This window comes from Schistocerca piceifrons, chromosome 4 (genome assembly GCF_021461385.2).
Source record: "Schistocerca piceifrons isolate TAMUIC-IGC-003096 chromosome 4, iqSchPice1.1, whole genome shotgun sequence".
In the NCBI taxonomy this organism is placed as follows: Eukaryota; Metazoa; Arthropoda; class Insecta; order Orthoptera; family Acrididae; genus Schistocerca; species Schistocerca piceifrons.
In genome coordinates, this window is record NC_060141.1 from 796,194,513 (window position 1) to 796,338,691 (window position 144,179).

General features: G+C 43.4%; 1 protein-coding gene across 1 annotated transcript; it reads right to left on the reverse strand.

Moving 5' to 3' along the window:
- Positions 1 to 1,158: 1,158 nt before the first annotated feature.
- LOC124794946 (proteasome subunit beta type-1) lies at positions 1,159 to 60,644 on the reverse strand. Its single transcript, XM_047258660.1, has 4 exons — positions 60,469 to 60,644; positions 60,067 to 60,256; positions 16,282 to 16,518; positions 1,159 to 1,443 (listed from the first exon to the last, which is right to left on the reverse strand). The coding sequence occupies exons 1-4, from the start codon at positions 60,543 to 60,545 to the stop codon at positions 1,258 to 1,260; spliced, it is 690 nt and encodes a 229-aa protein (XP_047114616.1). The 5' UTR covers positions 60,546 to 60,644; the 3' UTR covers positions 1,159 to 1,257.
- Positions 60,645 to 144,179: the final 83,535 nt, after the last annotated feature.

Below are 144,179 nucleotides of genomic sequence, written 5' to 3' on the forward strand. Positions count from 1 at the left end.
GACTACCATCCTCACTCATTCCTTTCCAAAAAGTAGAGTAATATCTATTTCCATACTAATGGCATTTTATGAGCTCAGCAATAATAGGAATTATCAAGTAGTGTCAAAGTTTATTTTATGCAAAGTTTTATCCCCAACAGAATTAATTCAGTAACTATTTTCTCTACAATGTACATTTGTTGGATGTGCTCCACCAGATGAAACTTTTAGTTCTCAGTATGCTGACTTTCCTAAAAAGGTGTTGAGATGAATACGCTATAAAATCTATCACATAACACACTAGCAATTAACAGGCTTATGTGGCAAGCAAGCCTGGCACTTGTACGAGATACGATTCACAACAACCAACAAATGTTGAAAAGCCCTTCAAAGGAGCATCTTTATCTTTACATGTTGGTTACACACACTGCAGTTTCTTGGTAATGGGCTGATAATACAAAACTGTAACAAGCAGAATCCATGCATCCGAAAACTCACTCTTGCCAGAAAGCAAAAACTAATTGCTCACACAAATGGCCAAGTCAAGAAGTAGGGGGCCATACAGCAATTAATTTCACCAATTATCATCTGAATTACAGTGAAGACCCTTGTTGAACGACTAAATCTTGTACCTACAACAAAAATGCATCAACAGCAGTGTACATCAGCACCACAGAGCATATAGCAGCTTTGGTCCCAATGGAAGTAAACAAAGTGCCAGTACTTACATCCAACAACTGTAAACAACGACAAGCAGCACAGAGAAATCTGCAGGAGGGCAAACAAACTAATTATGGAAAATGACCCCAAGGCAATGCTACGGTCTTATTGTCACATGTGGACTACAATAAGATGTTGCATATACACATTTCTACTGTGTTACCTGATGAACCATAACTTGGCTAGGTAGGAGATATTTTTAATACAGAATTCGAAAAGCAATGTAAATTACTGAATTACTTCAGCAATTTATGTGTCTGCGAAATACAGTTTCACGCCTTGGATTAATCCCTGAATAGTGCCTTGGAGCACATTTGTCTGGTTGCTGTAAACTTTTTGTGAGAAGAAAATCAACACAGGGTAAAATAGCAAAGGCATTCTTTAGCATTAGTACTTTCACTACATCTTTTCTTAAAAAATGAGTTGTTCATTCTTTAAATCATGCCTCAAAACATGCTGTACATTAATTTCTGAAGTTTTTAATTTTCAGACATTGAAAAACAAAGTTTATCGCTGTTACAATTAAAACATTAAAATATACATGAAAAAACTCAATGCTCAGTCTTGGCGCAATTTAAATTTATCAACACTAACACCATCTTTAGTTATTACATTAATCAGAATGCTGTCTCCTGTGTATATGTCTCTCTCAGCAGCAGAAATAAACCCATCCTTAATTATTGCCAATGCCTTCTCTGCTGGAACAGGTTCTTTGGGTACATTTTCCATGTTTTTGTAACCAATCTGGAAAAAAGAATGTTTGGGGTTAGAAGCTACATTTTTATCACGCTGTTTCATATTAAGTGTAGTAACATGGGCTATTCATATAATTACTACAAAGTTCCAGCTGGATTACAAACAATGGGAGTACAAATAGCCACTCCCCTTACAGCTCAGATGTTGAGTGGTTGACAGGCACTAAACCAAGTGTGAGGTCGTATCTCAGCCATTTGACAATGTACTTTCTCAAACTTAACTAATTATATCCACACACACAAGCACAGCTACATCATCCTGGCCAACTACGATCTCTCAGTGCCGCAGCACAGTGAGAAAGTAATCATTTATTTGCCTGTGTGTTTTGTTAGTGATCTCAGAGAGAAGGAAAAAAAAATAAAATAAATAAATAAATCTGAAAACGAGCAACAATTTAATCTTCTTTATGAGCCTCTCAAGCACCCAATGACTTTACTATATAATAAGAATACAGAGCACTGAAAGACCTAAGTCGAAACAAGGCCCCGGGAGTAGACAACATTCCATTAGGACTACTGATGGCCTTGGGAGAGCCAGTCATGACAAAACTCTACCATCTGGTGAGCAAGATGTATGAGACAGGCGAAATACCCACAGACTTCAAGAAGAATATAATAATTCCAATCCCAAAGAAAGCAGGTGTTGACAGATGTGAAAATTACCGAACTATCAGTTTAATAAGTCACAGCTGCAAAATACTAACGCGAATTCTTTACAGACAAATGGAAAAACTGGTAGAAGCGGACCTCAGTGAAGATCAGTTTGGATTCCGTAGAAATGTTGGAACACGCGAGGCAATACTAACCTTATGACTTATCTTCGAAGAAAGATTAAGAAAAGGCAAAACTACATTTCTAGCATTTGTAGACTTAGAGAAAGCTTTTGACAACGTTAACTGGAATACTCTCTTTCAAATTCTGAAGGTGGTAGGGGTAAAATACAGGGAGCAAAAGGCTATTTACAATTTGTACAGAAACCAGATGGCAGTTATAAGAGTCGAGGGGCATGAAAGGGAAGCAGTGGTTGGGAAAGGAGTGAGACAGGGTTGTAGCCTCTCCCCGATGTTATTCAATCTGTATATTGAGCAAGCAGTAAAGGAAACAAAAGAAAAATTCGGAGTAGGTATCAAAATTCATGGAGAAGTAGTAAAAACTTTGAGGTTCGCCGATGACATTGTAATTCTGTCAGAGACAGCAAAGGACTTGGAAGAGCAGTTGAACGGAATGGACAGTGTCTTGAAAGGAGGATATAAGATGAACATCAACAAAAGCAAAACGAGGATAATGGAATGTAGTCAAATTAAATCGGGTGATGCTGAGGGGATTAGATTAGGAAATGAGACACTTAAAGTAGTAAAGGAGTTTTGCTATTTAGGGAGCAAAATAACTGATGATGGTCGAAGTAGAGAGGATATAAAATGTAGACTGGCAATGGCAAGGAAATCGTTTCTGAAGAAGAGAAATTTGTTAACATCGAGTATAGATTTAAGTGTCAGGAAGTCGTTTCTGAAAGTATTTGTATGGAGTGTAGCCATGTATGGAAGTGAAACATGGACGATAACCAGTTTGGACAAGAAGAGAATAGAAGCTTTCGAAATGTGGTGCTACAGAAGAATGCTGAAGATAAGGTGGGTAGATCACGTAACTAATGAGGAGGTATTGAATAGGATTGGAGAGAAGAGAAGTTTGTGGCACAACTTGACTAGAAGAAGGGATCGGTTGGTAGGACATGTTTTGAGGCATCAAGGGATCACAAATTTAGCATTGGAGGGCAGCATGGAGGGTAAAAATCGTAGAGGGAGACCAAGAGATCAATACACTAAGCAGATTCAGAAGGATGTAGGTTGCAGTGGGTACTGGGAGATGAAGAACCTTGCACAGGATAGAGTAGCATGGAGAGCTGCATCAAACCAGTCTCAGGACTGAAGACCACAACAACAACAACAACAACAACAACAACAACAACAAGAATACTTATTCGTTCAACACCATCCAGTTTAAACAGCATTTCAGGTACCTTGCCAATGATACACTGAATTTCTTAATTGGCAGTTATTTTCATGTCCAATGGATCTTAGCTATAGTCTCCTGTTATAATGTGGAATGAGTCAGTTAAAGCGCGCAAATTATGTCTCTCGCTGGCTTACGCAGAATTTATCACTATCACAATCAGTGATGGCAGCTCACAACAAATGGAATCAAAATTCACTAAACAATTTGCTACAATCACGTTTAATGCTCACATTAGCTGCGGCATTCACAGCAGAGTGCTCATTGGCTGTTGGAGAATAAGCGACGCAGGTGTGCAGAACAAGCCTAAACACAACCGCCATCGTTCATGATCCCCAACTATAGAAACATATTGAGCCTCGTGCATTTTGCAATTTGCCTCTTAGCTCCATTTTATACTGCATTGTATACGATGATATACACTTTATGTGACACACACACACACACACACACACACACACACACACAAATATTTATTACACAGTCAGAGATTCTTAAATGGAATACAGAAAACTGTCAAGCAGATATGATTTCAGTTTGTGTTTGAAGTTAATTTCAATATCTATTAGATTCTTCACATCATTAACAAAGAGCTCACACCCTTTTGTGTCACACTAAAGCCATCCTCATAGTGGACATGTTTCGCAATGTGAAGCACAATGGATGAGATTCCCATCGTGGTTAGTCTACACTTAGAAACAAGCCGGTATATGACACGGAACATTCACCTCATAATGCCTTTGTTACTGCACCACTCTTCACCAACAGCTGTCGACTATATATTACTCGCACCGATTTTTGTAAATTAGCTGTATGATCTGTGAGCCAAATTGCTGAGCTAGTTCTGTTAAAAAGCACTTTTGTCCCTTGCTCATTTACTAACAATGTTTCTGTGTCTATAGTATACATAAATAAGAACTTATATATCCATGAACATGATAAAACGCAAAAAATAGTTACATGACCAGCCAGTAAGGATATAAGCTTTCAAACTGCCATTACAAATAATGCTGTACATATTTACAGTAGTCGTCTAACTGATAAAAATTATTTTGCGCGCACGCGCATAACATCACATTCACGGTGGAGGAGGGCACACCAAGAGGTCAAGACCAATAAACAAATACGATGAATAGAAGTAAACAAACACAGTGCAACATCAATAATGTGTTGGACTAGATTCTGTTGCAATACACACTGCAACACAGTCCAGCATCGAGTTGATTAGACGCTTGAAGGTGATCTGAGCAGATTAGCCCATAAATCTTTAACAGCCACCTCCAGATCACGGAGTGTAACATCGTGGGAGCTGGCGTTTCAGCTTGTCCCACAAATGCTCTAGACAGTCGGGGAGCATGTCTGCCATGGAAGCATCAGAACATGACATAGGAAGTCTTGAGGAACTAGCTGTAAGTTGACAAGCATTATCTTGGTCCTCACCATGTTGCTACGACAGATAAAAAGTAAAATGCGGTTGACAGCCCACACGTTGTTTGCTAAAACGGCTGATAAGTCAGATGGCAAACACAAACGAGAATCTTGGGGATTAACAAAAGGACATTTCGTGAGGAAATGGTGGACTGTCAAAGGTTGAGTGCAGTGAGTACAAAGTGGTGGGGCAGCACCACTTAACAAATGGTGATGGCTAAAAAGACGGTTACTGATGTGCAACCTAGCCAAAAAGATCTCATGGCAAGTGGACAGAGAGGTCATCCAAGCTGCTGGGAGAGGTTTAATAACCCGGAGCTTGTTCCTGTGAATGAAGGACCAGTGCAGATGCCAAAGAGACACCATCTGCTGACAGATGGCAACACAGAGATCATCAGATGGAATGTAAGACTTAGCAGGCAGATGTATGAGGGCTGCAGCCTTGGCAGCAGCATCAGCTGCCTCATTTCCTGTCAGATCGACGTGATCAGGAGCCCACATAAACATCACAGTGGTTCCATCAAGAGTGAGCAAGTGAAAGTGTTTCTGGACCTTTTGCACTAACGGATGAATGGTGTACAGCACACACAGGCTTTGAAAGGCACAGAGAGGCAGAGAAGATGATGCAATAGAAAAGCCTGTGTCGCCAGATGTACTGCGTGGCATGATACGGGCAAAGACTCTGCTCTAAATACTGAGCAGTGTTCCAGAAGCTGATACCGGAAAATGTTGGTGCCAATGATGAAGGCACACCTGACACCATGGTCAATGCAAGAGCCATCCATCAGTTTACACGAAAGTACTATAGCGAATATGAGTGTGAAGGTCATTAAACTGAACGTGATAGAGCGAGGCTGGAGTAGTGTCCTTAGGAAGCAAATGAAGGCCAAGGTCAACACAGGCCGCCACTCGAAGCCAAGGTGATGAAGGGTTCACACCTACCGAGAAAGTGGCAGGTAGTGTAAAATTCAGCTGTTGGAGCAAGAGCCGAAAGCGAGCTTCAGCAGGTAACAGAAGAGGGACGAGCCCCATACCAGCAATCAAAGGATTCATCGTAAAAGGAGGCATAGGATGGGTAGCCACGCATAGCAGACAAATGGCATGCATATCTGCTGAGCAGAAAGAGTAGGAAAGCGGTAGTTTGGCAGCTTCTGCATACAGACTTTAAACCTTGCTAGTTAAATAGCACAAGTGGCCAAACAGATGGCACAATGGTGGATAGTATTAAGAAGGCGTAAGAGGGACGGACGTGCAGATGTGAACAAAACACCAATAGTCTAGTTTCTAAAGGACAAGGGACTAGTACAAACGGAGGATGGTTATGAGATCTGCTCCCAGGAAATACCACTGAAGACACGTAGGACATTGAGGGACCGCATACAGGGCTGCCAGACACGTGCGAGGACCAAGAAAGTTTCCTATCAAGCATGAGACCCAGAAATTGGGTAGTTTCAGCAAATGGAAGAGCAACATGCCCAGGATGTAAAGAAGATGCAAGAAACCATTGCGTTGTCAGAAATTCATACACACACTTTTGTCAGTGGAAAAACAAAAGCCATTGTCGATGCTCCATGAGTAAAGACAATCGAGACAACACTGAAGACGCCACTCAGTGAGACAGGTGCATGAAGAACTACAATAGATGGCAAAATTGTCAACAAAAAAGGAGCAGGAGATGCCCGGTGGGAGACAGAGCATTATAGGGTTAATGGCGATAGCAAAGAGAACACTCAGGACAGAATCCTGTGGCACACTGTTTTCCTGAATAAAGCTTCTGACAAGGCAGAATCCATACAAACCTTGCAAACTCAATCTTTTAAAAATTCCTGAAGGAAACGGGGCAGGCGGCCATGGAAGCCACACATGTAGAGAGTACGACAGATATCAGACTCCCAGCAGCTATCATAGAATTTCTCCAAATCGAAAAACACTGCCATAGTCTGGGATTTCCGCACAAAACCATTCATGACATGGGTAGATAAAGTGACAAGATGGTCAACTGCAGAATGGTGCACTTGAAATCCACTCTGTATCAGTTAGTAAACTGCGAGACACGAGACACCATACCAGCCCAGCAGAATCAGACGTTCCATCACAATGCGAACACAGCGGGTGAGAGAAATCGTGCGGTTGCTAGAAGTAAGGTGTTTGTCCTTACTGGCCTTAAGTATGGGCACGACAGTGGCTTCATGCCAGCATCTGGGACACGTGCCCTCTGCTAAGATGCGATAATACGTATGAAGCAGGAAGTGCTTGCCCGCAAGAGAAAGGTGCTGCAACATCTGAATGTGAACTTTGTCTGGTCCTGGGGCAGAGGTAGGTAGGTAGGTAGGTAGGTAGGTTTGAAAGGAAGGGAAGGGACCAAACTACAAGGTCATCGGTCCCTTATTCCTAATAAAACAATGCCACAAGAGTGAGAATAAGACAGATGAGACGTAACACAAAACGGAAAGAAAGGAAAAACCATAAGAACGAAGTAAAGGCAACGAACAGTAAAAGGAACCAAAGAGGACAAGAAAACAACAGAGAGACACAAGAAACAGAAGAGAGTAAAACAAGCAAGCAGATTCACCCTCATGAATAAAGCATAAAACTAAATCAGCCAATGAGGTGTTGTCAGATAAAATGAGTGGCAACGAGTCCAGTAAACCAAGATTTCATCGCTGGACAGTCAAAGTGGGACAGTGGACCAGAATATGGGCCACTATCAACAGGGCACCGCACCAACACTGAGGCGGGTCTTCACGGTGCAAGAGGTAACCGTGGGTCCCCCTAGCATGGCCAATGCGGAGCCAGCAGACGACAACTGATTCCCTGCGAGAGACCCGCATGGAAGACTTCCACACATTCGTAGTCTCCTTAGTGACACACAGTTTGTTGTGCATACTGTTATGCCATTCTGTCTCCCAAAGCCTAAAAACCCTGCGGTGTAAGTCAGAACACAGGTCAGGTTCAGATATGCCCATCTCCAAAAGCAGTTTCTGTGCAGCCTGCCGGCAAGTACGTTACCAGGGGTGCTGACGTGTCCTGTGGTCCACACAAATACCACTGAATGACGGGACCGTTCCAGGGCATAGATGGACTCCTGGATGGACACTACCAGAGGATGGTGAGGGTAGCACTGGTTGATAGCTTGCAGTCTGCGCAAAGAGTTAGTAAACAGAAGAAACAATTCCTCGGGACATGAATGGATATACTGAAGTGCACGAGATATGGCTACCAGCTCTGCAATGAGTACACTGCAGTCATTGGGCAAGGAATGCTGTTCAATATGGCCTCTGTGGACAAAGGCGAAGCCAACATTACCGTCAGCCATCGAGCTGTCTGTGTAAACCACTTCACAGCCCCAGGACGCTTAAAGAATTGAGAGGAAGTGAGAGCAGAAAGCCGAAGAGTTAACGGAGTTTTTATGGCCATGTGGAAGGTCCAGGTGAAGCTTCGGCCTACAGCTACACCACGGAGGTGTACGTGAATGGACCTCGAGGAGAGGTGCTACAGGCAAGGACTCCAGTGCAGACAGAAGTGATCGCACGCGAACCGCAATTGTTAGCCCTGGCCTGGGCTGCCTATGTTGGAGGTGAATCGCCATGGTTGGGAAAAGATGATGGCAATTAGGGTGTTCAGGAGAGCTACTAATGAGTCCAACATAACTGGCGAGCAGTTGTGCATGTCTGATCTGCAATGGAGGGACTCCACCCTCCACCAGTACACTGGTCACCGGACTCTTCCCAAAAGCTCCTGTCACCAGTCGAAACCCGCAGTGGTGCACAGGGTCGAGTAAACTGCCGAACCATAAACCACACTCCCATAGTCGATTTGGGATTGGACAAGGGCTCTGTAGAGCCGCAGCAGCATAGAGCGATCTGCACCCCAACTGGTGTTGCTCAGGCAACAGAGGGTATTGAGGTGCTGCCAGCACTTTTGCTTAAGCTGATGAAGATGAGGAAGCCAAGTCAATCGAGCATCGAAAACCAATCCTGGGAATTAATATGTCTCTACTACAGTGAGTGGATCATCATGAAGGTAAAGTTCTAGATCCGGATGAACAGTGCGACGCTGGCAGAAGTGCAAGAGACACGACTTTGCGGCTGAAAACTGGAAGCTGTGGGTGACAACCCACTTGATGGCTCCCTGTAGGCGACTCTCAGCAACACCAGTACTGGAGCAGCAGTACGAAATGCAGAAGTCATCCGCATACAGAGAAGATGAGACTGAGGGCCCGACAGCTGCTGCTAGACCATTAATGGCCACTAAAAATAGAGACACACTCAATACAAAGCCCTACGGGACTCTATTCTCCTGGATATGGACGGAACCTTGGGAGGCACCAACTTGGACATGGAAAGTATGGAGCGACAGGAAGTTTTGGATAAAAATCGGGAGTGGGCCCTGGAGACCCCACTCATACAATGTGGCAAGGATATGATGTCACCAGGTTGTGTTGTACGCTTTACCTACGTCAAAAAAGATGGCAACCAGGTGTTGCCATCTGGAAAAGGCTGTTTGGGTTGCAGACTCGAGGGACACAAGATTATCTATCAGTGGTAGAGTGCCCCTGGCGGAAGCCGCGCTGACGTGGAGCCAGTAGGCCACGTGACTAACCCAACCGCTGACATACCATGCGTTCCAGCTGCTTACAAAGAGCATTGGTGAGGCCCATAGCTATCCACATCAATCAGGTTTTTACTAGGTTTGAGCACCAAAATGATGGTGCTTTCCCGTGACTGCGATGGAAAGATGCCATCGCACCAGATCCGGTTGAAGACAACAAGGAGAAGTCGCTTGTAGTCAGATAAGAGATGTTTAATCATCTGGCTGTGGATCCAATCAGGCCCAGGAGCTGTGTTGGGGCAATGTGCAAGGGCACTGAGGAACTCCTACTCTGTAAATGGGGCATTACAGTATTCACTGTGGCGTGTAGTGAATGAGAGGACTTTCCCTTCCAGAAGCCGTTTGAGAGTGCGAAAAGCTGGGGGAGGGGGGGTGTAATTCTCCGATGCAGAGGCTCAAGGGAAGTGCTTGGCAATCGCGTTTGCATCGATAGATAACACGCCATTTATGGTAACACCAGCAACACCTCTTGGGGTCTAGTACCCAAAAAGACATCTGATCTTTGCCCAGACTTGGGAAGGTGATGTACGGCACCCAAAGGCTGAGACTTATCTCTCCCAACAATCCTGCTTCCATTGTCTGATAAGCGGGTGAATGCAGGCTATGAGGTGTTCCACGGAAGGGTGCCGCTTATGCCGCTGTAGTGGTCGCCAACGTCCCTTAATTGCTTCAGCGACTTCCAGCGACCACCAAGGAACTACCTTATGCTTCAGGCACCCTAAAGAGCGAGGGATCGCGTTTTCTGTGCAGAAACAATTGTTGTTGTCACTTGCTCAACCATCACATTGATGTTACCATGTGGGGGAGATTCAATGGCGACAGCAGTGGTGAAAGTTTCCCAGTCCGCTTTGTTTAAAGCCCATCTGGGTAGGCGTCCGAGGGCCTGATGCTGGGGCAGGGACAGGAAGACAGGGAAGTGGTCACTACCACACAGGGTGTCATGTGCTTTCCAGTGCATAAATGGGAGAAGTCCTGGGCTGCAAATTGATAAATTAATGGCCGAGTAACTACCATGAGCCATACTGAAATGGGTGGTGGCCCCAGTATTTAAGAGGCAGAGGTCGAACTGAGACAGTAAAGTTTCGACATCTCTGCCTTGGCCAGTAAGCACAGTGCCACCCCACAAGGTGTTATGGGCGTTAAATTCTCCCAAAAGTAGTAACGCTTTAGGGAGTTGATCAATCAGTGCAGCTAATACATTCAGGGGTACTGCACCATCTGGAGGAAGATGTACATTGCAGACAGTTATTTCCTGCATTGTCATCATTCTGACAGCCACAGCTTCGAGAGGGGGTTTGAAGGGGCACATGTTCACTACAGACCGAGTTTAGGACATAAATGCAAACTCCACCTGACACTCAATTATAGTCGCTGCAGTTCCTGTAAAATCCTTTATAGCCGCAGAGGGCAGGGGTGCGCATTGCTGCGAACCAGGTTTCCCGGAGGGCAATGCAAATAGCACGTGTAAAGCTTAACAATTGCTGTAGCTCAGCCGGGTGGTGGAAAAAACCGCCACAATTCCGCTGGAGGATGACACTGTGAGACAGCACAGGCATGGAACATTCAATGAGGCAGTTTATGCCTCCAACACCTGCTGCCACCGATTTATTGCCTGAGCAGTCTATATCCATTGTGTCCAAGGGTCTGGCGAGATCTAGGTCCTGAGTGGACACCAAAATCTCCGCCCCATCCTCAGCCGCAGAGCTTGTAGGTAGCAGTGGTGTGGGTGCCACTGCAATTTCCTTGGTCTTAGGGGTTTTCTTTTTGAATTTATCTCGCTGCTCCTTGGCCTTCCCTGGCTGAGAGAACTTCACTAGCTCAGTCTCCGGGACTGAGGATGAGTGCAAAGCCCTATGACCAGCTGCTTTTGGGCTCTTCAGCCACTGGCAGGTGTCGTCTTTCCCACTAGAAGAAACCTGAGAAGGGAGTGACCCAAGGGACCCGTTCCTAGCAAGAGAAGCCGAAGACAACTTATGCTTCTCTGGCTTAAAAGTGGGTACGGGTGTCCCGGATGGTTTGGGGTGGGTGGGTGGGTGGGTGGGTGGGGGGGGGGGGGGGCGTGGTGTTGCTCCAGAAGTAGTTGGTGCAGGAGCAACAGGGAGGGAAATGCCCCCCATCATCAAGGGGGCAGGCGTGGTCTTCTGGCTCTGAGAGGTGATCTGGGTTGGCGGAGCTGCTGGTGCCAGAACTGTTGTAGTGTCTGCGTAAGACGATGTCGTATGCACAGGATGCAGGGGTTCAAATTTTCTCCTAGCCTCAGTGTAAGTAAGTCTGTCCAGGGTCTTTTACTCCATGATTTTCCTTTCTTTCTGGAGAATCCTGCAGTCAGGCGAGAAAGGTGAATGGTGCTCTCTGCAGTTGACACAGATGGGAGGTGGGGCACGTTGAGTATTGGGATGTGATGGGCGTCCACAATCTTGGCATGTGATGCTGGAAGTATAGCAGGAAGACATATGGCCGAACTTCCAGCACTTGAAGCACCGCATCGGGGGAGGGATATAGGGCTTTACATCACAGAGGTAGACCATCATCTTGACCTTCTCGGGAAATGTATCACCCTCAAAGGCTAACATGAAGGCACCGGTGGCAACCTGATTATCCTTCGGACCCCGGTCGACATGCCGGACGAAATGTACATCTCCCGCTCTAAATTGGCGCAGAGCTCATCATCGGACTGCAAAAGGTGGTCTCTGTGAAATATGATACCCTGAACCATATTTACACTCTTATGGGGCGTGATGGTTACAGAAATGTCTCCCAGCTTGTCACAAGCGATTAACTCCCGTGACTGGGCAGAGGATGCAGTTTTGATCAAGACTGACCCAGATCTCATTTTGGACAAGCCCTCCACCTCCCTGAACTTGTCCTCTAAATAATCAACAAAAAACTTGAGGCTTCATCATGGAAGATTCCCAATCAGCTCTCGAACATACAAGGTACCGGGGCAAACAAGATCCGCTGCCATCCTGTCTGACGTTCTTTCCATGGTGTGGCCAGGGAGGGGAACGAATTGGGGTTGTATGTCTGTACGATGAATTGAGCTCATGATCGCTTAGAGACTGCTGGTGTATCACCACCAGCAAGAGATGATGGACTATGCTTCATCGTGTGTCATCCACCCTGATGTCACCCACTCCGACTAGGGGCCCTCCCCACGGGCGCCACCCAGCCGCAGCAAAGTCCAATATTCGTGACATCGATGTGTTGTAGAATCTTAGAACATATTCTGAGCTCAAACATAATGAGGTGTGTCTAACAAAATGATCTGCATCATCATGAGTCCTGCATCAATCATGCGATATCCATCTCACACTTTTCTCATATGATATAACAAAAGCTCTGGATAAAGGCAGTCACGTAGATGTAGTATTTCTCAATTTCCAACAAGCATTTGACTCAGTACATCTACACCTATTGTCAAAAGTACAACCGTATGGGGTATTGAGCAAAATTTGTGACTGGAATGAGGATTTTTTGGTAGGGAGGATGCAGCATTTTATCTTGGATGGAGAGCCACAGTCAGACGCAAAAGTAACTTTGTGTGTGCCCCAGGGAAGTGTTTTGGTACCACTGCTGTTCATGTCGAACATTAATGATCTTGCATACAATATTGACAGTAACGTCAAACATTTTGCAGGCGACACAGTTCTCTATAGTGAAGTACTGCCTGGAAGAAACTGCATAATATCGGATCTTGGTATGATTTAAAAGTGGTGTAAAGATTGGTAATTTGCTTTAAACGTTTAGAAATGTAAAACTGTGCACTTCACAAAAAAAGTAGCATCCTATTACTATAGTATCAATGACTCACAGCTGGAATCAGCTAATTCCAACAAATAACTGTGTGTAACACTTTTTAGGGACATTAAATGGAATGATCACATAGGCTGTTGTGGATAAAGCAGCTAGTAGACCTCTGTTTATTAGTAGAATACTGTGAAAATGCAGTCTACAAATGATATTTGTAAGCAACCACTTGTGCAACCCATTCTGGAATACTGATTAAGTGTGTGGAACCCATACCAAATAGCACTAACAGGGGACACTGACTATACAGAGAAGGGCAGCACAAATGGTCACAGGTTTGTTTGGCACATGGGAGCGAGAGAGATGCTGAAGAAACTGAACTGGTGGACTTTTGAAGACAGACAAATTATTCCGAGAAAGCCTACTTCCGAAGTATCAAGAACTAGCTTCAAATGGTGACTTCTGAAATATGCTACAACCCCCTAGTCATTGCTCAATTAGGGATCAAGATTAGATTAACTAAAGAATCATTCTCCCACACTTCACTTCATATGGAAATGGAACAGGAAGAAACCCTTTAATTGGGGCAATGAGGTGTACGTTCTGCCTTGCACTTCACAGTGGTTTGCATCATGCCTATGTAGATAGAGACGAATCAGCCAGCTGAGCTGTGTAACTATCATGCAAGCACGGAAATCCAGGTTGTGAAGCAGCCACTAAAATCTCACATGTTGTACTCTGCTGCATATTGTGCCACTGGATGGTCTGCCTTGTTTTTGACAACAGTTTGGTGTTGACCATTCATTCTAGTTGACAGCTGGTGGGCGCCAGCCTCTGATGGGATAGGATAAGTCTGTGACGGGACTGAAGTAGGTGGGGCTGGGTGAGTGGATTGGACAGGTCTTGCATCTGGCCCGTCCATAAGGGTATTATCCCTGTGGCAGGGGATTGGGGGCAGGTGTGGCATACGGATGGACTTTTATGTTTTGGAGGTTGGGTGGGCAGTAGAATGCCACTTTGGGATGGGATGGAAGTACCTTGGGTAGGATGTCCCTCATTTCAGGGCATGATGATAGATAATCAAGGCCCTGACAAAGGACGTGGTTCTTTGTTTCAGTCCTGGGTGGTATTGGGTGACATGTGAGCACTTCTTTGTTGCTGGTTCTTGCGATGGATGTGAGGATCAGGTGTGTGTGGGTCTTTGGCACGAGAGACCTGTTTCTGTATTAGCTATTAAAGGTATTGCCTGTCTGTGAAGGGCTTTGTGAAGCCTTCAGCATACTGGGCGAGGGAGTTCTCATCACAGCAGATTTGCCTATCACTGGTGGCAAGGCTGCATGTAGGAGGGAGGGGGGGGGGGATTTTTTGGTGTGGAAGGGATGGTGGGTGTGAAAGTGCAGGTACTGTTGGTGATTACTGTATCCGATGTGGACCAAGGTGTGGGTGGAGCCATCTGAGAGGAGGAGATCGACATCTAGGAAGGTGGCACGACAAGGTGGAGGAGGACAAGATGAAGGGGGTGGGAAAGAAGGTGCTGAGATTGTGGAGGAATGAGGATAAGGTGTTCTGACCTTGAGTCCAGATTATAAAGATTTCAAAAATAAACCAGACCAAGGGTTTGGGGTTTTATGATAATCCAGCACGTGTGGCGAGTGATGGCCATGGAGTGGGTATCCACATTCACCGCATAGAGAGTCCTCTGTACAGTGATAAGACATGCGCCCAAAATGTGAAAACACCTCATCGATGGTGGAAAGTACGGCTTCACATCACACTGACCTTCTCTGAGAAAGTATCCCTATCCTAGTCAAATGGCAGAATAAAGGTGTTAGTATCAATTAGATTATCCTTAAGGCCTTTCTGAACATGCTGAACAAAATGAACACCTCACTATTCCAGACTGACTCCCTGAGCCATATCTGAAGACTGGTCAGGAGTAATGGACACAGGGATGTGGCCAAGATGGTCAAAGGCACGAAGGGCCGCAGATTGGGCAGCAGAAGAGGTTCTGATCAACAGCAAACCTGACCACATCTTACGCTGCGAGTCCACTTCGCCAAACTGGTCTCCCATGGTTTCTACAAAAAATAATCGGTTGGTGGCTGTGAAAGTGTCCCTGTTAGTCCACGTGCAGACCAGGTAGCATGGAATGGGTTTCACTTTGAGCCGTCGCCTGGCCCTCCTCCCAGTGTGCAGCCAGAGGGGGGCCGCAGGGTTATAAGAAACAGCATTAAAGATTGATTGCCAACTGAAGAGACAGCCACAGAAGAATGGTCAGACTGAGCCTAATGCACTTCATTCGCAAAGGCACCCATTCTGATACCACCACTCAGATCAGGGGTGCTCCCCGTGGGTACCACCCAGCCATAGCAAGGCTCGTCTGGCACTTTTAATGGCCATTTTTGGGAGTTCCGATGCTCCAGAATGACAAGCACCCACTCCTAAGCATATATGGGGAGGTATCAGCTCAGGTACCAGAAGTGTAATTTCTGTGTTGTCAGGGGGCTCGGCTGAAAGGGTACGTAACAACAGCACCACATGGACTGGATACTGTGCTGGCTGTCTAATGTTAAAGGACAATGGTGTCAAGGAATAGATGGAAGAGATCGTAAGGCCACATGTTGAAGATCCTGAGTACGTTGTTCGCCCCGAAATCAAACCCCACTAAGGGACCAATAATGCTTTTTGGGGGGGGGGGGGGGGGGGGAACTAGAACTAATACCAGAAACTCTGAGGATAGCTCGGGCAACTAAGCAAGGGCATAGAGAGGGGAAGGAGGGGACAGAGGCAGGGACAGGGAAGGGAAGGGAATGGGAAGGAAGGGTCACAATAGCTCGGGATCCTGTGAGCACCACGCACAAACTTATGAAAGAGCTGTTCTCCGAATTTAAATCATAACTCTATGCATTGGTTCAAACAAAATTACTACCATGCCAGACAAGTTGCCCAGTCATAGAAACTTAGTGCTACCCATACAAAGTTAGGGCAGTTTGCTAGTTGCATATACAAATTTGGGAAAAGGTTAACAGACCTGGTTGTCCAACAGAGGTTGCAGAAGAGCACCAGCCGATCCACCAGCACGATAATTAGATCTTTCACAATGACCAATAGGGTCGTAACTGAACACACAACCACGTCCATCTGCATCCAGTCCCGCTAAGATGTTGGAGACATAATATGGGAAGAACCTTTTATAGTACAGCATAGTGGATAGCATCTGTGCCACTGCTGGTGTTACCATTGGTTTTTGGTGTTCGTGCAGGTACATCTGAAAGAAGAAAAGAAGAAATTGTATGACAGTCTCCTCCATTTTTAAGCTAAATTCAATACACAGTAGTCAAACGTTATATTTAATAACAAGGTCAGCAATAGTACAGAAGAGTGCAGCATCAATGTTTTTCATTATGAAAGGCAACAAGGTAATAAATTGTAGAAGGAATTATAGTTGGAGATTACTGTGTCACTTTACTTATTAGAAGCAAATCACTGACACTACTGAAGATGGCGACAGAGGATTAAATTTACATGACCCACTTCAGTATGCCACAGAATATCTACACTACTGACCATTAAAACTGCAACAGCATGAAGGCAGTATGCTGTACTTCATGTGTATATATTAAAATGATTAGAATTTCAGTAAAGCAGGTAAGATTAATTCCCACTACATAACATACACACAAAAAGATTATGCAGCAAGTTTATCATTCAGAAACTGCATTTGCACAGCGGTAGTCTGTGGTAAGATTGTGTTGTGCCTTGTGAGGGAAGGAGAAACAACCTTGAAATTTGATAACGAAATTTGACAACAAAACACTGTTCCCTATTGAGACTGATTTCTCTTTCTTTCTGCATTTTATTATTTGTTTACTGATGTTAAATGTCTTCAGTTTTCATCTACTTTTTCGCTCTTGTACAGTAAGCTACAGCCCATCACATTTCTAAGGTATATCTTTTCTGCACTTTTTATTCGTCTGACATCTTGTTGCACTGGTGTCCAGTATTCATTTCCACAGGATAATTTTGCCACTGCCATTACTTTGACTTCGGAAGTGTCTCCCACCTGCTATTCCAAAAATTTCACTTGATTATTCCACACAAAACCTGAAACTTTTTTGACGTGATGCACAAGTAATGTCGCTGCTCAGGTGTAAGAACTTTTTGACCTACTCTGTTTTATCATTGAGAAATATACTGGCCCGAAGTGGCTAACTTCCTCTGAATGCCATCACTTTTGTCTTTGTTGTAGAGATGTTCAAATGATATTCCTGTGCTATTTTCATTAGTACGTGCAACTTTTACGGAGATCATCATCTGAGTCTGCTAAAATTGCTATCAACTGGGAAGATCCTTGTGTTTAGAATGATGTTAATTTGAAAATATGTAGGTATTTTCTTCTGTCATTCATTAATGACATCAGAGTAGAAACGAAACAGTGCAAATGACAAGTGGACCTCCTTGTCTAAAGCTGTGGGTTACCTCATCTAGAATTCTGTTATGTATTTGTTTTCTCTACACCTTGTAATGGTTCTTTATATACGTGACCATTACGGCACTCCAACCCCAGTTCTCGATACCAGTAATATCGTACTACTTTTCTGCGAAGTAACAGACACATTTTGTGATAATATTCACATTTGGTTTTATTAATGTATAGGTACTCCCATTTTTTGTTTTGTTTGTGGTTTTAGGGCGCAAAACTTCTATGGTCATAAGCGCCCAGCCCGTGACTTAGGAAACAGGAAAAAACCGAAATTTAAAACCAGCAGCAATGGGAAAAAGTCATAAAATTGGAGAAACTAAAAGCAGAAGGAATGCTTAAAAATCCACTACAGAAAGGGGTTGGTTGTCCCCAAAAAAAGCTTCAAATAACTGAAGTCATTTCACTGTCACTAAGAAACTGGAGAACGCGGTCGGCTGAGCGCGTGTCATCTGCTAAAATCGACGATAGATCAGGCGATAGCTGTAGACGGGAGCGTAACTGATTAAAATAGAGGCATTCAATTAAAAGGTGTCTGACCGTCCACAGCTGAGAGCAGTGGGGACAGAGTGGGGGAGGATCGCCGCTTAAAAGATGTCGATGGCTAAAAAGACAGTGCCCTATCCGGAGTCTAGCTAAAATTACCTCCTCCCGACGACGCGTTCGGGAGGAAGAGGTCCAAGCGCAAGGAAGGGCTTTCACTTCCCGCAATTTATTATGGGGAAGTGTTGACCAATGCGCATGCCATAAATGAGCAACTTGGCGACATAAACCGCTCCGTAGATCGGTGAAGGGAAGCGACTGAATAGCTGGCCGAAGAAGAGAGACTGCAGCCTTGGCCGCTATATCGGCCGCCTCATTCCCACAGATACCAGCGTGGCCCGGGAGCCAGAGGAACGCCACCGAGACGCCCCCCAGGTGGAGCAAGCGCAGACAGTCCTGAATCCGGTGGACCAGAGGGTGCACAGGGTAAAGAGCTTGGAGACTGAGGAGAGAGCTGAGAGAATCTGAGCAGATTACGTACTGTATCCGCTGATGGCGGCGGACGTAGTGGACAGCCTGGAGAACAGCGTAAAGCTCCGCAGTATAAACCGAACACTGGTCGGGAAGCCGAAAGTGATTTGGGGTGTCGCCAACAATATAGGCACTCCCTACACCTAACGATGTTTTCGAGCCGTCGGTGTAAATAAATGTGGCGTCAGTCATTTGTGCACATAGAGCAGCAAATGCCCGACGGTAAACAAGTGTAGGGGTACCATCCTTGGGAAATTGACATAGGTCACGGAGCAAGCAGATCCGGGGACGGAGCCAAGGCGGTGCTGTACCCCAAGTTGTCAAGAAGGTTTTAGGAAAGCGGAAGGAAAGAGAATGGAGCAGTTGACGGAAGCGGACTCCCGGGGGTAGTAGGGAGGAGGAGCGGCCTGCATACCCTACATCAAAGGAGGCGTCGAAAAAAAAGTCATGGGCTGGATTAGCAGGCATGGAAGACAGATGGCTAGCATAACGACTCAGAAGGACTGCCCGCCGATTGGACAGCGGAGGTTCAGCAGTCTCAGCATAAAGGCTTTCCACAGGGCTGGTGTAAAAAGCTCCAGACACTAAACGTAATCCACGGTGGTGGATAGAGTTGAGACGCCGAAGAATAGATGGCCGAGCAGAGGATAGGTACTCCCATGTATCGATATATTACAGTGATATGGTTCTTGTGTGTATTCATTTCTGTGAGACTGTCATAATATTTGACTTACTTGTAACCGTTGTGGTGCGAATGCGCATAGAGCAGTCTTTGTTTCACTTTGCAGAAGTTAAGTTGTTGTTTCGCTTTGTAAAAACGGTGAAGTCTTGTGTTTGGTTAAAGTGGAAATTAAATATATGAAGATTGATACAAAACTGTTTTCTTGATGATGTGACAATTAAGAAGAAGTATATGTGAATTTACAAGAAGTTTAATAAAAATGTGGATCGTGAACACCAAGTCAAAAATTATTTCTACCACACCATTATTCTGATCTAGGACTGTTTGATCATTAAGAATTTCGTGAAAAACACATTTGTTAGGTCTTCAAATATTCCTAAAATACAGATCTGGAACTTCTAGCAGTCAAAGTGGAATCACCCTAGAATCAACAAGATGAGCTGTAACAACTTCGACAAAATCTACGTGGGAATCCATTCAAGATAAGTGCCTAAATTAATGACTTTTTTACAGTGACTTCATTATTTCCATTCTGACGATACCATCCACATTCAATAACTTTGTTGTTGCCCCAATAAAGCGACCATATGCTGCATGAGCAACATTATTAATCTGATTTCTAACCTACTTTGCTAGTGGTGGTATTGTCAGAACCTTTCTATTACTCTTATTAGATGTGGCAGGCTCTTCATCAGTAAGACTTTAAGTAAGCTTACTGTTTACTCTCTTGACTGTTTTCTTTTTTTTAAATATAATCAATAAAACCTATGTATTTGGTAAATGGTATTCTCTGTTTTTCTATTAACTTTGCCAATACTGAATAAACAGCCTGTGCACACACTGCCTTTGCAGAAGCCATTTTGAGCATCAAGTTTGAGTGCTTTGAATTACTTGAATGTGAAACAACAATAATTGAAAGATTTAACTTTAGTCTTACTATATATATGCCGACTCTTCCTCAACAATAAATCATTTTCTATATTACTTAGATGCCCTTTTTTAACACATCTGTATTCTTTCTCTGCAAAGGAGAAGAATACTGCCTGTCCTAGCTATTTTCCCCTTTGCACCAAGTTCTCAACTAGCTCTTTCTCCCTCACACAGCAGCACAACATGACACAGTACAGCCTCCAGGTACAAACTTCACTTGGTCAAGCTGTAATCCTATTTGCACTAACATAAGTTACCCGATTAACATCACCTGTGACATGGTTGTTTCTTCACCAGGAGACAGAAACAGAGGATAGCCTTTCCATAACATCTCTCTCTCACTGCAACCTTATGCGGCGAGAAACCCATGAAGATTTTATTAATTTTAGTATTTCTCGACAAAGCAATCTGTGGGGCACAGCCACTTTCCCGTTGAAAGCCATGTGAATTGTTACCTTGCTGTGCTAACGAGGATCTCCTTGTGGACAGGCACAACAACATGCTATTAATGTTAAATTTACAGATGATAAGGAGATGAGAGCTCAAGTGCTGACAGGCAAGACTATGAGAAGTGGAAGCAAAAGTCTGTATCCAAGTAAGTCTATTTACTTCCCTCCATTGCGGAGAAGTATCACACACAGGTGTGTACGATTTGGAACATAAGCATTAATCGTGATCGCAAGAATGTAAAGGTATCAATTTAGGGTGAGGAAATTTCTTGCAGAATTCTAACACCCACATTTTGTTACAGAATTGTTACTGACATAAAGAAAGAAAATCTTTACCGTCATTGCAGAGTGGTGAATGGCATCACTTATAGTTAATGCTACAATGAATTTAACAGATGGACAGTCCTTGATAGATGACGCACAGCTCATGCAACACCTACATTGCATACAACTAACTGCCTGCACATCCCGTTTGACCACAGAGCGCTCATTCTCAAGGTGACGAACACAAAGGCAAAGTCCCCCAACTTCGTAGCCATTGCAACAGCACCTGCACCCTGTTGTATGAATACTGGAGTCAGAGTGTATTCTGTGACTTGTGCTGTAACTCTCTCTCTCTCTCTCTCTCTCTCTCTCTCTCTCTCTCTCTCTCTCTCTCTCTCTCTCTCTCTCTGACATAATTGGTCCCTGTGCTGGCATCATATTTCAATCCTGGCCTGCCCGACTCCTTGTCAGACTATGTGCATCCACCCAGGTACACAATTCAATGTCCTCATTTCAACTGGGCATTTATTTTTTGGTGGCAGATAATCCAAGTCCTTTGCAAACTAATCTTACATTCAAGCAAAAATGTGTTAATGATGTAAAAAATTCCAATTTGCATTTACAATAAAGAAGTCAACTGTATTTCAAACAGCAGAAAAACATGTTAAGCTCTTATCTGTTCAACCCCCCCCCCCCCCCCCCCCCCTCAATCTAACACAAATCAAGTTGTTGAGTAGTGGTTTTAAGTTCAGGAAGTTGCAAACAAAAAACTAAACAAAATTTCACAAATTTATATAGTCAGCATTGAATATACAGACATTTATTTTGTCATTCATATTACCAATTTTTTTCTCTCCACAAATGGGCTCAAAAAACCTTTTGGTAGTCAATATAGAAAAAGCAAATAAACAAAAAATGAAGATAGAAAGAAACTATTATCTGCACTTCGAAACCGTCTGCTGAATGAAGACCAAAAAGAAATAAATCTGTTAGAAGTAGATCGACATGATAGTAATATTTTACAAGAACAAGATAGCAAGACTGCATCAGAAGGACGCAGCCACAGTCAGATTGCTCCAACAGATGGTGATCAAGTCTGAAGAAGGAAATGATTCAGAGCCAAATAATTTTGCAAAACTAGCCATTCTGCAGATGCTGTGAATGTAATCTTCCACTGCAACAGGAACAACTTACCTATCAGGGGAAGTTCAGAATCCATTGGAGACAACAGATGTGTGTTTTTGAGTACTTTGGAGCCTATTAGTCACTATAATCTTCAACTGTTTGAAGAAGTGGAAGATATAGGAAGAGGAAAGTATGTTCCAAGCTAGTTTTCTCTCAAAATTTAAAAGGAGGTAATAGAAATTTTGAGAAATGAGGTTTTTTCTGAAATAATGAGCAAGGTAAAAAGTGCTAAATACTTCTCTATCATGTTTTGTTATACTACAAACACAGCACACCCAGAACAGATGAGACAAATCATTAAGTATGTCTACATTAAGGATGGGAAATGTTTAGAAGAAAATTTTGATGATTTCATAAAAAGTTATCAGAAAAAACAAGAAGAGGATTATTTGAAGAAATATTGCAGAAACCAAGCAATGGATGGCTGTTCTTCAGAAGAACAACTTAGCACCCATACACAAGGAGTTATGTGGTACAACCAACAATGATAAATGGACCAACAACAACAGCTGCTATTATTCTTAGAGAAATTAATTACAAATTTTTATGTCTTATAGAAGTGTAGTCTGATATGGTAATAAAACTGGAGTGTACTGCACGAACAAATCACTGCAATGTTAGAGTGCTACCCTTGATACACCATCGACTTAGCTGTTTGGTTTTTATTAAATATCTATGCAAAGCAGGTGTGCATAAATACAAAGCCAAAGATGTTTGTAACTATATCCATCCAAAGCAGTTTTGTTGGTAAGAGAATAGCTGGAGATGTGGTTGAATGTGAGACACACAATATGTTCTGAGAAGCTGAAGTAGAGTGCTTCAAGACTACATGCAATAGGAGACAGACCTCTCATACATCAAAATATTTTATCTGACTAATTTCCTGCCAGGGAACACCTTAAATCAAAGTTCTGTATCTCATTTTGAAAAAAAGTCACCTATTACAAGGATACTGGTACCAGTGGAGCCAGTGTAAGTATCTGCTCTCAAGTTGCAGGCAAAAGAGCTGATTAAGGGCACTGACACAGCCTCCTATTTCAACATTTTGAAGGTTTTCTCAAAGTGTGGGTTAAGAGATGCTTATCCAAACAGCCAAATAGCCTTGAAGATATTTATGAAAATGACTGACAACATTTTGTCAATGCATTTTCTGCAAGTTAAATATGATAAAAGAAAGTATCTTAAGGGTAGTTATGGATGAAAGCAGATTGTCAAATTCAGCTATGTTGTCATTAAAATAAGACAGAATTGCTAAACTTTACTACAATAACATAAAAAATGAGCTTGCTTAGCTCACAGCAAATGAAATGTGCATATGGTGTATTTTGGCCAGGAGTGGGGAGTTTGGCTGCCTGTTGCAAGTCTTTTTGTTTGATGTCACTTCCGCGACTTGTGTGTCGATGGTGATGAAATAATGATGAGAACACCACCCAGTTCCCCAGTGAAGAACTTCTATGGAGCCAGGGCCCTCACACAACTTTTAGCCATGCTGACTTCTGAGCTACAGAGGCAACAATTGTTGAAAGAGGTATTTTTCTTGTCTCTTAATTACAGCTCCCTTTATTTGCAATTAATAATTTATTGATTACCAATGATGATTTGAGTGTCAAAATTTTCTTTATTATACATCACAATAAAATCCACGTATAAAAGTGACCATAAACAATAACGTGTAGATTTTATTTTACTTTTTTTTTCAGATTTACACAGTTTGTAAATTTATTTACTACACAAATACATTTAAATTGCTGGATGCAATACTTTTCGTCAATATAGGCCATTTAAGTAATATTTTTTCAATAACATTACATTGTTATTAAAGGGGGCTAAAAGTGTGACGGTAGGAGAACTGCCCTGCCCAGAAAGTAGCCGAAGGGCCCCCACACGTGCCATATGATGAGAGATGCACTGTCTTCATCTGACCAGTGTTTCCACACATTGCATTACCACAGAAAAGCTAATAACATGGGAAAACTGATAAAATCCCAGGAAAGAAGACAATGACAATGAGACAGTAAATCAACAACAGGTGCAAAACAATAAGAAGAATTAAATAGGTGAGAGGTGGCTGAAAAGGCCAATGTGCCCTACTTCACAGAGAGGAATAGAAACCACCTTCATGAGTAAAACATAGCTAGTCAGCCGCTTTGGTGTTGTTTGCTACCACTAGAGGTACTGCCCGCTGTAAGGTGGCCCAATTAGCACAGTCAAGTAGGTTGTGGGCTATCATCAGATGGGTACCATGCTGACTGTGGAGCAGATCCTCTTGTCCAAGGATGTGGCCATGGGTCAGCTAAGTGATGACAAAGTGAAGCTGACAGTGAACAATGGACAATGGATTCCATGTGAGAAGCACACAGTTTATTCGAGGAAGGGAGGGGAGGGGGCAAGGCACATCAATCTGTGTTAAAACCTCCAGTAAACCTACAGTAAACTGAAGATCCGGGTACAATATTTCCATCTCCAAAGTCAGCATTCTGGTAGACAAGTTGGCCAACCGATTAGCGTGTTTTGTTCCCTGGGATCCCAAAGTGATCTGGGGTCCATACAAAAAAACCGACTGTCCAGCTTGGTGAAGGTCACAAAGGAGAGTGAGGATAATCAAAACCAATGGGTGTCGTGGATAGCACTGATAGCCCAAAGACTACTCAGGGAGTCGCAGCCAATTAAGAACATCTCGTGGCGCAGGAACGAATGTGGCTGTGGGCTCGAGTGATGGGCACCAATTCTGCAGTGAGTACACTGCATACGTCAGGAAGGGACTGCAGTTCACTGCAACCTGCATGTGTGCAGGCAAAACTGGTTCACCCATCAACCATAGAGTCATGAGTGTAGACCACTTCCAAACACGGAAATGCATCAAAGACAGCTAGGAACACACTAAGAAGCACTGTGGGATCAACATAGCCTTTGGTCCAAAGGATAGTTCAAGACAGATCTGAGATGGAGTACACACCATGGGGCGTACATGACGGTTCCCCAAAAAGAGGTGACAGGGAGGGGGGGCGGGGGGGGGGGAGGGCTGTATGTGTGTGTGCCGTAGTTCAGAGAAGAGAGACTGTACATGAACTGCTATTGTGACTCGAGCCCTGGGCCTCTGTTGTGGGAGGTAGATCTGCCTACCAAGAAAAGACGCTGTGGTTTGGATGCTCAAGGTAGTGCAGTTTTTAGTGTCTGATCTGTAGAGGGGGAGGGGGGAGGGAGTAACACTTCCTGCGAGAAGGCTATACACAGGGCTGGTGTGAAAGGCACATTTCGCAAGTCAGACTCCACAAGGGCCAGCATCCGCAATGCTGTAGGTGAGGCTGAGCCATTTCCAAATTCCCATAATCAAGACCAGACACAATCAGAACTTTTGTCAGGCTGCAAGAATGTAGATCAGTGTGCCCCAGCCAGTGTTACTGAGGCAGTGAAGAGTATTAGTCTCTCTTTGTCTCTCTCTTGCCCTGTTGTTCACAATGATGCAGAAAAATTTTAACGGATGGGGCTTGCCTTTACCTTTTGCTCAACATAGTATTGACGATATTCTCTGAATAGTAAATTTTGACTAAGGGCGATTGGTATGCCTGTAATCTTTTAACATGGTTGCACCTGACGATGCGCCTTTAAGCTACGAAGCTGGTAGTGTTTTAACAATCAATTTTACCAGCTGTAAACGGAGTTCTTCCTAACATCATGGCTTTCAACCTCTGTGATTGCCCAGAATACAAAATAGTTTGTGAAGAGTGTTAAGGTGCGACCAGCACTTTCACTTTCACTTGGCTTCCCCATACTCGCCATGTCAACTGGGCACTGTAAACCAACGTGGTAGAGTTCTGAGTGTGCATGGACAATATGACAAATGTCACATGTTGATGGCTGAAAACCAGAAGCCACGGGCGAGAGCCAGGATTGCGTCTTATGTATTGCTCCCGACAGTTGGCATTCAGCAACGCCCACAGTTGAGGAGCAATAGTAAACACAAAAACCATCAGCATTCAGGGTGACAATGTAGAACCCACAAATGCAGCTAAACCATTGATAACTACTACAAAAAGGGGCACAAGCAATACAGAGCCCTGCAGGACCCCATTCTCTTGTATATGGGAAGCACTGTGGGAAGCACCAACTTGAACCTGGACTGTATGGTACGACAAGAAGTTCCAGGAAAAACTTGGAAGTAGGCACTGGAGATCCCACTCATCTACGGAAACAAGGATTTGATTTGATGATGCATGTGGTGTTCTGAGCCTTTTGCATGTCAAAGAAGAAAGGGATAAGGTGTTGATGCTGGGCAATACCTGACCAGATAGCAGGTTCCAGGCAGACGAAATTACCAGCAGTATAATGGCCTTGGTAAAACCACCTTTAGACAAGCTGTCCATCTCAAGTACATGTTTATGCAGAGTGAGGAGAGAGGGGCGGCGGGGGGGGGGGGAGAGAGGGCGGCGGGGGGGGGGAGAGAGGGCGGCGGCGGGGGGAGAGAGGGCGGCGGGGGGGGGGAGAGAGGGCGGCGGCGGGGGGAGAGAGGGCGGCGGCGGGGGGAGAGAGGGCGGCGGCGGGGGGAGAGAGGGCGGCGGCGGGGGGAGAGAGGGCGGCGGCGGGGGGAGAGAGGGCGGCGGCGGGGGGAGAGAGGGCGGCGGCGGGGGGAGAGAGGGCGGCGGCGGGGGGAGAGAGGCGGCGGGGGGAGAGAGGCGGCGGGGGGGAGAGAGGCGGCGGGGGGGAGAGAGGCGGCGGGGGGGAGAGAGGCGGCGGGGGGGAGAGAGGCGGCGGGGGGGAGAGAGGCGGCGGGGGGGAGAGAGGCGGCGGGGGGGAGAGAGGCGGCGGGGGGGAGAGAGGCGGCGGGGGGGAGAGAGGCGGCGGGGGGGAGAGAGGCGGCGGGGGGGAGAGAGGCGGCGGGGGGGAGAGAGGCGGCGGGGGGGAGAGAGGCGGCGGGGGGGAGAGAGGCGGCGGGGGGGAGAGAGGCGGCGGGGGGGAGAGAGGCGGCGGGGGGGAGAGAGGCGGCGGGGGGGAGAGAGGCGGCGGGGGGGAGAGAGGCGGCGGGGGGGAGAGAGGCGGCGGGGGGGAGAGAGGCGGCGGGGGGGAGAGAGGCGGCGGGGGGGAGAGAGGCGGCGGGGGGGAGAGAGGCGGCGGGGGGGAGAGAGGCGGCGGGGGGGAGAGAGGCGGCGGGGGGGAGAGAGGCGGCGGGGGGGAGAGAGGCGGCGGGGGGGAGAGAGGCGGCGGGGGGGAGAGAGGCGGCGGGGGGGAGAGAGGCGGCGGGGGGGAGAGAGGCGGCGGGGGGGAGAGAGGCGGCGGGGGGGAGAGAGGCGGCGGGGGGGAGAGAGGCGGCGGGGGGGAGAGAGGCGGCGGGGGGGAGAGAGGCGGCGGGGGGGAGAGAGGCGGCGGGGGGGAGAGAGGCGGCGGGGGGGAGAGAGGCGGCGGGGGGGAGAGAGGCGGCGGGGGGGAGAGAGGCGGCGGGGGGGAGAGAGGCGGCGGGGGGGAGAGAGGCGGCGGGGGGGAGAGAGGCGGCGGGGGGGAGAGAGGCGGCGGGGGGGAGAGAGGCGGCGGGGGGGAGAGAGGCGGCGGGGGGGAGAGAGGCGGCGGGGGGGAGAGAGGCGGCGGGGGGGAGAGAGGCGGCGGGGGGGAGAGAGGCGGCGGGGGGGGGAGAGGCGGCGGGGGGGGGAGAGGCGGCGGGGGGGGGAGAGGCGGCGGGGGGGGGAGAGGCGGCGGGGGGGGAGAGGCGGCGGGGGGGGAGAGGCGGCGGGGGGGGAGAGGCGGCGGGGGGGGAGAGGCGGCGGGGGGGGCAGAGGCGGCGGGGGGGGGAGAGGCGGCGGGGGGGGGGGAGAGGCGGCGGGGGGGGGAGAGGCGGCGGGGGGGGGAGAGGCGGCGGGGGGGGGAGAGGCGGCGGGGGGGGGGAGAGGCGGCGGGGGGGGAGAGGCGGCGGGGGGGGAGAGGCGGCGGGGGGGGAGAGGCGGCGGGGGGGGAGAGGCGGCGGGGGGGGAGAGGCGGCGGGGGGGGAGAGGCGGCGGGGGGGGAGAGGCGGCGGGGGGGGAGAGGCGGCGGGGGGGGAGAGGCGGCGGGGGGGGAGAGGCGGCGGGGGGGGAGAGGCGGCGGGGGGGGAGAGGCGGCGGGGGGGCGAGGCGGCGGGGGGGAGAGGCGGCGGGGGTGAGAGGCGGCGGGGGTGAGAGGCGGCGGGGGTGAGAGGCGGCGGGGGTGAGAGGCGGCGGGGGGGGAGAGGCGGCGGGGGTGAGAGGCGGCGGGGGTGAGAGGCGGCGGGGGTGAGAGGCGGCGGGGGTGAGAGGCGGCGGGGGTGAGAGGCGGCGGGGGTGAGAGGCGGCGGGGGTGAGAGGCGGCGGGGGTGAGAGGCGGCGGGGGTGAGAGGCGGCGGGGGTGAGAGGCGGCGGGGGTGAGAGGCGGCGGGGGTGAGAGGCGGCGGGGGTGAGAGGCGGCGGGGGTGAGAGGCGGCGGGGGGGGGAGAGGCGGCGGGGGGGGGAGAGGCGGCGGGGGGGGGAGAGGCGGCGGGGGGGGAGAGGCGGCGGGGGGGGAGAGGCGGCGGGGGGGAGAGGCGGCGGGGGGGAGAGGCGGCGGGGGGGGAGAGGCGGCGGGGGGGGAGAGGCGGCGGGGGGGGAGAGGCGGTGGGGGGGGAGAGGCGGTGGGGGGGGAGAGGCGGTGGGGGGGGAGAGGCGGTGGGGGGGAGAGGCGGTGGGGGGGGAGAGGCGGTGGGGGGGGGAGAGGCGGTGGGGGGGGGAGAGGCGGTGGGGGGGGAGAGGCGGTGGGGGGGGGAGAGGCGGTGGGGGGGGAGAGGCGGTGGGGGGGGAGAGGCGGTGGGGGGGGAGAGGCGGTGGGGGGGGAGAGGCGGTGGGGGGGAGAGGCGGTGGGGGGGGGAGAGGCGGTGGGGGGGGAGAGGCGGTGGGGGGGGAGAGGCGGTGGGGGGGGAGAGGCGGTGGGGGGGGGAGAGGCGGTGGGGGGGGGAGAGGCGGTGGGGGGAGAGAGAGGTGATGAAATTGGTTAAATAATTCCCCTCTATATTAAGGTACAGAAGAATGAATTCTATTTCATGGTAATCCAGAGATCAAAAGAAGTCCACCACAAGCATGGCAAACACAATGTTTGACAAATGAGACTACTTATTTATTAATTTTCTGGAATCTGTATGCATTAACTTTTACAAAGTTCTACACAAGATAGTACAAAATAACCTCAACAACAGAAAAAGAAAACGTGTGAAAGACAATAAGTTGAACAGAATGACAAAAAAAATTCCATAATTAGTTGCTGTTAAGATTAGTGGGTATCATGGCATTATTTTCTAGTATTTGAGTCAAGTTAGGCTTTTGTTAATAGAAAGACCAGTGAATTTTGATCCTTCAGTTTAGTGGATCTTGATGTAATTGTTTTAGTTAATTGAGATTTTCAATAATCGTTAGTGCAGCAAGCTTTGCTGTTTTGGTAGGTATTGTGGGGTTTGTTATAGCTATATACCAGGTGGCATAATTAAAGTGCAATTACTCGCAGAGATCCATTGTGGGTTATAATTATCATAGGGCAGCAAAACTTGGCAGATATCCTACTGCATTAATGCAGAACCAATTTATAATGAAAAAATTATTCCAATTTTGGCCACCAGGTGCATATCTGGCATTGTACATTGTTAGTGTGACAGTATAACATACCCACTGTCATTGGACGAGTCATAACATGAGTGAACAGTATGGCTATCCTATCAATAAGGAAGATAGTGAGCTGTTAGTGAAACTGTTTTACATGAACAACAGCAATTACAGTGCTGCACTGAGGCAATATCACTGACAAAGGTCTGAGGAAAGGCCTGATGTCATTAAATGATTTAAAGAAGATAATAATGAGAAAAAAAGAGCCAGGTGAGCATGGGATGGCACCTGGAAGATAACTGACAAGCTTGCTGTTGCTGTAAATGTAACCAACCATGCAGCACATGTCCCGAGTAGAGGTAGTGTTCATGCTGTGTCACAGTAATTGTCCAACCCATTGTCAACAGTACAGACAATTTTGCAGTCTATATTACACTAGTTCTCGTAAAAGATTCAAACAGTGCAGCAATTGAAACCTCGTGATCCGGAGCAACGTTCTGAGTTTACCTTTGGTTTATGGCACAGATTTAAGTTGTTGACATATGGACGGGCAATATTCTATTGAGTAACGAAACACATTTTACTCTCCAGGGTGCAGTGAATACACAGAATTGCAAATTTGGGGTACTGTTACACTACACTCACTGTATGTGACTGCGGTGTGGATTCACAAGCACCTGTATTCTAAGTCTGTTCTTTGAAGAGAATACACCCAAAGGGCTTGTGAGGAGTACTGTGACGTCTGCACATTATCAAGACCACCTTTTACATTTGTGATTCCTGCTTTTGAAGAGCACAGCTGTGTGGAAACCACCGTTTTCACAATGGTGAAACACCTCATGTCGCTTGTCCAACAAAAGATGACTTTTGGCTCTGAATGAACACATTCACCAAAGACATTTTCAGTCTCTACCTGATCTGAAGGACAGTATACAAGAACACACTGCTCAGGTTCAACCAGAACGACATCTCTGGTACCCATAACGAACAAAATGAGTACGTGGTGGTTAATAATAAAATCAACATTATGACTTTCTTGTTTGTTTGACCTTTCCTGCCCACGTCCCATTCCTAAACCATTACATACGGAAACATTTCTGTACGTCTTTATTGCAGTCTCAGACTCAGATTTGAACATGGTGGCCAAAATGAACTAATTTAACATATAAGCATGCCTACAAAGTTTTGCTGCTTAAGATAATTACAGCCCAAACTGGACCTCTGTGAGTAACTGCACTTTAATTACAACCATCCAGTAGGTGAAATGAAGGTTTCAATACCAGTTTTTGGAATGTGTTGTGGTTTCTTGGTACTGTAGAGATAACAGTGATTCTTGAAGAAATTTTGAAAAGCTATTTGTTGTAATAATAAGAAAAATAATTGGAGGTTCACCATTATTAACATGCTGTTTCATGATATCCTGGAATATGTGATCTTTCTGAAAGCTCTGTGAGATCTGTTTCTTCGGAGGAAAAAAGCAAGTGACATTGTGTAGTCAGTGATGTATACCGGAAACTTAAATATTGTTAAGCAACAGTTTTTGAGCTCCAGTAAATATACCACGCCATAGCAGCTACAACTGGTGATGCTGACATGATGGTAGGAATATATGGTGACAAGCGGAAGCATGCCTGGGGATCGACTGGAAGCAAATAAGATTAGCATCAAAATTCTACCTTTTTGGAATGAAAAACCCGAACTTTGGTTCTATCAAGTAGAGGCACAGTTCTGCATTTCCAAAACTGCTACAGAAGAGACTAAATTTAACTATCTAGTGTCACAATTAAACCAAAATACATTGAGGATATTTGGGACATAATTCATGGCGCAGAAGTGAATAAATTTTCATTGGCTACAGAAAGTCTACCAAATATATTTAAAGAAAGCAATGATAAACATATTGGGAGACTAATCACTGGAACTGATTTTGGAGACCAAAAGCCTAGCCAGTTGTTACACAGATTGCAAGCCTTGGCAGGAGTATATGTGTTGGAAAAAGTCCTTAACATGCTCTGACTAGAAAACTTCGTTTCCAGAAGGAACATTTCAACTGGCAACAAACATGGACTTGAAAAAGTAGCTATAATGGCTGACAGAATAATAGAAATGAATTGCTTGTCATGAAACATGATGCTTGTAACAAACGAGGTGTTCTGGTAGCAATGACTGACATAATGACAAGAATTTTGGGACTAGAGCACCAAACATCAGCATTGCCAACTGGTTATCGAGGTAAGTCTCTCCACATAAGCTTTGATTGCCAGTGTAATAATACCTGCAGTAATAAGTCTCAAAGTAAATACAATCCCAAGGGCAACTATTTTATTACCACTTTCACTATGGACAGCACTGCAAACCTGAAAAATGCCTGCCTCTCTGTTGCCAGTCTGAACAGGGAATGCAACCTGGCACCTAAATTAGATGAAGATTGTTGTAACCGCAGGAACAAGCCAAGTCTAATTGCAGTACCTTAAGAATAGTACGTGGAACGAAGTTAAAACTGTAGCGTGGGACGCCAGGCGTGGCAGAAGGGCCAGCCGAGGCGGCACTCGAGCTGCAGGGCAGCTGGGTGTTTTGATAAGAAAGTAAACAGCCGGTAGATACAAACGAGGGTCTGTGCAGGGACTCATGATAAGCATTCAATTAAGAATATCAACAGTAAGCATTCCTGGCTAGAGAGAGAGGTCTGGGAGTGGAGAGAGAAAGAAAGAGGGCCCTTGGTGGGGACCGCACTACGTCATGAGGAGCCAATGAAGGGCTCAGGACGCAGTGCGTGACCATATAGGGAGAGGCGCCTCTGCCCCTCCACTCAGCCTCTGAAGAACAATAGCAACAACAATGTTTTAACGCTACCAAATAAGGGCACGTTGCCTTCGACGCTACGTCAGGCCAAGCACTGGCGGGGTCGGAGGGGAAACGTTAACAAAACCCGAGAGCACGCCGCTCTGGGGAGCTAAGTCTTGTCGTGTCGGGTGAGGGCGAAGAGTTAGATAGCAGCAGCCGACTTGGGCTGGGGAACGGGCTGTAGGCAGGCAGCCGGAGATGGTCGCTGGAGAGCGTTAAGGCGTAGCCGCGGGACTCTAACGTAGGGTGTTAAGAAACGTTGCAGACTTTCTAGTAGGCAGTCGGAACGGTGGAGTCAGTCACCGTCTCTGTATTAGACTTGGCCTTCCTGTGAGTGCAACCACCGTCAGATATGGCGATTTGTATTCACTTAGAATAAACTGCAATTTGTTAAAGTTATCACGACTTTAATTTCTATCACCTTCCTAGCCTTGTGAAAACCAGGGATTATACATCTTAGCCAGATCAAAAGTCTCCCTCTCATTACGGTCAACCGGCTAAAATCCCATCCACGAACCGTGTCGCCCAATCCCTCGCAATACCCACGCTTGGGACGCGACATAAATAAAAACTTTTTGGTGCCAGGTGTGGGGTTATCACAAAGGCGCATAGGCAAATAGGAGGCAGAGACATTAGATTTTGCTACAGCGACTGTGGCAATTGGCAGGAAGTTGTGGCGACTCACAACTTTCAGCATTAGTAGCACCAGTACGTTAGAGTCCAGAAAAGGTAGTCCTCGCGGGTGCAGGGCAACGCAGGACAGCGGCAGCACGACGCGGAGCGACGAGGCACAGAGGTGCCTAAGCAGCCAGCGTTCGAGTCCGGGGGTCCGGGCCGAGCAGCAGCAGAAGCGGCAGCAGCCGTAGCAGCGGCGACCGAGGAGAGCGACGGGGTCGGCACAGCCCAGCAGAGCGGCGGCCGGCGCATCGCAGCAGCGCGGGCGCAGAGACAGCGCGGAGCAGCGCGGGCACAAAGAGAGCGCGGAGCAGCGCGGGACAGTGCGGGCACAAGGAGAGCGCGAAGCAGCGCAGGACGACGAGGATCAACAGAGCAGACGGCGCACCACACGAGAAGCGGTAATTGTAAAACTGTATTAAGAATATTGTATTTTGTTGTGTAAAGTGTTAACTTAGTTAAGATGCCCCTAACTAATGAAGTTGCGTCATCCTCCACTAGTGGTAAGATGTCAGTAAAAGAGATCCTATGTATTGTGTCGAAAGTGTTCGAAGGGAACAAGAAGGAATTAAGAGAATTTATCGAAAATGTCGATGCAGCTTTTGAATTAGTAAAGCCTGAGGAACACGAAACATTATTGAAGTTCGTGAAAGCAAAGATAACCGGTGAGGCCAGGTCGAGATTGCAGGTGCGTGAACGCACAGGTACGTGGCAAGAGGTGAAACACGTTTTAGAGGAAAATTATGCCAGTAAGCGTACTATAGACTACTACGCATGTAAAATTTTCCAAGCCAGACAGGGACAAGGGGAACCGATAGCAATGTGGGCAAGCAGAATTGATGAAATGCAGAGAGACTTTCGCGAAGCGGTAAACAGAGTTACGGCCAGAGAAAACTTGAAAGGTGCAGTAGAACTAGTTGACTCCTTAGGAAGAGCGTGTTTTATACAGGGTTTAAGTAATGACAGAATACAAACAATAGTGAGAAGTAGAGGCGATGAAATCACGTTGGCAGCAGCAGTGGAGTTGGCACTGCAGGAGGAGAGTGCGATATTGTCCATGAGAGAGCGGGGACTAGCCCCGAGGGTAACGTACACTAGAAATAAGGAAGCTGTAAAAAACGTGAGAGAAAGTAAAGAGTTAAAATGTTTCAATTGTGGGTTGAGAGGTCACATAGCGAGCAAGTGTAGGAAAAGCAGGCCAGAGCATAGAGTACGAGTCATGACAGGTAAAGAATTTACAAACTTTTGCTATGGGTATGACAAGCCGGGACACACAGACATGGAATGCAGGGTGCGGTTAAGGAAAGTTCACCCGATAGATGTAAGGGAATTCAGAGGGAATCATAGAGAAACCGATGGAGGGTTACGAGAGTGGAGATGTCCACAGTGTAATTTACCAGGGAACTGCGGAGTTCCGTGCACAAGAGTAAAAGATGTTGCGTGCTTTAAGTGTAGGCGGCAGGGCCACTACGCGAAAGACTGCCACGAAGGGCCCTGGCACGCCTGGAGAAAAGGCAGGGTGCCAGTATCGAGCAAAACAGGAAAGGTAGTACAGGGAAACTAAGAGGCGGCAAGGCCGCGCAGTCGGGCCTTGTTGCAATAGGTAAACCCACAGTGAGGGTAATCGACTGTGCAACAGAAAACGACGTGGTAATGTTGTACTGCGTAGAACTAAAGAAGTACTTGAAGTTGCTAATAGACACAGGAGCACAATTGTGTTTGTTAAAGAGGACGAGCATTCTGGTAAAGAGTAGGCTGGGAATCAATGAAACAGAAAAGCTTCGGTTAAAAGGTGTAACGAGTGAAGCCGTTAGCACAATAGGCACGGTACAAATAAACTTAAGTATAGACGGATCTGAAGAGGTGAAACAGAAATTTCACGTGTACGGTAGAGGCCTAGACATTCCGTACGACGGTTTGATAGGGAGAAACTTCTTAACACAGCATAGAGTCAAGCTGGACTATGCGGGTAAAGTAGTAAGACTAAAAGGGCGAGATATACCCTTAGTAGTAGAGGAAGAACCAAAGGGACAAGAGATAGAAGCAGATTCAGAAATAGGCGGGGAGATAGGGCCCCGGGAAGAAAGAATAATGTTGTTGGAAGTGGACGGAAAGGTACCACGGGGAATCGAAAGAGAAATGGTCATACCGAGGCAGGAGATTGCACGAGGGGTGCATATACCTGAGTCCTTAGTAAAAGTGCGAAATGGGAAATGCATAGTAAGTGCATTGAACGTGTCAGAGGACAGAGTTCGACTAGGAAATGTCAGATTAGTAACGGAAGAGTTAGAAAGAATAGCGAAAGTACGCGAAGTAAAATGTAGCAGTGAAGCAGTAGGTAAGACGGAAAGTCGTGCTAGTGTGTTGCGAAGGCAACTCAGAATGGATCATTTGAATGTCGAAGAAAAGAGCGCTCTAGCAGAGGTCTGCACGGAGTACGGAGATGTATTTCATCTACCGGGGGACAAACTGTCCTATACTTCTGCAGTGAAACATAGAATACCGATTGCGCCGGAACACGCGGGGAAGGTAGTGAACGCTAGACCGTACAGGATCCCTGAAGCGCAAAAAGAAGTGCTAAAAGAGCAGATAGAACAAATGCTGAAGGACGACATAATTGTCGAAAGCAAGAGCGCATGGAACGCACCGTTACTGTTAGTTCCAAAGAAGTTGGATGCAAGTGGCAAGCAGAAATGGAGAATAGTAGTGGACTACCGACAATTAAATGACATCACGGTAGGCGATGCATTTCCACTGCCGAATATCTCCGATATCCTGGATCAATTAGGGCAAGCCAAGTACTTCTCGACGCTTGACCTCGCAAGCGGGTACCATCAAATATTGACGGACGAGAAGGACAGAGAGAAAACGGCATTCAGCTCAAACTATCAGCATTACGAATACAAAAGAATGCCGATGGGACTGAAAGGAGCCCCAGGTTGTTTCCAGAGACTAATGAACACAGTATTGGCAGGTTTACAAGGTGTTAAATGTTTTGTCTATTTGGATGACATAGTATGTTATGGGAAAAACCTGCAGGAGCATAACAAAAAACTCCGGGAAATATTTGACAGGTTGCGAGAGCACAATTTGAAGTTGCAACCGGACAAGTGTGAATTTCTGAGGAAGGAGGTAATATTCCTAGGTCATTGTATCACGGACAAGGGAATATCACCGGATATGGCAAAGGTGGAGAAGGTGAAGTTCTTCCCACAGCCGAGAACAACAAAAGAACTAAAAGGGTTTCTAGGATTGACAGGGTACTATCGACGTTTCATAGCAAATTTCAGCAAAATTGCGAAACCTCTCCATGAACTCTTAAAGAAAGGAGTAGAATACCAATGGGGAGAACGACAGAAGAATGCGTTCGAGGAACTGAAAGAGAAATTAGTGAATCCTCCGTTACTTCAGTATCCTGACTTTACGAAACCGTTTATAATCACAACGGATGCGAGTAACGCAGCGTTGGGAGCCGTGTTATCGCAAGGGAAAAAGATTGGCGAAGACTTGCCGATTGCATATGCATCCAGAGCACTGAACAAAGCCGAACTGAACTATAGTACAACGGAAAAAGAGTTGTTGGCTATAGTGTACGCAGTAAAACAGTTTAGACCATACGTGTATGGACGAAAGTTCACAGTGGTGACAGACCATAAGCCACTAACATGGATATTTAGTGTGAAGGATCCGAGTTCGAGGCTCCTAAAGTGGAGACTGAAGCTCGAAGAGTACGACTACGAGGTAGTATATAAGCCAGGAAGGCTAAACAGTAATGCAGACGCGTTAAGCCGGATAAGGCATGAAGGAAAGGAAGAGATAAGTTCAAAGCGAAATGTGGAGGCAGAAAGAACCTCCGTAGCACAAGCTGAGGCGGAACAGAGTTCCGTAAACGTGCGGCAAGCGCAAGTGTCAGGTGAAATAGACCAGAAAACAAATAGTAATGAGGAAATTAGCCCCGAAGAAAAGGAAAGTATATTAAAGGAGATGCACGATAATCCCTTGGGAGGGCACCAGGGAATGCATAGGACATTCGAGAGGATAAAAGCGTACAAGCAGTGGCGCGGAATGAAGCGGGACATTGAAAATTATATTAGGAAGTGTCCATCATGTCAAAAGAACAAAAACACACAAATGAAAACAAGGATGCCTTTAGAAATTACAGACACAGCTGAAACAGTATTTGAAAAATGTGCAATGGATATAGTGGGTCCACTAGATGTATCTAGTACAGGAAAAAAGTACATGCTAACATTCCAAGACGATCTGAGTAAATTCACAGTAGCAGTCCCTATTGATAAGCAAGACGCTGAAACGGTAGCAGAAGCATTTGTAGAAAATATAGTATTAAGGTATGGGATTCCATCAGTTTTGTTAACAGATCAAGGATCAAATTTTCTGAGTGATGTGTTTAAAAGTGTATGTAAATTGTTGAAGGTAAAACGTATAAATACTACAGCGTACCACCCTGAGTCAAATGGTGCTCTAGAAAGGAGCCATAGAACGATTGTAGAATATCTCAGACCCTTTGTAACAGGAGATCAAAGTTCATGGGACAAATGGGTGCCGTATGCAATTTTTGTGTTCAACACTACACCACACAGTAGCACAGGTTATACACCATTCGAGTTAATGTACGGAAGAAAGGTTAACATACCAGGAGTACTGCAGCAAGAAACACCGCAGGTAAGTTACGATTATGATTCGTATGTAAATAAGCTAAGAGCACGAATGCAGGAAGCCCATAGAGTGGCTAAAGATTCTATTATAAGGAGTAAGATAATCAGTAAGGGACAGTATCCAAAAGAATTTACTGTAGGGGACAAGGTGTTATTACACGACGAATCAGTGAGACGTGGTAGATCTCGGAAACTAGATCCGCAATGGAGAGGTCCATTTGAAGTGTTAAAAGTGGAAGGTCCTAACGTAGTTATAAGAGTTAAGAGAAACAAAGAAACAAAAGTGCATGCCAACAGGCTGAAACAGTTCTTTTAAAATTTCAGGTATGGCATTCAAGTGGCAAGTGATACAACTCATCATAGTGGTAGCAACATACAGCTTCGTTGCATCAGGATACGAAACGAACGAATTCAAAGTAACTTCAATACCAAGTTCATCAGGACTGTATTACGATCACGTAGGACAAATAGAGATATACAGTACCACATGGAGAATAGTCACATATGTTAACTTAGATGTAATAACAGAAAGATTTCAAAAAGCAGAGAGGTACGGTAAGGCAGCGGTACAGAGGTGCCGTGACACATTGAAACAACTAAACGTTGGATTAATAGAATGTAGAGTATTAGATCAGCAGGTTACACATCACGTAGAAAAGATTACATGGTTACAGCAACTCGTACAGCAACTCACAAAACACGAAACCAGAAGAAAGAGAGGAGTATTCAACTTCGTCGGACAGGTAAGTAAGATACTGTTCGGGACATTGGACGAAGCAGACGCAGCATACTATAAGGAAAGAATAGATGCTATGGAAAAGAACTCGGAAGGGTTGCTGAGGTTAACTAAGGAACAAGTGGCAGTGGTAAGGGCCACATTAGCAGGAGTAAACAGAACAGTATATACGTTAGAATCAAACGAACACATTCTAAGAACAGGCATGCAGAGACTAGAAAGGTTCATGAAGGAATACGTAAAGGAGACAGATATAGGTTTCAAACGAGTAGCAACTTTTGCCACTGTAACGGAACAAGTATTGCAATTAGCGGCAGTGTTTGGCCAAATCGAAGAAGAGTACGAGCAAATGATAAACGCCATTGTAAATGCTCAAAAGGGAATACTTCAGCCTCACATCATTAATCCAGTACAAATTGTGAAGTATCTAAGTTTAATCCGAGACGAATTAAAGGACGTGAAGTTTCCTGTTCCTCTCGCGGAGTCATCAGGCTACCTCTTGTTAAGAATAATCGATCTAGATGTTTTTATTTCCGGTAGCATACTAGGGTACGTAATTAATATCCCTTTAATAGACAATAATAATTTCAATTTGTACAGAGTTCTTCCATTACCAAAGGAGATTCCAAATATGAAAGGGAGGTACATATACATACAGCCAGAGAAAGAATTTCTACTGATAGATGAATCCAAAAGGCAGTACGCAAAACTTTCTGCGGATGATTTAAAATGTAAAGAATTGAGTAGGAACAAAAAACTGTGCAGACAGTCATTCGCATTGCTATCGACATTCGACCATGAGGAATGCGAAGCCAAGTTATTACAACTGGTAAGAGAAATTCCGGAAGATTGTGTGCGAAAAATAGTCGCACTGAATCAGAGCCTTTGGACCCATCTAAACAGTAACGAATGGCTATATGTAGCTCCTAAGGAAGAAGGACTGACAGTATTATGTGGAAAAGAACCCCCGAAGGATTTATTAATGAAAGGGGTAGGAAAGATAAGTTTTTATAGCAAATGTAAAGGGTATGGAACGAGAGTGTTCATACAAACAGATAGAGTAATTCATAGTAACGTAACAAAGAAGGATATAATACCTCAAATTAATTTAGAATTCGACTGTTGTGTAGTAAACGAAGAAAAGAAGAATGTCTCAATGTTAACGCTAGATTTACCACTAGAGCAGGTAGTAACACAATTAGACGACTTGAAAGTCGCTGGGAAAAGGTTGGACGATGTCCAGCGGATGGCCGAAAGGCAGGAGGAGGAACTAAAATACTCCAGATACTTTACCCATTACTCAGTAACTACATACGTAGCTATAGCAATAGTCATTGTTATTGTAATAACATGTTGTTGTAAAAATTGTAAATGCTGTAAGGAATGTTTCAAAAGTTTATGGAAGTACTTTGACGATAGTAACTGTTGTGGAAAAGTATGTATAAGAAACACTATAGTAAATCAATATCCAGAGACTAGCTTAAGCAGAAGGCAAGCTAATAAAGACACAGAAGAGGTAGTAATATACGAAAGATGTGGGAAAAACCAAGAAGATTCAGTTCTGTTCAGAAACAGGCGTTAAGTCAAATCAAAAGGTAAAATATATTAGAGGTGTCTTATGAAAAGGTGTAATCAATTTTAGTGTTTTGTCCATTTTGGAAACTGTATGTATTTGTTGAATGAAAATGGTATTTTGTATCAATGTTTAAAAATGTACCTTGATTGTAATTGTATCAATGACTGAAAAAGAAAAATGTACCTTGATGAATGTATGTTTGATAAATAATTGTTGTAGCAATGAATTGAAGAAGAAAAAAAAAAGAAAGAGAAGAAAAGTGTATCTTGATAAATGTATGTATAAAATGATTGTGTCTCACAAAGAACTTAATGGAATTAAGTGAATATGAAAGATAAAGAAACATATGAAGTGTTGATGTAACAAAGAAAATGTAATGAAATAAAATGAGAGAATCACAATTGACGGTACTCTGAGGAGTAACGCCAATTTCCCTGGCGGGGGAGGTGTTGTAACCGCAGGAACAAGCCAAGTCTAATTGCAGTACCTTAAGAATAGTACGTGGAACGAAGTTAAAACTGTAGCGTGGGACGCCAGGCGTGGCAGAAGGGCCAGCCGAGGCGGCACTCGAGCTGCAGGGCAGCTGGGTGTTTTGATAAGAAAGTAAACAGCCGGTAGATACAAACGAGGGTCTGTGCAGGGACTCATGATAAGCATTCAATTAAGAATATCAACAGTAAGCATTCCTGGCTAGAGAGAGAGGTCTGGGAGTGGAGAGAGAAAGAAAGAGGGCCCTTGGTGGGGACCGCACTACGTCATGAGGAGCCAATGAAGGGCTCAGGACGCAGTGCGTGACCATATAGGGAGAGGCGTCTCTGCCCCTCCACTCAGCCTCTGAAGAACAATAGCAACAACAATGTTTTAACGCTACCAAATAAGGGCACGTTGCCTTCGACGCTACGTCAGGCCAAGCGCTGGCGGGGTCGGAGGGGAAACGTTAACAAAACCCGAGAGCACGCCGCTCTGGGGAGCTAAGTCTTGTCGTGTCGGGTGAGGGCGAAGAGTTAGATAGCAGCAGCCGACTTGGGCTGGGGAACGGGCTGTAGGCAGGCAGCCGGAGATGGTCGCTGGAGAGCGTTAAGGCGTAGCCGCGGGACTCTAACGTAGGGTGTTAAGAAACGTTGCAGACCTTCTAGTAGGCAGTCGGAACGGTGGAGTCAGTCACCGTCTCTGTATTAGACTTGGCCTTCCTGTGAGTGCAACCACCGTCAGATAGGGCGATTTGTATTCACTTAGAATAAACTGCAATTTGTTAAAGTTATCACGACTTTAATTTCTATCACCTTCCTAGCCTTGTGAAAACCAGGGATTATACATCTTAGCCAGATCAAAAGTCTCCCTCTCATTACGGTCAACCGGCTAAAATCCCATCCACGAACCGTGTCGCCCAATCCCTCGCAATACCCACGCTTGGGACGCGACAAGATGATGGGTTTGTGGGGCACTCAAATGTGCCGTCATCAGCACCTGTAAAAAGCCCCAATTTGTACACAGTCTAATTTTTACACAATCCAGTACCTAAATTAGAGGCAAGTATTGCCACCCAACAATTCCTGCAAAACCCACCTTTTTGTAACCGTCAAAAATGTGAGACTGTAATTTTTAGTGGGATTGATTTTTCTGTAATTCTAACTAACTCAAAGGTTAATGCAGCCGCTGTTGAAGTATCAGTGCAGCAGCAGTGCAGTAGTGAGTCACATATTTAGCTTTCATATTTGTTTTGTAGTTTGATTCTTAATTTCTTTCCGAGTGTTTGTGCGCTTGCATATTTAATTACATAAAAACCTTGCGCATTCTCGTATTTGAGAGGAGTAATATTGCTTATTGACAGCTGTAAAGTATAAATTCGCAGAGTCATTAGTCAGTTGTTTGTTTTGGACAGCCAGTGCTTTATGTTTATTTCGTAGAGTCAGTTAGCAGCAGACAGAGGCCAGTGCAGTTTCATCTGTGCTTGCAGAGTGACGTGTGCGAGCAGCAGTAGTAGAAACTAGTCGTATAGTCAGTTTTTCGTATTAGTTCCGCAGGTTTAATTCAAATTACTTTGTGTGTTTGTGTGCTTGCGTGGTGAAATTTTTCGGATCTTTGTGTATTTTCAAATTAGAAAGGGGTAGTATCAAATTTTAATAACGGTAGAGAGTAACATTGCGTAGGTGGTTGTCATTTGTACTACGACAAGGGGAGGATCGCATTGTAATATCTGTATAGTGGCATCGTCATGGTCATTTGATTCCTTAGTTCGTAACTAATTGTTCATATATCGCAGCACAATCTGGCGCAGGTGACGCAACTGTGCACTCGCATATTGCTGTTTTATTTGTCGCAACTCTATACATCCAGATATTAGCAGCAGGATGGATAGGGTGCGAGCGTGCTGTGTGCAGGCACAGGAGGAACTGACCGTGGTTCGCAAGCAGCTGAGCGTGCTGTTGACCACCGTCAGCCGCCTTCAGGCTGCTGCCTCGAGGTGCAGCGACGGCGGAGGGTCTGGCGCATCGCTTGAGACACCCTCACCTCAGGGTGAGTGGCGGACAGCAACGCGTTCGTGTCGCTCAAGGCAGAGGGCCAATGTGGAGGCTGGCCGTCTGGCCTCACCCATTCATCCTGTCAGTGGGTAGGTGGCCGTTCCTTCAGCAGGGCCCGAGCAGGCACACCGGGGCAAAGGCTTGTTGGTTATTGGGAGCTCCAAAGTTAGGCGGGTGATGGAGCCCCTTAGGGAAATAGCGTACAGGGCTGGAAAGAAGTCCAACGTTCACTCAGTTTGTCTGTCAGGGGGCCTCATCCAAGATGTGGAGGCGGCCTTGCCTGCGGCTATCCAGTGTATGGGATGCGTCATCTGCAAGTAGTTGCTCATGTCGGCACCAATGATGCCTGTCGCTTGGGTTCTGAGGCGATCCTCAATTTGTACAGGCGGCTGACGGATTTGGTGAAGACTGCTGGCCTCGCACGCGAGGTCCAAGCAGAGCTCTCTATTTGCAGCATCGTTCCCAGAGTGGATCGGGGTCCTTTGGTTTGGGGCCGAGTGGAGGGTCTCAACCAGAGGCTTCGTTAACTCTGTGACAGTCTTGGCTGCAGATTTCTAGACTTGCGCTATTGGGTGGGGAATTGGACGCCCCTAGAAGGTCAGGGTGCACTACACAAAGGAAGCAGCTACTTGGGTAGCAGAGTACTTGTGGCGTGCACATGGGGTTTTTTTTAGGCTAGGCAGTAGTGCGAGGTGTTCTGATGAACACTCACCAGTCGACGTGCAGGCAGGGAAATCAGGACACGCTCAGTGTAAAGACACTTCAGCTGTCAAGACATTAGCAGTAAATTTCGTAGTGTTCGGAATAAAGTTCCTGAATTTACTGCCCTCAAGGAAGCGTGTGGCGCGCAAATTATTCTCAGGACTGAGACCTGGCTGAATCCTGAGATAGGGAGTTCTGAAATATTTAGTGAGGGTTGGAATGTATATCGGAAAGACAGATTAGACACTGTAAGAGGTAGTGTCTTCATTGCAGTTGACAAAAATATTGTGTCTACTGAGGTCGAAGTAGAGTGTGATTGTGAAGTTATCTGGACACGTTTAAAAGGGCTCGGTGACGTAAAGTTGATTGCTGGGTGTTATTACTAGCCACCAGGTTCCACCGTGACAGGTCTAGAATCATTCAAAGGGAGTCTACACTCTGTATCGCAGAAGTACCCGGATCATGCTATATTAGTCAGAAGCAACTTCAACCTACCTAGTATAGACTGGGATGTCTACGGTTTCATTACAGGTGGTACAGACAAGCCGTCGTGTGAATTACTTTTAAACACATAATCCGAAAACTGTCTTGAGCAGCTAAATCAACAGCCAATGCGTAATGGAAATATTTTGGATCTGGTAGCGACGAACAGACCAGACCTCATCGACGGTGTCGGTACTGAGACAGGGATTAGTGATCATGATGTTGTCATTAAGACTATGGTTACGAAAGTTAAAAAGTCGGTCAAGAAGGCTAGGAGAGTATTTTTACTAGAAAGAGCAGATAAGCAGTTGTTAGCATCCCACTTAGTAAATGAATCGACTTCATTTACTTCCGGTACGATGGACGTGGAAGAACTATGGGCTAATTTTAAACACATTGTAAATTACGCATTGCATAAGTATGTGCCGGAAAAGTGGGTTAGGGACGGAAAAGACCCACCGTGGTTTAACAGCAGAATTCGGAGAATGCTCAGGAAGCAAAGACAGTTGCACTCGCGGTACAAGAAAGATCGGGAGAATGAGGACAGGCAAAAGTTAGTAGAGATTCGTGCTGCTGTAAAAAGAGCGATGTGCAAAGCATACAACCACTACCACTGTCATACCTTAGCAAAAGATCTTGCTGAAAACCCAAGGAAATTCTGGTCTTACATAAAATCAGTAAGCAGGTCGAAGGCTTCCATCCACTCACTCACTGATCAGTCCAGCCTGGCAACGGAAGAAAGCAAAACGAAAGCTGAAATTTTAAATTTAGCATTTGAGAAATCTTTCACGCAGGAGGATCGTACAAACATACCACCGTTCGAGTCTCGTACAGATTCCCGTATGGAGGACATAGTGATAGACACCCCTGTGGTTGTGAAGCAGCTGAATGGGTTGAAAAATAAATAAATCGCCAGGTCCTGATGGGATTCCAATTCGATTTTAGAGAGTACTCTACTGCATTGGCTCCTTACTTAGCTTGCATTTATCGCGAATCTCTTGCCCAACGTAAAGTTCCGAGTGACTGGAAAAAAGTGCAGGAGATGCCTGTACATAAGAAGGGTAGAAGGACGGATACTGAAAATTACAGACCAATATCCTTAACATCGGTTTGTTGCAGGATTCTCGAACTATTCTCAGTTCGAATATAATGAATTTCCTTGAGACAGAGAAGTTGTTGTCCATGCATCTGCAAGGCTTTAGAAATCATCGCTCCTGCGAAACGCAACTCGCCCTTTTTTCACATCATATCTTGCGAACCATGGATGAAGGGTATCAGACGGATGCCATATTCCTAGACTTCCGGAAAGCGTTTGACTCAGTGCCCCACTAGGGTTATGCACAAATGCTTCAGATGTTACTGCTGGTTCTGTAGCCCAACTGGAAAAATAAAATTGGCAACAGATTGCATTCTTTTCACAGAAACCAAATCAATAGCAGAAGGTTTACAGTGGCTACAACTGAGAATAATTGGGAATTTATGTTTCTGTAAAAAGTTCAGACATTTACTGGGGAAGAGACTTTATAGTCGTCATTGACTATAAACCATTCACATTTGCCTTTAAGCATTTCTCAACAGATGAGACAGCTGCAATACATTTCACAATGTGGCCATGACAATATTGTTGCTGATGCCCTATCCAGAGTTGATGCAATAACAATAAATTGACTATGATGAAATTGCCAAGAGTCCGTTGCTAGTTCAAGAATTGTAGCAACCCTGAACAGGGAACAATTCCTTAAACTTCAAGTCTTACGAACTTCCATCAGGAAAAACTCTGTAGTGTCACACATTAGCTGCTAATATCAGACCTTATATTCCACAAGCTTTCCGCTATAAATGTTTCTCCATTTTCGTGGTTTAGCACATCCTGGCATAAGGACTACAATGAAACTGATAACTGGAAAAGTTATTTGATCAAAAATAGAAAGTGACCTGCAAAATGGATGTTAGGTGCCAGAAAACCATGATAACTCACCACACAAAATTGCAGCACTCATCGTTCCATATGTGCAATCACCAACTCAGGAACACAGTTAAGATTGCAGTTTTTTCTTTTAAATAATTTGAGCATAATATGTAGAATGAAAATTCAACAAAACATCAAAACAACTCTACTGCACAGATGGTATATGGAAAAATTAAAAATTCCTGGTAAATTTTTTGAAAAGCCAGCTACATTGACCCTGATCCATTTACATCTTATTTGCAAAAGCAATTGTTACCTCTGAAACCTAGTAGACCTACATACAGCTCATCAAGATCAATATTTGTCTCAAGGGACATGTAGACATGTTCCCATGTCTTCCTGAGACATGACTGTTTTAGAAAACCATTAGAACCTACGTAAAATGGTCCTTTCCCTGTCATAGCAAGGCATGACAATTATTTCATCACTGAGAGGAAATGCAAACACACAAATGTCTCAGTGAACAGGCTTAAACCAGCCTACCTCTTGCACGAAAAAAGTGATTCAGAAAAGGATCTCCCAAGGACATTTGACCATAACATTTCCCAGAGGAACAACCACCAAATATTACGATATCAAAGTCAGGAGGGAATATAAGGGTTCCACTTCTATTCTAAGCTGTCTCTGTGGAGAGTTAACAAACTATCATATCAGACACTAAAAAGTTTCTTTTAATTATTTTGTATCATGTTTTTGTCATTCTAATATACTTTATATTTGTTTTGTTGTAATGTTGCGTTGATCTTTCATAAGAAATTGTCTTCACTACCATGCAATAATTTGTAACTTCATTACTGGTTTTGTGGACTTCGTCTGAGCTATACAGGAAATAACCGAATCATCTGAAACTGGCCACAAGCCTGACACCATCAAGATGGAAGGCACCACTATTTCAGCCTTATGGAATATGTACCATGATATCACACATTCAAGATGCAAACAGATGAAAACAATACCACTATACAAAATATAACCAAAATAATAACATGAAACTAATGGTACAACCATGGAAATTGGTGGATTATGGTGGGGACAAACAAAATAAATGACATTCCCAATACAATAACATAACCAAACAGAAAAATTTTGAAAATCCATAAACTGAACATTACACAAAATCCACAACATTGGAATCAGAAATTTCTTCTGTAGCCACCTTCCTGAGCAAATAAGCGGAGATGCAGAGAAGGCAGGAGAGAAGGTGCGGAAGGGGGAGGGGGTAAGTAGTGGAAAGGAGAGAAAATAAAAGACTGGGTGTGGCGGTGAAATGAGGGCTGTGTAGTGCTGGAATTTGAACAGGGAGGAGGATGGATGGGTGAGGACAGTGACTGAGGTTGAGGCCAGGAGGGTTACGGGAACGTAGGATGTATTGCACGGAAAGTTCCCACCTACACAATTCAGAAAAAGGTGGTGTTGGTGGGAAGGATTTATATGGCAAACACATCTGCATTCCCAGAGAACTGCGAACAGCAGCACCAGTGCATGATGAGAGTGGCAACGGGGGGGGGGGGGGGGGGGGGGGGTTAAGGAGGAGGCTTGGGTGGGGAGGGATAGTATTGTGGGAGTGGCGGACAGCTATGCTCCTGCTAGGCAATCCCAAAGTCCTGAAACCCAGAACACACATTGAAACCCTTGTCCTGCAGGAACTTGAGCAACATGCACAATGCCACCTCAAAAAGCTCTCCATCCTACTCACTTCCTACTCTCATCTTTGAGCTTGGAGTACCGCTGTTCAGCACTTCTACAACCACCTCCAAACCTCCCCCACGTCCCCTGACAAACCCTGTCTCGCAGACCTACATTTACCCCACGCTCCAAAACTCACTCCCACCACCACACAGAACCCAGAACCTAAACAGACCCACAACACAGTTATGAACCTTTCCTCCAGAAGCCATAGTCCCACAAAAATATCAGTCCTTTTGCCCCACTCCCAAATTCAACCATGCTGGACTAGTTAAAGACCTTCTAGTCTTCTCCCGGTCCCTACAGTGGAAACACTTTATCCACTACCAACCTGACCAGTCAGACTCAACCAAAGACCTTGCCTAACTCAGTTCACTCCTCCATCCAACCGTGATCCACCCCCACTGCCTCCAAACCATCCCCTGTTAACTTTCCAGAATTTCTTAACCTCGAACCTTGCCTCAACATCATTCCCCAAATCCCTCAACATGCAAACTAACCTTACATCCACAGAAAGAACCGCAGTCCACCAGCTAAAAACTGATCCTACCTGCTGACAAAGGCTCCATCGTTGTTATGAACCGCAAGGATTATGTGGCAGATACTTCCACCTACAAACCATGCCACAATGATCCCATTCCAGTAATCCAGCAGGATCTCGAGTCACTACTCAAATCCTTAGGCTCATCCCAGAACCTCTCCCCAGAGTCCCTCTCTACTTACCCCTACCACTCCCGCACTCCCACCTTCTACATGCTTCCCAAAATGCATAAATCCAACCATCCAGGACACCTCATTGTGGCTGGTTACTGTGCCCCCACTGAGAGAATCTCTGCTCTCGCAGACCAGTACCTTCAACCTATTACCCGGAACCTATTCTCCTATATAAAAGATACCAACCATTTCCTCAACCGACACTCCACAGTTCCTGTCCCTTTACCACACGATGCCCTGCTCGTCACTATTGATCCCACCTTCCTGTACGCTAACATTCCTAATGCCCATGGCCTTACTGCTGTCGAACACTACTTTTCCAGACGCCCTATGGATTCCAAACCAACAACCTCCTTCCTAGTCTCCATGACCAACTATATCCTCACCCACCATTACTTGTCCTTTGAAGGCATTACCCACAAACAAATCCGTGGTACAGCTATGGGCACCCGCATGGCACCATCCTATGCTAACCTATTCATGCGCCATCTAGAGGAATCCTTCCTAAACACCCAGAATCCTATACCCCTCACCTGGTTCAGATTCATTGATGACATCTTTGCTATCTGGATTGAAGGTGAGGGCACCTTATTCACATTCCTCCAGAACCTCAACTTCTCCCCCATTTGCTTCACCTGGTCCTACTCAACCCAACAAGCCACCTTCCTAGATGTTGACCTACAGTTCAGAGATGGCTACATCAATACCTCCATCCATATCAAACCTGCTAACCACCAGCAATACCTCCACTTCGACAGCTGCCACCGATTCCATATCAAGAAGTCCCTTCCGTACAGCCTAGCCACCCATGGTCGTCGCATCTGCAGTGACGAGCAGTCCCTCTCAAAATATACCAAGGTTCTCACTGAAGCCTTCACTGACTGTAATTATCCTCCCATCCTTGTACAGAAATCTCCCGTGCCTTATCTTTCCAGTCTCCCACCACCTCCCAAAGTCCCACAGTCCGGCCACAGAGGAGCATTCCCCTCGTAACTTAGTACCATCCGGGATTAGAGCAACTGAATTACATTCTTCGCCAGGGTTTCGATTACCTCTCGTCATGCCCTGAAATGAGAAATGTCCTGCCCACTCCTACCGTGGTATTCCACCATCCACCGAACCTACACAATATACTCTTCCATCCTTACACAACCCCTGCTACCAATCCCTTACCTCATGGCTCGTACCCCTGTAATAGACCTAGATGCAAGACCTGTCCCATACATCCTTCTACCACCACCTATTCCAGTCAGGTCACTAACATCACCTATCCCATCAAAGGCAGGGCTACCTGTGAAACCAGTCATGAGATTTACAAGCCAAACTGCAACATCTGTGCTGCATCCTATGTAGGCATGACAACCAACAAGCTGTCTGTCTGCATGAATGGCCACCGACAAACTGTGGCCAAGAAACAAGTGGACCACCCCGTTGCTGAACATGCTGCCAAACATGATACCCTTCATCTCAATGACTGCTTCACAGCCTGTGCTATATAGATCCTTCCCACCAACACCAGCTTTTCTGAATTACGCAAGTGGGAACTTTCCCTGCAATACATCCTACGTTACCGTAACCCTCCTGGCCTCAACCTTCGTTAGTCACTGTCCTCACCCATCCATCCCCCACCCTGTTCACATTCCAGCACTACACAGGCATCATTTCACCGCCACACCCAGTCTTTTATTTTCTCTCCTTTCCGCTACTTACACCCCCCTCCCCCCCTTCTCTCCTGCCCTCCGACTAAGCTGCAACACTTGACTGTCCGCCACTCCCACTATACTATCCCTCCCCCTCCACACCCCAGCCTCCTCCTTATTGCAATAACAAAACATTGCAGAAGTGTAACACTGTGTACAGGATGAAGAACTATGTTTAGTACCTCACTGTGATTTTTCTGAGAACTGGTCTGTATTTCTCCCACAAGTACAAAGGTATCATTGGTGTTATGACCAGGTCTCAATTTTTACTGAAGTGACATATTTTCAAGGCCAGACCACAAGTGTTGCAGTTAACTGATTTTTTATTTATGTTAATTACACTTCAAGTTTCGTAGGACCAAATTGAGTAGCAAATCTCCAAGGTCATGGAGCATGTCAGTAAATGAAATTACAACATAAAAGTAATAACTGATAAAAATAAAATGTTTATGAACCGGGAAAAAGTCAATCCATATGCTTAAGTAAACACAATCAACAATACAACAAGAATCAGCTTAATTTTTCAAGGAACTCCTCGATAGACCAGAAGGATTGACCATGAGGAAACTCTTCAGTTTCAGTTTGAAAGCATGTGAATTACTGCTACGATTTTAGAATTCGAGTGGTAGCTTATTGAAAATGGATGCAGCAGTATCCTGCACACTTCTCTGCACAAGAGTTAAGGAAGAGCGATCCAAATGCAGGTTTGATTTCTGCCGAGTATTAACTGAGAGAAAGCTGCTTATTCTCGGGAATAAGCTAATATTGTTAACAAGAATTTACAGTGCTGACGTCAAAATACCCAGACTCTTGAACAGGGGTCGACAAGAGGTTCGTGAACTTACACCACTTATTTCCCAAAGCGCCCGTTTCTGAGCTAAAAATATCCTTTTAGAATGGGAAGAGTTAACCCCAAAATATAATACCATATGATGTAAGTGAATGAAAATAAACAAAGTACACTTTTTCATGTCGAATGAACACACACTTCAGATACTGTTCGCAGCATTAAGCCTTTGAACAAGTTCCTGAACATGAGCTATCCATGACAGCTTGCTTACTATCTATCTGAAGAGCTAAGAACTTTAACTGTTCCGTTTCACTAATCATATGCCTGTTGTGTGAAATTAAAACATCAGGTTTTGTTGAATTGTATGTCAGAAACTGTAAAAACTGAGTCTTACTGTGATTTAGCGTTAGTTTGTTTTCTACAAGCCATGAACTTAGGTCATGAACTGAAATATTTGAAACCGAGCCAATGTTGCACAAAACATGCTTTACTACCAAGCTAGTGTCATCAGCATACAAATATTTTAGAGTTATCTGTAATACTAGATGGCATATCATTTATATAAATAAGGAGCAGGAGTGGCCCCAACAATGATCCTTGGGGGACCACTCACTTCACAGTACCCCTCTCAGACCCAACATCACAGCTGTTATCAACATTGTGAATAATGACCTTTTGCTGCCTGTTGCTAAAGTAAGAGGTGAACCAATTGCAAGCTACTCCACGTATTCCGTAATGGTCCAACTTCTGGAGCAATATTTTGTGGTCAACAGAATCAAATGCTTTAGTTAAATAAAAAAATATGCCAAGTGTTCGAAACCTTTTGTTTAACCCATCCAGTACCTCACAGAGAAAAGAGACTATAGCATTTTCAGTTGTTAAACGACTTCTAAAGCATTTTATAGCAAATCATGTGATATAAATGATCAATTATCCTTACATACACAGCCTTTTCAATAACTTTTGCAAACAGTGATGGCATAGAAACAGGTCTAAAATCATGCACATTATCCCTTTCTCCAGGACACTGACCATTTCTAAAGCAAAATTTACAAATATGGCTAAATTCAGGCTAAAGTGTGCAGCACACAATCAACAATACTTTAATATTCTGCTAGGCACTCAATCATAACCATGAGAATCCTTAGCCTTCAGTGATAATTATTGACTCAATCCCCCTTGTCTGTATCACAGAGGAGTATTTCAGACTTCAGTCTCTGAAAGGCATTTTCTAAGAGAGAGATGATTCCCGGCAGAAACTAAATTTTTATTTAATTCAGCAGCAATGATAAAAAAATTATTTTTTAATATTGTACATATATCGGATTTATCAGTAACAGAAATATTTTTGCTAGGAACTGACTTTACATCGTCAAACTTCAGCTGCTGACCAGACACTTCCTTCGCAACTGACCATATTGTTTTAATTTTATCCTGTGAATTAGCTATTCTATATGCATACCACATACTCTTTGCCTTCCTAATAACATTTTAAGCACCTTACAGAACTGCTTGTAATGGGTTGCTGTAGCTTGGTTGTCACTTCTTGTAATTTTTGATATAATTGTCGCTTTGTTCTATGTGATATCCTTATCCCACTAGTCAGCCACCCACACTCCCTATTAATGCTAGTACCCTGCTTAGAACATTCTAATGGGAAGCAACTCTCCAAAAGCATGAGAAATGTGTTAAAGAAAGCATCATGTTTATCATCTATGTTATCGGCACTATAAAGATCCTACCACTCTTGTTAAAAACCCCTCTGTTGCTGTTGAATTATCTTTCCTACATGGCTTGTAGTTATATGTGACATTTGTTTTAGTACAAAAGCCTTTTAGTGTTAAAAATTGTGCATCATGACCTGAAAGGCCATTCACCCTTTTATAACAGAATGCCCATCCAGTAATGAATAATGAATAAAAATATTATCTATGGCTGTGCTACTGTTCCCCTGCACCCTAGTTGGAAAAAACAGTCTGCATCAGATCATATGAATTTAGGAGATCTACCAACATCCTTTTTCTTGCACCATCACATACAAAATTTATACTGAAGTCACCACATATAACTAATTGCTGGTATTACCTAAAAAGTGAATCAAGAACCCTCACTAACCTGAGCAAAAATGCTCTGAACTCAGAGTTAGGGGACCTATAAACAACAAATAGAAGTTTAGTTTCACTAAATTCAACTGGCCCTGCACAACATTCAAATATCTGTTCGGTGCAGTGCCGTGATATGTCTGAACTCAAATGGAATACAGTTTTTTTTTTAATACATACATAGCCACTCCCCCATCCCGCAAGGAACTCCTTGAAAAACAGCCAGCTAATCTGTATCCTGGTAAGTGGTGCTCCGACCTATAAGAAGTTCAGTAACTTTATCTCTAATACCTCTTTTATTTTGATGAAATATGCTAATTCCTTCCCTACTTGGAAACATGACATCCTATGAAGGTGATTTCTTAGAAGGACTTCCTTTAAGCAGGTATACCTATCAGCCAACTTAAGTCTAAAAAAGGTGCAGCTCTAACACCAATTACTGCAGGAATTTTTCCAGGAGTGATCCCACCACCACCCACTACACTGTCACCTGTAAGCTTTGATAACCTCCCCCTCCCACACCTATTGAGATACAGGCCAAGTCTAGTGAAACCTGGCCTACTGACAGACCCAACTGGCACCACTGAAATGTCCTCTGCCATCAGCGCCCTCCCCAGCCCGATGTTAACGCACCTAACAGCCGCTAAGATGAGGCCGATCATGGTGCTGAAACAGTTACACGAAATGCACTTGAGTGCCACCAGTTTGGGTAGCTATCTTTACCAGGTCACCACCACATCACATTCCCTGTCCCTACAAAGACTGTTCCCTGCTCCACCCACTACCACTACCTGATCCTCCCCCGTAAAATTCCTACATAACTCCCTTATGCTGTCAGCACCTGACAATGCTGGTGACCTTGTACTCACTCCCCAACACTTCCTGCAACTGCTGGCCGACACCAGTACCATGCGAACTACCTAGCAGCAGAACCTCCCCCTTTGTGTTAGACTTTGCAACTGACCTAGGCCTCCTAACTGCTGAGGACTGCTGCATGTTCCCTACATCTACAAGAGGCTCCTCTCCACCCAACTCTTGACAGTTGGCCAAACTTTCAGGAAACATTCCTCACACACAAATAAAGAAAAGATGTTATGTGGACATGTGTCCGGAAATGCTTAATTTCCATGTTAGAGCTCATTTTAGCTTCGTCAGTATGTACTGTACTTCCTCGATTCACCGCCAGTTGGCCCAATTGAAGGGAGGTAATGTTGACTTCGGTGCTTGTGTTGACATGCGACTCTTTGCTCTACAGTACTAGCATCAAGCACATCAGTACTTAGCATCAACAGGTTAGTGTCCATCACGAACGTGGTTTTGCAGTCAGTGCAATGTTTACAAATGCGGAGTTGGCAGATGCCCATTTGATGTATGGATTAGCACGGGGCAATAGCCGTTTGTATCGAGACAGATTTCCATAACGAAGGTGTCCCAACAGGAAGACGTTTGAAGCAATTGGTCGGCATCTTAGGGAGCACGGAACATTCCAGCCTATGACTCGCGACTGGGGAAGACCTAGAATGACGAGGACACCTGCAATGGATGAGGCAATTCTTCGTGCAGTTGACGATAACCCTAATGTCAGCATCAGAGAAGTTGCTGCTGTACAAGGTAACGTTGAACACATCACTGTATGGAGAGTGCTATGAGAGAACCAGTGTTTCCGTACCATGTACAGCGTGTGCAGGCCCTATCAACAGCTGATTGGCCGCCACGGGTACACTTCTGTGAATGGTTCATCCAACAATGTGTCAATCCTCATTTCGGTGCAAATGTTCTATTTACGAATGAGGCTTCATTCCAACGTGATCAAATTGTGAATTTTCACAATCAACATGTGTGGGCTGACGAGAATCCGCACCAATTGTGCAACCGCGTCATCAACACAGATTTTCTGTGAACGTTTGGGCAGGCAATGTTGGTGATGTCTTGATTGGGCCCCATGTTCTTCCACCTACGCTCAATGGAGCACATTATCATGATTTCACACGGGACACACTACCTGTGCTGCTATAACTTGTGCCTTTACAAGTGCGACACAACATGTGGTTCATGCACGATGGAGCTCCTGCACATTTCAGATGAAGCGTTCGTACGCTTCTCAACAACAGATTCGGTGACTGATGGATTGGTAAAGGCGGACCAATTCCATGGCCTCCACGCTCTCCTGACCTCAACCCTCTTGACTTTCATTTATGGGGGCAGTTGAAAGCTCTTGTCTACACAACCCCGGTACCAAATGTAGAGACTCTTCGTGCTCGTATTATGGATGGCTGTGATACAATACGCCATTCTCCAGGGCTGCATTAGCGCATCAGGGATTCCATGCGACGGAGGGCGGATGCATGTATCCTCGCTAACGGAGGACATTTTGAACATTTCCTGTAACAAAGTGTTTGAAGTCACGCTGGTACGTTCTGTTGCTGTGTGTTTCCATTCCATGATTAATGTGATTTGAAGAGAAGTAATAAAATGAGCTCTAACATGGAAAGTAAGCATTTCCAGACACATGTCCACATAACATATTTTCTTTCTTTGTGTGTGAGGAATGTTTCCTGAAAGTTTGGCCGTACCTTTTTGTAACACCCTGTATACGTAAACTACAACTCCTCCTCCTCCTTGCTGCCTTCTTGCCAACTGCCAGTTCCCATTCCCCACCACTCTTCACCCACCTCAACCTATCTACTTCCTCGTTTGCACATTGTAACTGCACCTGAAGGGCACAGAGCTTATGCTGCTGCTCCTCCATCAACTTATTTCTACTTTAGATCCTGCATTCCGAGGAGAGGATCTCACTAGGATGCGCATTGGCTTCCTCACTGCATTCCCCCAACGAAAAATACTTTGAACAAATCCCACACCGTAACCCACTACTCACAAACCTACGACAGAGCCAACACTTCTCACTCATGGTAAAATTTTACAGTTACTGGAGAGAGAGGGGGGAAAAAAAAAAACAGCAACAACAACAACAACCTATACGTCTACATTACCGAAGTTCAGTTACACCAGTAGAACTATTTATAGAACCAACAATAGCGGTCTCGAAATTCTCTGTCTACTAAATAACTGTATAACAGTGCACAAATAACTGTCAGTCCTGAGTCATGTGATGACACAGGACATGACTCAGCACAAGCAATGCACAAAATTCTTCAACTGCGAACAGGGGCAGAGAAGATCATCATTATTTCTAATGGTGCTCACAGTCATTTTAAAAATCATTAACAGCTGTTTGAATTGAGTATGTCACTTGTGCCAACTGACTAGGTCTACAGCACTACTGGTCACGGGAAGGGGCCTTGTGATGCTGTAGGAGGCCTGCTGAAGCACCATGCTACAAAACATATCTTTCCTGGCCAAATGCAGCTGTGATTCAGAATACTGAGGATTTTATGAGAGCCATGAAATTTTACACATCCACAGCCCTCATTCTTCTGTCCAAAGAGGAAATTGAAGAATTGTGTGAGCAGAAAAAAGAAGAATGGTCCAAATAAACTATTCCTGTGAAAGGAATTCAGAAGACATTTTTCGACTCAAAGTGATGGACGAACTTATTGCACGCACTTTAAAGAGCAAGAAAGAAGAAATTTTGTTCAGTCAACACCTTGGAAACAGCAGGGTAATATTCAGATTCACAACCTGAGAAGGGGGATGTTTAAGGTTTTGCGTGTGTGCGTGTGTGTGCGTTGCCGAGATTATACACACCAGTTACGAGTTAAATGAAATTGTAGTAACCTTTATGCTACCACATGGACCAGCTGCTGGATATAGGTTTCCGGCTTAAGGACAGCAACAATGTCATCAGTGCTCACTTCCTGTTCACAATGTTTTGAAGATTGTAAGCGCTCCAGTTCCTACTGGTTCAACAGGAAGATACTTAAGCAGTGGAACACATTTTTAGTTCATCGACTGGCTAATTTCAGTACAAAACAGAGTGCACAGAAGTTGTATAAATTGAAACCTTTATGTCTTTGGACCTTTCACATACATTCTGGAACCATTTAAAATGCTTGAAAAATGAGTCTCTTACTCATCTTTCAAAATTTAAATTATGTTAAATAAGGATAGGTTTTGATTTTTATGAGTGTGTTATGTGATAATAAAACGTGTTATGTGATAATAAAACAATATGTATGTCAAAAGTTTCAGTTGTTTATAAAACCTGTTCAATCTAAAAGTGGAAGCTCTGCTTTTCAGGGAATGTAGAACTATAGGGTACCAATGAACAGGAAAAAAAAAAAAAAAAATTTCAAAATTTTATGTATTGGCATTTTTGAAAAAAAAAATCCATAAATAATAAAAAGGTTCAGAACACTGTAGTAAAAGAACTTTGACGTAAGTCAAGATGGAGGATTTCTTTGCAATCATAAGACAATTATCTTTCAAATAAAAAAACCCCAACAAAATATCTACAACTGTTCCAGATATACAGCATTTTAATTTTTTTTCCAAAATTCGCATCTTCAAAATGGTATGCGCAGAATCATCTTTGGAGGGCTGTATCATGGAGCAGAATTTTTTTTGGAGGAAAAAAATAAATAAAATAAAAAAATAAAAATAAAATAAAAAAATGTGTGGTCCTTACTGAGTCCTTCATTTTAACATATGCTAAATTCAATCACATCTGAGACTATGAAGGTAAGGTTTTTTCCTAGCCTGCCTGAATTGATATGGACTATGCCTTTACAACCGTTGCAATCAGAAATTGAAGATTATGAACACAAATTATGACAACTTTACCATTGCACAGAAAGGGGTAACTTGCAGTGACATAAATACTGCATTTCTGACAGAACTGGGAGGATTGAGGTTCACTCTCTGGTCATCCCAATTTTGGTATCTGTAGTCTGAATAAATAATTTCAAAGAAATGCTAGGATGGTTCATCAACAAAGTCACAGCTGTCCACCCATTCTATTCTTATTAAACGCGTCCTTATATATTTCTCTTCATAGATGACATGTCTTTTCCTAACAACCAAATGGATGTGCGTAGGTGTTTTGACCATCAAACTTTCGTTGTTGGTATGTCGGGCGGGTAGGACCATCCGACAATCAACTCCCCACCACTCCACCCAAACTGTGCTGTGTGTAGCACTGTCTCTGGGAAGATTTAAAGCCTGTAGATGTATGTGGGACAAAATGCATTAACAGCCATTAGTTTGATATTGTTTTATTGGGCAACCAGTTTTGACATTCCAATTAACTTCAGGCCTGTCATATAAGCATGAGTGGTACTTTGTGTAATTCATGTGACCGACCTGAAGATAACATGTTTGTAACATCGAAACTGATTGCCTATTAAAGCAATATCAAAATAAAGGCTTTTGGTAGAGTACTATTACAGTTCATCGACCTGCCACTGTCCCATGCTTTTGAGCCCAAGATGGAGTTATGTTTGTGGGACACATCTTGCAAGGAGTATAGCAATATATATGCATGAAATGAAGCACTCACTCACTCTCTTTCTCATGAATCCATAATGATGTTGTGTGGCATAGCGTGAATAAAAGTGTTATTCTTCTGTATTTCTGTTTTTGAGCTTTATTTCTGATACTTATCAGAAGTGAAATCTAAGAATCAAAATATTAACAATGGACATTAATTCATATAACACATTTGCTTCATTGTTAAATGTGTAAAAATTCCAGCCTATATCAAATTGCTCTACTACGAAGAGCAATTGTAAGGCAATTTTTACAGTTATAACTGTTGCTAAAAGACTCATTTCCTATGTATATGTTTTACTTATTAGCTACAGGGTGCCACTGCCATTTGTAGCCTTTCTTCCTTGAATTTGAAACAAGTTTCTTAAACTTACACGTCATCTTTTAGGCTACATACATAAATACACTACCATTTACATAAATATATTTGTTTTATTTAATTTGCTTTACCCTGATGTGCTTCCTCAGTCAACTAGAAATCATGATGCACATTCAGGAATCATTTTAACTAGTAACTGTGGGGATATGATAGCACTAAATCTGAGGTCCTCTTAACCTCTACCAGTAGCTATAAATCATACTGTAGCAAACAACCTCTCTTGTGAATGTACTATTTTTCATTAAGAATGGTTTTATGATCTGCAGCCCAGAAAGGCAGGATTCATCCATTTTTATATAACCGTGAAATTCATTGGCTTCCTACTGCTTAAATTAGAGAACTTGGGTGAATTTCTTTCCTTGCATTTGGCACTTCTTTGCCTACACCTTTCTCTCCACTATTTTTGGCCCTGTTACCTATGAAACAACCAAAGCAAACCACCATTCTTGTTTCTGTTTAAAACCAAACAGGATCTTGTAGAACATAAACACAATGCAAAATTCAGATAAAGAAAACAACAGGATGGTGTTCTAGTCACTGCTTGCAGTCTGTCGGGATGTGTGTAGGCTGCCACGAAATTGGTGAGTCCATCAGTGGCGATAAATTGGTGTGCATGAAGGACCTTTAATATTAAACTGGTAGGTCCTGCTTCACTGTAAATGTTATCTAGGGATAAATAAATTTTAACATTATACAAAACAGCTTGGCTTGGTGGCTTAGTGGATAAATGTCAGACTACAAAGCCAAAGCTTTATATCATCATGTTTCTTTTACATAGCTACAACTTCACGTAACTTGCAGGATAGTGTGGTCACACAAAGGTTTATCCTTGCAGTAACATGGAAATTAAATTTATAAAACTTGATACAAATTTAATACAGATGTCATGAAAATCACTTCTTATTCACTGTATTTATATTTTTAATATGAATGTAAATAAAGTTACACCGACTTTACATTTGTATAGATACGACTCCTTCCTTCATCTACGCCAAGACTGGATTCTATAAGTGACTGGGTAATACTGTACAATATGGTAGCATAAATCCCAGTAGTGTATAGCTACGTACTCTACACATCCTGATAAGCAAGAAAACATATGCAGAATCAAAATGCATTACGTGATCGTTTTTCCATTACAAACCGTTCTTGCGTGTACTAATACTACTTCGTATCACTACAACTACTTCGTATCGCTACAAGACTTTGTTTTATCCTTGTACAAAGGAATACATATATTACCTGCATCCTAGCTTCCAGGATTCTCGTGAGGGTCAATGTATCGCACCAACAACCTGTACAACCGAGCACTGTAGTGTTTGACAGGCGGAAGAGCTTAGATTGCTCCCGAGTATAAATCGAGAATCCAGCACTGAGTCTCGTGTCAGCAGCAATAATGGCATAATCTTCGCCAGCAACTGCAACCACGCTCCTAAAATAAACGATAATTAACTTCTCCACACTTACAATTCTATATACTGTCACAGAACTCAAAACAATATTTTCTCTTTGCTGATAAAAAAATAAGTATTTTAAAAACTAAACGAAGAGAATATTTCACTCTACGCGAATGCGTACTCAACTTACAACTTGACATCCCTAGGACTTAAACAACTAGATAGCTTTTCTTCCGCTTCACCTTACCCGCCATTATCCGAATATGGATTGAAATTCACTGTCTTCGGAACAGATTGTGAATAATATCCCTCAACAACAGCCATAGTGTTTTACTTGTACCAAATTAGCACTGTATTTTCAGACATACACACAGTGACTTCAACTTTTCGTGTAATCACAGCAGAGATGTTAGCAACAACATAAGTGAAGCACTGAAAGATACTACACTTGAATAGAATTAACACGTTGAATGCGATAAAACGGATGGCGATATCAAGGAAACGAAAACTTGCACATAAATTGCCCACCGTTGCCTTCGGTGGCCCGTAAAGGCCCATCGCAGGATAAACTCACAAAATGTGAATAGACAATCTACGATATTACTATAGTCATTTATGACGGAACAGTGCTTTTACGCAGCAAAAGAATTCTTGAACTACAAAACACAAATTTTGTGGTTTGAATCTGTAATTATGGATAATTTCACCCATTTAAATTATGTTGTACGTTAAAGCCGATTTACACTTGCCATCACGTCAAAACATACCACAATGCATTTCAAATGGCGACATTTACAGACTGTCAACGGATTCCCATCTCACGTCACCGTCAAGGTTTCTCGAGAAGGAAGTTTATACGGTATCGTCGTCTGCTACCATCTGAAATTAACCAGTTTTCGCCACGCTCACTAGTGTTATAGTATGGATTTCGTTCTTTATTGTTTTCTTAATTTTTATTTTATTATTTTGCTTTATTTTCGTGGCAAACTGCAGATGCTCCATGACGGCTTCGATATATTTTCCACTTAGTGTTTTCCCTACACGAGGTCACTTATCTGAAGGAGAAAACTTATTTAGGTTTCGCTTTACCAGAACAGAGACGATTCTTACTCTGTATATAAATAAGAACATTAATTCATGAAGTAATTTTTCATTAAATATAATATTTAAGTGAAAAATTCAGCTCCAATGAAGGAGGAAAATGTAGTTGTTTATGACGTTATTAATTATGAAAGAAAAAAGCGTAATGGGTACGGAAACAGGCTATATTTATTTCCTTATAAATATTGTTTGATGTGCTGGAGTGTATATACTTTCTCTAGCAAATAAATGTCGTTGTATTGAAATATTCTTTCACTTCTCATCAATTCATTACACAAAACTGATAAGAAGATGGGTTGTGAAGTTTTCTTTGACTATTGATGAGATTTATTGTTGTTGATTCCTCGATTCTGACACTATATCCTGACTTTTGTACCACGAATGATATTTCATAATCTAACTTTCACCGTTCTTTGGTTGGCTTAATGAAGTGACGTGACGACCATTGTGAATGTATCCTGACATGATAGCGATATGATGAGACGTGAAAGCTTGTTGACATGTCATTGCATCAAGTATTTTACGGCGCTGGTTTCCATAGCCGGGTAGCGTTTTGTGAGTGGCCATGTCAACAAACACAAACGACTCCCACGTTCTTTACCAATGCACTCTTTTCCGATGAGTCCACATTCACAAACAATGGTAGCGTTAACCAGCATAACGTGTATTATTGGAGTGTAGACAATCCCCACTGGTTACGTCAGCCTTGGTTGGTTAACATATGGTGTGCCATCATGGGAAAGAAACGCATTGGCCTGTATATTATCCTTAGCATGTTGAACGGACGCAAATATCGAACGTTTTTGGGAGAGGAACTACCGGTAGTACTGCAGGATTTTTCCCTGGACGATCGATAGCACATGTGGTATGAGCATGACTGTTGCTTAGGGTGTTACACAACTGAAGCACGGGACCTATTAGCCCGTGTTTACAGTGGTCGGTGGATCGGCAGAGGTAGCCCCCATTAATTGGCCTGCTAGGTCGCCGGATTTGACGTCGCCGGATTTCTATTGTGTGGATATTTAAAAGACAAGGGGTACCAGCAAGAGAAACAAGCCATGAAGACATGATCGACAACAGCAGAAACGCCTGTGCTGACATTCCTGCAGATATCCTTCCGTCCTGTGAACTGACATACACTAGTTGTATTGAAGTTGGCGGTACTGTGTTTGGACACTTGCTCTAAATGGAAAAGTAGAGTAGCGTTGGCCTCGAGCCACAGCCACAGTGGTGCGTTCAGTAGCCCACTTTTCGATATGTTGGAGAAAGGCAACGTTGCCAATGGGTTTCCAATTAGAAGTGATGAAATACTGGCCTTCCTACCCTCAGAAGGTCCCACATGCCATTGGATATTCAAGGTCCATTGAGTAGCACATCGTAAATTACGATTGTGTACTTATTTCTTTTCGTCCGATTACAGGGCCATCTGTGGCAAAACAAAGAAAATGCTTTAGACAAAATGTATGTAGATTTTGCTGTAGAATCGTAATCCGCAATAAAAAGTGGGGTTCCCACTGAAGAGTTCAAAGTTGTCCACCGTGTCCCATGCACGAGGTGGGGTGGTCCCCCTTTGAGACAAAAAAAAAAAAAATGGAATTATCACTTTTTGATCTGATGTGTGGTTTTCCACATATTTCAATGTCTTCAGTTAAAATGAACCCCCTATATATATATACAGGGTGAGTCACTGAACACCCCTTTTATTTCGTTAATGGTTACACATATCGAAACGCGGTTTTCGGGAAATATTAGGATGTCGAGGGGCACTTTTTTTCTGTTTGGTTACTGTTTTTAGCGCTGGTGTCAATGGAGATATTGAAGCAAGTAAGTTTTTGTAAATTGAACAGTATACTTTTTGTAACTTCATTCGATAGCTCTTGAGAAGACAATTACAGCGATAGAGCATTTGTTAATGTTGATGTTGAAGCCTGTAGTAAAAAAATTCCAGAAATGTCTTAGAATTTGAGAGGCAGAATCTACATTAGCGGTGCATCACACAGCAGAGCTCTCGCGCTACTCTGTGTGAGAATGGCAATATATTTGCCTGCCTACATATTTTCACTGCAGGGCGCTCGTTTCTGCTTCAACAATCGTTGCTTGCAGACATGTTCACCAATGGTTGGTTGGTTGGTTTGGGGAAGGAGACGAGACAGCATGGTCATCGGTCTCATCGGATTAGGGAAGGATTGGGAAGGAAGTCGGCCGTGTCCTTTCAGAGAAACCATCCCGGCATTTGCCTGGAGTGATTTAGGGAAATCACGGAAAACCTAAATCAGGATGGCCAGACGCAGGATTGAACCGTCGTCCTCCCGAATGCGAGTCCAGTGTCTAACCACTGTGCCACCCCGCTCGGTGTTCACCAATGAGAAGAAGTTGGATATACCACTTTTATGTGGTGAAATTCCATAAGAACATTACAGCCAGTGTCCAACACGCCAGGCAATTGTACTAATTATTAAGAGGCTACTGTGGACAGGCTACTTGAACATCAAAAAGAGGACGAGAAAGAGGATTCCAACTGACAGAGAACACTAAGAAACTGTTCTGACTACAACGCTAACGAATCCACACAGTTGTATGAGATGTATTGCCAAGGAATGTGGAATCAGCCAGATGCATGTCATTAGCACCCTCTATCGACATAATTTCCATCCCTATTATCTATCACTACATCAGGACTTGACGACCATGATTACAAACAAGGTATAAAACTTTATGGGTTTGCTCTTCAGCAACTGAGAGACGACCCTACCTATCTCCAGTAAAATGCAGTAAAATGCTGTAAATGAAGCAGTCAAAAAGGAATACAAACGCCTCAAAATGAAATCGACAGGAAGTGCAAAATAGTTAAACAGGGATGGCTAGAGGACAAATGTAAGGATTTAGAGGCATATAGCACTAGGGGTAAGATAAATACTGCCTACAGGAAAAAGAGCTCAGATGGAAAACCAGTTCTAAGGAAAGAAGGAAAAGCAGAAAGGTGGAAGGAGTATATAGAGGGTCTATACAAGGGCGAAATACTTGAGGGCAATATTATGGAAGTAGAAGTGGACAAAGATGAAGATGAAATGGGAGCTATGATACTGCGTGAAGAATTTGATAGAGCTCTGGAAGACCTAAATCGACACAAGGCCCTGGGAGTAGACAACATTCCATTAGAACTACTGATAGCTTCAGGAGAGCCAGCCCTGACAAAACTCTACCATCTGGTGAGCAACATGTATGAGACAGGTGAAATACCTTCAGACTTAAAGAAGAATATAATAATTCCAATCCCATAAAAGCAGGTGTTGACAGGTGTGAAAATTACCGAACTATCAGTTTAATAAGTCACGGCTGCAAAATACGTAAACGAATTCCTTACACTCACGTAGAAAAACTGGTAAACGCCGACCTTGGAAGATCAGTTTGGATTTAGTAGAAATGTTGGAACACATGAGGCCATACTGACCCTACGAATTATCTTAGAAGGAAAGGCGAACCTATGTTTCTAGCATTTGAAGACTTAGAGAAAGCTTTTGACAATGTTAACTGGAATACTCTCTTTCAAATTCTGAAGGTGGCAGGGGTAAAATATAGGGAGCGAAAAGCTATTTACAATTTGTACAGAAACCAGATGGCAGTTATAAGAGTCGAGGGGCATGAAAGGGAAGCAGTGGTTGGGAAGGAAGTGAGGCAGGGTGGTAGCCAATCCCTGATGTTATTCAACCTGTATATTGAGCAAGCAGTTAAGAACACAAAAGAAAATATTTTTGTAGGAATTAAAGTCCATGGAGAAGAAATAATAACTCTGAGATTTGCTGATAATGTTGTAATTCTGTCAGAGACACAAAGCGACCTGGAAGAGCAGTTGAACAGAATGGACTGTGTCTTCAAAGGAGGATATAAGATGAACATCTACAAAAGCAAAACGAGGATAATGGAATGTAGTCAAATTAAAACAAGTGATGCTGACGGAATTAGATTAGGAAATGAGACACTTAGAGCAGTAAATGAGTTTTGCTATTTGGGAAGCAAAATAACTTATTATTGTCGAAGTAGAGAGGATATAAAATGTAGACTGGCAATGTCAAGGAAAGCATTGCTGAAGAAGAGAAATTTGTTAACATTGAGTATAGATTTAAGTGTCAGGAAGTCTTTTCTGAAAGTATTTGTATGGTGTGTAGCCATGTATGGAAGTGAAACATGGATGATAACCAGTTAAGACAAGAAGAGAATAGAAGCTTCCGAAATGTGGTGCTACAGAGGAATTCTGAAGATTAGATTGGTAGATCACGTAAGTAATGAGGAGGTATTGAACAGAATTGGAGAGAAGAGGAATTTGTGGCACAACTTGACTAGAAGAAGGGATCAGATTGTAGCACATGTTCTAGGCATCATATAGTATTGGAGGGCAGCGTGGAGGGAGTCAGATGACTTTCGGAAATCGAGAAATTCTGTATCCACCTGTCTGACTGTATCCATGGCTTTCAGTACGTCACATAGAAAAGGGATATTGGATGGTACTTTCGTAGATCGCTTCATTTATTTTTCTTGTAGGTGGGTATGCCTTGTGCTTTCTTCAGTCTACTGGGCGCAGCGTTTTGTTTGAGCGATCTACACAGGGGTGCCTGCAGGGAAGGGGAGTGAGAGGGGGCTGTTAGTGTGGGTAGTCGTCCTTAGTGAGAATTCATTTAGTTTATGAACATAAGAAGGGACCTGTAACAAAAAGGCTCCGATTTTTGTGCCCTAAAATACCACTAAAATCACCTGAAAATATCCATAACATCACGTAAAAACGATAAGAAACATATGAAAGATGAATTATAAAACGAACTGGAGAAATCAGAAACTTCATTGAAGGTTGGAAATGAAATTACAAAAAGGGTAATTGAAAATCACTATGTTTTTCTTTAAGAAAATCCATCTTAGCGCTATTACAGTTTATCATAAGGGTTACCACATGACAGTCTACAAAAAAGAGGACACTTCTAGATCCATTAAAAAATATGCAAAAATGTTGTAGGTTACACGACCTTTACCTAAGTGGTAGTAAGATAAATTATAATTTTTATGACTACACCCATTTATCATGAAAATATTTATACTACATACACTGCACTGTATGATTTGCAACTGAAATGTATATAATTGGTAAACTTTCATAACTTTATTTAACCATACAACGTTACAATAGTATGTGGCAGAACATAAAATGGGCTTTAAAAATTATCATTAATAAACTAATTGTCTTCATCTACACAATTTCCTCTGAGGTACTCAGATATTCACTTACTGACCCAATTTCTGAAAGTAATTTCCTGTTCTGCAACAAGTAATCACAATCCCTATAATTAAATTGCAAAATTATAATTCGCTAAACAGAAACACTGTGTTTGTTTCTATTTTTGGTCCACTGATGGTTTACTAGTGAAAATCAATTTCAATCAAAATTGAAACTTCATCCTGAGAAATCAAATATTAGTCTTGTAACACGAGGGAAAAGGGACAGTCATCCTGTCCTAGAATATCTCAGTAGTTGTCTGTGTCATACATCTACAAATTCACAAACGTCCTTAAGCCGTTAAGTCCTCAAGACTCTCAATGCATACTGTATAATGAGAAAAATAATTAAATATTTTTAATACTGTGAAACCAACATGTAATATGAGTCACTGCTTCATTACCATAGTGAGTACAGTTCTGTAAAATGTAAGCAGAGCAGCCTGCTTGTACTAATCTATCGTTTAAATTGCTTTTCAGGTGAGTTAAAACGTTATTTCCTGACCTCTTACCAATTCTACTAATTCAATCAAAATTTTTATTGGTTCAACGTCATAGTATTGAATTAGAATTGGATATAGTTTCACACAACCATTGTTTCTGCCACCTGCTACAACATCAGGACATGAAACACCTTTAAAACCAAAAATAGACACATTAACAGAGTGAGATGACAATACGTAATTTGTTTTAGTGTTGAGCACATGAAATTTGTTTAGCTATATTTGAGTCTTTAAATAAATCTTTCTACACTGAAACTGTACAGTCCGTTGATTAAAACTTTGATGATGTTTTACTGTGTGAAGAGATACGACGCCTTGAGCTGCAAGAAATCAGATTACCAAGGTTGGAATTTTTTTTGCAAAAACAGTCATCAGCTTTTGACAAAGATGCAGCCTTACAAATCGTTTCGTGTTTATCAGTGTTTTGGTGATCTTATAATTACAACCCCCATGCAAAACAATAATTGTATACTGTACTGTATAACAAAAGCTGAATTATTATAAACGAATTCCCAGGCGTAATACAGTGTTTATGTAGAACATATCAGCGCACACTGCGCTGTAGAGTGAAAATTTCATTCTAGAAACATCCCCTAGGCTGTGGCTAAGCCATGTCTCCGCAATATCCTTTCTTCCAGGAGTGCTAGTTCTGCAAGGTTCGCAGGAGAGCTTCTGTGAAGTTTGGAAGGTAGGAGACGAGGTACTGGCGGAATTAAAGCTGTGAGGATAGGGCGTGAGTCGTGCTCAGGTAGCTCAGTTGGTAGAGCACTTGCCCGCGAAACGCAAAGGTCCCGAGTTCGAATCTCGGTCCGGCACACAGTTTTAATCTGCCAGGACGTTTCAATACATTTTATCTTTACTAGCAACTGAAACGAATGTACAAGTTGAACACATAAGATATGTGTCCCGGCCTGAAGTCACGAAATAGTCTGTGTAATTCGTCACTAAAGACACTTTTGCGGTTTGGTGTGATTTCAATTAAACATTAACACTGCTTCACTTCGCAACAACCGATAAACAGCTAAAGGTACAGCAGCTGAAAATAATGATCCTAATTTGAAATTATTGGAAGCCAAGGTACCTTGCACTGTTGCATACGTAATTCTTTTAACTGGCCGCTTGGCAGCTCGTGTTTTACGATAGTCGCCATTCCAGTTATTTCATTTGCTCTAAAATTGAAGCCTGACGTCGGCGGGAGGGCGACATAGGGAAGTGAGAAGCCCAGAAAGAACACCACATTCGTGGAAGAAAGACTGAATTCCTTAGAGTTTGTGACTGTGAGAGTTCACATAGTAGAAGGTCCGCACTTTCAAGATGAAGCAGTTGTAAAACAAAAAAAAAAAAAAAAAAACAAAAAATTTCCCCGATTTTCTGAAAAATCCACCTGGACCATTTTTAGGGTCCAAAAATCAGGAGACGTCCAGGTAAAAGCGGATGTCTGCTAACCCTATGTAAGACAATAGGTACAGGAGATGAAATGTGTACTGTTGTATAAGTGCTTCTTGTTAGAAAGTCTTTTAAAATTTGTTGGACTAAGTGGAGCATGCACTTTGATATTTTCCTTTAGTTTCAAAAACGAATGAAAAAATTGTCACACAGTATTTCAGAAATGTAGCTACAGTACATTTGGTACAATATCGACACAAAATATCTACACTCGTGTCCAAAATTAAAGCAACAACCTGTTATTTCCCCACCCTGTGTCTCATTCACGATATAATCATACAGAATGTCAACAGACGTCCGTACGATCATGTCCTGCTCGGAAGATTCCATTCCAGGCAACGGACAACCACGCCAACGATGACGTCAGGGCAACTATCAAACGTGGTAGTGCTTGCCGGTTAGTCCCATATCCACGATCGCTGTGCACACCGTCACAGACTGTGCAGCGTGTCACAGAGAAGATGCCTACCAGACTCTCTGTGGTGGAGGACCTGGGAAGAATCGAAAAAGGACAGTTACAAACTGATGTGGCCCGCTGGTTTAATGTGAATCATTCGGTTGTTTCTCGGGTGTGGCGACAGTTTATAGAGACGAGACTGTGCCCGGAAAACGGGGGCAGTTTTGACCACGTGTGGCATCAGAAGGGGAGGGTCATTATTTGGCTGTAAAGGCAGGACGGTACCCCTTAGTACTGCACGGCAACTGGCATCTGACCTCGCAGCACCCACTGGACGTGTTGTATCGAGGCATCGGTGTACAGAAGGCTTCAGCAGAGTGGCTTTATGTGTACATCTGACGCGTCTTCACAGAAGGAAACGTCTAGAGTGGTGTCGTCAACATCTCACCTGGACGGTCGAGGCAGCTGGTGGCCGAGCGGTTCTAGGCGCTTCAGTCTGGAACCGCGCGACCTCTACAGTTGCAGGTTCGAATCCTGCCTCGGGCATGGATGTGTGTGATGTTCTTAGGATAGTTAGGTTTAAGCAGTTCTAAGTTCCAGGGGACTGATGCACTGAGATGTTAAGTCCCACAGTGCTCAGAGCCACTTGAACCATTTGGACGGTCAAACAATGGGCCAATGTTCTTTTCGCAAACAAGTTCCGGTTTCGTGCGGAGAGCGATTCTCGGCGGATTAGAATCTGGAAGGAACGTGAACACGATTTCGGGATCCAGATATTATGGAAAGTATTGTGTCTCACTGTTTAGAGGCACAAAACGCGTGGGTCATTTCAGTTCGTTACTAAATGCAAATAAGTAGAAGGCCGAGTTGATAGGAGCTGAAGGAGTCCACCTTGCAATAATATGCGGTATGGCACACTGTTAGAGAGAAGGATTATTATTCAAGAAACACATAGTACAATGAAATTACTTATCTTCAGTAGTTTGTAGGACTGCAGCTGCGGCTATGAACTGACAATCTCGTAACATGGAATATCATGAACTAATACAACATATTCTCAGGGACTAAGCCTGATGGGTCCTCCTCAGAGAATCAATGCAAACATTACAGAACTGGCTGAGGGCCGATTATAAAGTGCGTCTGCCCAGGTTGAAATCTAGCTAAGGAGTGAACGAGGCACTCTCCAGTTCCATCGAGCTGCACAGCCTGCTAGAATGCGCTGTGCTCGGCAGACGACGGACTGCCACCCTTGTGTTGGCGCGGCGTTGTAGTAGTATCTGTGGCAATGATACTACAAAAAGAAACCAGCATCGAGGAGGATCCCTAATGGGGTGGGCAGGGATTATGTTGGCCACTCGAAGATATCTTCTTGAAATTGTATGGATGGATTGACAAGTTTAACTGCTGATATCTCGACGAGATCTTGGGACCTCATGTCCGGTTATTGCGAGGTGCTGTCGGCCCAGACTTCATACTGATGGACGATAATGCTCGACATCATAGAGCTCATGTTTTCTTATAGATGGAAGATATTGCATGGAAGGCGTGCCCTGCTCGCTCTTTAGACTTGAATCTCATCGAGGATTTTAGGATGCATTAGGGTGAAGGCTGGCAAAACGTCAGCATCCACCAACCACTCTCCAAGACTTGCAAGCAGTGCTGGAGGAGGAATTTATTTATTTATTTATTTACACGCCAAGTTCCGTAGGACCAAATTGAGGAACAAATCTTCAAGGTCATGGAACGTGTCAGTACATGAAATTACAACATAAAAGTGATAACAGATAAAAATAAATGATGATGAAACCGAAAAAAGTCAGTCCATAAATTTAAGCAAACGCAATCAACAATACAACAAGAATCAGCTGAATTGTTCAAGGAACTCCTCGACAGAACAGAAGAAGTGACCCATGAGGAAAGTCTTCAGTTTCGATTTGAAAGCGGGTTGGTTACAGCTAAGATTTTTGAATTCGAGTGGTAGCTTATTGAAAATGGATCCAGCAGTATATTGCACACCTTTCTGCACAAGAGTTAAGGAAGTCCGATCCAAATGCAGGTTTGATTTCTGTCGAGTATTAACCGAGTGAAAGCTGCTTATTCTTGGGAATAAGCTAATATTGTTAACGGGAAACAGGAATATATATATTGAGAGGCCAATGTCATTATACCCAGACACGGGAACAGGGGTCGACAAGAGGTTCGTGAACTTACACCACTTACTGCACGAACCGCCCGTTTCAGAGCCAAAAATATTCTTTTAGAATGGAGTTACCCAAAATATAATACCATATGACATAAGTGAATGAAAATAAGCAAAGTAGACTAATTTTTGTGTCAAACGATCACTCACTTCAGATACCGCTCGAATAGTAAAAATGGCAGTATTAAGTCTTTGAACAAGTTCCTGAAGATGGGCTTTCCGTGACAGCTTACTATCCATCTGAACACCTAGAAATTTGAAGTGTTCAGTTTCACTAATCATATGCCTGTTCTGTGAAATTAAAACATCAGGTTTCATTGAATTGTGTGTTAGAAACTGTAAAAAATTGGGCCTTAATGGGATTTAGCGTTAGTTTCTTTTCTACAAGCCATGAAATTTGGTCATATACTGCACTATTTGAACCAGAGCCAGTGTTGTACACAACATCCTTTACTCCCAAGCTAGTGTCATCAGCAAACAGAAATATTTTAGAGTTATCTGTAATACTAGATGGCATATCATTTATATAAATAAGGAACAGGAGTGGCCCCAACAATGATCCTTGGGGGAGGCCCCACTTCACAGTACCCTACTCAGACCCCACATCACAGCCATTATTAACATTGTGAATAATGACCTTTTGCTACCTGTTGCTAAAGTAAGAGGTGAACCAATTGTGAGCTACTCCCCATATTCTGTAATGGTCCAACTTCTGGAGCAATATTTTGTGATCAACACAATCAAATGCTTTAGTTAAATCAAAAAATATGCCAAGCATTCAAAACCTTTTGTTTAACCCATCCAGTACCTCTCAGAGAAAAGGGAATATTGCATTTTCAGTTGTTAAACGACTTCTAAAGCATTTGATAGCAAATCGTTTGATATAAAATGATCAATTATCCCTACATACACAGCCTTTTCAATAACTTTTGCAAACACTGATGGCATAGAAATAGCTCTAAAATTATCTACATTATCTCGTTCTCCATTTTTATAAAGTGGCTTTACTAAGGAGTACTTTAATTGCCCAGGAAACTGAACATCCCTAAAGGAAAAATTACAAATATGGCTACATACAGGGCTACATGTGCAGTACATTACTTTAATATTCTGCTAGATATAACCATGAGAGTCCTTAGTCTTCAGTGATTTAATTATTGACTCAATCTCCCTCTTGCCTGTGTCACAGTGGAGTATTTCAGATATCAATCTCAGAAAGGTATTTTCAAAGAAAGTTATATGATTCCCTGTAGAAACAAAATTTTTACTTAATTCACCAACAATGCTCAGAAAATGATTGTTAAATACTGTTCATAAGTCTCATTTATCAGTAACAGAAATATTTATACTCTAAACTGACATTATATCATTGACCTTATGCTGCTGACTAGACACTTCCTTCACAACTGAAAATATGGCTTTAATTTTATCCTGTGAATTAACTATTCCATTTGCATACTATATACTCTTTGCCTTCCTAATAACATTTTAAGCACCTTACAATACTGTTTGTAATGGGCTACTGTAGCTTGATTGTGACTACTAACATTTTGATACAATTCCCGCTTTGTTCTACAAGATATCCTTATCCACTAGTCAGCCATCCAGGGTGCCTATTACTGCTAGAACCCTGCTTAAAACATTCTAATGGAATGCAACTCTCAAAGAGCATGAGAAATGTGTTAAGGAAAGTATTGTATTTATCATCAGTGTTATTGGCACTATAAACATCCTGCCACTCTTGTTCCTTGCTGTTGGGTTAACTTTCCCAAGTTGTTTGTAATTAAATATGACATTTGTATGAGTACAGAAGCCTTTCAGTGTTAAAATTTGTGCATCATTGTCTGAAAGTCCATTCACACTTTTGCTAACAGAATGCCCATCCAGTAATGGAGAATGAATAAAAATATGTCTATGGCTGTGCTACCGCTACCCTACACCCTAGTTAGAAAAAACACAGTCTGCATCAGATCACATGAAGTTAGGAGATCTACCAACATCCTTTTTCTTGCACCACCATATACAAAAATTGTATTGAAGTCACCACATATAAATGATTTCTGGTACTTCCTATAAAGTGAATCAAGAACCCTCTCTAGCTTGAGCAGAAATGCTCTCAGGTCCGAGTTAGGGGACCTATAAACAACAACAAGAAGAAGTTTAATTTCACTAAATTCAGCTTCCCCTGCACAACATTCAAGTATCTGTTCAGTTCAGTGTTGTGATACGTCTATGGACTCAAATTTAATACTGTTTTGTACGTACATAGCCAATCTCCCACCTCACAAGGAACTCCTTGAAATGGACGTTACTGCCTCAACCTGAGATTGATTATATCATTCAGCATGCCCCGTCGTTGTCAGACCTGTATTGCTGCCATAAGTGGTCACACCATGTACTGAGCACATCAATTTAGTTGTCAGAATGTGTGTACAAATCCGTTAAGTTGGAGAAAACGAAGAACATTTTTGTCAACCGTTATGCATGTTGCAGCTGTTTACGTTATATATTCTTTATATTATTTCTACTTTACTATCGCCTGTTTATAATGTTTTGTGGCAAAATAAAGACAACCCTGAAAAATTTTCGTTTGTTGCTTTAATTTTGGACACCAGTATATATGTTCATTTCAGTACCCATACTGGGTATAAGTTAACAACATCAAGTGACGTGACAACAAAAGTAAGCAGATGAACCATCAGTTTATTTACGACCTGTGCTAATAGTACATTCTTGCTTTCTCCTGGAGGCATGTGTATTGTTCAATCTTGCCAATGGTAAATCAATGAAGTGTAATGTCACCAAAAATGAAGTAAAATCTTTAAAATTACACCTTCGACAAATTAAATGAAGTGAAGTAGTTGCAAAATAAAATTTACATAAGTTGGTGAATGACGCAAGCAATCACAGATACTTTTTAAATGTTTTATTTTAGTGCCAAAACGAGTTTTGGGCCACCATGTCCATCTTCAGATGGCTAACATTTTCAGCTAAGTAGATATTTGGTCAACAGCATGTCGTTCTGTCTAACACTGCACAAGAGTATTTGAGTATTGAGTGCAACTTTTAAGTCGTTTAATTAATAAAAAACGCTAAAGCACCTGCATCTATTTAGGTATATTGCGGAATAGCTTCGTTCACTTACATAAGTTCTGTTAGATGGCAATTTGTTTTGTTGTGGTCTGTGTGGTTTTACAAGTCTATGTATATGTTATTGAATAGCACACATCCTGTAAGCAAAGTACTGTAGCACACTTCATAATATTAATAATGTTAATGTTGAGCATCACACATGTGCTATATACTTGATGTTTTTATTTACAATGGAAAGATTATCATTAAACAAAGATAAAAAGCTATCATTCGTTTCCTATTGACCAAGGATGTAACAGAGCAAAGATGATGTGTGGGATGTGCAAAATGCAACATGTTAACAACAGTGGCGTGTGACAGTAGAAGCTTGCATAGCGCATAGTTTGACATTATGATATATTCAAGAGAAGAGCTTCACTGACCAAATCAATAACGCAATGGTCCTCTCCTGGTACTTATGCAAACAGTTATTCGCCTTGCCTTTTATTTTTTTATTGACACAGTTGTTGTATGTCTTCCTGATGGACATCTTGCAAAATTCTGTCCAACTGGTGCGTTAGATCGTCAAAATACAGAGGTGGTTGAAGCGCCCTGAACATAATGCTATAAACTTAACAGTTGAGGAGAGACCCAGCAAACTTGCTGGTGAAGGTAGGATTTGGCAAGTATGAACACATGCAGTAGAAACGGTCGCCATGTGCAAGCAGGTATTATCTTGCTGTCATGTAAGCCAGGATATGTTGCCATGAAGTGCAACAAAACGGGGTGCAGAATATCACCAGGATATAATCTCACTGACTGGAGTAAAATTATCGTCACTGATGAGTCCTTCTTCGAGCTGAGCCCCGATGACCAGCGACGACGTCTCTGGAGATGCTATGGACAGCAGAAGTACACCAACCTGTTTGTCATCCTCCGTATGGCCCGACAGCCAGGAGTGATGGTCTGAGTTAACATTTCTTTCTATAACAGGACCCAATTTGTTGTCATCCACGGCACCCTTACAGCACAGCAGTTCATCAACTGTACTCTACACCCCGTTTCATTGTCCTTCATGGCAAGCCATCCTGGGCTTACATTCCAGCAAGAGAACACCCGCCCACTTACGTCCAGTGTTTCTACTGCTTGCCCTTTTAGGTCACCAAACCCTACATTGGCCAGCAAGGTCGCTGGATTTCTCCCTAACTGAGAAATATTGGTTTGTTATTGGCAGGGCTCTACAACCATATCTGAATTTTGACGATATAACGCACCAATTCGACAAAATTTGGCACGAAAACCCTCAGGAGGGCATTCAGCAACTCTGTTATTCAATGTCAAGCCAAATAACTGTTCTCATACGACCCATTGGTGGCCAAGCGTTAACGATTTGCTCAATTTGTGACGCTCTTTCTCTTCAATAAATAATTCAGTTTATCTGAAATTATAATAATTCGTGTGTCTCTACAAGTACGTCAACTCTACCGACTTCCGTCCCATTCGGAAATTTCCCCGTGGTGCTCCGAATAACTGCACTCATACGGCCCAGTGGTGGACCAAGCGTTAATGATTTGCTCAGTTTGTGACGCTCTTTCTCTTCAATAAATAATCCTGTTTTTCTGAAATTATAGTAATTTCTTTGTCTCTACAAGTATGTCAACTCTACCGACTTCCGTCCTATTCGGAAATTTCCTTGGTGGTGCGACGTTTTCTTTTTTTTTCTTGGAGTGAAATAGTTTAGCTTGCTGAAGGGTGTAATCTATTTTATTTCAGCGTCACTTACGTTTGGGATGTGTTTCGGGATCTCTTATTTCAAATGCTTCACTTCATTTTGTGCGTGAGGCTAACTGAATGTTTACTACTTCATTCGAAAGTGGGCTGTCATCCCAAGTGCGCAGAGTGGGGTGCCTTAAGCACTGTGAGCTCGTCTTCACAACATTTTGTTTGCTTAGCAATTCGTTTATACTGTGGAGAATTTTGTGTGGAGTTTGGTATCATTTTTATGGATCATCCTTTGTGTCTAATATAGAGATTTTTTCTGTTAGAACCCCCCCCCCCCCCCCCCACCATGATCAGGACGTCGTAGGTTTTGGACAACATTGCTATGTAGTTTCTTGTGCACCAAGTTCTGTCCTGAACGAAACCTGGTATCCATGGTGAATTATAGCCTGTGGACTGTTTTTTCTGATTCTTAACAAATTTCTTGCAACTATGTGTCTATTAATTAAACACACACACACACACACACACACACACACACACACACACACACACACACACACACACACACACACACATATATATATATATATATATATATATATATATATATATATATATATTGAACACAGAAATTGCATCGGGACTGAATACAAAAGGCACAATGCCGACTTAAGTACAAGAAGAGTGAATCTTCCAGGAGTTTGTGCTTTGAGCGGCTCCTGGGAGACCAGTATTAGATTCCGATGCACAAGTGCAGGTTTACTGTATCTCTTGGACCTTCGCATTGACCGTGAAACACAGAAATTGCATCGGGATTGAATACAAAAGGTACAATGACGACTTAGGTACAAGAAGAGTGAATCTTCTAAGAGTTTGTGCTTTAAGCGGCTCCTGGGAGACCAATAATACATCCTCATGCACCAGTGCAGGTTTACTGTATCCCTTGGACCTTCACATTGACCATGAAACATCGAAATCACAGAGGGAGAGAATACAAAATGCACAGTGACGACTTAAGCACAAGAAGAGCGAATCTTCTAAGAGTTTGTGCTTCGAGCGGCTCCAGGGAGGCCAGTATTACATTCCGATGCACCAGTGCAGGTTTACTGTATCCCTTGGCCCTTCTCATTGACCATGAAACACAGAAATTGCATCGGGATTGAATACAAAAGGCACAATGCCGACTTAAGTACAAGAAGAGTAAATCTTCTAAGAGTTTGTGCTTTGAGCGGCTCCTGAGAGACCAGTATTGGATTCCAATGCACCAGTGTAGGTTTACTGTATCCCTTGGACCATCACATTGTCCATGAGACACAGAAATCGCATCGGGATTGAATACAAAAGGCACAATGCCGACTTAAGTACAAGAAGAGTGAATCTTCTAAGAGTTTGTGCTTTTGAGCGGCTCCTGGGAGACCAGTATTAGATTCCGATGCAACAGTGCAGGTTTACTGTACACCTTGGACCTTCACATTGACCATGAAACACAGAAATCGCATCGGGATTGAATACAAAAGGCGCAATGCCGACTTAAGTACAAGAAGAGTGAATCTTCTAAGAGTTTGTGCTTTGAGCGGTTCCTGGGAGACGAGTATTAGATCCCGATGTACCAGTGCAGATTTACTGTATCCTGTGGACCTTCACATTGACCATGAAACACAGAAGTTGCATCGGGTTTGAATACAAAAGGCACAATGGAGACTTCAATACAAGAAATTGAATGTTCTAAGAGTTTGTGCTATGTGCGGCTCCGGGGAGACCAGTATTAGATTCCATTGCACCAGTGCAGGTTTACTGTAACCCGTGGACCTTCCCATTGACCATGAAACACAGAAATCGCATCGGGATTGAACACAAAAGCACTATGCTGACTTATGTACAAGATGAGTGAATCTTCTAAGCGTTTGTGGTTTGAGCGGCTCCTGGGAGACCAGTATTAAATTTCGATGCACCAGTGCAGGTTTACAGTATCTCTTGGACCTTCACGTTGACCATGAAACACAGAAATTGCATTGGGATTGAATACAAAAGGCACAATGGCCACTTAAGTAAAAGAAGAGTGAATCTTCCGAGAGTTTGTGCTTTGAGAGGCTCCTGGGAGACCAGTATTAGATTCCGATGCACCAGCGCAGGTTTGTTGTATCTCTTGGACCTTCACATTGACCATGAAACTTAGAAATTGCATCGGGATTAAATACAAAATGCACAATGCTGACTTAAGTACAAGAAGAGTGAATCTTCTAAGAGTTTGCACTTTGAGCAGGCCCTGGGAGACCAGTATTACATTCCGATGCACCAGTGCAGGTTTACTCTATCCCTTGGACCTTCACATTGACCATGAAACACAGAAATCGCATCGGGATTGAATACAAAATGCACAATGCTGACTGAAGTACAAGAAGAGTGAATCTTCTAAGAGTTTGCGCTTTGAGCAGGCCCTGGGAGACCAGTATTAGATTCCGATGCAACAGTGCAGTTTTACTGTATCCTGTACCCTTGACATTGACCATGAATCACAGAAATCGCATCGGGATTGAATACAAAAGGCACAATGCCGACTTAAGTACAAGAAGTGTGAATCTTCTAAGAGGTTGTGCTTTGAGCGGCTTGTGGGAGACCAGTATTAGACTCCGCGCACCAGTGCAGGTTTACTGTATCCCTTCGACGTTCACATTGACCATGAAACACAGGTATTGCATCGGGACTGAATATAAAACTTACAATGCCGACTTATGTACAAGAAAAGTGAATCTTCTAAGAGTTTGTGCTTTGCGCGGCTTCTGGGAGACCAGTATTAGATTCCGATGCACCAGGGCAGATTTACTGTATCTCGTGGACCTTCACATTGACCATGAAACACAGAAATTGCATCGGGATTGAATACAAAAGGCACAATGCTGACTTATGTACAAGAAGAGTGAATCTTGTAAGAGTTTGTGCTTTGAGCGGCTCCTGGGAGACCATTATCAGAATCCGATGAACCAGTGCAGGATTACTGAATCCCTTGGACCTTCACATTGACCATGAAACACAGAAATAACATCGGGATTGAATGCAAAAGGCACAATGCCGACTTAAATACAAGGAGAGTGAATCTTCTAAGAGTTAGCTTAGAGCGGTTCCTGGGAGACCAGTATTAGATTCCGATACACCAGTGCAGGTTTACTGTATCCCTTGGACCTTCACATTGACCATCAAACACAGAAATCGCATCGGGATTGAATACAAAAAGCACAATGGCGACTAAAGGACATGAAGAGTGAATCTTCGAGGAGTTTGTGCTATGAGAGGCTCCTGGGAGACCAGTATTTGATTCCAATGCGTCAGTGCAGGTTTACTGTATCCCTTGGACCTTCACATTGTCCATGAAACACAGAAACCGAGTCCGGATTGAACACAAAAGGCACAATGGCCACTTAAGTAAAAGACGAGTGAATCGACTGAGAGTTTGTGCTTTGAGCGGCTCCTGGGAGGCCAGTGTTAGGTTTCGATTCACCAGTGCAGGTTTACTGTATCTCTTGGACCTTCACATTGACCATCAAACACAGAAATCACACCGGGATTGAATACAAAACGCACAATGCCGACGTAAGTACAAGAAGAGTGAATCTTCTAAGAGTTAGCTTAGAGCGGTTCCTGGGAGACCAGTATTAGATTACGATGCACCAGTGCAGGATTACTGTATCCCTTGGACTTTCACGTTGACCATGAAACACAGAAAGTACATCGGGATTGAATACACGAAGCACATTGCCGACTTAACTACAAGAAGAGTGAATCTTCTAAGAGTTTGTGCTTTGAGCGGCTCCTGTGAGACCAGTATTAGATTCTGTTGCGGCAGTGCAGGTTTACCGTATCCCCTGGACCCTCAAATTGCCCAAGAAACACAGAAATTGCATTTGGATTGAATACAAAAGGCACAATGACGACATAAGTACAAGAAGAGTGAATCTCTTCAGAGATTATGCTTCGAGCGGCTCCTGGGAGACCAGTATTAGATTTCGATGCACCAGTGCAGGTTTACTGTAACCCCAGGACCTTCACATTGACCATGAATACAGATATCTCATGGGGATTTAAAACAAAAGTCTCAATGCCGACTTAAGTAGAAGAAGAGTGAATCTTCTAAGAGTTTGCGCTTTGAGCGCCTCCTGGGAGACCAGTATTAGATTCAGATGCACCAGTGCAGGTTTACTGTAACCCCAGGACCTTCACATTGACCATGAATACAGATATCTCATCGGGATTGAATACAAAAGGCGCAATGCCGACTTAAGTACTAGAAGATTGAGTCTTCTAAGAAATTGTGATTTGAGCGGCTCCTGGGAGGCCAGTTTAGATTCCCTTGCAGCAGTGCAGGTTTACTGTATCCCTTGGACCTTCACATTGACCATGAAACACAGAAATTGCATCGGGATTGAATACAAAAGGCACAATGACGACTTAAGTACAAGAAGAGTGAATCTCTTCAGAGATTATGCTTCGAGCGGCTCCTGGGAGACCAGTATTAGATTTCGATGCACCAGTGCAGGTTTACTGAATCCCTTGGACCTTCACATTGACCATGGAACACAGAAATTGCATCGGGATTGATTGCAAAAGCACAATGCCTACTTAAGTACAATAAGAGTGAATCTTCTAAGAGTTTGTGCTTTGAGCGGCTCCTGGGAGGCCAGAAGTTGATTCTGGTGCACCAGTGCATGTTAACTGTATCCCTTGGAGTTTCACATTGACCATGAAACACAGAAATTCCTTCGGGATTGAATACATAAGGCACAATGCCGACTTAAGTACAAGAAGAGTGAATCTTCTAAGACTTTGTGCTTTGAGCGGCTCCTGGGAGTTCAGTATTAGGTCCGATGCACCAGTGCAGATTTACTGTATCCCTTGTACGTTCATATTGACCATGAAACACAGAAATCGCATCGGGATTGAATAGAAAAGAGACAATGCCGTCTCAAGTACAAGAAGATTGAATCTTATAAGAGTTTGTGCTTTCAGCGGCTCCTGGGAATCCAGTATTAGATTCTGATGCACCAGTCCAGGTTTACTGTATCCCTTGGACCTTTACATTGACCATGAAAAACAGAAATCGAATCGGGATTGGATACAAAAGGGACAATGCCAATTCAAGGACAAAAAGATTGAATCTTTTAAGGGTTTGTGCTTTGAGCGGCTCCTGGGAGACCTGTCTTAGATTCCGATTAACCAGTGTAGGTTTACTGTATTACTTGGACTTTCTCATTGACCATGAAACACAGAAATTGCATCGGGATTGAATACATAAGGCACAATGCCGACTTAAGTACAAGAAGAGTAAATCTTCTAAGAGTTAGCTTAGAGCGGTTCCTGGGAGACCAGTATTAGATTCCGATGCACCAGTGCAGGTTGACTGTATCCCTTGGACCTTCACATTGACCATCAAACACAGAAATCGCATCGGGATTGAATACAAAAAGCACTATGGCGACTTAAGTAAATGAAGAGTGAATCTTCGAAGAGTTTGTGCTATGAGAGGCTCATGGAGACCAGTATATGATTCCAATGCGCCAGTGCAGGTTTACTGTATCCCTTGGACCTTCACATTGACCATGAAACACAGAAATTGCATCGGGATTGAAAAGCAAAGGCACAATGCCATCTTAAGTACAAGAAGAGTGTATCTCCTAAGAGTTTGTGGTTTGAGCGGATCCTGGGAGACCAGTATTAGATGTCCATGCACCTGTGCAGGTTTACTGTATCCCGTGGACCTTCACATCGACCATGAAACACAGAAATCGCATCGGGATTGAATGCAAAAGGGACAATGCCGACTTAAATACAAGAAGATTGAAACTTCTAAGAGTTTGTGCTTTGAGCGTCTCCTGGGAGACCAGTATTACATTCCGATGCACCAGTGTAGGTTAACTGTATCCCTTGGACCTTAAGATTGACCGTGAAACACAGAAATCGCATCGGGATTGAATACAAAAATCGCAATGCCGACTTAAGTTCAAGACAAGTGAATCTTATAAGAGTTTGTGCCTTGAGTGTCTCCTGGGAGACCAGTATTGGATTCTGATGCACCAGTGCAGGTTTACTGTATCCCTTGGACCTTCACATTGACCATGAAACACAGAAATTGCATCGCGATCGTATACAAAAGGCACAATGCCGACTTAAGTGCGAGAAAGGGGAATCTTCTAAGAGTTTGTGCTTTGAGCGGCTCCAGGGAGACCGGTATTAGATTCCGATTAACAAGTGCAGGTTTACTGTATCCGTTGGACCTTCACATTCACCATGAAACACAGAAATTGCATCGGGATTGAATACAAAAGGCACAATGCCGACTTCAGTACAAGAAAAGTGAATCTTCTAAGAGTTTGTGCTTTGACCGGCTCCTGGGAGACTGGTATTAGATTCCTATGCACCAGTACAGGTTTACTGTATCGCTTGGACCTTCTCATTGACCATGAAACAGAGAAAGTACATCGGGATTGAATACAAAATGCATATTGCCGACTTAACTACAGGAAGAGTGAATCTTCTAAGTGTTTGTGCTTTGAGCGCCTCCTCGGAGACCAGTATTAGATTCTGTTGCGGCAGTGCTGGTTTACTGTATCCCTTGGACCTTCACATTGACCATGAAACACAGAAATTGCATCGGGATTGAATACAAAAGGGACAGTGCCAACTTAAGTACAAGAAGAGTGAATCTTCTAAGAGTTTGTGCTTTGAGCGGCTCCTGGGAGACCAGTATTAGATTCCGGTGCACCAGTGCAGGTTTACCGTATCCCCTGGACCTTCACAATGCCCATGAAACACAGAAATCGCATTTGGATTGAATACAAAAGTCTCAATGCCGACTTAAGTACAAGAAGAGTGAATCTTCTGAGAGTTTGCGCTTTGAGTGCCTCCTGGGAGACCATTATTAGATTCCAATGCACCAGTGCAGTTTTACTGTATCCATTCGACCTTCACATTGACCATCAAACACAGAAACTGCACCACGATTGAATACAAAAGGCACAATGCCGACTTAAGTACAAGAAAAGTGAATCTTCTAAAAGTTTGTGCTTCGAGTGGCTCCTGCGAGGCCAATACTAGATACCGATGCACCAGTCCAAGTTTACTGTATCCCTTGGACCTTCCCATTGACCATGAAACACAGAAACTGCATCGGGATTGATTACAAAAGCACAATGCCTACTTAAGTACATTAAGAGTGAATCTTCTAAGAGTTTGTGCTTTGAGCGGCTCCTGGGAGTCCAAAATTAGATACCGATGCATCAGTGCAGGTTGGCTGTATCCCTTCGAAATTCACATTGACCATGAAACACAGAAATTGCATCGGGATTGATTACAAAAGCACAATGCCTACTTAAGTGCAATAAGTGTGAATCTTCTAAGATTTTGTGCTTTGAGCTGCTCTTTGGAGACCAGTTTTAGATTCCGATGCACCAGTGCTGGTTTACTGTATCTCTTCGACCTTCACATTGACCATGAAACACAGAAATTGCATCGGGATAGAATACAAATGGCACAATGCCGACTTAAGGACTAGAAGAGTGAATCTTCTAAGAGTTAGAGCTTTGTGCGGCTCCTGGGAGGCCAGAATTTGATTCTGGTGCACCAGTGCATGTTAACTGTATCCCGTGGGGTTTCACATTGACCATGAAACACAGAAATTCCTTCGGGATTGAAAACAAAAGGCACAATGCCGACTTCAGTACAAGAAAAGTGAATCTTCTATGAGTTTGTGCTTTGACCGGCTCCTGGGAGACTGGTATTAGATTCCGATGCACCAGTACAGGTTTACTGTATCGCTTGGACCTTCACATTGACCATGAAATACAGAAATTGCGTCGGGATTTAGTACAAAAAGGACAATGCCGACATAAATACAAGAAGAGTGAATCTTCTAAAAGATTGTGCTTTGAGCGGCTCCTGGGAGACCAGTAATAGATTCCAATGCACCAGTGCACGTTTACCGTATCTCTTGGACCTTCACATTGACCATGAAACACAGAAATTGCATCGGGATTGGATACTAAAGGCACAATGCCGACTTAAGTCAAATAAGAGTGAATCTTCTAAGAGTTTGTGCTTTGAGCAGCTAATGGGAGACCAGTATTAGTTTCTGATGCACCAGTGCAGGTTTACTGTATCCCTTGGACTCTCATATTGACTATGAAACACAGAAATCGCATCGGGATTGAATCCAAAAGCCCAATGCCGACTTAAGTACAAGAAAATTGAATCTTCTAAGAGTTTGTGCTTCGAGCGGCTCCTAGGAGACCGGTATTAGATTACGATGCACCAGTAGAGGTTAACTGTATCCCTTGGACCATCCCATTGACCATGAAACACAGAAAATGCATCGGGATTGAATACATAAAGCCAATGCCAAATGCAAGAAGATTGAATCTTCTAAGAGTTTGTGCCTTGAGTGGCTCCTGGGAGTCCAGTATTAGATTCCGATGTACCAGTGCAGGTTTACTGTATCCTTTTGAAATTCACAATGACCGTGAATCACAGAAATTAAATCGGGATGGAATACAAAAGGGACTATGCCGACTTAAGTACAAGAAGATCGAATCTTCTAAGAGTTTGTGCTTTGAGCGGATCCTGAGAGTCCAGTATTAGATTTCCATGCACCAGTACAGGTTTAATGTATCCCTTCGACCTTCACATTGACCATGAAACACAAGAGTGAATATTCTAAGAGTTTGTGCTTTGAGCGGATCCTGGGAGACCAGTATTAGATTCCGATGCACCAGTGCAGGTTTACTGTATCCCATGGACCCTCACATCGACCGTGAAACTCAGAATTTGAATCGGGATTGAATACAAAAGGCACAGTGCCGACTTATGTACAAGAGAAAAGAATCTTCTATGAGTTTGTGATTTGAGCGGCTCCTGGGAGACCAGTATTAAATTCCGATGCGCCAGTACATGTTTACTGTATCCCTTGGACCTTCACATTGACCATGAAACACAGAAATCGCATCGGGAATGATTACAAAAGGCACAAAACCGACTTAAGTTCAAGAGGAATGAATCTTCTAAGAGTTTGTCCTATGAGCGGCTCCTGGGAGACCAGTATGAGATTCCGATGCAGCAGTGCAGGTTTACTGTATCCCTTGGACCTTCACATTGAAGATGAAACACAGAAATCGCTTCGGGATTGAATACGAAAGGGACAATGCCTACTTAAGTAAAAGAAGAGTGAATCTTCTAAGAGATTGTGATTTGAGCGGCTCCTGGGAGACCAGTATTTGATTCCCATGCACTAGTGCAGGTTTCCTGTATCCCTTTGATCTTCACATTGTGCATGAAACACGGAAATCGCATCGGGAATGAATACAAAAAGGACAATGCCGACTTAAGTACAAGAAGAGTAAATCTTCTAAGATTTAGTGCTTAGAGCGGCTCCTGCGAGAACAGTATTACATTCCGATGCACCAGTGCAGGTTTACTGTATCCCTTGGACCTTCACATTGACCATGAAACAAAGAAATCGCATCGGGATATAATACAAAAGGCACAATGCCGACTTAAGTACAAGAAGAGTGAATCTTCTAAGTGTAAGTGCTTTGAGCGGCACCTAGGAGACCAGTATTAGATTCCGATGCGCCAGTGCAGGTTTACTGTATCCTTTTGACCATCACACTGACCATTAAACACAGAAATCGAATCGGTATTGTATACAAATCGTACAATGCCAACTTAAGTACAAGAAGAGTGAACCTTCTAAGAGTTTGTGCTTTGAGAGGCTCCTGGGGGACCAGTATTAGGTTCCGATGCACAAGTGCAGGTTAACTGTATCCCTTGTACCTTCACATTGACCATGAAACACAGAAATTGCATCGGGATTGAATACAAAAGGCACAATGCCGACTTAAGTACCAGAGGAGTGAATCTTCTTAGAGTTTGTGCTTTGAGCGGCTCCTGGGAGACCAGTATGAGTTTCCGATGCGGCAGTGCAGGTTAACTGTATCCCTTGGACCTTCACATCGACGATGAAACACAGAAATCCCATCGGGATTGAATACGAAAGGGACAATGCCTACTTAAGAAAAGAAGAGTGAATCTTCTAAGAGTTTGTGATTTGAGCGGCTCCTGGGAGACCAGTATTTGATTCCGATGCACCAGTGCAGGTTTACTGTATCCCTTTGACCTTCACATTGTGCATGAAACACGGAAATCGCATCGGGAATGAATGCAAAAGGGACAATGCCAACTTAAGTACAAGAAGAGTAAATCTTCTAAGAGTTAGAGCTTTGAGCGGCTCCTTTGAGTCCAGTATTAGATTCCGATGCACCAGTGCAGGTTTACTGTATCCTTTTGAAATTCACAATGACCGTGAATCACAGAAACTGAATCGTGATTGAATACAAAAGGGACTATGCCGACTTAAGTACAAGAAGATTGAATCTTCTAAGAGGTTGTGCTTTGAGCGGATCCTGAGAGACCAGTATTAGATTTCGATGCACCAGTGCAGGTTTACTGTATCCCTTGGACCTTCACATTGACCATGAAACACAGAAATCGCATCGGGAGTCAATACTAAATTGACAATAATGATTGAAGTACAAGAAGAGTGAGTCTTCTAAGAGTTTCTGCTTTGAGCGCCTCCCGGGAGACTAGTTACAGATTCCGATGCACCAGTGCATGTTTACTGCATCCCATGGACCCTCACATCGACCGTGAAACTCAGAAATTGCATCGGGATTGAATACAAAAGGCACAATGCCGACTTAAATACAAGAAGAGTAAATCTTCTAAGTGTTTGTGCTTTGAGCGGCTAATGGGAGAGCAGTATTAGATTCCGATGCACCAGTGCATGTTTACTATATCCCTTGGACCTTCACATTGACCATGAAACACAGAAATCGCATCGGGAATGATTACAAAAGGCACAAGGCCGACTTAAGTTCAAGAAGAATGAATCTTATAAGGGTTTGTGCTTTGAGCGGCTCTTGGGAGACCAGTATGGGATTCCGATGCAGCAGTGCAGACTTACTGCATCTTTTGGACCTTCACATCGACGATGAAACACAGAAATCGCATCGGGATTGAATACGAAAGGGACAATGCCTACTTAAGTAAAAGAAGAGTGAAACTTCTAAGAGTTTGTGATTTGAGCGGCTCCTGGCACCACAGTATTTGATTCCGATGCACCAGTGCAAGTTTACTGTATCCCTTTGACCTTCACATTGTGCATGAAACACGGAAATCGCATCGGGAATGAATGCAAAAGGGACAATGCCAACTTAAGTACAAGAAGAGTAAATCTTCTTAGAGTTAGAGCTTTGAGCGGCTCCTTTGAGTCCAGTATTAGATTCCGATGCACCAGTGCAGGTTTACTGTATCCTTTTGAAATTCACAATGACCGTGAATCACAGAAACTGAATCGTGATTGAATACAAAAGGGACTATGCCGACTTAAGTACAAGAAGATTGAATCTTCTAAGAGGTTGTGCTTTGAGCGGATCCTGAGAGACCAGTATTAGATTTCGATGCACCAGTGCAGGTTTACTGTATCCCTTGGACCTTCACATTGACCATGAAACACAGAAATCGCATCGGGATTCAATACTAAATTGACAATAATGATTGAAGTACAAGAAGAGTGAGTCTTCGAAGAGTTTCTGCTTTGAGCGCCTCCCGGGAGACTAGTTACAGATTCCGATGCACCAGTGCATGTTTACTGCATCCCATGGACCCTCACATCGACCGTGAAACTCAGAAATTGCATCGGGATTGAATACAAAAGGCACAATGCCCACTAATGTACAAGAGGAGTGAATCTTCTAAGAGTTTGTGATTTGAGCGGCTCCTGGGAGACCAGTATCAGATTCGGATGCACCAGTGCATGTTTACTGTATCCCTTGGACCTTCACATTGACCATGAAACACAGAAATTGCATCGGAATTTAATACAAAAGGAACAATTCCGACTTGAGTACAAGAAGTGTGAATCTTCTAAGAGTGTGTGCTTTGAGCGGCTAATGGGAGACCAGTATTAGATTCCAATGCACCAGTGCAGGGTTACTGTATCCCTTGGACCTTCACATAGACGATGAAGCACAGAAATCGCATCGGGATTGAATACGAAACAGACAATGCCTACTTAAGTAAAAGAAGAGCGAATCTTCTAAGAATTTGTGATTTGAGCGGCTCCTGGGAGACCAGTATTTGATTCGGATGCACCAGTGCAGGTTTACTATATCCCTTTGACCTTCACATTGTGCATGATACACGGAAATCATATCGGGAATGAATACAAAAGGGACAATGCCGACTTAAGTACAAGAAGAGTGATTCTTCTAAGATTTAGTGTTTTGAGCGGCTCCTGGGAGAACAGTATTACATTCCGATGCACCAGTGCAGGTTTACTGTATCCCTTGGACCTTCACATTGACCATGAAACAAAGAAATCGCATCGGGATATAATACAAAAGGCACAATGAGGACTTAAGTACAAGAAGAGTGAATCTTCTAAGAGTTAGTGCTTTGAGTGGCTCCTGGGAGACCGGTATTATATTCCGATGCACCAGTGCAGGTTTACTGAATCCCTTGGACCTTCACATTGGCCATAAAACACAGAAATCGCCTCGGGATTAAGTACAAAAGGCACAACGCTGACTTAAGTACAAGAAGAGTGAATCTTCTAAGTGTTAGTGCTTTGAGCGGCTCCTGGGTGACCAGCATTAGATTCCGATGCACCAGCGCAAGTTTTGTGAATCCCTTGGACACTTACATTGACCATGAAACACAGAAATCGCATCGCGATTGGATAGAAAAGGCACAATGCCGATTTAAGTAGAAGAAGAGTGAATCTTCTAAGAGTTTGTGCTTTGAGCGGCTAATGGGGGGACCAGTATTAGATTCCGATGCGCCTGTGCAGGTTTACTGTACCCCTTGGGCGTTCATATGGAACATGAAACACAGAAATTGCATCGGGATTGAATACAAAATGGACAATGCCGACATAAATACAAGAAGAGTGAATCTTCTAAGAGTTTGTGATTTGAGCGGCTCCTGGGAGACCAGTATCAGATTCCGATGCACCAGTGCATGTTTACTGTATCCCTTGGACCTTCACATTGACTACGAAATACAGAAATCGCATCGGGATTGATTACAAAAGGCTCAATGCCGCCTTAAGTTCAAGATGAGTTAACTTTCTAAGAGTTTGTGCTTTGAGCAGCTGCTGGGGGACCAGTATTAGATTCCGATGCACCAGTGCAGGTCTATTGTACCCATTGGACCTTCACATTGACCATGAAACACAGAAATTGCATCGGGATTTAATACAAAAGGCACAATGCCGACTTGAGTACAAGAAGTGTGAATCTTCTAAGAGTGTGTGCTTTGAGCGGCTAATGGGAGACCAGTATTAGATTCCGATGCACCAGGGTAGGTTTACTGTATCCCTTGGACCTTTACATCGACGATGAAACACAGAAATCGCATCGGGATTGAATACGAAACAGACAATGCCTACTTAAGTAAAAGAAGAGCGAATCTTCTAAGAATTTGTGATTTGAGCGGCTCCTGGGAGACCAGTATTTGATTCCGATGCACCAGTGCAGGTTTACTATATCCCTTTGACCTTCACATTGTGCATGAAATTCGGAAACCGCATCGCGATTGGATAGAGAAGGCACAATGCCGATTTAAGTACAAGAAGAGTGAATCTTCTAAGAGTTTGTGCTTTGAGCGGCTAATGGGGGGACCAGAATTAGATTCCGATGCGCCTGTGCAGGTTTACTGTACCCCTTGGGCGTTCACATGGACCATGAAACACAGAAATCGCATCGGGATTGAATACAAAAGGCACAACGCCGACCTAAGTACATGAAGAGTGAATCAACTTAGAGTTTGTGTTTTGGGCGGCTCCTGGGTGACCAGTATTGGATTACGATGCACCAGTGCAGCCTTACTGTGTCCCTTGGACCATCACATTGACCATGAAACACAGAAATTGCATCGGGATTGAATACAAAATGGACAATGCCGAAATGAATACAAGAAGAGTGAATCTTCTAAGAGTTTGTGCTTTGAGCGGCTAATGTGAGACCAGTATTAGATTCTGATGCACCAGTGCAGGTTTACTGTATCCCTTGGACCTTCACATTGACCATGAAACATAGAAATTGCATCGGGATTGGATTCTAAAGGCACAATGCCGACTTAAGTCAAATAAGAGTGAATCTTCAAAGAGTTTGTGCTTTAAGCAGCTAATGGGACACCAGTATTAGATTCTGATGCACCAGTGCAGGTTTACTGTATCCTTTGGACCCTCATATTGACCATGAAACACAGAAATCGCATCGGGATTGAATCCAAAAGCCCAATGCCGATCTAAGTACAAGAAGAGTGAATCTTCTAAGTGTTTGTGCTTCGAGCAGCTCCTGGGAGACCGGTATTAGATTACGATGCACCAGTAGAGGTTAACTGTATCCCTTGGACCTTCCCATTGACCATGAAACACAGAAAATGCATCGAGATTGAATACATAAGGCCAATAGCAAGTACAAGAAGAGGGAATCTTCTAAGAGTTAGTGCTTTGAGCGGCTCCTTTGAGTCCAGTATTAGATTCCGATGCACCAGTGCAGGTTTACTGTATCCCTTGGATGTTCACATTGGTCATAAAGGACAGAAATTGCATCGGGATTGAGTACAAAAGGCACAACGCTGACTTAAGTACAAGATGGGTCAATCTTTTTACAGTTTGTGTTTTGAGTGGATCCTGGGAGACCAGTATTGGATTCCGATGCACCAGTGCAACTTTACTGTATCCTTTGGACCATCACATTGACCATGAACCACAGAAATTGCATCGGGATTGAATACAAAATGGACAATGCCGTCATAAATACAAGAAGAGTGAATCTTCTAAGAGTTTGTGCTTTGAGCGGCTAACGGGAGACCGGTATTAGATTCTGATGCACCACTGCAGAATTACTGTATCACTTGGACCTTCACAATGACCATGAAACACAGAAATTGCATCGCGATTGAATACAGGAAGGACAATGCCGACATAAATTTAAGAAGAGTGAATCTTCTAAGTGATTGTGCTTTGAACGGCTAATGGGAGACCAGTATTAGATTCAGATGCACCAGTGCAGGTTTACTGTATCCCTTGGACCTTCACATAGACCATGAAACACAGAAATCGCATGAGGATTAAATACGAAAGGACAATGCCGACTTAAGTATAAGAAGAGTAAATCTTCTAAGAGATTGTGCTTTCAGCAGCTCCTGGGAGTCCAGTATTACATTTCGATGCACCAATGGACGTTTACTGTATCCCTTGGACCATCACATTGACCATGAAAGAAAGATATCGCATCAGGATTGATTAAAAAATGGACAATACCGACTTAAGTACTAGTAGAGTGAATCTTATGAGAGTTTATGCTTTGAGCGGCTCCTGGCACACCAGTATTGGATTCCGATGCACAGTGCAGGTTTACTGTATCCCTTGGATATTTACATTGACCATGAAACACAGAAATCGCATCGCGATTGGATACAAAAGGCACAATGCCGACTTAAGTACAAGAAGAGTGAATCTTCTAAGAGTTTGTCCTTTGAGCGGCTCCTGGGACACCAATATTAGATTCCGATTCACCAGTGCAGGTTTACTGTATCCCTTGGACCTTCACATTGACCATGAAACACAGAAATTGCATCGGGATTGAATACAAAAGGCACAATGCCGACTTAAGTTCAAAAAGATGTAATCTTCTTAGAGTTTGTGCTTTTAGCGGCTCCTGGGAGACCAGTATTAGATTCCGATGCACTAGTGCAGGTTTACTGTATCCCTTAGACCTTCACATTGACCGTGAAAGACAGAAATCGCATCGGAAACCAATATTAAATTGACAATGCTGACTGAAGTACAAGAAGAGTGAATCTTCTGAAAGTTTCTGCTTTGAGCGGCTGCCGGGAGACTAGTATTAGATTCCGATGCACCAGTGCAGGTTTACTGTATCCCATGGACCCTCACATCGACCGTGAAACTCAGAAATTGCATCGGGATTAAATACAGAAGGCGCAATGCCGGCTTATGTACAAGAGGAGTGAATCTTCTAAGAGTTTGTGCTTTGTGCGGCTCCTGGGAGACCAGTATTAGATTCCGATGCACCAGTGCAGGTTTACTGTATCCTTTAGACCTTCGCATTGACCGTGAAACACAGAAATCGCATCGGAAACCTATACTAAATTGACAATGCTGACTGAAGTACAAGAAGAGTGAATCTTCTGAAAGTTTCTGCTTTGAGCGGCTGCCGGGAGACTAGTATTAGATTCCGATGCACCAGTGCAGGTTTACTGTATCCCTTGAACCTTCACATTGACCATGAAACAGAGATATCGTATCGGAATTGATTACAAGAGGCACAATGCCGACTCAAGTACAAGAAGAGTGAATCTTCTTAGAGTTTGTGTTTTGAGTGGATCCTGGTAGACCAGTATTGGATTCCGATGCACCAGTGCAGCTTTACTGTATCCCTTGGACCATCACATTGACCATGAAACACAGAAATTGCATCGGGATTAAATACAAAAAAGACAATGCCGACATAAATACAAGAAGAGTGAATCTTCTAAGAGTTTGTGCTTTGAGCGGTTAATGGGAGACCAGTATTAGATTCTTATGCACCAGTGCAGAATTACTGTATCCCTTGGACCTTCACAATGACCATGAAACACAGAAATTGCATCGCGATTGAATACAAGAAGGACAATGCCGACATAGATTTAAGAAGAGTGAATCTTCTCAGTGATTGTGCTATGAACGGCTAATGGGAGACCAGTATTAGATTCAGATGCACCAGTTCAGGTGTACTGTATCCCTTGGACCTTCACATAGACCATGAAACACTGAAATCGCATGAGGATTAAATACGAAAGGACAATGCCAACTTAAGTATAAGAAGAGTAAATCTTCTAAGAGATTGTGCTTTCGGCAGCTCCTGGGGGACCAGTATTACATTTCGATGCACCAGTGGACGTTTACTGTATCCCTTGGACCATCACATTGACCATGAAAGAAAGATATCGCATCAGGATTGATTACAAAAGGGACAATGCCGACTTAAGTACTAGTAGAGTGAATCTTATGAGAGTTTATGCTTTGAGCGACTCCTGGGAGACCAGTATTGGATTCCGATGCACCAGTGAAGGTTTTCTGTATCCCTTGTACCTTCACATTGACCATGAAACACAAAAATCGCATCGGGATTGAATACAAAAAGCACAATGCCGACTTAAGTACAAGAAGAGTGAATCTTCTAAGATTTTGTGATTTGAGCGGCTCCTGGGAGACGAGTATTATATTCCGATGCACCAGTGCAGATTTACTGTATCCCTTCGATATTTACATTGACCATGAAGCACAGAAATAGCATCGGGATTGGATACAAAAGGCACAATGCCGACTTAAGTACAAGAAGAGTGAATCTTCTAAGAGTTTGTGCTTTGAGCGGCTCCTGGGACACCAATATTAGATTCCGATGCACCAGTGCAGGTTTACTGTATCCCTTGGACCTTCACATTCACCATGAAACACAGAAATCGCATCGGGATTGTATAGAAAAGGCACAATGCCGACTTAAGTACAAGAAAAATGAATCTCCTAAGAGTTTGTGCTTTGAACGGCTCCTTGGAGACCAGTATTAGATTGCGATGCATCAGTGCAGATTTACTGCATCCGTTGGGCCTTTACATTGACCATGATACACAGAAATCGCATCGGGATAGAATACAAAAGGCACTATGTCGACCTAAGTACAAGAAGCATGTATCTTCTAAGAGTTCGTGATTTGAGCGGCTCCTGGGAGACCAGTATTAGAATCCGGCGCACCTGTGGAGTTTTACTGAATCCCTTGGACCTTCACATTGAAAAAGAAACACAGAAATTGCATCGGGATTTAATACAAAAGGAACAATGCCAACTTAAGTACAAGAAGAGTGAATCTTCTAAGGGTTTATGCTTTGAGCGGCTCCTGGGAGACCAGTATTAGATTCCGATGCACCAGTGCAGGTTTACTGTATCCCTTGGACCTTCACATTGACCATGAAACACAGAAATTGCATCGGGATTGAATACAAAAAGGACAATGCTGACATATATAGAAGAAGAGTGAATCTTCTAAGTGTTTGTGCTTTGAGCGGCCCCTGGGAGACCAGTATTGGATTTCGTGGCACCAGTGCAGCTTTACTGTATCCCTTGGACCATCACATTGACCATGAAACACAGAAATTGCATCGGGATTGAATACAAAAAGGACAAAGCCGACATAAATACAAGAAGAGTGAATCTTCTAAGAGTTTGTGCTTTGAGCGGCTAGTGAGAGACCAGTATTAGATTCTGATACACCAGTGCAGGTTTACTGTATCCCTTGGACCTTCACTATGACCATGAAAGACAGAAATTGCATCGCGAATGAATACAAAAAGATAATGCCGACATAAATACAAGAAGAGCGCATCCTCTAAGTGATTGTGCTTTGAACGGCTAATGGGGCATTAGTATTAGATTCAGATGCACCAGTGCAGGTTTACTGTATCCCTTGGACCTTCATATAGACCATGAAACATAGAAATCGCAAGAGGATTAAGTACGAAAGGACAATGCCAACTTAAGTATAAGAAGTGTAAATCTTCAAAGAGATTGTGGTTTCGGCAGCTCCTGGGAGACCAGTATTACATTTCGATGCACCAGTGGACGTTTACTGTATCCCTTGGATCATCACATTGACCATGAAACACAGAAATTGCATCGGGATTGGATACAAAATGCACATTGCCGACTTAAGTACAATAAGAGTGAATCCTGTAAGAGTTTGTGCTGTGAGCGGCTAGTGGGAGACCAGTATCAGATTCTGATGCACCAGTGCAGGTTTGCTGTATCCCTTGGACCTTCACATTGACCATGAAAGACAGATATCGCATCAGGATTGATTACAAAATGCATAATGCCGACTTAAGTACAAGAAGAGTGAATCTTCTAAGAGTTTGTGATTTGAGCGGCTCCTGGGACACCAGTATTGGATTCCGATGCACCAGTGCAGGTTTACTGTATCCCTTGGATATTTACATTGACCATGAAACACAGAAATCGCATCGCGATTGGATACAAAAGGCTCAATGCCGACTTAAGTACAAGATGAGTGAATCTTCTAAGAGTTTGTGCTTTGAGCGGCTCCTGGGACACCAATATTAGATTCCGATACACCAGTGCAGGTTTACTGTATCCCTTGGACCTTTACATTGACCATGAAACACAGAAATCGCATCGGGATTGTATATAAAACGCAGAATGCCGACTTAAGTACAAGAAGAATGAATCTTCTAAGAGTTCGTGCTTTGAACGGCTCCTGGGAGACCAGTATTAGATTGCGATGCACCAGTGCAGATTTACTGCATCCGTTGGGCCTTCACATTGACCATGTAACACAGAAATCGCATCGGGATAGAATACAAAAGGCACTTTGCCGACTTAAGTGCAAGAAGAGTGAATCTTCTAAGAGTTTGTGTTTTGAGCGGCTCCTGGGAGACCAGTATTAGATTCCGATGCACCAGTGCAGGGTAACTGTATCCCTTGGACTATCACATTGACCATGAAACATAGATATTGCATCGGGGTTGTATACAAAAAGGACAATGCCGACATAAACACAAGAAGAGTGAATCTTCTAAGAGTTTGTGCTTTGTGCAGCCAATGGGAGACCAGTATTAGATTCCGATGCACCAGTGCAGGTTTGCTGTATCCCTTGGACCTTCACATTGACCGTGAAACACAGAAATCGCATCGGGATTCAATACTAAATTGACAATGCTGACTGAAGTATAAGAAGAGTGAATCTTCTAAAAGTTTCTGCTTTGAGCGGCGCCCGGGAGACTAGTATTAGATTTCGATGCACCAGTGCAGGTTTACTGTATCCCATGGACCTTCACATTGATCACGAAACAAAGAAATCGCATCGGGATATAATACAAAATTCACAATGCCGACTTAAGTACAAGAAGAGTGAATCTTCTAAGAGTTTGTGTTTTGAGCGGCTCCTGGGACACCTATATTAGATTCCGATGCACCAGTGCAGGTTTATTGTATCCTTCGGACCTTCTCATTTACCATGAAACACAGATATCGCATCGGGCTTGTATAGAAAACGCACAAGGCCGACTTAAGTACAGGAAGAATGAATCTTCTAAGAGTTTGTGATTTGAGCGGCTCCTGGGAGACCAGTATTAGATTCCGATGCACCAGTGCAGGTTTACTGTATCCCTTGGACCTTCACATTGACCATGAAACACAGAAATTGCATCGGGATTGAATACAAAAAGGACAATGCCAACATAAATACAAAAGGAGTGAATCTTCTAAGAGTTTGTGCTTTGAGCGGCTAATGGGAGACCAGTATTAGATTCTGATGCACCAGTGCAGGTTTACTGTATCCCTTGGACCTTGACATTGAGCATGAAACACAGAAATTGCATCGGGATTGAATTCGAAAGGGACAATACCGACTTAAGTATAACAAGAGTGAATCTTCTAAAAGATTGTGCTTTGAGCGGCTCCTGGGAGACCAGTATTAGATTCCAATGCACCAGTGCACGTTTACTGTATCCCTTGGACCTTCACATTGACCATGAAACGCAGAAATTGCTTCGGGATTGGATTCTAAAGGCACAACGCCGACTCAAGTTAAATAAGAGTGAATCCTCTAAGAGTTTGTGCTTTGAGCAGCCAATGGGAGACCAGTATTAGATTCTGATGCACCAGTGCAGGTTTACTGTATCCCTTGGACTCTCACATTGACCATGAAACACAGAAATCGCATCGGGATTGAATCCAAAATCCCAATGCCGATCTAAGTACAAGAAGAGTGAATCTTCTAAGAGTTTGTGCTGCGAGCGGCTACAGGGAGACCGGTATTACATTACGATGCACCAGTAGAGGTTAATTGTATCCCTTGGACCATCCCGTTCACCATGAAACACAGAAAATGCATCGGGATTGAATACATAAGGCCTATGCCAAGTACAAGAAGAGTGAATCTTCTTAGAGTTAGTGCTTTGAGCGGCTCCTTTGAGTCCAGTATTAGATTCCGATGCACCAGTGCAGGTTTACTGTATCCTTTTGAAATTCACAATGACCTTGAATCACAGAAATTGAATCGGAATTGAATACAAAAGGGACTATGCCGACTTAAGTACATAAAGATTGAATCCTCTAAGAGTTTGTGCTTTGAGCGGCTCCTGGGAGACCAGTATTAGATTCCGATGCACCAGTGCAGGTTTACTGTATCCCTTGGACCTTCACATTAACCATGAAACATAGAAATCGCGTCGGGAATGAATACAAAATGCAGAAAGCCGAGTTAAGTTCAAGAAGAGTGAATCTTCTAAGAGTTTAGGCTTTGAGCGGCACCTGGGAGACCAGTATTAGATTCCGATGCACCAGTGCAGTTTTAGTCTGTCCCTTGGACCTTCACGTTGACCATGAAACACAGAAATCGCATCAGGATAGAATACAAAAGGCACAATCCCGACTTGAATTCAAGAAGATGGAATCTTCAAAGAGTTTTTGATTTGAGCGGCTCCTGGGAGACCAGTATTAGATTTCGATGCACCAGTGCAGGTTTACTGTATCCCTTGGACCTTCACATTGACCGTGAAACACAGAAATCGCATCGGGATTAAATACTAAATTGACAATGCTGACAGAAGTACAAGAAGAGTGAATCTTCTAAAACTTTATGCTTTGAGCGGCTCCCGGGAGACTAGTATTAGATTCCGATGCACCAGTGCTGGTTTACTGTATCCCATGGACCCTCACATCGACCGTGAAACCCAGAAATTGCATCGGGATTAAATACAAAAGGCACAATGCCGACTTATGTACGGGAGGCGTGAATCTTCCAAAAGTTTGTGATTTGAGCGGCTTCTGGGAGACCAGTATTAGATTCCAATGCACCAGTGCATGTTTACTGTATCCCTTGGACCTTCACATTGACCATGAAACAAGGAAATCGCATCGGGATATAATACAAAAGGCACAATGCCGACTTAAGTACAAGAAGAGTGAATCTTCTAAGAGTTTGTGCTTTGAGCGGCTAATGGGACACCAATATTAGATTCCGATGCACCAGTGCAGGTTTATTGTATCCCTCGGACCTTGTCATTGACCATGAAACATAGAAATCGCATCGGGATTGTATAGAAAACGCACAATGCCGACTTAAGTACAAGAAGAATTAATCTTCAAGGAGTTCCTGCTTGGAACGCCTCGTGGGAAACCAGTATTAGATTCCGATGCACCAGTGCAGATTTACTGCATCCGTTGGGCCTTCACATTGTCCATGAAACACAGGAATCGCGTCGGGATAGAATACAAAAGGCACTATGCCGACTTAAGTACAAGTAGAATGAATCTTCTAAGAGTTTGTGATTTGAGTGGCTCCTGGGAGACCAGTATTAGAATCCGATGCACCTGTGGAGGTTTACTGAATCCCCTGGACCTTCACATTCAAAATGAAACAGAGAAATTGCATCGGGATTTAATACAAAAAGCACAATGCCGACATAAGTACAAGAAGAGTGAATGTTCTAAGAGTTTGTGATTTGAGCGGCTCCTGGGAGACCAGTATTAGATTCCGATGCACCAGTGCAGGTTAACTGTATCCCTTGGACCTTCACATTGACCATGAAACACAGATATTGCATCGGGATTGGATTCTAAAGGCACAATGCCGACTTAAGTCAAATAAGAGTGAATCTTCTAAGAGTTTGTGCTTTGAGCAGCTAATGGGATACCAGTTATAGATTCTGATGCACCAGTGCAGGTTTACTGTATCCCTTGGACTCTCACATTGACCATGAAACACAGAAATCGGATCGGGATTGAATACAAAAGCTCAATGACGATCTAAGTACAAGAAGAGTGAATCTTCTAAGAGTTTGTGCTTCGAGCAGCTCCTGGGAGACCGGTATTAGATTACGATGCACAAGTGCATGTTTACTGTATCCTTTTGAAATTCACAATGACCTAGAAACACAGAAATTGAATCGGGATTGAATACAAAAGGGACTATGCCGACTTAAGTACAAGAAGATTGAATCTTCTAATAGTTAGTGCTTTGAGCGGCTCCTGGGAGACCAGTATTAGATTCAGATGCACCAGTGCAGGTTTATTGTATCCCTTGGACCTTCACATTGACCATGAAACACAGTAATCGCATCGGGATACAATACAAAAGGCACAATGCCGACGTAAGTTCAAGGAGATGGAATCTCCTAAGAGTTTGTGCTTTGAGCGGCTCCTGGGAGACCAGTATAAGATTCCGATGCACCAGTGCAGGTTTACTGTATCCCTTGGACCTTCACATTGACCGTGAAACACAGAAATGGCATCGGGATTCGATACTAAATTGACAATGCTGACTGAAGTACAAGAAGAGTGAATCCTCTAAAAGTTTCTGCATTAAGCGGCTCGCGGGAGACTAGTATTAGATTCCGATGCACCAGTGCAGGTTTACTGTACCCGATTGACCCTCACATTGAGCATGAAACACAGAAATTGCAGCGGGATTGAATACAAAAGGCACAATCCGACTTATGTACAAAAGGAGTGAATCTTCTAAGAGTTTGTGATTTGAGCGGCTCCTGGGAGACCAGTATTAGATTCCGATGCACCACTGCATGTTTTCTGTATCCCTTGGACCTTCACATTGACCATGAAATACAGAAATCGTATCGGGATTGATTACAAAAGGCACAATGCCGACTTAAGTTAAAGAAGAATGAATCTTCTAGGAGTTTGTGCTTTGAGCGACTCCTGGGAGACCAGTATTAGATCACGATGCACCAGTGCAGGTTTACTGTATCCCTTGGACCTTCACATTGACCATGAAACACAGAAATTGGATCGGGGTTGAATACAAAAGGCACAATTCCGACTCAAGTACAACAAGAGTGAATTTTCTAAGAGTGTGTGCTTTTAGCGGCTAATGGGAGACCAGTATTAGTCTCTGATGCACCAGTGCAGGGTTACTGTATCCCTTGGACCTTCACATAGTTCATGAAACACAGAAATCGCATGAGGATTAAATACGAAAGGACAATGCCGACTAAAGTATAAGAAGAGTAAATCTTCTAAAAGATTGTGCTTTCGGCAGCTCCCGGGAGACCTGTATTACATTTCGATGAACCAGTGGACGTTTACTGTATCCCTTGGACCATCACATTGACCATGAAACACACAAATTGCATCGGGATTGGTTACAAAATGCACAATGCCGACTTAAGTACAAGAAGAGTGAATCTTCTAAGAGTTTATGCTTTGAGCGGCTCCTGGGAGACCAGTATTGGATTACGATGCACCAGTGCAGGTTTTCTGTATCCCTTGTACCTTCACATTGACCATGAAACACAGAAATTGCATAGGGATTGAATACAAAATGCACAATGCCGACTTAAGTACAAGAAGAGTGAATCTTCTAAGAGGTTGTGATGTGAGCGGCCCCTGGGAGACCAGTATTATATTCCGATGCACCAGTGCCGATTTACTGCATCCGTTGGGCCTTCACATTGACCATGAAACACAGATATCGCATCGGGATATAATACAAAAGGCACTATGCCGACTTAAGTACAAGAAGAATGAATCTTCTAAGAATCTGTGATTTGAGCGGCTCCTGGGAGACCAGTATTAGATTCCGATGCACCAGTGCTGGTTTACTGTATCCCATGGACCCTCACATCGACCGTGAAACCCAGAAATTGCATCGGGATTGAATACAAAAGGAACAACGCCGACCTAAGTACAAGAAGAGTGAATCTTCTTAGAGTTTGTGTTTTGAGCGGCTAATGGGAGACCAGTATTGGATTCCGATGCACCAGTGCAGGTTTACTGTATCCCTTGGACCATCACATTGACCATGAAACACAGAAATTGCATTGGGATTGAATACAAAAAGGACAATGCCGACGTAATACAAGAAGAGTGAATCTTCTAAGAGTTTGTGCTTTGAGCGGCTACTGGGAGTCCAGTATTAGTTTCTGATGCACCAGTGCTGGTTTACTGTATCCCTTGGACCTTCACATAGTTCATGAAACACAGAAATCGCATGAGGATTAAATACGAAAGGACAATGCCGACTAAAGTATAAGAAGAGTAAATCTTCTAAGAGATTTTGCTCTCGGCAGCTCCTGGGAGACCAGTACTACATTTCGATGCACCAGTGGACGTTTACTGTATCCCTTGGACCATCACATTGACCATGAAACGCAGAAATTGCGTCGGGATTGGATACAAAATGCACAATGCCGACTTAAGTACAAGAAGAGTGAATGTTCTAAGAGTTTGTGCTTTGAGCGGATAATGGGAGACCAGTATCGGATTCTGATGCACCAGTGCAGGTTTGCTGTATCCCTCGGACCTTCATATTGACCATGAAAGACAGATATCGCATCAGGATTGATTACAAAAGGGACAATGCCGACTTAAGTACTAGTAGAGTGAATCTTCTAAGAGTTTGTGATGTGAGCGGCTCCTGGGAGACCAGTATTACATTCCGATGCACCAGTGCCGATCTACTGCATCCGTTGGGCCTTCACACTGACCATGAAACACAGATATCGCATCGGGATAGAATACAAAAGGCACTATGAAGACTTAAGTACAAGAAGAATGAATCTTCTAAGAGTCTGTGATTTGAGCGGCTCCAGGGAGACCAGTATTAGATTCCGATGCACCTGTGCACGTTTACTGTATCCCTTGGACCTTCACATTGACCATGAAACGCGGAAATTGCATCGGGATAGAATACAAACAGGACAATGCCGACATAAATACAAGAAGAGTGAATCTTCAATGAGTTTTTGCTTCGAGCAACTCCTGGGAGACCGGTATTAGATTACGATGCACCAGTAGAGCTTAACTGTATCCCTTGGACCTTCCCGTTCACCATGAAACACAGAAAATGCATCGGGATTGAATACATAGGGCCAATGCCAAGTACAAGAAGAGTGAATCTTCTAAGAGTTAGTGCATTGAGCGCCTCCTTTGAGTCCAGTATTAGATTCCGATGCACCAGTGCAGGTTTACTGTATCCTTTTGAAATTCACAATGACCTTGAATCACAGCGATTGGATCGGAATTGAATACAAAATTGACTATGCCGACTTAAGTACAAGAAGATTGTATCTTCTAAGAGTTTGGGCTTTGAGCTGCTCCTGGGAGACCAGTATTAGATTCCGATGCACCAGTGCAGGTTTTCTGTATCCCTTGGACCTTCACATTGACCATGAAACACAAAAATCGCATCGGGCTAGAATACAAAAGGCACAATGCCGACCTAAGTTCAAGAAGACGGAGTCTTCTGAGTGTTTGTGCTTTGAGCGGCTCCTGGGAGACCAGTATTAGATTCCGATGCACCAGTGCAGGTCTACTGTATCCCTTGGATATTCACATTGACCGTGAAACTTAGAAATCGCATCGGGATTCAATACTAAATTGACAATGCTGACTGAAGTACAAGAAGAGTGAATCTTCTAAAAGTTTCTGCTTTGAGTGGCTCCCGGGAGACTAGTATTAGATTCCGATGCACCAGTGCAGGTTTACTGTATCCCATGGACCCTCACATCGACCGTGAATCTCAGAAATTGCATCGGGATTCAATGCAAAGGGCACAATGCCGACTTATGTACAAGAGGAGTGAATCTTCTGAGAGTTTGTGATTTGATCGGCTCCTGGGAGACCAGTATTAGAATCCGATAAACCTGTGGAGGCTTACTGAATCCCTTGGACCTTTACATTGACCATGAAACACAGAAATTGCATCGGGATTTAATACAAAATGCACAATGCCGACTTAAATACAAGAAGAGTGAATCTTCTAAGAGTTTGTGTTTTGAGCGACTCCTGGGAGAACAGTATTACATTCCGATGCACCAGTGCAGGTTTACTGCATCCGTTGGGCCTTCACATTGACCATGAAACGCAGAAATCGCATCGGGATAGAATACACAAAGCACTATGCCGACTTAAGTACACGAAGAATGAATCTTCTAAGAGTTTGTGATTCGAGCGGCTCCGGGGAGACCAGTATTAGAATCCGATGCACCTGTGGATGTTTACTGAATCCCTTGGACCTTCACATTGAAAATGAAACACAGAAATTGCATCGGGATTGAATACAAAAAGGACAATGCCGACATAAATACAAGAAGAGTGAATCTTCTAAGAGATTGTGCTTTGAGCAGCCAATGGGAGACCAGAATTAGATTGTGATGCACCAGTGCAGGTTTACTGTATCCCTTGGACCTTCACATTTACCATGAAACAAAGAAATCGCATCGGGATAGAATACAAAAGGCACAATGCCGACTTAAGTACAAGAAGAGAGAATCTTCTAAGAGTTTGTGCTTTGAGCGGCTCCTGGGACACCAATATTAGATTCCGATGCACCAGTGCAGGTTTACTGTATCCCTTGGACCTTCACATTGACCATGAAACACAGAAATCGCATCGGGATTGTATAGAAAACGCAGAATGCCGACTTAAGTACATGAAAAATGAATCTTCTAAGAGTTTGTGCTTTGAACGGCTCCTGGGAGACCATTAGTAGATTGCGATGCACCAATGCAGGTTTACAGTATCCCTTGGACCTTCAAATTCACCATGAAACACAAAAATTGCATCGGGATTGAATATAAAAGGCACAATTCCGATTTAAGTACAAGAAGAGTGAATCTTCTAAGAGTGTGTGCTTTGAGCGGCTAATGAGAGACCAGTATTAGATTCCGATGCACCAGTGCAGGTTCACTGTTTCCCTTGGACCTTCACATCGACGATGAAACACAGAAATCGCATCGGGATTGAATACGAAAGGGACAATGCCTACTTAAGTAAAAGAAGAGCGAATCTTCTAAGAGTTTGTGATTTGAGCGGCTCCTGGGAGACAGTATTTGATTCCGATGCACCAGTGCCGGTTTACTGTATCCGTTTGACCTTCACATTGTGCATGAAACACGGAAATCGCATCGGGAATGAATACAAAAGGGACAATGCCGACTTAAGTACAAGAAGAGTGAATCTCCTAAGATTTAGTGCTTTGAGCGGCTCCTGGGAGAACAGTATTACATTCCGATGCAGCAGTGCAGGTTTACTGTATCCCTTGGACCTTCACATTGACCATGAAACATAGAAATCGCATTGGGATATAATACAAAAGGCACAATGCCGTCTTAAGTACAAGAAGAGTGAATCTTCTAAGAGTTAGTGCTTTGAGTGGCTCCAGGGAGACCGGTATTATATTCCGATGCACCAGTGCAGGTTTACTGTATCCTTTGGACCTTCACATTGACCATAAAACACAGAAATCGCATCGGAATTTAGTACAAACGGCACAACGCTGACTTAAGTACAAGAAGAGTGAATTTTCTAAGTGTTAGTGCCTTGAGCGGCTCCTGGGAGACCAGTATTAGATTCCGAGGCACCAGCGCACGTTTTGTGAAACCCTTGGACACTTACATTGACCATGAAACACAGAAATCGCATCGCGATTGGATAGGAAAGGCACAATGCCGACATAAGTACAAGAAGAGTGAATCTTCTAAGAGTTTGTGCTTCGAGCGGCTAATGGGGGGACCAGTATCAGATTCCGATGCGCCAGTGCAGGTTTACTCTATCTTTTGGGCGTTCACATGGACCATGAAACACAGAAATCGCGTTGGTATTGAATACAAAAGGCACAACGCCGACCTAAGTACAATAAGAGTGAATCTTCTTAGAGTTTGTGTTTTGAGCGGCTCCTGGGAGACCAGTATTGGATTCCCATGCACCAGTGCAGCTTTACTGTATCCCTTGGACCATCACATTGACCATGAAACACAGAAATTGCATCGGGATCGAATACAAAAAGGACAAAGTCGACATAAATACAAGAAGAGTGAATCTTCTAAGAGTTTGTGCTTTGAGCGGCTAATGGGAGACCAGTATTAGATTCTGATGCACCAGTGCAGGTTTTCTGTATCCCTTGGACTTTCACATAGACCATGAAACACAGAAATCGCATGAGGATTAAATACGAAGGGACAATGCCGACTTAAGTATAAGAAGAGTAAATCCTCTGAGAGATTGCGCTTTCGGCAGCTCCTCGAGACCAGTATTACATTTCGATGCACTAGTGGACGTTTACTGTATCCCTTGGACGATCACATTGACCATGAAACACAGAAATGGCATCCGGATTGGATACAAAATGCACAATGCCGACTTAAGTACAAGAAGAGTGAATCTTCTAAGAGTTTGTGCCTTGAGCGGCTCCTGGGACACCAATATTAGATTCCGATGCACCAGTGCAGGTTTACTATCCCTTGGACCTTGACATTGACCATGAAACACAGAAATCGCATCGGGATTGTATAGAAAAGGCACAATGCCGACTTAAGTACAAGAAGAATGAATCTTCTAAGAGTTTGTGCTTTGAACGGCTCCTGGGAGACCAGTATTAGATTGCGATGCACCAGTGCAGATTTACTGCATCCGTTGGGCCTTCAAATTGACCATGAAACACAGATATCGCAGCGGTATAGAATACAAAAGGCACTATGCCGACTTCAGTACAAGAAGAATGAATCTTCTAAGAGTTTGTGATTTGAGCGGCTCCTGGGAGACCAGTATTAGAATCCGGTACACCTGTGGAGGTTTACTGAATCCCTTGGACGTTCACATTGAAAATGAAATACAGAAACTCCATCGGGTTTTAATACAAAAGGCACAATGCCGACTTACATAAAAGAAGAGTGAATCTTCTAAGAGTTTGTGTTTTGCGCGGCTCCTGGGAGAATAGTATTGGATTCCGATGCAGCACTGCAGGTTTACTGTATCCCTTGGACCTTCACATTGACCATGAAACACAGAAATTGCATTGGGATTGAATACAAAAGGCACAATGCCGACTTAAGTACAAGAAGAGTGAATCTTCTAAGAGTTTATGCTTTGAGCGGCTCCTGGGAGACCAGTATTGGATTACGATGCACCAGTGCAGGTTTTCTGTATCCCTTGTACCTTCACATTGACCATGAAACACAGAAATTGCATAGGGATTGAATACAAAATGCACAATGCCGACTTAAGTACAAGAAGAGTGAATCTTCTAAGAGGTTGTGATGTGAGCGGCCCCTGGGAGACCAGTATTATATTCCGATGCACCAGTGCCGATTTACTGCATCCGTTGGGCCTTCACATTGACCATGAAACACAGATATCGCATCGGGATATAATACAAAAGGCACTATGCCGACTTAAGTACAAGAAGAATGAATCTTCTAAGAATCTGTGATTTGAGCGGCTCCTGGGAGACCAGTATTAGATTCCGATGCACCAGTGCTGGTTTACTGTATCCCATGGACCCTCACATCGACCGTGAAACCCAGAAATTGCATCGGGATTGAATAGAAAAGGAACAACGCCGACCTAAGTACAAGAAGAGTGAATCTTCTTAGAGTTTGTGTTTTGAGCGGCTAATGGGAGACCAGTATTGGATTCCGATGCACCAGTGCAGGTTTACTGTATCCCTTGGACCATCACATTGACCATGAAACACAGAAATTGCATTGGGATTGAATACAAAAAGGACAATGCCGACGTAATACAAGAAGAGTGAATCTTCTAAGAGTTTGTGCTTTGAGCGGCTACTGGGAGTCCAGTATTAGTTTCTGATGCACCAGTGCTGGTTTACTGTATCCCTTGGACCTTCACATAGTTCATGAAACACAGAAATCGCATGAGGATTAAATACGAAAGGACAATGCCGACTAAAGTATAAGAAGAGTAAATCTTCTAAGAGATTTTGCTCTCGGCAGCTCCTGGGAGACCAGTACTACATTTCGATGCACCAGTGGACGTTTACTGTATCCCTTGGACCATCACATTGACCATGAAACGCAGAAATTGCGTCGGGATTGGATACAAAATGCACAATGCCGACTTAAGTACAAGAAGAGTGAATGTTCTAAGAGTTTGTGCTTTGAGCGGATAATGGGAGACCAGTATCGGATTCTGATGCACCAGTGCAGGTTTGCTGTATCCCTCGGACCTTCATATTGACCATGAAAGACAGATATCGCATCAGGATTGATTACAAAAGGGACAATGCCGACTTAAGTACTAGTAGAGTGAATCTTCTAAGAGTTTGTGATGTGAGCGGCTCCTGGGAGACCAGTATTACATTCCGATGCACCAGTGCCGATCTACTGCATCCGTTGGGCCTTCACACTGACCATGAAACACAGATATCGCATCGGGATAGAATACAAAAGGCACTATGAAGACTTAAGTACAAGAAGAATGAATCTTCTAAGAGTCTGTGATTTGAGCGGCTCCAGGGAGACCAGTATTAGATTCCGATGCACCTGTGCACGTTTACTGTATCCCTTGGACCTTCACATTGACCATGAAACGCGGAAATTGCATCGGGATAGAATACAAACAGGACAATGCCGACATAAATACAAGAAGAGTGAATCTTCAATGAGTTTTTGCTTCGAGCAACTCCTGGGAGACCGGTATTAGATTACGATGCACCAGTAGAGCTTAACTGTATCCCTTGGACCTTCCCGTTCACCATGAAACACAGAAAATGCATCGGGATTGAATACATAGGGCCAATGCCAAGTACAAGAAGAGTGAATCTTCTAAGAGTTAGTGCATTGAGCGCCTCCTTTGAGTCCAGTATTAGATTCCGATGCACCAGTGCAGGTTTACTGTATCCTTTTGAAATTCACAATGACCTTGAATCACAGCGATTGGATCGGAATTGAATACAAAATTGACTATGCCGACTTAAGTACAAGAAGATTGTATCTTCTAAGAGTTTGGGCTTTGAGCTGCTCCTGGGAGACCAGTATTAGATTCCGATGCACCAGTGCAGGTTTTCTGTATCCCTTGGACCTTCACATTGACCATGAAACACAAAAATCGCATCGGGCTAGAATACAAAAGGCACAATGCCGACCTAAGTTCAAGAAGACGGAGTCTTCTGAGTGTTTGTGCTTTGAGCGGCTCCTGGGAGACCAGTATTAGATTCCGATGCACCAGTGCAGGTCTACTGTATCCCTTGGATATTCACATTGACCGTGAAACTTAGAAATCGCATCGGGATTCAATACTAAATTGACAATGCTGACTGAAGTACAAGAAGAGTGAATCTTCTAAAAGTTTCTGCTTTGAGTGGCTCCCGGGAGACTAGTATTAGATTCCGATGCACCAGTGCAGGTTTACTGTATCCCATGGACCCTCACATCGACCGTGAATCTCAGAAATTGCATCGGGATTCAATGCAAATGCACAATGCCGACTTATGTACAAGAGGAGTGAATCTTCTGAGAGTTTGTGATTTGATCGGCTCCTGGGAGACCAGTATTAGAATCCGATAAACCTGTGGAGGCTTACTGAATCCCTTGGACCTTTACATTGACCATGAAACACAGAAATTGCATCGGGATTTAATACAAAATGCACAATGCCGACTTAAATACAAGAAGAGTGAATCTTCTAAGAGTTTGTGTTTTGAGCGACTCCTGGGAGAACAGTATTACATTCCGATGCACCAGTGCAGGTTTACTGCATCCGTTGGGCCTTCACATTGACCATGAAACGCAGAAATCGCATCGGGATAGAATACACAAAGCACTATGCCGACTTAAGTACACGAAGAATGAATCTTCTAAGAGTTTGTGATTCGAGCGGCTCCGGGGAGACCAGTATTAGAATCCGATGCACCTGTGGATGTTTACTGAATCCCTTGGACCTTCACATTGAAAATGAAACACAGAAATTGCATCGGGATTGAATACAAAAAGGACAATGCCGACATAAATACAAGAAGAGTGAATCTTCTAAGAGATTGTGCTTTGAGCAGCCAATGGGAGACCAGAATTAGATTGTGATGCACCAGTGCAGGTTTACTGTATCCCTTGGACCTTCACATTTACCATGAAACAAAGAAATCGCATCGGGATAGAATACAAAAGGCACAATGCCGACTTAAGTACAAGAAGAGAGAATCTTCTAAGAGTTTGTGCTTTGAGCGGCTCCTGGGACACCAATATTAGATTCCGATGCACCAGTGCAGGTTTACTGTATCCCTTGGACCTTCACATTGACCATGAAACACAGAAATCGCATCGGGATTGTATAGAAAACGCAGAATGCCGACTTAAGTACATGAAAAATGAATCTTCTAAGAGTTTGTGCTTTGAACGGCTCCTGGGAGACCATTAGTAGATTGCGATGCACCAATGCAGGTTTACAGTATCCCTTGGACCTTCAAATTCACCATGAAACACAAAAATTGCATCGGGATTGAATATAAAAGGCACAATTCCGATTTAAGTACAAGAAGAGTGAATCTTCTAAGAGTGTGTGCTTTGAGCGGCTAATGAGAGACCAGTATTAGATTCCGATGCACCAGTGCAGGTTCACTGTTTCCCTTGGACCTTCACATCGACGATGAAACACAGAAATCGCATCGGGATTGAATACGAAAGGGACAATGCCTACTTAAGTAAAAGAAGAGCGAATCTTCTAAGAGTTTGTGATTTGAGCGGCTCCTGGGAGACAGTATTTGATTCCGATGCACCAGTGCCGGTTTACTGTATCCGTTTGACCTTCACATTGTGCATGAAACACGGAAATCGCATCGGGAATGAATACAAAAGGGACAATGCCGACTTAAGTACAAGAAGAGTGAATCTCCTAAGATTTAGTGCTTTGAGCGGCTCCTGGGAGAACAGTATTACATTCCGATGCAGCAGTGCAGGTTTACTGTATCCCTTGGACCTTCACATTGACCATGAAACATAGAAATCGCATTGGGATATAATACAAAAGGCACAATGCCGTCTTAAGTACAAGAAGAGTGAATCTTCTAAGAGTTAGTGCTTTGAGTGGCTCCAGGGAGACCGGTATTATATTCCGATGCACCAGTGCAGGTTTACTGTATCCTTTGGACCTTCACATTGACCATAAAACACAGAAATCGCATCGGAATTTAGTACAAACGGCACAACGCTGACTTAAGTACAAGAAGAGTGAATTTTCTAAGTGTTAGTGCCTTGAGCGGCTCCTGGGAGACCAGTATTAGATTCCGAGGCACCAGCGCACGTTTTGTGAAACCCTTGGACACTTACATTGACCATGAAACACAGAAATCGCATCGCGATTGGATAGGAAAGGCACAATGCCGACATAAGTACAAGAAGAGTGAATCTTCTAAGAGTTTGTACTTCGAGCGGCTAATGGGGGGACCAGTATCAGATTCCGATGCGCCAGTGCAGGTTTACTCTATCTTTTGGGCGTTCACATGGACCATGAAACACAGAAATCGCGTTGGTATTGAATACAAAAGGCACAACGCCGACCTAAGTACAATAAGAGTGAATCTTCTTAGAGTTTGTGTTTTGAGCGGCTCCTGGGAGACCAGTATTGGATTCCCATGCACCAGTGCAGCTTTACTGTATCCCTTGGACCATCACATTGACCATGAAACACAGAAATTGCATCGGGATCGAATACAAAAAGGACAAAGTCGACATAAATACAAGAAGAGTGAATCTTCTAAGAGTTTGTGCTTTGAGCGGCTAATGGGAGACCAGTATTAGATTCTGATGCACCAGTGCAGGTTTTCTGTATCCCTTGGACTTTCACATAGACCATGAAACACAGAAATCGCATGAGGATTAAATACGAAGGGACAATGCCGACTTAAGTATAAGAAGAGTAAATCCTCTGAGAGATTGCGCTTTCGGCAGCTCCTCGAGACCAGTATTACATTTCGATGCACTAGTGGACGTTTACTGTATCCCTTGGACGATCACATTGACCATGAAACACAGAAATGGCATCCGGATTGGATACAAAATGCACAATGCCGACTTAAGTACAAGAAGAGTGAATCTTCTAAGAGTTTGTGCCTTGAGCGGCTCCTGGGACACCAATATTAGATTCCGATGCACCAGTGCAGGTTTACTGTATCCCTTGGACCTTGACATTGACCATGAAACACAGAAATCGCATCGGGATTGTATAGAAAAGGCACAATGCCGACTTAAGTACAAGAAGAATGAATCTTCTAAGAGTTTGTGCTTTGAACGGCTCCTGGGAGACCAGTATTAGATTGCGATGCACCAGTGCAGATTTACTGCATCCGTTGGGCCTTCAAATTGACCATGAAACACAGATATCGCAGCGGTATAGAATACAAAAGGCACTATGCCGACTTCAGTACAAGAAGAATGAATCTTCTAAGAGTTTGTGATTTGAGCGGCTCCTGGGAGACCAGTATTAGAATCCGGTACACCTGTGGAGGTTTACTGAATCCCTTGGACGTTCACATTGAAAATGAAATACAGAAACTCCATCGGGTTTTAATACAAAAGGCACAATGCCGACTTACATAAAAGAAGAGTGAATCTTCTAAGAGTTTGTGTTTTGCGCGGCTCCTGGGAGAATAGTATTGGATTCCGATGCAGCACTGCAGGTTTACTGTATCCCTTGGACCTTCACATTGACCATGAAACACAGAAATTGCATTGGGATTGAATACAAAAGGCACAATGCCGACTTAAGTACAAGAAGAGTGAATCTTCTAAGAGTTTGTGCTTTGAGCGGCTCCTGGGAGACCAGTATTAGATTCCGATGCACCAGTGCAGGTTCATTGTATCCCTTGGACCGTCGCATTGAGCATGAAACATAGAAATTGCTTCGGGACTGAATACAAAAGGCACAATGCCGACTTAAGTATAAGAAGAGTGAATCTTCTAAGAATTTGTGCTTTGAGCGGCTCCTGGGGACCAGCATTACATTCCGATGCACCAGTGCAGGTTTACTGTATCCCTTGGACCATCACATTTTCCCCGAAACACATATATTGCATCGGGATTGAATACAGAAAGGACAATGCCAACAGAAAAACAAGAAGAGTGAATCTTCTAAGAGTTTGTGCTTTTAGCAGCTAATGGGAGACCAGTATTAGATTCTGATGCAACAGTGCAGGTTTACTGTATCCGTTGGACCTTCACATTGACCATGAAACACAGAAATCGGATCAGGATTGAGTACGAAAGTGATAATGCCGACTTAAGTATAAGAAGAGTGTATCTTCTAAGAGATTGTGCTTTGATGAACTCCTGGGAGACCAGTATTAAACTCCGATGCACCAGTGCACGTTTACTGTATCCCTTGGGTCCTCACATTGACCATGAAACACAGAAATTGTATCGGGATTGGATACAAAAGGCACAATGCCGACATAAGTACTAGATGAGTGAATCTTCTAAGAGTTTGTGCTTTGAGCGGCTCCTGGAACACTAATATTAGATTCCGATGCGCCAGTGCAAGTTTACTGTACCCCTTGGACCTTCACATTGACCATGAAACACAGAAATCGCATCGGGATTGTATAGAAAAGGCACAATGCCGACTTAAGTACAAGAAGAATGAATCTTCTAAGAGTTTGTGCTTCGAACGGCTCCTGGCAGACCAGTATTAAATTGCGATGCACCAGTGCAGGTACATTGTATCCCTTGGATCGTCACGTTGAGCATGAAACACAGAAATTGCATCGAGACTGAATACAAAATGGACAATGCCGACATAAATACAAGAAGAGTGGATCTTCTAAGAGTTGGTGCTTTGAACGGCCATTGGGAGACCAATATTAGATTCTGATGCACCAGTGCAGGTTTACTGTATCCCTTGGACCTTCAAAATGACCATGAAACACAGAAATTGCATCGCGATTGAATACAAAAAGGACAATCCCGACATAAATACAAGAAGAGTGAATCTTCTAAGTGATTGTGCTTTGAGCGGCTAATGGGAGACCAGTATAAGATTCAGATGCACCAGTGCAGGTTTACTGTATCCCTTGGACCTTCACATAGACCATGAAACACAGAAATCGCTTGAGGATTAAATACGAAAGGACAATGCCGACTTAAGTATAAGAAGAGTAAATCTTCTAAGAGATTGTGCTTTCGGCAGCTCCTGTTAGACCAGTATTACATTTCGATGCACCAGTGGACGTTTACTGTATCCCTTGGACCTTCACATTGAGCATGAAACACAGAAATTGCATCGGGACTGAATACAAAAGGCACAATGCCGACTTAAGTACAAGAAGAGTGAATCTTCTACGAATTTGTGCTTCGAGCAGCTCCTTGGAGACCAGTATTACATTCCGATGCTGCAGTGCATTTTTACTGACTCCCTTGGACCATCACATAGACCATGAAATACAGATATTGCATACGGGATTGAATACAAAAAGGACAATGCCAGCATAAAATCAAGAAGAGTGAATCTTCCAAGAGTTTGTGCATTGAGCGGCTAATGGGAGACCAGTATTAGATTCTGATGCAGCTGTGCAGGTTTACTGTATCCCTTGGACCTTCACATTCGCCATGAAACACAGATATCGAATCAGGAATGAATACGAAAAGGACAATGCCGACTTAAGTATAAGAAGAGTGAATCTTCTAAGAGATTGTGCTTTGAGCAGCTCCTGGGAGACCAGTATTAGATTCCGATGCACCATTGCACGTTTACTATATCCCCTGGAGCTTCACATTGACCATGAAACTCAGAGATTGCATCGGGATTGGATACAAAAGGAACAATGCCGACTTCAGTACTAGAAAAGTGAATCTTCTAAGAGTCTGTGCTTTAGCGGCTCCTGGGAGACCAGTATTTGATTCCGATGCACCAGTAAAGTTTTACTGTATCAATTGGATATTTACATTGACTATGAAACAGAGAAATCGCATCGCGATTGGATACAAAAGGCACAATGCCGACGTAAGTAAAGAAAGAGTGAATCTTCTAAGAGTTTGTGCTTTGATCGGCTGCTGGGAGGCCAATGTTAGATTGCGATGCACCAGTGCTGGTATACTGTATTTCCTGGGCCTTCATATTCACCCAGAAACACAGAAATTTTATCGGGATTGAATACAAAAGGCACAATGCCAACTTTAGTACATCATGAATGAATTTTCTAAGAGTTTGTGAATTAAGCGGCTCCTGGGAGACCAGTATTAGATTCCGATGCACCAGTGCAGGTTTACTGAATTCCTTGGACCGTCAGATTGACCAAGAAACACAGAAATCGCATCAGGATTGATTACAAAAAGGACAATGATGACTTATGTACTAGAAGAGTGAATCTTCTAAGAGTTTCTGCTTTGAGCGGCTCCTGGGAGACCAGTATTAGATTCCGATGCACAGGTGCAGGTTTATTGTATCCCTTGGACCCTCACATTGAGCATGAAACACAGAAATTGCATTGGGATTGAATACAAAAAGCACAATGCCGCCTTATGTACAAGAAGAGTGAATCTTCTAAGAGTTTGTGCTTTGTGCGGCTCCTGGGAGACCAGTATTATATTCCGATGCACCAGTGCAGGTTTACTGTATCCCTTGGACCTTCACATTGACCATGAAACACAGAAATCGCATAGGTATTGTATAGAAAAGGCACAATGCCGACTTAAGTACAAGAAGAATGAATCTTCTAAGAGTTTGTGCTTTGAACGGCTCCTGTGAGACCAGTATTAGATTGCGATGCACTGGTGCAAGTTTGTTGTATCCCTTGGACCGTCGCATTGAGCATGAAACACAGAAATTGCATCGGGACTGAATACAAAGAGGACAATGCCGACATAAATACAAGAAGAGTGGATCTTCTAAGAGTTTGTGCTTTGAGCGGCTATTGGGAGGCCAGTATTAGATTCTGATGCACCAGTGCAGGTTTACTGTATCCCTTGGACCTTCACAATGACCATGAAACACAGAATTTGCATCGCAATTGAATACAAAAACGACAATCCCGACATAAATACAAGAAGAGTGAATCTTCTAAGTGATTGTGCTCTGAGCGGCTAATGCGAGACCAGTATTAGATTCAGATGCACAAGTGCAGGTTTACTGTATCCCTTATACCTTCACATAGACCATGAAACACAGAAATCGCATGAGGATTAAATACGAAAAGACAATGCCGACTTAAGTATATGAAGAGTAAATCTTCTAAGAGATTGTGCTTTCGGCAGCTCCTGTTAGACCAGTATTACATTTCGATGCACCAGTGGACGTTTACTGTATCCCTTGGACCTTCACATTGAGCATGAAACACAGAAATTGCATCGGGATTGGATACAAAAGGCACAATGCCGATTTAAGTACTAGAAGAGTGAATTTTCTGAGAGTTTGTGCTTTAGTTGCTCCTGGGAAACCAGTATTGGATTCTGATGCACCAGTGCAGGTTTCTGTATCCCTTTGACCTTCACAATGACCTTGAAACACAGAAATCGGTTTGGGGAGGAATACAAAAAGCACAATGCCGCTTAAGTACAAGAAAAGTGTTTCTTCTAAGAGTTATTGCTTTGAGCGGCTGCTGGGAGACCAGTATTAGATTCCGATGCACCAGTGCACGTTTACTGTATACCTTGGACTTTCACATTGACCATGAAACACAGAAATTAAATCGGAATTGGATACAAAAGGCCCAATGCCGACTTAAGTAAAATAAGAGTGAATCTTCTAAGAGTTTGTGCTTTGAGCGGCTGATGGGAGACCATTATTAGATTCTGATGCACCAGTGCAGGTTTGCTGTATCAATTGGACCTTCACATTGACCATGAAAGACGGATATCGCATCAGGATTGATTACAAAAGGGACAATGCCGACTTAAGTACTAGTAGGGTGAAACTTCTAAGAGTTTATGCTTTGAGCGGCTCCTGGGAGACCAGTATTGGATTCCGATGCACCAGTGCAGGTTTTCTGTATTCCTTGTACCTTAAAATTGACCATGAAACACAGAAATCGCATCGCGATTGGATACAAAAGGCACATGCCGACTTAAGTACAAGAAGAGTGAATCTTCTAAGAGTTTGTGCTTTGAGCGGCTCCTGGGACACCAATATTAGATTCCGATGCACCAGTGCAGGTTACTGTATCCCTTGGACCTTCACGTTGACCATGAGACACAAGAATCGCATCGGGATTGTATTGAAAAGGCACAATGCCGACTTAAGTACAAGAAGAATGAATCTTCTAAGAGTTCGTGCTTTGAACGGCTCCTGGGAGAACAGTATTAGATTGCGATGCACCAGTGCAGATTTACTGTATCCGTTGGGCCTTCACATTGACCATGGAACACAGAAATCGCATCGGGATAGAATACAAAAAGCACTATGCCGACTTATGTACAAGAAGAATGAATCTTCTAAGAGTTTGTGCTTTGAACGGTTCCTATGAGACCAGTATTAGATTGCGATGCACCGGTGCAGGTTTATTGTATCCCTTGGACCGTCGCATTGAGCATGAAACACAGAAATTGCATCGGGACCGAATACAAAGAGGACAATGCCGACATAAATACAAGAAGAGTAGATCTTCTAAGAGTTTGTGCTTTGAGCGGCTATTGGGAGGCCAGTATTAGATTCTGATGCACCAGTGCAGGTTTACTGTATCCCTTGGACATTCACAATGACCATGAAACACAGAATTTGCATCGCAATTGAATACAAAAACGACAATCCCGACATAAATACAAGAAGAGTGAATCTTCTAAGTGACTGTGCTTTGAGCGGCTAATGGGAGACCAGTATTAGATTCAGATGCACAAGTGCAGGTTTACTGTATCCCTTGGACCTTCACATAGACAATGAAACACAGAAATCGCATGAGGATTAAATACGAAAAGACAATGCCGACTTAAGTATATGAAGAGTAAATCTTCTAAGAGATTGTGCTTTCGGCAGCTCCTGTTAGACCAGTATTACATTTCGATGCACCAGTGGACGTTTACTGTATCCCTTGGACCTTCACATTGAGCATGAAACACAGAAATTGCATCGGGACAGAATACAAAAGGCACAATGCCGACTTAAGTACAAGAAGAGTGAATCTTCTACGAATTTGTGCTTTGAGCGGCTCGTGGGAGACCAGTATTACATTCCGATGCACCAGTGCAGGTTTACTGTATCCCTTGGACCATCGAATTGACCATGAAACACAGATACTGCATCGGGATTGAATACAAAGAGGAAAATGCCAACATAAAAACGAGAAGAGTGAATCTTCTAGGAGTTTGTGCTTTGAGAGGCTAACGAGAGACCAGTATTAGATCCTGATGCACCAGTGTAGGTTTACTGTATCCCTTGGACCTTCACATTGACAATGAAACACAGAAATCGCATCAGGAATGAATACGAAAGTGACAAAGCCGACTTAAGTATGAGAAGAGTGAATCTTCTAAGAGATTGTGCATTGAGGAACTCCTGGGAGTCCAGTATTAGACTCCGACGCACCAGTGCACGTTTACTGTATCCCTTGGACCTTCGTATTGACCATGAAACACAGAAATTGCATCGGGATTGGATACAAAAGGCACAATGCCGATTTAAGTACTAGAAGAGTGAATTTTCTGAGAGTTTGTGCTTTAGTTGCTCCTGGGAAACCAGTATTGGATTCTGATGCACCAGTGCAGGTTTTCTGTATCCCTTTGACCTTCACAATGACCATGAGACACAGAAATCGCATCGGGAATGAATACAAAAAGCACAATGCCGCTTAAGTACAAGAAAAATGTATCTTCTAAGAGTTATTGCTTTGAGCGGCTGCTGGGAGACCAGTATTAGATTCCGATGCACCAGTGCACGTTTACTGTATACCTTGGACCTTCACATTGACCATGAAACACAGAAATTAAATCGGGATTGGATACAAAAGGCACTATGCCGACTTAAGTAAAATAAGAGTGAATCTTCTAAGAGTTTGTGCTTTGAGCGGCTAATGGGAGACCAGTATTAGATTCTGATGGACCAGTGCAGGTTTGATGTATCAATTGGACCTTCACATTGACCATGAAAGACAGATATCGCATCAGGATTGATTACAAAAGGGACAATGCCGACTTAAGTACTAGTAGAGTGAAACTTCTAAGAGTTTATGCTTTGAGCGGCTCCTGGGAGACCAGTATTAGATTCCGATGCACCAGTGCAGGATTTCTGTATCCCTTGTACCTTCACATTGACCATGAAACACAGAAATCGCATCGCGATTGAATACAAAAGGCACAATGCAGCCTTAAGTACAAGAAGAGTGAATCATCTAAGAGTTTGTGCTTTGAGCGGCTCCTGGGAGACCAGTATTATATTCCGATGCACCAGTGCAGGTTTACTGTATCCCTTGGATATTTACGTTGACCATGAAACACAGAAACCGCATCGCGATTGGATACAAAAGGCACAATGCCGCCTTAAGTACAAGAAGAGTGAATCTTCTAAGAGTTCCTGCTTTGAACGGCTCCTGGGAGAACAGTATTAGATTGCGATGCACCACTGCAGATTTACTGTATCCGTTGGGCCTTCACATTGACCATGAAACACAGAAATTGCATCGGGATTTAATACAAAAGGCACAATGCCGGCTTAAGTACAAGAAGAGTGTATCTTCTAAGAGTTTGTGTTTTGAGCGGCTCCTGGGAGACCAGTGTTAGATTCTGATGCGCCAGTGCAGGTTTACTGTATCCCTTGGACCATCACTTTGACCATGAAACACAGATATTGCATCGAGATTGAATGCAAAAAGCACAATGCCAGCATAAAAACAAGAAGAGTGAATCTTCTAAGAGTTTGTGCTTTGAGTGGCTAATGGGAGACCAGTATTAGATTCTGATGCACCAGTGCAGGTTTACTGTATCCCTTGGACTTTCACATTGATCATGAAATACAGAAATCGCATCAGGATTGAATACGAAAGTGACAATGCCGACTTAAGCATAAGAAAAGTGAATCTTCTATGAGATTGTGTTTGAGGAACTCCTCGGAGACCAGTACTAGACTCCGATGCACCAGTGCACGTTTACTGTATCCCTTGGATTTTTACATTGACCATGAAACACAGAAATCGCATCGGCATTGAATACAAAAAGCACAATTCCGCCTTAATTACAAAAAAGTGTGAATCTTCTAAGAGTTTGTGCTTAGAGCGGGTAATGGCAGACCAGTATTAGTTTCCGATGCACCAGTGCAGGTTTACTTTATCCCTTGGACCTTCACTTTGACCATGAAACACAGAAATTATATCGGGATTGTATGCAAAAGGCACAATGCCGACTTAAGTACAATAAGAGTGAATCTTCTAAGAGTTTGTGCTTTGAGCGGCTAATGGGAGACCAGTATTAGATTCTGTTGCAACAGTGCAGGTTTGCTGTATCCCTTGGACCTTCACATTGACCATGAAAGACAGATATCGCATCAGGATTGATTACAAAAATGACAATGCCGACTTAAGTACTAGTAGAATGAATCTTCTAAGAGTTTATGCTTTTAGCGGCTCCTGGGAGTCCAGTATTGGATTCCGATACAGCAGTGCAGGTTTTCTGTATCCCTTGTACCTTCACATTGACCATGAAACACTGAAATCGCATCGGAATTGAATACAAAAAGCACAATGCCGCCTTACGTACACGAAGAGTGAATCTTCTAAGATTTTGTGCTTTGAGCGGCTCCTTGGACACCAATATTAGATTCCGATGCACCAGTGCAGGTTTACTGTATCCCATGGACCCTCACATTGACCATGAAACACAGAAATCGCATCGGGATTGTATAGAAAAGGCACCTTGCCGACTTAAGTACAAGATGAGTGAATCTTCTAAGAGTTTGTGCTTTGAACGGCTCCTGGGAGACCAGTATTAGATTGCAATGCACCAGTGCAGGTTTACTGTATCCGTTGGGCCTTCACATTGACCATGAAACACAGAAATCGCATCGGGATAGAATACAAAAGGCAGAATGCCGACTTAAGTACAAAAAGTATGAATCTTCTAAGAATTTGTGATTTGAGCGGCTCCTGGGCGACCAGTATTAGAATCCGATGCACCTATGGAGGTTTACTGAATCCCTGGGACCTTCACATTGACCATGAAACACATAAATCGCATCAGGACTGAATACGAAAGTGACAATGCCGACTTAAGTTCTAGAAGAGTGAATCTTCTAAGAGATTGTGCTTTGATGAACTCCTGGGAGACCAGTATTAGACTCCGATCCACCAGAGCACATTTACTATATCCCTTGGACCTTGACATTGACCATGAAACACAGAAATCGCATCGGGATTGAATACAAAAGGCACAATGCCGACTTAAGTACAAGAAGAATGAATCTTCTAAGAATTTGTGATTTGAGCGGCTCCTGGGAGAGCAGTATTACATTCCGATGCACCAGTGCAGGTTTTGTGTCCCTTGAACCATCACATTGACCATGCCACACAGATATTGCATCGGGATTGAATACAAAAAGGACAATGCCAAAATAGAAACAAGAAGAGTGAATCTTCTAAGAGTTTGTGCTTTGAGCGGCTAATGGGAGACAAGTATTAGACTCTGATGCACCAGTGCAGGTTTACTGTATCCCTTGGATTTTTACATTGACCATGAAATACAGAAATCGCATCAGGATTGAATACGAAAGTGACAATGCCGACTTAAGTATAAGAAGAGTGAATCTTCTATGAGATTGTGCTTTGAGGAACTCCTGGGAGACCAGTACTAGACTCCGATGCACCAATGCACGTTTACTGTATCCCTTGGACCTTCACATTGACCATGAAACACAGAAATCGCATCGGCATTGAATACAAAAAGCACAATTCCGCCTTAATTACAAAAAAGTGTGAATCTTCTAAGAGTTTGTGCTTAGAGCGGGTAATGGCAGACCAGTATTAGTTTCCGATGCACCAGTGCAGGTTTACTTTATCCCTTGGACCTTCACTTTGACCATGAAACACAGAAATTATATCGGGATTGTATGCAAAAGGCACAATGCCGACTTAAGTACAATAAGAGTGAATCTTCTAAGAGTTTGTGCTTTGAGCGGCTAATGGGAGACCAGTATTAGATTCTGTTGCAACAGTGCAGGTTTGCTGTATCCCTTGGACCTTCACATTGACCATGAAAGACAGATATCGCATCAGGATTAATTACAAAAATGACAATGCCGACTTAAGTACTAGTAGAATGAATCTTCTAAGAGTTTATGCTTTTAGCGGCTCCTGGGAGTCCAGTATTGGATTCCGATACAGCAGTGCAGGTTTTCTGTATCCCTTGTACCTTCACATTGACCATGAAACACTGAAATCGCATCGGAATTGAATACAAAAAGCACAATGCCGCCTTACGTACACGAAGAGTGAATCTTCTAAGATTTTGTGCTTTGAGCGGCTCCTTGGACACCAATATTAGATTCCGATGCACCAGTGCAGGTTTACTGTATCCCATGGACCCTCACATTGACCATGAAACACAGAAATCGCATCGGGATTGTATAGAAAAGGCACCTTGCCGACTTAAGTACAAGATGAGTGAATCTTCTAAGAGTTTGTGCTTTGAACGGCTCCTGGGAGACCAGTATTAGATTGCAATGCACCAGTGCAGGTTTACTGTATCCGTTGGGCCTTCACATTGACCATGAAACACAGAAATCGCATCGGGATAGAATACAAAAGGCAGAATGCCGACTTAAGTACAAAAAGTATGAATCTTCTAAGAATTTGTGATTTGAGCGGCTCCTGGGCGACCAGTATTAGAATCCGATGCACCTATGGAGGTTTACTGAATCCCTGGGACCTTCACATTGACCATGAAACACATAAATCGCATCAGGACTGAATACGAAAGTGACAATGCCGACTTAAGTTCTAGAAGAGTGAATCTTCTAAGAGATTGTGCTTTGATGAACTCCTGGGAGACCAGTATTAGACTCCGATCCACCAGAGCACATTTACTATATCCCTTGGACCTTGACATTGACCATGAAACACAGAAATCGCATCGGGATTGAATACAAAAGGCACAATGCCGACTTAAGTACAAGAAGAATGAATCTTCTAAGAATTTGTGATTTGAGCGGCTCCTGGGAGAGCAGTATTACATTCCGATGCACCAGTGCAGGTTTTGTGTCCCTTGAACCATCACATTGACCATGCCACACAGATATTGCATCGGGATTGAATACAAAAAGGACAATGCCAAAATAGAAACAAGAAGAGTGAATCTTCTAAGAGTTTGTGCTTTGAGCGGCTAATGGGAGACAAGTATTAGACTCTGATGCCCCAGTGCAGGTTTACTGTATCCCTTGGATTTTTACATTGACCATGAAATACAGAAATCGCATCAGGATTGAATACGAAAGTGACAATGCCGACTTAAGTATAAGAAGAGTGAATCTTCTATGAGATTGTGCTTTGAGGAACTCCTGGGAGACCAGTACTAGACTCCGATGCACCAATGCACGTTTACTGTATCCCTTGGACCTTCACATTGACCATGAAACACAGAAATCGCATCGGCATTGAATACAAAAAGCACAATGCCGCCTTAATTACAAGAAGAGTGAATCTTCTAAGAGTTTGTGCTTTGAGCGGCTAATGGCAGACCAGTATTACTTTCCGAAGCACCAGTGCAGGTTTACTTTATCCCTTGGACCTTCACTTTAACCATGAAACACAGAAATTATATCGTGATTGTATGCAAAAGGCACAATGCCGACTTAAGTACAATAAGAGTGAATCTTCTAAGAGTTTGTGCTTTGAGCGGCTAAGGGGAGACCACTATTAGATTCTGATGCAACAGTACAGGTTTGCTGTATCCCTTGGACCTTCACATTGACCATGAAAGACAGATACTGCATCAGGATTGATTACAAAAATGACAATGCCGACTTAAGTACTAGTAGAATGATTCTTCTACAAGTTTATGCTTTACGCGGCTCCTGGGAGACCAGTATTGGATTCCGATGCACCAGTGCAGGTTTTCTGTATCCCTTGTACCTTCAAATTGACCATGAAACACAGAAATCGCATCGGGATTGAATACAAAAAGCACAATGCCGCCTTACGTACAAGAAGAGTGAATCTTCTAAGAGTTTGTGCTTTGAGCGGCTCCTGGGAGACCAGTATTATATTCCGATGCACCAGTGCAGGTTTACTGTATCGCTTGGATATTTACATTGACCATGAGACACAGAAATCGCATCGCGATTGGATACAAAAGGCACAATGCCGACTTAAGTACAAGAAGAGTGAATCTTCTAAGAGTTTATGCTTTGAGCGGCTCCTGGGACACCAATATTAGATTCCGATGCACCAGTGCAGGTTTACTGTATCCCATGGACCCTCACATTGACCATGAAACACAGAAATCGCATCGGGATTGTATTGAAAAGGCACCTTGCCGACATAAGTACAAGATGAGTGAATCTTCTAAGAGATTGTGCTTTGAACGGCTCCTGGGAGACCAGTATTAGATTGCAATGCACCAGTGCAGATTTACTGTATCCGTTGGGCCTTCACATTGACCATGAAACACAGAAATCGCATCGGGATAGAATACAAAAGGCACTATGCCGACTTAAGTACAAGAAGAATGAATCTTCTAAGAGGTTGTGATTTGAGCGGCTCCTGGGAGACCAGTATTAGAATCCGATGCACCTGTGGAGGTTTACTGAATCCCTTGGGCCTTCACATTGAAAATGAAACACAGAAATTGCATCGGGATTTAATCCAAAATGCACAATGCCGGCTTAAGTACAAGAAGAGTAAATTCTCTAAGAATTTGTGGTTTGAGCGGCTCCTGGGAGACCAGTATTAGAATCCGATGCACCAGTGCAGGGTTACTGTATCCCTTGGACCTTCACACTGACCATGAAACACAGAAATTACATTGGGATTGAATACAAAAGTCGGAATGCCGACTTAAGTACAAAAAGAATGAATCTTCTAAGAATTTGTGATTTGAGCGGCTCCTGGGAGTCCAGTATTAGAATCCGATGCACCTTTGGAGGTTTACTGAATCCCTTGGACCTTCGCATTGAAAATGAAACACAGAAATTGCATCGGGATTTAATACAAAAGGCACAATGCCGACTTACGTACAAGAAGAGTGAATCTTCTAAGAATTTGTGCTTTGAGCGGCTCCTGGGAGACCAGTATTACATTCCGATGCACCAGTGCAGGTTTACTGTATCCCTTGGACTATTACATTGATCATGAAACACAGATATTGCATCGGGATTCAATACAAATAGGACAATGGCAACATAAAAACAAGAAGAGTGAATCTTCTAAGAGTTTGTGATTTTAGCGGCTAATGGGAGACCAGTATTAGATTCTAATGCACCATTGCAGGTTTACTGCATCCCTTGGACCTTCACATGACCATGAAACACAGAAATCGCATCAGGACTGAATACGAAAGTGACAATGCCCACATAAGTATAAGAAGAGTGAATCTTCTAAGAGATTGTGCTTTGAGGAACTCCTCGGAGACCAGTATTAGACTCCGATGCACCAGTGCACGTTTACTGTATCCCTTGGACCTTGACATTGACCATGAAACACAGAAATCGCATCGGGATTGAATACAAAAGGCACAATGCCGACTTAGGTATAAGAAGAGTGAATCTTCTAAGAGTTTGTACTTTGAGCGGCTCCTGGGAGACCAGTATTAGATTCCGATGCCCCAGTGGAGGTTTTCTGTATCCCTTGGACCTTCACATTGACCATGAAACACAGAAATTGCATCGGGATTGAATACAAAAATCACAATGCCGACTTAAGTACAAGAAGAATTAATCTTCTAAGAGTTTGTGCTTTGAGCGGCTCCTGGGAGACCAGTATTAGATTCCGATGCACCAGTGCAGGTTTATTGTATCCCCTGGACCGTCACATTGAGCATGAAACACAGAAAAGGCATCGGGACTGAATACTAAAAGCACAATGCCGACTTAAGTACAAGAAGAGTGAATCTTCTAAGAATTTGTGCTTTGAGCGGCTGCTGGGAGAGCAGTAGTATATTCCGATGCACCAGTGCAGGTTTTGTGTCCCTTGAACCATCACATTGACCATGCCACACAGATATTGCATCGGGATTGAATACAAAAAGGACAATGGCAACATAAAAACAAGAAGAGTGAATCTTCTAAGAGTTTGTGCTTTGAGCGGCTAATGGGAGACAAGTATTAGACTCTGATGCACCAGTGCAGGTCTACTGTATCCCTTGGACCTTCACATTGACCATGAAACACTGAAATCGCATCGGGATTGGATACAAAAGGCACAATGCCGACTTAAGTACTAGAAGAGTGAATCTTGTAAGAGTTTGTGCTTTAGTTGCTCCTGGGAAACCAGTATTGGATTCTGACGCACCAGTGCAGGTTTACTGTATCCCTTTGACCTTCACATTGACCATGAAACACAGAAATCGCAGTGGGAATGAATAAAAAATGCACAATGCCGCCTTAAGTACAAGAAGAGTGAATCTTCTAAGAATTTGTGCTTTGAGCGGCTCCTGGGAGAGCAGTATTATACTCCGATGCACCAGTGCAGGTTTGTGTCCCTTGGACCATCACATTGACCATGCCACACAGATATTGCATCGGGATTGAATACAAAAAGGACAATGCCAACATAAAAACAAGAAGAGTCAATCTTCTAAGAGTTTGTGCTGTGAGCGGCTAATGGGAGACAAGTATTAGACTCCGATGCACCAGTGCAGGTTTACTGTATCACTTGGACCTTCACATTGACCATGAAACACAGAAATCGCATCGGGATTGGATACAAAAGGCACAATGCCGACTTAAGTACTAGAAGAGTGAATCTTGTAAGAGTTTGTGCTTTAGTTGCTCCTGGGAAACCAGTATTGGATTCTGACGCACCAGTGCAGGTTTACTGTATCCCTTTGATCTTCGCATTGACCATGAAAGACAGATATCGCATCAGGATTGATTACAAAAGGGACAATGCCGAGTTAAGTACTAGTAGAGTGAATCTTCTAAGAATTTATGCTTTGAGCGGCTCCTGGGAGACCAGTATTGGATTCCGATGCACCAGTGCAGGTTTTCTGTATCCCTTGTACCTTCACATTGACCATGAAACACAGAAATCGCATCGGGATTGAATACAAAAAGCACAATGCCGCCTTAAGTACAAGAAGAGTAAATGTTCTAAGAGTTTGTGCTTTGAGCGGCTCCTGGGAAACAAGTGTTATATTTCGATGCAGCAGTGCAGGTTTACTGTATCCCTTGGATATTTACATTGACCATGAAACACAGAAATCGCATCGCGATTGGGTACAAAAGGCACAATGCCGTCTTAAGTACAAGAAGAGTGAATCTTCTAAGAGTTTGTGCTTTGAGCGGCTCCTGGGACACCAATATTAGATTCCGATGCACCAGTGCAGGTTTACTATATCCCTTGGACCTTCACATTGACCATGATACACGAAAATCGCTTCGGGATTGTATAAAAAAGGCACAATGCCGACTTAAGTACAAGAAGAATGAATGTTCTAAGAGTTTGTGCTTTGAACGGCTCCTGGGAGACCAGTATTAGATTGCGATGCACCAGTGCAGATTTACTGTATCCGTTGGGCCTTCACATTGACCATGAAACACAGAAATCGCATCGGGTTAAAATACAAAAGGCACTATACCGACTTAAGTACAAGAAGAATGAATCTTCTAACAGTTTGTGATTTGGGCGGCTCCTGAGAGACCAGTATTTGATTCCGATGCACCAGTGAGGGTTTACTGTATCCCTTGGATTTTCACATTCACCATGATACAGAGAAATTGCATCGGGATTGATTAGAAAATGCACAATGCCGACTTACGTACAAGAAGAGTGAATCTTCTAAGAGTTTGTGATTTGAGCGCTCCTGGGAGACCAGTATTTGTTTCTGATGCACCAGTGCAGGTTGACTGTATCCCTTGGGCGATCACATTCACCATGAAACATAGAAATTGCATAGGGATTGAATGCAAAAGGCACAATGCCAACAGAAAAACAAGAAGAGTGAATCATCTAAGAGTTTGTGCTTTGAGCGGCTAATGGGAGACCAGTATTAGAATCCGATGCACCTGTGGAGGTTTACTGAATCCCTTGGACATTCACATTGAAAATGAAACACAAAAATTGCATCGGGATTGGATACAAAAGGCACAATACCGACTTAAGTACTAGAAGAGTGAATCTTCTAAGAGTATGTGATTTGAGCGGCTAATGGTAGACCAGTATTAGAATCTGATGCACCAGTGCAGGTTTGCTGTACCTCGTGGACCTTCACATTGACCATGAAACACAGATATCGCATCAGGATTGATTACAAAAGGGACAATGCCGACTTAAGTACAGGAAGAGTGAATCTTCTTAGAGTTTATGCTTTGAGCGGCTCCTGGGAGACCAGTATTGGATTCCGATGCACCAGTGCAGGTTTTCTGTCTCCCTTGTACCTTTACATTGACCATGAAACACGGAAACCGCATCGGCATGGAATACAAAAATCACAATGCCGCCATAATTACAAGAAGAGTGAATCTTCTAAGAGTTTGTGTTTGAGCGGCTAATGGGAGACCAGTATTAGAATCCGATGCACCAGTGCAGGTTACTTTATCCCTTGGACCTTCACTTTGACCATGAAACACGGAAATCGCATGGGGTTTGAATACGAAAGGGAAAATGCCGATTTAACTATAAGAAGAGTGTATCTTCTAAGAGATTGTGGTTAGAGCATCTTCTGGGAGACCAGTATTAGATTCCGATGCACCTGTGCACGTTTACTGTATCCCTTGGACCTTCACATTGACCATGAAACACAGAAAGTGCATCGCGGTTATATACAAAATGCACAAAGCCGACTTCAGTACAAGAAGAGTGAATCTTCTAAGAGTTTGTGCATTGTCGAGCTCCTGGGGCCAGTATTACATTCCGATGCACCAGTGCAGGTTTACTGTATCCCTTGGACCATCACATTGACCATGAAACACAGAGATTGCAACGGGATTGAATACAAAAAGGACAATGCCAACATAAAAGCAAGCAGAGTGAATCTTCTAAGAATTTGACCTATGAGCGGCTAGTGGGAGACCAGTATTAGAGTCTGATGCACCGGTGCAGGTTTGCTGTATTCCTTGGACCTTCACATTGACCATGATACACAGATATCGCATTAGGATTGATTACAAAAGGGACAGTGCCCACTTAAGTATTAGTAGAGTGAATGTTCTAAGAGTTTATGCTTTGAGCGGCTCCTGGGAGACTAGTATTGGATTCTGATGCACCAGTGGAGGTTTTCTGTATCCCTTGTACATTCACATTGACCATGGATCACAGAAATCGCATCGGGATTGAATACAAAATGCACAATGCCGCCTTAAGTACAAGAAGAGTGAATCTTCTAAGACTTTGTGCTTTGAGCGGCTCCTGGGAGACCAGTATTATATTCCGATGCACCAGTGCAGGTTTACTGTATCCCTTGGATATTTACATTGAGCATGAAACACAGAAATCCCATCGCGATTGAATACAAAAGGCACAAAGCCGACTTAAGTACAAGAAGAGTGAATCTTCTAAGAGTTTGTGCTTTGAGCAGCTCCTGGGACACCAATATTAAATTCCGATGCACCAGTGTAGGTTTACTGTATTCCTTCCATCGTCACATTGACCATGAAACACAGAAATTGAATCGGCATTGAACACAAAATGCAAAATGCGAGCTTAAGTACAAGAAAAGTGAATCTTCTAAGAGTTTCTGTTTTGAGCGGCTAATGGGATACCAGTATTAGAGTCTGATGCACCAGTGCAGGTTTACTGTATCCCTTGGGCGTTCACAAGGACCACAAAACACAGAAATCGCATCGTGATTGAATACAAAAGGCACAATGCCGACTTAAGTGCAAGAAGAGTGAATCTTCTACGAGTTTGTGATTTGAACAGCACCTTGGAGACCAGTATTAGATTCCGATGCACCAGTGCAGATTTACTGTATCATTTGGACCTTCACATTGACCATGAAACACAGAAATCGCATGGGGATTGAATGCGAAAGGGACAATGCCGACTTAAGTATAGGAAGAGTGAATCTTCTAAGCATTTGTGATTTGAGTCTCTCCTGGGAGACCAGTATTAGGTTCGGATGCACCAGTGCAGGTTTACTGTATCCCTTGGACCTTCACATTGACCATGAAACACAGAAATTGCATCGGGATTTAATACAAAAGGAACAATGGGGACTTAAGGACAAGAGGAGTGAATCTTCTAAGAGTTTGTTTGTTGAGCGGCTCCTGGGAGACCAGTATTTGACAGCGATGCACCAGTGCAGGTTTTTCTGTATACCTTGGGCGTTCACATGGAGCATGAAACACAGAAATCGCATCGGGATTGAATTCAAAAGGCACAATGCCGACTTAAGTACAAGAAGAGTGAATCTTCTAAGAGTTTGTGCTTTGAGTGGCTCCTGGGACACCAGTATTGAATTCTGATGCACCAGTCGAGGTTTACTGAATCCCTTGGACCTTCACATTGACCATGAAACACAGAAATTGCACCGGGATTGAATACAAATGGCACAATGCCGTCTTAAGTACAAGAAGAGTGAATCTTCTTAGGGTTTGTGCTTTGAGTGGCTTCTGTGGGACCAGTATTAGATTCCAATGCACCAGTGCAGTTTTACTGTATTCCCGGACCGTCACATTGACGAAGAAACACAGAAATTGCATCGACATTGAATACAAAAGGCGCAATGACGTCTTAAGTAAATGTAGAGGAAATCTTCGAAGAGTTTGTTATTTGAGCGGCTCCTGGGAGACCAGTATTAGATTCCGATGCACCAGTGCAGGTTTACTGAATACCTTGGAGCTTCACATTGACCATGAAACACAGAAACTCATCGGATTTGAATACAAAAGGCACAATGCCTACATAAGTACAAGAAGAGTGAATCTTGTAAGATTTTGTGCTTTGAGCGGCTAATGGGAGACCAGTATTAGATTCCGATGCACCAGTGGAGGTTTAATGTATCCCTTGGGCGTTCACATGGACCACGAAACACAGAATTCGCATCGGGATTGAATACAAAAGGCGCAATGCCGACTTAAGTACAAGAAGAGTGAATCTTCTATGAGTTTGTTCTTTGAGCGGCTCCTGGGAGACCAGTATAAGATTCTGATGCACCAGTGCAGGCTTACTGTATTCCTCGGAACGTCACATGGACCATGACACACAGAAATTGCATCGGGATTGAATACAAAATGCGCAATGACGACTTAAGTAAAAGATGAATGAATCTTCTAGGAATTTGTTTGTTGAGCGGCTCCTGGGAGACCAGTATTAGATTGCGATGCAGCAGTGCAGGTTTACTGTATCCCTTGGACCTTCACATTCACCATGAAACACAGAACTCGCATCGGGATTGAATACAAAAGGCACAATGCGCGACATAAGTACAAGAAGAATGAACCTTCTAACAGTTTGTGATTTGGCGGCTCCTGGGTGAACAGTATTACATTCCGATGCACCAATGCAGGTTTACTGAATACCTTGGACCTTCACATTGACCATGTAACACAGAAATCGCATCGGGATTGAATACAAAAGGCACAATGCCGACTTAAGTACAACAAGAGTGAATCTTCTAAGAGTTTGTGCGTTAAGCGTCTCCTGAGAGACCAGTAGTAGATCCGATGCACCAGTGCAGGTTTACTGTATCCCTTGGACCTTCACATTGACCGTGAAACACAGAAATTGCATCGGGATTGAATACAAAAGGCACAATGCCGACTAATTTACAAGAAGAGTGAATCTTCAAAGTGTTTGTGCTTTGAGCAGCTCCTGGTAGACCAGTCTTAGAATCCGATGCACCAGGACAGGTTTACAGTATCCCTTGGGCGTTCACAAGGACCATGAAACACAGAAAGCGAATTGGGATTGAATACAAAAGGCACAATGCCGACTAAAGTACAAGAAGAGTGAATCTTCTAAGAGTTTGTGCTTTGAGCGGCTAATGGGGGACCAGGATTAGATTCTGATGCACCAGTGCAGGTTTACTGTATCCCTTGGACCTTCACATTGACCATGAAACACAGAAATCCCATGGGGATTTAATACGAAAGGGACAATACTGACTTAAGTACAAGAAGAGTAAATCTTCTAAGAATTTGTGATTTGATCGGCCCCTGGGAGACGAGTATTAGATTCCGATGCACCAGCGCAGGTTTACTGTATCCCTTGGACCTTCCCATTGTCCATGAAACACAGAAATCGCATCGGGATAGAATACAAAAGCCACAATGCCGACTTAAGTACAAGAAGGGCGAATCTTCTAAGAGTTTGCGCTTTGAGCCGTTCCTGATACATTAGTATTAGATTCCGAAGCACCAGTGCAGGTTTGCTGGGTCCCTTGGGCTCTCACATTGACCATGAAACACAAATATCGCATTGGGATTGAATCCAAAAGCACAATGCCGACTTAAGTACAAGAAGAGTGAATCTTCTAAGAGTTTGTGCTTTTGAGCGGCCCCTGGGAGACCAGTATTAGATTCCGAGTCTCCTGTGCAGGTTTACTGTATCCCCTGGACCTTCACATAGACCATGAACACAGAAATTCCTTCGAGATTGAATACAAAAGGCACAATGCCGACTTAAGTACAAATAGAGTGAATCTCCTAAGAGTTTGTGCTTTGAGCGGCTAATGGGAGACCAGTATTAGATTCCGATACTCCAGTGCAGGTATACAGTATCCCTTGGACTTTCACATTGATCATGAAACACAGAAATCGCATCGGGATTGTATACGAAAGTGACAATGACATCTTAAGTACAAGCAGAGTGAATCTTCTAAGAGTTTGTGCTTTGAGCAGCTCCTGGGAGACCAGTATAAGATTCCGATGCACCAGTGCAGGTATAATGTATCCCTTGGGCCTTCACATTGACCATCAAACGCAGATATCGAATCGGGATGGAATACAAAAGGCACAATGTCGACTTAAGTACAAGAAGAGTGAACAACCTAATAGTGTGTTATTTGAGGGGCTCCTGGGAGACCAGTATTAGATTCCGATGCACCAGTGGAGGTTTACTGTATCCGTTTGGCGTTCACTTTGACCATGAAACACAGAAATTGCATCGGGATTGTGTACAGAAGGCACAATGCCGACTGAAGTACAAGAAGACTGAATCTTCTAACAGTTTGTGATTTGAGCGGCTAATGGGACACCAGTATTAGATTCTGATGCACAATTGCAGGTTTACTGTATCCCTTGGAACCTCACATTGACCGTGAAACACAGAAATCGCATCAAGATTGAATACGAAAGGCACAAAGGCGACCGTTGCACAAGTAGAGTGAATCTTCTAAGAGTTTGTGCTTCGAGCGGCTCCTGGAAGTCCAGGATTAGATTCCGATGCAGCAGTGCTCGTTTACTGTATCCCTTGGGCGTTTACATGGCCAATGAAACACAGAAATCGCATTGGTAATGAATACAAAACAAAAGGCACAATGCCGACTTACGGACAAGAAGAGTGAATCTTCTAGGAGTTTGTGCTTTGAGCGGCTCCTCGGAGACCAGTATTAGATTCCAATGCACCAGTGCACGTTTACTGTATCCCTTGGACTTTCACATTAACCTTGAAACACTGAAATTGCATCGGGATTGAATACAAAAGGCATAATGCCCACTTAAGTACAAGAAGAGTGAATCTTTTAAGAGTTTGTGCTTTGAGCGGCTCCTGGGACACCAGTATTAGATTCCGATGCACCAGCGCAGGTTTACTGTATCCCTTGGACCCTCACATTGACCATGAAACACAGAAATTGCATCAGGATTGAATACAAAATGCACAATGCCGACTAAAGTACAAGAAGAGTAAATCTTCTAAGAGTTTGTGATTTGAGCGGCTCCTGGGAGACCAGTATTTAATTCCGACGCACCAGTGCAGGTTTACTATATCCGTTTGGCGTTCACTTGGACCATGAAACACAGAAATGGCATCGGGATTGAAAACAAAAGGCACAATGCCGACTTAAGTACAAGAAGAGTGAATCTTCTAAGAGTTAGTGTTTTGAGCGGCTCCTGGGAGACCAGTATTAGACTCCGATGCTCCAGTGCAGGTTTACTGTACCCTTGGCCCATCACATTGACCATGAAACACAGAAATTGCATCGAGATTGAATACAAAAGGGACATTGCCGACATAAATACAAGAAGATTGAATCTTCTAAGAGTTTGTGGTTGAGGGGCTCCTGGGAGAACAGTATAAGATTCCCAGGCACCACTGAAAGTTAACAGTATCAGTTGGACCTTCACATTGACCATGAAACACAGAAATTGCATCGGGATTGAATACAGAAGCACAATACCGACTTAAGTACAAGAAGAGCGAATCTTCTAAGAGTTTGTGCTTTAAGCGGCTCCTGGGAGACCAGTATTAGGTTCCGATGCACCAGTGCAGGTTTACTGTATGCCTCGGACCTTCACATTGACCGAGAAACACAGATATTGCATCGGGATTGAATGTAAAAGGCATATTGACGACTAATGTACAATAAGGGTGACTCTTCTAAGAGTTTTTGCATTGAGCGGCTCCTGGGAGACCAGTATTACATTCCGATGCACCAGTGCAGGTCCTGTATGCCTCGGACCTTCACATTGACCGTGAAACACAGAAATTGCATCGGGATTGAATGTAAAAGGCATAATGACGACTAATGTACAATAAGGGTGACTCTTCTAAGAGTTTTTGCTTTGAGCGGCTCCTGGGAGACCAGTATTACATTCCGATGCACCAGGAAAGGTTTACTGTATCCCTTGGGCGTTCACATGGACCATGAAAACAGAAATAGCATCGGGATACACACAAAAGGCACAAGGCCGACTAAAGTACAAGAAGAATGAATGTTCTAAGGGTTTGTGTTTTGAGCGGCTAATGGGAAACCAGTATTAGATTCTGGTGCACCAGTGCTGGTTTACTGTATCCCTTGGACTTTCACATTGACCATGAAACACAGAAATAGCATCGGGATTGAATACAAAAGAAACAATGCCGACTTAAGTACAAGAAGAATGAATCTTCTAAGACTTTGTGCTTTGAGCAGCTCCTGGAAGACCAGTATTAGATTCCGATAACCCAGTGCTGGTTTACTGTATCCCTTGGACCTTCACATTGACAATGAAAGACAGAAATTGCATCGGGATTGAATACAAAAGGCACAATGCCGACTGTAGTGCAAGAACAGTGAATCTTGTAAGTGTTTGTGCTTTGAGCGACTAATGGGACACCAGTATAGGATTCCGATGCACCAGCGCATGTTTACGGTATCCCTTGGGTGTTCACATAGACGATGAAACACAGAAATCGCATCGGAATTTAATACAAAAGGCACAATGCCGACTTAAGTACAATAAGGGTGAATCTTCTAAGAATCTGTGCTTTGAGCGGCTCCTGGGAGACCAGTATTAGATTCCTATGCAGCAGTGCAGGTTTACGGTATCCCTTGGACCTTCAGATTGACCGTGAAACACTGAAATTGCATCGGGATTGAATACAAAACGCACAATGCCTACTAATGTACAAAAAGAGTGAATCTTCTACGAGTTTGTGCTTTGAGCGGCTCCTGGGAGACCAGTATTAGATTCCGATGCACCAGTGCAAGTTTACTGTATACCTTGGACCTTCACATTGGCCATGAAACACAGAAATTGTTTCGGGATCGAATACAAAATGGACAATGCCGACTTAAGTACTAGAAGAGTTAATCTTTTAAGTGTTTTGTGTTTTGAGCGGCTCCTGGGGGACCAGTCTTAGATTCCGATGCACCAGTGCAGGTTTACTGTATCCCTTGAACCGTCACATTGACCATGATACACAGAAATTGCATCGGGATTGAATACAAAAGGGACAATGCCGACTTAAGTACTAGAAGAGTAAATCTTCTGAGAGTTTGTGATTTGAGCGATTCCTGGTGGACCAGTATTAGATTCCGATGCACCATCGCAGGTTTACTGTATCCCTTGGATCTTCACATTGACCATGAAACACAGAAATCGCATCAAGTTTGAGTACGAAAGGCACAATGGCGACCTATGCACAAGAAGAGTGGATCTTCTAAGAGTTTGTGCTTTTGAGCGGCTCCTGGAAGACCAGGATTAGATTCCGACGCACCAGTGCTGGCTTACTGTATCCCTTGGTCGTTTACATGGACCATGAAACACAGAAATCGCGTCGGCAATGAATACAAAACAAAAGGCACTATGCCGACTTACGGTCAAGAGGAGTGAATATTCCAAGAGTTTGTGCTTTGAGCTTCTCCTCGGAGACCAGTATTAGAATCCAATGCACCAGTGCACGTTTACTGTATCCCCTGGAACTTCACATAGACCATGAAACATAGAAATTGCATCGGGATTGAATACAAAATGCATAATGCCGACTTAAGTAAAAGAAGAGTGAATCTTTTAAGAGTTTGTGCTTTGAGCGGCTCCTGGGAGATCAGTAATAGATTCCGATGCACCGGTGCAGGTTTACTGTATCCCTTTGACCTTCAAATTGACCATGAAACACAGAAATTACATCAGGATTGAATACAAAAGGCACAATGACGACTAATGTACAATAAGAGTGACTCTTCTAAGAGTTTGTGCTTTGAGCGGCTCCTGGGAGACCAGTATTACATTGCGATGCATCAGGACAGGTTTACTGTATCCCTTGGGCGTTCACATGGACCATGAAACACAGAAATCGCATCGTGATTGAATACAAAAGGCACAATGCCGTCTAAAGTACAAGAAGAGTGAATCTACTGAGAGTTTGAGCTTTGAGCTGCTAATGGGGAACGAGTATTAGATTCTGATGCACCAGTGCAGGTTTACTGTATCCCTCGGACCTTCACATTGACCGTGAAACACAGAAATAGCATTGGGATAGATACAATAGGCACAATGCCGACTGAAGTACAAAAAGGGCGAATCTTCTAAGAGTTTGTGCTTTGAGCGGCTAAGGGTTGACCAGTATTATATTCCGATACTTCAGTGCCGGTTTACTGTATCCGTTGTGGCTTCACATTGACCATGAAACACAGAAATCGCATCTGGATTGTATACGAAAGTAACAATGACGACTTAAGTACAAGAAGAGTGAAACTTCTAAGAGTTTGTGCTTTGAGCAGCTCCTGGGAGACCATTATTAGATTCCGATGCACCAGTGCAGGTTTATGTATCCCTTGGACCTTGACATTGACCGTGAAACACAGAAATTGCATCGGGATTAAATTCAAAAGGCACAATGCCGACTAATTTACAAGAAGAGTGAATCTTCTAAGAGTTTGTGCTTTGAGCGGCTCCTGGGAGACCAGTGTCAGATTCCGATGCACCAGGGCAAGTTTACTGTATCCCTTGGGCGTTCACATGGACCATGAAACATAGAAATATCATTGGGATTGAATACAAAAGGCACAATGCCGACTAAAGTACAAGAAGAATGAATCTTCTAAGAGTTTGTGTTTTGAGCGGCTAATGGGAGACCAGTATTAGATTCTGAAGCACCAGTGCAGGTTTACTGTATCCCTTGGACTTTCACATTGACCATGAAACACAGAAATCGCATCGGGATTGAATACAAAAGAAACAATGCCGACTTAAGTACAAGAAGAATGAATCTTCTAAGAGTTTGTGTTTTGAGCGGCTAATGGGAGACCAGTATTAAATTCCGATACTCCAGTGCAGGTATACAGTATCCCTTGGACCTTCACATTGACCATGCAACACAGAAATCGCATCGGGATTGTATAGGAAAGTGACAATGACGACTTAAGTACAAGCAGAGTGAATATTCTAAGAGTTTGTGCTTTGAGCAGCTCGGGGGAGACCAGTATTAGATTACGATGCACCAGTGCAGGTTAACTGTATCCCTTGGACTTTCACATTGACCATGAAGCACAGAAATCGCGTCGGGATTGAATACAAAGGAAACAATGCCGACTTAAGTACAAGAATAATGAATCTTCTAAGAGTTTGTGCTTTGAGCAGCTCCTGGGAGACCTGTATCAGATTCCAAGACCCTAATGCGGGTTTACTGTATCCCTTGGACCTTCACATTGACTGTGAAACACATAAATTGCATCGGGATTCAATACAAAAGGCACAATGCCGACTGTAGTGCAAGAACAGTGAATCTTGTAAGTGTTTGTACTTTGAGCGGCTAATGGGAGACCAGTATTGGATTCCGATGCAGCAGCACAGGTTTACGGTATCCCTTGGGTGTTCACATAGACCATGAAACACAGAAATCGCATCGGGATTTAATACAAAATGCACAATGCCGACTTAAGTACAATAAGGGTGAATCTTCTAAGAATCTGTGCTTTGGGCTGCTCCTGGGAGACCTGTATTAGATTCCTATGCACCAGTGCAGGTTTACTGTATCCCTTGGACCTTCACATTGACCATAAAACACAGAACTCGCATCGGGAATGAATGCAAAAGGCAAAATGCCGACTTAAGTACAAGGAGAGTGAATTTTCTAAGAGAATGTGCTTTGAGCGGCTCCTAAGAGACCAGTAAGAAATTCCGATGCACCAGTGCAGGTATAATGTATCCCTTGGGCCTTCACGTTGACCATGAAACACAGATGTCGAATTGGGATAGAATACAAAAGGCACAATGCCGACTTAAGTACAAGAAGAGTGAATTACCTAAGAGTTTGTTAATTGAGCGGCTCCTGGGAGACCAGTATTAGATTCCGATGCACCAGTGGAGGTTTACTGTATCCCTTGGAACTTCACATTGACCGTGAAACACAGAAATCGCATCATGATTGAGTACGAAAGGCACAATGGCGACCTATGCACAAGAAGAGTGAATGTTCTAAGAGTTTGTGCTCTGAGCGGCTCCTGGAAGACCAGTATTAGATTCCGACGCACCAGTGATGGTTTACTGTCTACCTTGGGCGTTTACATGTACCATGAATCACAGAAATCGCATCGGTAACGAATACAAAACAAAAGGCACAATGGCGACTTACGGTCAAGGTGAGTGAATCTTCTAAGAGTTTGTGCTTTGAGCGGCTCCTCGGAGGCCAGTATTAGATTCCAATGCACCAGTGAACGTTTACTGTATCCCTTGGACCTTCACATTAACCTTGAAACACAGAAATTGCGTCGGGATTGAATACAAAAGGCATAATACCGACTTAAGTACAAGAAGAGTGAATCTTTTATGAGTTTGTGCGTTGAGCGGCTCCTGGGAGATCAGTATTAGATTCCGATGCACCAGCGCAGGTTTACTGTATCCCTTGGACCTTCAGATTGACCATGAAACACAGAAATTGCATCAGGATTGAATACAAAAAGCACAATGCCGACTAAAGTACAAGAAGAGTAAATCTTATAAGTGTTTGTGATTTGAGCGGATCCTTGGAGACCAGAATTAGATTCCGATGCACCAGTTCAGGTTTACTGTATCCGTTTGGCGTTCACATGGAAAGTGAAACACAGAAATCGCATCGTGATTGAATACAAAAGGCACAATGCCGACTTAAGTACAAGAATAGTGATTCTTCTAAGAGCTTGTGTTTTGAGCGGCTCCTGGGAGATCAGTATTAGATTCCATGCACCAGTGCAGGTTTACTGTACCCTTGGACCATCACATTGACCATGAAACACAGAAATTGCATCAGGATTGAATACAAAAGGGGCATTGCCGACATAAATACAAGAAGAGTGAATCTTCTAAGAGTTTGTGGTTGAGGGACTCCTGGGAGAACAGTATTAGATTCCTATACACCACTGCAAATTTACTGTATCAGTTGGACCTTCACATTGACCATGAAACACAGAAATTGCATCGGTATTGAATACAAAACGCACAATGCCGACTTAAGTACGAGAAGAGCGAATCTTCTAAGAGTTTGTGCTTTAAGCGGCTCCTGGGAGGCCAGTATTACATTCCGATGCACCAGGACAGGTTTACTGTATCCCTTGGGCGTTCACATGGACCATGAAAGACAGAAATCGCATCGGGATTGAATACGAAAGGCACAATGCCGACTAAAGTGCAAGAAGAGTGAATCTTCTGAGAGTTTGAGTTTGAGCTGCTAATGGGGGACCAGTATTAAATTCTGATGCACCAGTGCAGGTTTACTATATCTCTCGAACCTTCACATTGACCGTGAAACACAGAAATCGCATCGGGATTGAATACAAAAGAAACAATGCCGACTGAAGTACAAGAAGGATGAATCTTCTAAGAGTTTGTGTTTTGAGCCGCTAATGGGAGACCAGTATCAGATTCCGATGCACCAGGGCAAGTTTACTGTATCCCTTGGGCGTTCACATGGACCATGAAACACAGAAATTGCATTGGGATTGAATACAAAAGGCACAATGCCGACTAAAGTACAAGAAGAATGAATCTTCTAAGAGTTTGTGTTTTGAGCGGCTAATGCGAAACCAGTATTAGATTCTGAAGCACCAGTGCAGGTTTACTGTATCCCTTGGACTTTCACATTGACCATGAAACAAAGAAATCGCATCGGGATTGAATACAAAAGAAACAATGCCGACTTAAGTACAAGAAGAATGAATCTTCTAAGAGTTTGTGCTTTGAGCGGCTAATGGGAGACCAGTATTAAATTTCGAAACTCCAGTGCAGGTATACAGTATCCCTTGGACCTTCACATTGACCATGAAGCACAGAAATCGCATCGGGATTGAATACAAAGGAAACAATGCCGACTTAAGTACAAGAATAATGAATCTTCTAAGAGTTTGTGCTTTGAGCAGCTCCTGGGAGACCTGTATCAGATTCCGAGACACCAGTGCGGGTTTACTGTACCCTTTGGACCTTCACGTTGACTATGAAACATATAAATTGCATCGAGATTGAATACAAAAGATACAATGCCGACTGTAGTGCAAGAACAGTGAATCTTGTAAGTGTTTGTGCTTTGAGCGGCTAATGGGAAACCAGTATTGGATTACGATGCACCAACGCAGGTTTACGGTATCCCTTGGGTGTTCACATAGACCTTGAAACACATAAATCGCATCGGAATTTAATACAAAATGCACAATGCCGACTTAAGTACAATAAGGGTGAATCTTCTAAGAATCTGTGCTTTGGGCGGCTCCTGGGAGACCTGTATTAGATTCCTATGCACCAGTGCAGGTTTACTGTATCCGTTGGACCTTCACATTGACCATGAAACACAGAACTCGCATCGGGATTGAATACAAAAGGCACAATGCCGACTTAAGTACAAGGAGAGTGAATTTTCTAAGAGAATGTGCTTGGAGCGGCTCCTAAGAGACCAGTAAGAGATTCCGATGCACCAGAGCAGCTATAATGTATCCCTTGGGCCTTCACATTGACCATGAAACACAGATATCGAATCGGGATAGAATACAAAAGGCACAATGCCGACTTAAGTACAAGAAGAGTGAATTACCTAAGAGTTTGCTATTTGAGCGGCTCCTGGGAGACCAGTATTAGATTCCAGTGCACCAGTGGAGGATTACTGTATCCCTTGGAACTTCACATTGAACGTGAAACACAGAAATCGCATCATGATTGAGTACGAAAGGCACAATGACGACCTATGCACAAGAAGAGTGAATCTTCTAAGAGTTTGTGCTTTGAGCGGCTCCTGGAAGACCAATATTAGATTCCGATGCACCAGTGCAGGTTTACTGTATCCCTTGAACCTTCACATTGTCCATGAAACACAGAAATTGCATCAGGATTGAATACAAAAGGCACAATGCCGACTAAAGTACAAGAAGAGTAAATCTTCTAAGAGTTTGTGATTTGAGCGGATCCATGGAGACCAGAATTAGATTCCGATGCACCAGTTCAGGTTTACTGTATCCGTTTGGCGTTCACATGGACCATGAAACACAGAAATTGTATCGTGATTGAATACAAAAGGCACAATGCCGACTTAAGTACAAGAATAGTGATTCTTCTAAAAGTTTGTGTTTTGAGCGGCTCCTGGGAGATCAGTATTAGATTCCATGCACCAGTGCAGGTTTACTGTATCCCTCGGACCTTCACATTGACCATGAAACTCAGAAATCGCATCTGGATTGAAAGCAAAAGGCACAATTCCGATTTAAGTACAATAATTGTGGATATTCTAAGAGTTTCTGTTTTGAGCGGCTCCTGGGAGACCAGTATTAGATTCCGATGCACCAGTGCAGGTTTACTGTGTCCCTTTGACCTTCACATTGACCGTGATACACAGAAATTGCATGGGGATTGAATACAAAAGGCACAATGACGACTAATATACAATAAGAGTGACTCTTCTAAGATTCTGTGCTTTGAGCGGCTCCTGGGAGGCCAGTAATACATTCCGATGCACCAGGACAGGTTTACTGTATCCCTTGGTCGTTCACATGGACCATGAAACACAGAAATCGCATTGGGATTGAATACAAAAGGCACAATGTCGACTAAAGTACAAGAAGAGTGAGTCTTCTCAGAGTTTGTGCTTTGAGCTGCTAATGGGAGACCAGTATTAGATTCCGATACTTCAGTGCAGGTTTACTGTAATCCTTGTGGCTTCACATTGACCATGAAACACAGAAATCGCATCGGGATTGTATACGAAAGTGACAATGACGACTTAAGAACAAGAAGAGTGAAACTTCTAAGAGTTTGTGCTTTGAGCAGCTCCTGGAAGACCATTGTTAGATTCCGATACACCAGGGCAGGTGTATGTATCCTTTGGACCTTCACATTGGCCGTGAAACACAGAAATCGCATCGGGATTGTATACGAAAGTGACAATGACGACTTAAGAACAAGAAGAGTGAATCTTCGAAGAGTTTGAGTTTTGAGCGGCTCCTGGGAGACCAGTATCAGATTCGATGCACCAGGGCAAGTTGACTGTATCGCTTGGGCGTTCACATGGACCCTGAAACACAGAAATAGCATCGGCATTGAATACAAAAGGCACAATGCCGACTAAAGTACAAGAAGAATGAATCTTCTAAGTGTTTGTGTTTTGAGCGGCTAATGGGAGACCAGTATTAGATTCTGATGCACCACTGCAGGTTTACTGTATCCCTTGGACCTACACATTGACCATGATACACAGAAATCGCATGGGGACTTAGTACGAAAGGGAAAATACCGAATTAAATACAAGAAAAGTGAATCCTCTAAGAATCTGTGATTTGAGCGGCTCCTGGGAGATCAGTATTAGATTCCGATGCACCAGTGCAGGTTTACTGTATCCCTTGGGCTCTCACATTCACCATGAAACACAGAAATCTCATCGGGATTGATTCCAAAAGCATAATGCCGACTTAAGTACAAGAATGGTGAATCTTCTAAGAGTTTGTGATTTGAGCGGCTATTTTGAGACCAGTATTAGATTCCGATGCACCAGTGCAGGTTTACTGTATCCCTTGGACTTTCACATTGACCATGAAACACAAAAATTCGTTCGGGATTGAATACAAAAGGCACAATGCCGACTTAAGTACAAGAAGAGTGAATCACCTAAGAGTTTGTGCATTGAGCGGCTAATGGGAGGCCAGTATTAGATTCAGATGCACCAGTGCAGGTATACAGTATCCCTTGGACCTTCTTATTGACCATGAAACACAGAAATCGCATCGGTATTGTATACGAAAGCGACAATGACGACTTAAGTACAAAAAGAAAGCATTTTCTAAGAGTTTGTGCTTTGAGCTGCTCCTGGGAGACCAATATTAGATTCCGATGCACCAGCGCAGGTTTACTGTATCCCTTGGACTTTCACATTGACCATGTAACATAGACGTCGCATCGGGATTGAATACAAAGGGCACAAAGCCGACTTAAATACAAGAAGAATGAATCTCCTAAGAGTTTGTGCTTTGAGCGGCTCCTGGGAGACCAGTATTAGATTCCGATACTCCAGGGCAGGTTTACTGTATCCCTTGGAACTTCACATTGACCATGAAACACAAGAATCGCATCGGGATTGAATAGAAAAGGCACAGTGCTGACATAGGTACAAGAAGAGTGAATCATCTAAGAGTTTGTGCTTCGGGCGTCTCCTGGGAGACCAGTATTATATTCCGATGCGCCAGTGATTGTTTACTGTATCCCTTGGACCTTCACATTGGCAATGAAACACAGAAATCGCATCGGGATTGAATACAAAAGGCGCAATGCCGACTTAAGTACATGAAGAGCAAATCCTCTAAGAAATTGTGCTTTGAGCGGCTCCTGGAAGACCAGTATTAAATTCCGATGCACCAGTGCATGTTTACTGTATCCTTTGGACCTTCACATTGACCATGAAACACAGAAATTGCAACGGGATTGAATACAAAAGGAACAATGCCGACTTAAGTGCTAGAAGTGTGTTTTGAGCGGCTAATGGGAGTCCAGTATTAGATTCCGATACTCCAGTGCAGGTAAACAGTATCCCTTGGACCTTCACATTGCCCAAGAAACACAGAAATCGCATCGGGATTGTATACGAAAGTGACAATGACGCCTTATGTACAAGCAGAGTGGATCCTCTAAGAGTTTGTGCTTTGAGCAGCTCATGGGAGACCAGTATTAGATTCCGATGAACCAGTGCAGGTTTACTGTATCCCTTGGACTTTCACATTGACCATGAAATACAGACATTGCATCGGGATTGAATACAAAAGGCACAATGCCGACTTAAGTACAAGAAGTGTGAATCTTCTAAGAGTTTGTGCTTTTAGCGGCACCTGGGAGACCAGTATTAGATTCCGATGCACGAGAGCAGGTTTACTGTATCCCTGGGACCTTCACATTGACCATGAAACATAGAAATCGCATCTGGATTGAATACAAAGGGACAAAGCCGACTTATGAACAAGAAGAGTGAATCTTCTAAGAGCTTGCGCTTTCAGCGGCTCCTGGGAGACCAGTATTCGATTCCGATGTACCAGTGCAAATTTACTGTATCCCTTGGACCTTCACATTGACCATGAAACACAGAAATAGGATCGGGATTGAATGCGAATCGGACAATGCCAACTTAAGTACAAGAAGAGTAAATCTTCAAAGAATTTGTGTGTTGAGCGGCTCCTGGGAGACCAGTATTAGATTCCGATGCACCAGTGCAGGTTTACTGTATCCCTTGGACCGTCACATTGACCATGAATCACAGAAATTGCATCGGTATTGAATACAAAAGGCAAAATGCCGACTTAAATACAAGAGGAGTGAATCTTCTAAGAGTTTGTGATTTGAGCGGCTCCTGGGAGGCCAGTATTAGTTTCCGATGCATCAGTGCAGGTTTACTGTACCCTTTGGACATTCACATTGACCATGATACACAGAAATCGCATCGGGATTGAATACAAAAGGC

Excerpts from the sequence above, each read along its gene's own strand:
- LOC124794946 (XM_047258660.1), bottom strand. The coding sequence starts at position 60,545 with ATGGCTGTTGTTGAGGGATATTATTCACAATCTGTTCCGAAGACAGTG. Across the intron at positions 16,519-60,066 it reads TCCTGGAAGCTAGGATGCAG|ATGTACCTGCACGAACACCA; the intron begins GTAATATATGTA and ends TTCTTCTTTCAG. Across the intron at positions 1,444-16,281 it reads AACCTCTGTTGGACAACCAG|ATTGGTTACAAAAACATGGA; the intron begins GTCTGTTAACCT and ends TCTTTTTTCCAG.